Raw genomic sequence first — 107,757 nt, forward strand, 5'->3', positions numbered from 1 at the left:
TGTAAGCGCTGTGCTAAGTCCTCAGTTATAAAATTGGTTTGAGACCCCGAGTCAAGCAGAGCTCGGGCCAAAACATGTTCACCATTATTTGTTCGGACGCTTACCATAGCTGTCGCATGGAGAGCATGCGAAGTGGAAGGTTGATTCTGATTAAGAGGAGGAGAAGAAGAATTCTCTGGGGGTGATGGTAACGCTAGACTTTTATTCGCCACTGCAATATATATGCAATAAGGTATGGTGTGAGCAGCTACACACTCGACACTTCTTAGCTTTGCATCGTACTACAGAGTGGCCTGGCTGCAGACAATTGATGCACAAGGATGCAATTTTTGCGAATTCGAACCTTTGCATTACTGCCAGCCGACCAAATGGACTGCAATCTGTCAACAAATGGCCTTTCGCATTGCAGTAGCTGCATTGTTGGTTTTTGGTATTCGCGGTGGAACACGCGAATGAGCTCCGATTATGCGGCTTGCTTGGCACCGCTTTCTGCTCCTGCTTTGGTTTGTCCGAATTTTCGGCCGAAAGATGCTGATGTCTGCGATTAAGCAACTTTTCACAGTCCGTCCAAAGTGGCAGTTTGTCATAATCGAGCTGTTCTTCCCATTTCTCTTTGGTCACCGGATCGACTCTGCTCAAGACGAGATGAATAATCATCGCATTCGAGATCTTTTTATCATCGGCTATCGACAACAACGAACCATATATGGATGAGGCGGTATCGATAAGGTTTCTTAAGGACGATGCTGATTGCTGGGTCATTTTGGGAAGACTAAATAGGGCATCAATGTGATTTTTAAAGATCAGACAATCATTATCGTAGACCCGTTTTAAGCTAGCCATTGCTTTCTCGTAGTTGGTCTCGGTTACTTGGAAAGCCCTAACTGTTCCCAACGCTTCACCGGAGAGACACGAAAGCAAATGGTTGAACTTTTCGATAATTGGAATGCTTTGGGCATTGTGAACTAGAGTCTCAAATAAACCTATGAAGTTTTTAAAGTCCGAAAAGTTGCCGCTGAACTGCGGCAGAGCTAACTTCGGAAGGCGAGCACGAGTTGGGCACCATAAGCTGGTACTGCCGGTATTGTCTCATCAGCTGTCTTTAATGCGCAAATTAGAGACATTAATTTTGCCTTTGTGACAATTGAGAGTTCTTCCAACTCGACTCCAAATTCATCGTCAATGTCTATATCTTCAATCTTCTCTTGAAGTTCGCGTGCCGTGTCAATGCTACGCATCAGCGTTTCGAGTCTGCACTCGAGCTCCGTTAATACCAGCGGAATATCCCCCGCTTCTAAACGGTCCGCTAATAAACGAATGCCTTTGACACGGCAACTGCTCTTTTTCTTCAGCTCTTCAAGGGCAATATTGTTGGCTTTTGAGGTCATATTGATTCTCAATACAAGCAACTGAAGGCGAAAGATCGTTTCTAATAATCGTATTTAATGCCGAGGCACTCAATGAAATAATGGGTAATTGTACCCAAACGAGGTGAAAAACCAATATACCCGAAAAATTTAGGGTAGAGCGTCGCTTGGCTGGCGCTTACACGAAAACCACACAAGAATAGCAACGAACTGCACTGGTGACAAGCGAAAACGAAAAATTTCACCGCTGCAGTTCTGAAGAATGGATGTTGTGTATACGTATGCACCGACAACGATCGACGCTAAATTGACGAGACGAGACGAAAAAATTCACCGCTGCATCTGCGTATTGGTATGCGTGCTTGGCCAACGACCCAACTATACCTATATTTGACACAACGAAAACGAGAAAGGGGAAAGGGGTGACAGCGATTGCAGTTAAACGGAGTTATATGTGTAGTTATTGCGTCCAAGAGGGTTAGATGTACATATGTATATATGTATTAATATATACGCTCAACTCTAACGACAGCATGCAATCTAGCTCTACTATGTCATACGAATGTGCCAAGAATTGAAAGCGAGGTGCAATTGTTTCAGCACAAGACAATAATTGCGAGTTTTTTAATCTTTTCGTCTTCACTCGAGCTTTCAAGTTTTTGCAGAAATACCTCTTGAGAAGATTGGAAACTCCAGGTGATGTACTCTCCTCTTCTTATACTGGATGCTCCACTTGGATCTTCTTCGGTAGATGGTATATGTGTATCTCCTTTTGTATATATGTAGCTGCAGACAGGGTATTGCACGACCGACGCGGTGATTTTTAGTTTTGTTTGTTGAATTATTTGCACACACGTCGCGGTCAATTTGGCAATTTAGCTGCAGCACATATGCATGTACATGTATGTAGGTATAATAGATTTTGGCTATTTATCTTTTCTCCACTGTCTCACTCACTTTTGCCTTCCACTTGAATTAATACGTTTAAATTGCAAGTCCACCCGGGGGCGCCATGAAATTTTAGAATAGTTTTTCTAAATAACGATACCGAAACAACTTGGGTGACTGCAATTTTGTATTTTAATACGACGAAAAAAAGGAGTGCGTGCGTTCGATTTCATGGATTTTTCTCGACTTCCTTCATATATTAAAACAATTTCTTCTGTGTCTACCTTACCTACGGTGGCAAAGCGGGGCGAATTCGCCAAGAGCGAGAGAGCGAGCTTTTATTGCGCTCCCGCTTTGCCCTATCCTAACTTACACTAGACTTCATGAGATACTATCCTAAGAACAATTATTATTATCCAAATGGCGCTACAAATGATTTATATAAACGGATGTGATAGATTAAGAGAGCTTTTCCTCTGCCTAGGGTATCAGATATTCGATCTTCGCCGGGCTGTCTGTGCGCCTGGTCAAAGGCAAATAGTCGACCTGGCGGCTGGCATTTAATTTTTAACAATTAAAGAACAGTTTCGGGTGGGAAATGGCGAGTCCGAATATTTGGCTGGTGAGATAACTTCTTCTGCAGCTTGGAAATGCGTTTAATTAGCGATCGGCGCAGAACGGTTACGCAAGCAAAGGGCGCTATGGGCGGAACAGCTGGACATGGGCAGCAGTACATACATACATATATAGACTGCAGGTGATATCACCACGGAGAAGCACCGAGAACAAACACGGCGAATGTGAGAGCCGATAGCGATAAGATAAAATCCAACTCAAATATTTAACATTGGTATTAACACAAGTTTTGCCACTCTGCTTTTCATGCTTTTATATAGAAATACCTAGACACGGAGTGCTGTCTTCGTTAACTACAGCGAAGTTCACTCAATTCATAGTCATTCAGAAATGAACATTAACTTTGACCCAGAAACCCAATAAATCGTAAACAAAACTCCCCCACGCACGCACTACGGAGTTGGAGCAGAAGTTGGCGGTGTGTTTGAAGGAGAGAGTCAAAGAGCCGCTTAACAATGTATGTACAAAAGAGAGCAAAACTGCACCGAAAGCTTATCAACTGCTCTCAGATAAACAGCAAAGAATATACATATATTTAAGTACGTATGTGTATGTATGGAAATTGATAAGATACGATAAAGCTTCTGATATTCTTACAGCAGGAAATGGAAATTGCACGCCTTGTAAATCCACAAGAGAGCCACTAGCCATTCGGCTGCGCTAAGCTAAATCTAAAATTTATTTTACTTCATTTCGCACCAGCTATGTATGTACGTACACAAATCGTCAAGCAAATCGCTCTTTTGATAACGCAACGCTTAAGTTTAACTCATTGATAAGATTTAGCTTGTTCTCTCTCTCGAGCTAGTTCTCGCTCACTCTCCTTTCTGATTTTGGCGAATGAATAAGCTTTTTGCGACCGTCTGTTTATTTTATATATTTCATAACTCAAACAAAACTGTGTGCAAATTAAATAACTGCGGTAGCGGATTGTGTTTTTAAAAAGTTTTTATTTTACTTCTAACTTCACTGATATAGATTTAAGTAGAGGGTCACAAAGGATTCCGGGCAAAGGGTTTGCGCGATCTTAATTTTTAGCTCGACTTTGCGGTGTCGCTTCTGGATCAAGACTGCCTTGAACTTTCTGATCTTTGCATCGTTGATCCCTTTCGGGAATAGTTTTTCTATAAACATTTCAATTGATTTCGCCATCCCGAGTATTGGATTTCGTCATCCAAAGAGAGAACTGAAAAATGCCTAAAGTGCAGGATCTGCAGAAAGCCGGGAGTGAGATTGTTTATGAGAAGCCGGGTGTGGGCAAACATTGGTTTTCCATTTAGGCGAGTGTCAAAGATTGGGATTGCGGCGGGAGCCCTTGAGATTGTACATCTTAGAAATCAATTAGGCGGAGGCCCAAGATTGAAATTGTTTTCGTTTTGGAAAGCCAAAGATTGTTTACAACTCGTATAAGAGCTCAATAGAATTGGGTACGTTAACTCCCCCCATTCTTAAATGTTTCGTCCCGATACATTTTGAAGTTCTGATAGAGCTCTAATTTCTTCTGACAGTATTTGAATGTTGCTTTCCACTATTTCTTCTGACGGTATTCTTATTGATTTAATAAGTACAAATTTGGTTAATTTATAGCCGAAGTAAAATAACATTATCAATATCAAAATGATTAAGAATAATGTTGTTAATGGTAAGGCCGTATTACCTAATGTTATAAGGTGATTTAAAATATTAACATTATCAAAAGAAAATTGCTTATCATTCGATTGTATATAATCAACTAATTCAAAATCGCTATATCTATGATGCGATATATATCTTAGAATTTTATCATTATCATTTATGTGGGTTATATTATTTATTACAATTGTGTTGTTGAATATAAGGAGATACGATCCTAACAAAGTAGTATTGTCTACGATATTTTTGCCTGAAACTAATATGGCACCATCCTGAATGATGTCTATTTCTTTGTTTTTTTCCCTTTTTTTTAGTGCAGTTGGCTTTAAAGCCATTAAGTAAATTGGTGAAACAGGTCTTCTTTAAATTTATTTGTGCGTAATTGTTAAAAGTTTCACTTTTAAAATTATTCATTAAATAGTATTTCTCCTTACATTCACAAACTTTTTCACTTATAACTAACATTCCATCATTTTGTGAGATGGCTCTTGCATGGTAAAACTTGCAAATATCTTTAATTTGAGGATATTTGATGTAAATGATTATTAAATCAGCATTTCGAATTATTTTAACCGTTGCAATGTCCAGCAGATCAGACAGTTCAACAGGATGTTTTTCATGCTTATAAATGTCCTCTATTTCGTTTTTATTTAAAATTTTTGTATTGAAAATGTTTACTTTTAAAAGGGTTATGGTATCAACTAAATTTAGTAGGTCAAAAGTTATTAATTTTAAACGATGCTTTCTCAGTATCGTTTCTTCATTGAAGATGACATTTTTTAATGAATTTGATAGCAGTTCAATTTCTTTGAAAAATTTGGAATTTATTACAAATTGTTTATTATTATTTTCAGTTAATTCATTTACTTTATTTTGTATTTAATTTATAGCCGAAGTAAAATAACATTATCAATATCAAAATGATTAAGAATAATGTTGTTAATGGTAAGGCCGTATTACCTAATGTTATAAGGTGATTTAAAATATTAACATTATCAAAAGAAAATTGCTTATCATTCGATTGTATATAATCAACTAATTCAAAATCGCTATATCTATGATGCGATATATATCTTAGAATTTTATCCTTATCATTTATGTGGGTTATATTATTTATTACAATTGTGTTGTTGAATATAAGTAGATACGATCCTAACAAAGTAGTATTGTCTACGATATTTTTGCCTGAAACTAATATGGCACCATCCTGAATGATGTCTATTTCTTTGTTTTTTTCCCTTTTTTTAGTGCAGTTGGCTTTAAAGCCATTAAGTAAATTGGTGAAACAGGTCTTCTTTAAATTTATTTGTGCGTAATTGTTAAAAGTTTCACTTTTAAAATTATTCATTAAATAGTATTTCTCCTTACATTCACACACTTTTTCACTTATAACTAACATTCCATCATTTTGTGAGATGGCTCTTGCATGGTAAAACTTGCAAATATCTTTAATTTGAGGATATTTGATGTAAATGATTATTAAATCAGCATTTCGAATTATTTTAACCGTTGCAATGTCCAGCAGATCAGACAGTTCAACAGGATGTTTTTCATGCTTATAAATGTCCTCTATTTCGTTTTTATTTAAAATTTTTGTATTGAAAATGTTTACTTTTAAGAGGGTTATGGTATCAACTAAATTTAGTAGGTCAAAAGTTATTAATTTTAAACGATGCTTTCTCAGTATCGTTTCTTCATTGAAGATGACATTTTTTAATGAATTTGATAGCAATTCAATTTCTTTGAAAAATTTGGAATTTATTACAAATTGTTTATTATTATTTTCAGTTAATTCATTTACTTTATTTTGTATTTAATTTATAGCCGAAGTAAAATAACATTATCAATATCAAAATGATTAAGAATAATGTTGTTAATGGTAAGGCCGTATTACCTAATGTTATAAGGTGATTTAAAATATTAACATTATCAAAAGAAAATTGCTTATCATTCGATTGTATATAATCAACTAATTCAAAATCGCTATATCTATGATGCGATATATATCTTAGAATTTTATCCTTATCATTTATGTGGGTTATATTATTTATTACAATTGTGTTGTTGAATTTAAGGAGATACGATCCTAACAAAGTAGTATTGTCTACGATATTTTTGCCTGAAACTAATATGGCACCATCCTGAATGATGTCTATTTCTTTGTTTTTTTCCCTTTTTTTAGTGCAGTTGGCTTTAAAGCCATTAAGTAAATTGGTGAAACAGGTCTTCTTTAAATTTATTTGTGCGTAATTGTTAAAAGTTTCACTTTTAAAATTATTCATTAAATAGTATTTCTCCTTACATTCACAAACTTTTTCACTTATAACTAACATTCCATCATTTTGTGAGATGGCTCTTGCATGGTAAAACTTGCAAATGTCTTTAATTTGAGGATATTTTATGTAAATGATCATTAAATCAGCATTTCGAATTATTTTAACCGTTGCAATGTCCAGCAGATCAGACAGTTCAACAGGATGTTTTTTATGCTTATAAATGTCCTCTATTTCGTTTTTATTTAAAATTTTTGTATTGAAAATGTTTACTTTTTAGGGGGTTATGGTATCAACTAAATTTAGTAGGTCAAAAGTTATTAATTTTAAACGATGCTTTCTCAGTATCGTTTCTTCATTGAAGATGACATTTTTTAATGAATTTGATAGCAATTCAATTTCTTTGAAAAATTTGGAATTTATTACAAATTGTTTATTATTATTTTCAGTTAATTCATTTACTTTATTTTGTATTTTCAAAAAGTCGTCATGAAATATTTAATATTTGATGTTATCTTTATGTATAATTCTGTTTCTATTGTTGATTATAATTTTATTCGGTCGATTTTCCTTAACTTCCTGCTTTTTGTATCGGGACTGAAGTTTTTTTCATTCCCCGAATTTCTTTTCATAAACTACTTCCCCTATTTTATAATCTTTTTCTCTTCTATCTTTGTTATGTAGCTTAAGCATTTTGGTCTGAGCTTCCTTAAGTAATATTGGATTATGCTTGTGTTCTATTTTGTTATACAATATGTCATATGGCATTTGATTGGTCGTTGAATGTATCGTCAGGTTATATTTCAGTGCCGCCCTTATTATTATTTCTGAATAATCTGTTAGATTTAGTTCATCCTTGATGCACCGCGCTATTTCTGTTAGTGTGGAATGTACCCTTTCTACCTGACCATTTGAGGTGCTGTATCTGGGATCAGCATAATAAATAGTTAAGTTACTTCTTTGTATGAATGATCTAAATTGTGCTGAAGTAAAGCTTGGTTCGTTGTCAGTCATTAAAGATGTTGCTAACGGAAAGTGTTCCAAAATTTCCATTACCTTATTTTCAATGTTTAATTTACTTTGAATTTCCTTGACCACCAAGTATTTGGAATAAGAATCTATACAAGTTATGAATGTTAGGTTTTGGGCATAGTATATGTCTAAGTGTAATTGATCTCCTTCTTTTGCTGGAATGGGAGCTTCCACAATTGGAATTTTTACAGGGTGTCTGTGATATTTGTTTTTGTTACAGATCTCACAATTTTTTATATATTCTTTTAATTTTTTGTGCAGGTTTGGCCAATAATACAGCTTAGTTATTTGTTTGTAATTTTCGTCTAGTCCTCTATGGGCTCTGCAATGTGTTTCTTCTATAATTATAGCTTTATCTTCTGAATTTACTACATCTTGGAGGAACTTTCTCGTGAAGAGAAATTTATTTATGAAGTTTTCCTTTAGCTTATTTTGGATAAGGTATAAATCTTCTAAAGTGCAGTGTATTCCTGTGGTTAAGTGAGGCTGAATAAATTCTTTTAAAATGATTAGCAGATTGTCTACCGTATCAAATTCAATAATATGTCGGGTATTTTCATAAACTCTTACTAACTCATGAACTGTGAATCTCCCTTGCGCTAATAGTAGCTGCTGTTTAAATTGGTTTAGAGGCTTGCTAGTCTCTTGAATGACGTTTTCAAAACTACTCTCTGCTGAATGCTGAGTATTTATGTCTGATTCTGATTCTGTCTGGTCGACATCACTATCTGTCATATGATTTATTTTAATCCGAGATAAAGCGTCCGCTACTACGTTAGTTGAGCCTGGCTTATAAATGATTTTTGATGTGAAACTTTCTATGAAGTAATACCAACGTTTCATTTCAACATTTGGATTTTTTTGCGACATTGCAAAGGACAAAGGTTGGTGATCTGTATGTATTTCAATTCCACTCACTCCGTATAAATAATTTCGCAAATTTTTTAATGCCAAACAATAGCTAATAATTCCTTTTTATTAGTAGCATATAATTGCTCGGTTTTACTTAAAGTTTAAGAAATAAATGTTATGGGATTCCCATCTTGCGACAAAACTGCACCTATTGCTATGTCCGATGCATCTGTGGTTAATGTGAATTTTTTATTGTAATCTGGTTGTACTAATTCAATATGTGCTATTAAACTGTCCTTTAAATTATTAAATGCTCCCATTGCTGGTTCATCCAGCTGTATTAATGTTTTCTTGGATGCCCTTCGTGAAACTTTCCCATTTACTCCACTCAGATATTTTGTTAATGGTTTGGCAATTGTAGCATAATTTCGGACAAATTTTCTGTAATACCCTGTAAGTCCTAAGAAGCTACGTAGCTCTCTGATATTTTTAGGAAGTGGATAATTTTGTATTGTGGAGATTTTGTCGGGATCTGTTTTAATGATATTTTGGGAAACAATGTATCCCAGAAATTTGGTTTCCAATTGAAAGAACTTAGACTTTTCTAGGGAAATTTTCATGTTAGCGTTTTGCAATATCTGTATTATATGAATTAGATCTTTATAATGTTGTTCTATAGTTATTGAAAATATTATTATATCGTCCATATAGACGTGACGTCCATTGCCCTTTGGAAAATTCTGGGAGCGTTCGTCAATCCCATAGGCATTCTTAGAAATTCATATTTGCCGTTATTTATGGAAAAAGATGTTTTTTCAATATCTAATATCTGATTCCCTCATTAAAATCTGATAGAAACCTGACTCCAAATCAATGGCCGAGAAATACTTTGCCTTACCTCAATTGGCAAGGATTACTGAAGGATCTTGCATAGGGTATCTATCCGGTATGGTGTTTTCATTAAGTTTCTTAAAGTCTATTACTAATCTATGTTTAGGAGTTCCGTCCTCATTTACTCCCTTCTTTGGTACTACTATTACCGGTGAATTATATGGGCTTTTACTAGGTCTGATTATACCTTCATCTAACATTTTACTTATTTCGTTATTAACGAAATCGTTAACCGAATAAGCGTATGGATACTGCTTGCCATATACCGGTCTATCATGTTCAGTGTTAATCTCTCCTTTTATATCCGTTCTGAACGGTAACTGTAAATTTATATTGGCATGGTCTTCTTCGATGATAGATACCATTTTCTCTCTGAGATTTTCTAAATTGTGTTATACAATTTCATTTTTTTCATTTCAGAATTTGCATAATTTTGAATGTCGGATATTTCTACGACGGCGCGTTCAGGATTTTTGCATCCCAAACTTTTAAATTTTTCATTGTCGGATAATTCAACGACGGCGTGTTCAGGATTCTTTAATCCCAAACTAATCGAACTTTTAGTGTCGGATAATTCAACGACGGCGTGCTCAGGATATTTTAATCCCAAACTATTAAAACTTTGGATGTCGGATAATTCAACGACGGCGGGTTCAGGATATTTGAATCCCAAACTATTGACGGATAATTCTTCGTCGGCGTGCTCAGGATTTTTTGATCCCAAGCTATATAAACTTCCTTCTACCTTTACTGAATCACTTTTCATTTCTTTTTCTTCTTCAAAATATTTTTTTATTATATATTCCTTCAACGGAAGGATGGTTTTTCCTTCTATAAAGGTTAATTTGTTTAAAGAAAGGACCTCGTCATATATTAGTTTCTCCTCATTGTCTTTATAACTTAAAGTCCCCTTTCCTGTATCAATAACAGCTTCGATTTTCTTTAATAGGTTAAATCCTATTAGTAAATCTGCCTCCATTCCATCTATTTCATAAAACACTTGTTTTGTGTTGAAAATAGTTATATTATGGAAAATTATAAATTGATAATTATTTTTTATTTTCGTAAATTCCCTTTTTTATATAACAGGAAGTTGCTCCCGTATCTATCAAAACTTTTAATTCTCTGTTTATTTTTTTATCTACTCTTTTTAAGTAGCGCAGACCTACTTCGGGGGCTGATCTAAAAAATGGTCCTCCTCAATGTTATTTATCCGCATTGCTTTATTAGCCGGTTGTTCCGACATTTCGTTTGGCTTTCGATTCTGCGCCTGATTTTCGTTAGATCGATTATTCGGTACTACGTTTTCCCTAAAATGCTGAGCTTGGTTATAATTGTTATTATTTCTCCTATAATAACCGTTAGTATTTCCCCTGAATTGATTGCTGTTCTGTCGGTTCTTGATTTGTATCGATTCGTCTACATCCATTGGTTCTGGGGCCTGATTTTGTTGTCTATTACCCAAGAAATAGGGTTGTCCCCATGACATGTTATTCCTCTGAAGATCCCTTTTTTGGTCGAATGGTGAACTATTAGTCCTTGGTTGTCGTTGGTTGAATCTTAATGTATTGTAGTTATTATTCCCTGAATTTCTGGGGCCACTGAATTGGGAGGCAAATTGGGCCCGAATGTTATTTGATTGCAATTCCTGTACCTTTGCCAAGGCATTCGGTAAATCTGGGGGATTCAATGAAAATAGGATTTCTGCAATGCCGCCGTTTAGGCCAGTGACAAAAATGCGTAAGGCATTGTCTCTAATTTTCTTATTTGATTCTTTCGTGATTTCACTGTCCTTTCCGTGAGTCATTATTGTCTTATTTATTAACAAGGTCATTTTCTTGTTAACCTCGTTATAGAAATCTATTATTGAAAGGTTCCCTTGTCGGAGAACGCTTAACTCCTGATTGGTCTCTTGTCACTGTAAACAAAGTCAAGTCGTGAAAGTATGGCATCAAAATTTAAAACTGTCCCGTGGTTGGTCAGTGCGTCATGTGCTGGTCCTGTTATTTTGTTTCTCAAAATTGTTAGGTCAATATAATATTGCTTACTTCCTTTCTTATATAACTTCACTGCAGTTTCTGCAGCTTCCCTCCATCCTACCTATTGGTTTAATCCACCATTGAAAATTGGTAGGGATTCTATTACCTTTAATGTGGTGTCATCTTTTATTGTCTCGTCTATTGTTTCTGCCTGATAATCTGATACCTGATCGGATTTAGTTTCTATTTGTTGTTTTAAATTTACAATTTGCTCCTGTACTTGTGAAATTTGAAATGCTATCAATTGTTTGACCAGATCTGCAATGAGATCGGTCCTTGTTTGTGAGTTAATCATTTTTAGTTTTTCAAAATCTAAAGTTAGCTGATCCACCTTAAATTTTTCTTATATGTTGGTTTTATAATCTAATATAACCTAATTGAACTTATATATTTATTAATACAACTTTTGCTCACGAACTATCCGGTAGGGGTCGTTCTTCTTAGTTTGGCTGACAGATCTTCGAACGGGTCTTCCTTCTTGATTTGGCTGACAGGTCTTCGAACGGGTCTTCCTTCTTAAATTTCTTTGTTTAACTGGGTCTTCTGGGGGTCTTCATTCTTTGGTTTAGCTGATAGCTTCACTTTCTTTGTGTTTTGGTTTGGTTGGTTTTGTTTAAAAACTTTGGTTTTTTTGGTTTTTTTGTATTTTTGAATTGTCTTGATTAGCTTTTGTATTTATTTGTATTTTGTATTGTTTTTGTATTGTATATTGTATTTATTTTTGCACACCCTAAGCTCCGGTTTGTTTCCTTTTTTTCTCACTTTTTCTTATCTTATATCTCACAGTCACTCCGCGTTTTTATATCTGAAGGATTTATTCCATTAATTAATTGTCCTTCGGGTTTCGGCACGAAGCAACACTTTTATTATTCGGTGCTTTTTATACAACGTCGCCCCACGTTGGGCGCCAATTAAATAACTGCGGTAGCGGATTGTGTTTTTAAAAAGTTTTTATTTTACTTCTAACTTCACTGATATAGATTTAAGTAGAGGGTCACAAAGGATTCCGGGCAAAGGGTTTGCGCGATCTTAATTTTTAGCTCGACTTTGCGGTGTCGCTTCTGGATCAAGACTGCCTTGAACTTTCTGATCTTTGCATCGTTGATCCCTTTCGGGAATAGTTTTTCTATAAACATTTCAATTGATTTCGCCATCCCGAGTATTGGATTTCGTCATCCAAAGAGAGAACTGAAAAATGCCTAAAGTGCAGGATCTGCAGAAAGCCGGGAGTGAGATTGTTTATGAGAAGCCGGGTGTGGGCAAACATTGGTTTTCCATTTAGGCGAGTGTCAAAGATTGGGATTGCGGCGCGAGCCCTTGAGATTGTACATCTTAGGAATCAATTAGGCGGAGGCCCAAGATTGAAATTGTTTTCGTTTTGGAAAGCCAAAGATTGTTTACAACTCGTATAAGAGCTCAATAGAATTGGGTACGTTAACTTGCATGTGTGAGCTCGTTCAATCCTCTCTATGCATAGGTGAGTGCGCGTGTGCCGTCGACTATCCCCATCCACGTGTTCCAGACGAGTTTGCTGCTCTCCACCGCTCGAGCTCTCTGCAACGCGTGTTCGCTCTTTCTCTCCGTCGATTAGCTTTCCATGTGCTTTGGGGCTCCAGTGCTGCTCTCCAGCCTGCGAAGTTGCTGTTGTGCAAAGGTTTTTAATACCCCGTTTTATTCGGTTTAAAGCTCTCCCATCGAACGGTCGTGCTTCTGTGCCTCTGTGCCTTGCTCCGGTCGGTCGCCCGCCCATTGATCGCCTCGCCTCGTACGCCGCCAGGTATCGGACCCGACCTGAGTCGTTTCATTCGGGCAACCAAATCAGTGTCGTACGCAAAGCGCACAAGCAAAAAAAAGCGGAGGTCCGTAGTCACCCTCCCCTTCCTCGGTCTGCCGACACGATCAGCGTTTGTAGGTAATTAAAATTTATATAGTTTCCGTTTCCTCGCTCACACATACACAAAATTGTGCAAGTGCGAAAAAAATAAAACCGTTTCGGCAAAACACAATCCAAATTCAAATCAAATTCAAAACCAAAAGCTCGCAAGCTATTAAGATACTTTCGTTCCACAATTTACGGATCTAAATTGTTTGCGCTCTGTTTGATGCCGTGGATGCGATGCTGCTGATTTTTATACCCGATACTCAAAATGAGTATTGGGGTATATTAGATTTGTGGTAAAAGTGGATGTGTGTAACGTCCAGAAGGAATCGTTTCCGACCCCATAAAGTATATATATTCTTGATCAGCATCAATAGCCAAGTCGATTGAGCCATGTCTGTCTGTCCGTCTGTCCGTCCGTCCGTCTGTCCGTCCCCTTCAGCGCCTAGTGCTCAAAGACTATAAGAGCGAGAGCAACGATGTTTTGGATCCAGACTTCTGTGATATGTCACTGCTACAAGAATATTTCAAAACTTTGCCCCGCCCACTTCCGCCCCCACAAAGGACGAAAATCTGTTGCATCCACAATATTGAAGATACGAAAAAACTAAAAACGCAGAATCATAGATAATGACCATATCTATCAGATTCCTGAATTCCTGAATCTGGATCGGATCAGATCATTTTTATAGCCAAAAGGAACAAATCAATTTGCACTGGCTACGCAGCGCCCGACGTCACGCTCAGACTGATTTTCTGTCTCTTTCGCACGCACTCTTTGTCGTGTCGTTTAATATTAGCGGCGTCTGCCGGAGGAGAGCCATACTGACTTAGTATCGGGTATAACTGTAGAGTTGCGGTCTCTGCAGCAACTCACAACGTTCCCCCTCGTTAGTTGTATTTCGGTTGTTTTTGCTTTCATTGTCATCTCTCTCTGGCCCGGCACACAGAGAGTGTTTGGTGCTCTCTGCAGCTTTCGTTGTATTTCTTCCGTTTCATTTTTGATCATTTTGTATGTTCCTCTTTCTCCCTGTCTGTTGTGTACCTTTTTTAATGGCGGCTGCGACACATTCTGATTGCAGACGCAGAAGCAGTCGGTTCTGAGCGATCTCCCGAGAGAAGATCTTCTTCAGTCGTACGGCAGTGCAAATCAAAAGACGCTCGGGACCCGTGTTGGAGGACAGAACTCTTCTTCTCTCCTCAGTGCGCAAAAAGTGTAAAGCAACGAACAAAAGACAGGCAAACGGTGAAAAAGGAATTTAGACAAAAAAACGAGGGGGAACGTGGTGAGTTGTTGCGGAGACCGCAACTCTACAGTTATACCCGATACTAAGTCAGTATGGCTCTCCTCCGGCAGACGCCGCTAATATTAAACGACACGACAAGGAGTGCGTGCGAGAGAGACAGAAAATCAGTCTGAGCGTGACGTCGGGTGCTGCGTAGCCAGTGCAAATTGATTTGTTCCTTTTGGGTATTAAAATGATTCGATCTGATCCAGATTCAGCAGTCTGATAGATATGGTCATTATCTATGGTTCTGCGTTTTTAGTTTTCTCGAATCTGCAATATTATGGATGCAACAGATTTTCGTCCATTGTGGGGGCGGAAGGGGGTGGGGCGAAATTCTGAGATAAACGTTTTATAGTGAGATCTAACAGAAGTGCGGATACCAAATTTGGTTACTCTAGCCTTAATAGTCTCTGAGATTTGTGGATGCCCCAGATTTTCGTCCTTTGCGGGGGCGGAAGGGGGTGTGGCAAAATTTGGACACGAAACGGTCAAGGTCCGATATCACAGGAGTGTGGATACCAAATTTGGTTGGTCTGGCTCTTATAGGTTCTGAGATCCTTCAACTCATATTTTGCAATTGGCAAAGCCGACCATGAAACCTGTGTGTAAGAGAGAGACGAGCGAGAAAGAATGAAATTGTTTTCTTGATTCTGGCTATAATAATTATACGATCTGGTTGAGATTTTACACTCTAGAACATATAGTCATCCTCTACGATTCTGCGTTTTTGGCTTTATCGTATCTTTAAAAATGTGGATGCCACAGATTTTCGTCCTTTGTGGGGGCGGAAGGGGGCGGGGCGAAGTTTTGAAATATTTTTGTAGCAGTGACATATCACAGAAATCTGGATACAAACATCGTTGCTCTAGCTCTTATAGTCTTTGAGCACTAGGCGCTGAAGGGGACGGACAGACGGACAGACGGACGGACGGACAGACAGACAGCGCTCAATCGACTCGGCTATTGATGCTGATCAAGCATGTATATACTTTATGGGGTCGGAAACGATTCCTTCTGGACGTAACACACATCCACTTTTACCACAAATCTAATATACCCCAATACTCATTTTGAGTATCGGGTATAAAGAGGGGGAACGTTGTAAGTTGCTGCGGACACCGCAACTCTACAGTTATACCCGATACTAAGTCAGTATGGCTCTCCTCCGGCAGACGCTGCTAATATTAAGCGACACGACAAAGATTGCGTGCGAGAGAGACAGAAAATCAGTCTGAGCGTGACGTTGGGCGCTGCGTAGCCACTGCAAATTGATATGTTCCTTTTGGCTATAAAAATTTTCTGATCTGGTCCAGATCTAGCAATCTGATAGATATGGTCGTTATCTATGATTCTGCGTTTTTAGTTTTCTCGAACCTGCAATATTGTGGATGCAACAGATTTTCGTTCTTTGTGGGGGCGGAAGGGGGTGGGGCGAAATTCTGAGATATCCGTTTTATAGTGAGATCTAACAGAAGTGCGGATACCAAATTTGGTTACTCTAGCCTTAATAGTCTCTGAGATTTGTGGTTGCCCCAGATTTTCGTCCTTTGCGGGGGCGGAAGGGGGTGTGGCGAAATTTGAACACGAAACGGTCAAGGTCCGATATCACAGGAGTGTCGATACCAAATTTGGTTGCTCTGGCTCTTATAGGTTCTGAGATCCTTGAACTCATATTTTGCAATTGGCAAAACCAACCATGAAACCTGTGTGTTAGAGAGAGACAGAGCGAGAAAGAATGAAATTGTTTTCTTGATTCTGGCTATAATAATTATACGATCTGGTTGAGATCTTACATTCTAAAATATATAGTCATTCTCTACGATTCTGCGTTTTTGGTTTTATCGTATCTTTAAAAATGTGGATGCCACAGATTTTCGTTCTTTGTGTGAGCGGAAGTGGGCGGGGCGAAGTTTTGAAATATTTTTGTAGCAGTGACATATCACAGAAGTCTGGATCCAAAACTTCGTTACTCTAGCTCTTATAGTCTTTGAGCACTAGGCGCTGAAGGGGACGGACAGACGGACGGACGGACGGACGGACGGACGGACGGACAGACGGACAGACGGACAGACAGACATGGCTCAATCGACTCGGCTATTGATGCTGATCAAGAATATATATACTTTATGGGGTCGGAAACGATTCCTTCTGGACGTTACACACATCCATTTTCACCACAAATCTAATATACCCCAATACTCATTTTGAGTATCGGGTATAAAAATACCAAAACTTCTGTATCTAATGGGGACAAGGTTGACACATCCACCAAAAATGGGACCATGAAGTGCACGCCAAAGCTCTAGGCGGCACTGGCAGCTCGCCGATGCAATGCCACAATGACGATGACGCCTCGTCACTCTCAAACTGCTGTGGGCGGAGGGGGGCGGAGGCGAAACAAGGGAGCATTTAAGCATTAGAGAACTTGAGACCGACCAGAACTTCAAAGAAACAGCATTCGTTCGTTTCTGATAAGAAAATGATAAGACGGTCAACATTCGAGGGAATTTCATTTCATTTAGTTACGAAAGACAGTTTACTAGACATTGGGCGCCAAATATTTAATCAGAGATCCAAAAATAGCGAAATATTTCAGAGGCAATAAATCTAAATTCGAATCAATTGACCAGAAAGCCGAACTCCCTTCACACACTGCTAATTATACCCGATACTCAAAATGAGTATTGGGGTATATTAGATTTGTGGTAAAAGTGGATGTGTGTAACGTACAGAAGGAATCGTTTCCGACCCCATAAAGTATATATATGCTTGATCAGCATCAATAGCCGAGTCGGTTGAGCCCTGTCTGTCCGTCCGTCCGTCCGTCTGTCCGTCTGTCCGTCCCCTTCAGCGCCTAGTGCTCAAAGACTATAAGAGCTAGAGCAACGATGTTTTGGATCCAGACTTCTGTGATATGTCACTGCTACAAAAATATTTCAAAACTTCGCCCCGCCCACTTCCGCTCCCACAAAGGACGAAAATCTGTGGCATCCACAATTTAAAGATATGAGAAAACCAAAAACGTAGAATTGTAGAGAATGACCATATCTTTAAGACTGCGGAATCTGAATTGGATCGTATTAGTATTATAGCCAGCATCAAGAAAACAATTTCATTTTTTCTCGCCCTGTCTCTCTCTAACACACACGTAGCATAGGCGGCTTTGCTTAGAGTAAAACATTAGCGCCTAGATCTCAGAGACTACAAAAGCTAGAGCAACCAAATTTGGTATCCACACTCCTAGTATATCGGACCGAGACGAGTTTGTTTCAAAATTTCGCCACACCCCCTTCCGCCCCGCAAAGGACGAAAATCTGGGGATATTCAAAAATCTCAGAGACTATTAAGGCTAGAGTAACCAAATTTGGTATCCGCACTCCTGTTAGATCTTACTATAAAACGTGTATCTCAAAATTTCGCCCCACCCCCTTCCACCCACACAAAGGACGAAAATCTGTTGCATCCACAATATTGAGGATATGAGATAACTATAAACGCAGAAGCATAGATAATGATCATATCTATCAGATTGCTGAATCTGGATCAGATCAGATCATATTTATAGCCAATAGGAACAAATCAATTTGCAGTGGCTACGCAGCGCCCGACGTCACGCTCAGACTGATTTTCTGTCTCTCTCGCACGCACTCTTTGTCGTGTCGTTTAATATTAGCGGCGTCTGCCGGAGGAGAGCCATACTGACTTAGTATCGGGTATAAGAGTTGCGGTGTCCGCAGCAACTCACAACGTTCCCCCTCGTTTTTTGCTCAGACTGATTTTCTGTCTCTCTCGCACGCACTCTTTGTCGTGTGGTTCAATATTAGCGGCGTCTGCCGCAGGAGAGCCATACTGACTTAGTATCGGGTATAACTGTAGAGTTGCGGTGTACGCAGCAACTCACAACGTTCCCCCTCGTTTTCTAATAAGAATGTTGATTATTCTGCTAATTTGATATTTGATCATTGGTATTTATAGAGAAAATATGCCATCAAATTCTTCGGCTGAGGATAGATTTTCATCCGAAAGTCTGTTGACCCTGGAACAGGTTTCAGATTCATTTTCATTTGATTTTCATTTCACATGATCGAAACTTTCACACTTCTTTTTGATTGTCGGCAATTAAGATTAGCTGACGATGGAAATTAATAACAAAAGGCACTGCAGCTTCATCAGCAGTCAAAACAGCAACAACGGTCATGCCACATGCATCCCGAGGAATGACAGACGACTGACTGTGTCTCTGAGGCAAAGTTCGTTAAAAATGGATTTAGTCGGGCCGACAATTAAAACTTTAATTACGCGCAATTAAAATCAAAGCCAGCAAATAATTGCCAGCTAAATAGAAACTCTTTATGCAAGTCGCCTGAGTGGCTGCCTCTCAATGTCTTCCAATGCCCCTCCGTGATCCGTCCTCCGTGTGCACTCTCGAATCAGTGACATTAACTTCTCGTTTTATCTGTTTCTTGCAGCTCTCTGCTCTGCGCAGCCTGAACCGAGAGGATCGCCCGTATGCATGTCTTATAGGTAGTTAGATCAAGGCCCGAATTGAGTTGTATAAACACGAGATTGGCATTCGTTCCTCCAAGATCAAAAGCGGGAGGCCTTTTCGCTTTTTCGGCTGCTCTGAGAGGTCTCTGAGACTCAGACAGGGAGGAACTGGAACTGAGACCGAAACCGAGACCGAGACTGGAGACAGAGTCGAGTCTCATTCAGCGCCGTCATCATCACGAAGCAAACCAGTCCAGTCTTCGGGGATTTGCTGTTGCTTTTGGCTTTTCCTTAAGCTATCTGTGGGTGCCGGCCGGCCGGCTTTTGCCTGGCTCTGCTAACTGGCCTAGCCGTTTTTGGCTCTAAAAATAAAGCAACATGTGGTCATAACTGTCAAATGCCGCTCGAACGCTGTCCCGCTCTCTCGCCCTCTTCACCTCTCTGCTCTATAGTATCTGCTGCTCCATCTTCTGTGTGCCAGTGGCAATGGCCAAGATGACGATGCCGATGTCGGGGCCACTTAAATGGTCCGACAAACGTGCGTGCTCTTAACGTGTCAACTGCCAAACAAAGCCATGAAAAACGGCTATAACAGCTAACCGCAGGCTAATTTGTCCAGAGGAGTGTCCCAGTCACATGAACCTCTCTGATGTGGTCCCAAGTGGTCATTTGGCCTTCTGTGCAATAGCCATTGGGAATGCGAATGCGAATGGGAATTCGAATGTGAATGGGTCGGGTCTCTGTCTATAATTACACTGCCACTACATGCATAGGTCCTCCTCCTGCAATGGCTCTGGGGTAGGTCAGCATATGCTCTTGAACTGAAGCCACTTCTCGATTACACCAGACAACAGGGATTTACAGACCTAGTTATACCCGATACTCAAATTGAGTATTGGGGTATATTAGATTTATGGTAAAAGTGGATGTGTGTAAGGTCCAGAAGGAATCGTTTCCGACCCCATAAAGTATATATATTCTTGATCAGCATCAATAGCCGAGTCGATTGGGCCCTGTCTGTCTGTCTGTCTGTCCGTCTGTCCGTCTGTCCGTCCGTCCGTCTGTCCGTCCCCTTCAGCGCCTAGTGCTCAAAGACTATAAGAGCTAGAGCAACGATGTTTTGGATCCAGACTTCTGTGATATGTCACTGCTACAAAAATATTTCAAAACTTCGCCCCGCCCACTTCCGCCCCCCCAAAAGGACGAAAACTTGTGGCATCCACAATTTTAAAGATATGAGAAAACCAAAAACGTAGAATTGTAGAGAATGACCATATCTTTAAGACTGCGGAAGCTCAATTGGATTGTATTATTATTATAGCCAGCATCAAGAAAACAATTTCATTTTTTCTCGCTCTGTCTCTCTCTAACACACACGTAGCATAGGCGGCTTTGCTTAGAGTAAAACATTAGCGCCTAGATCTCAGAGACTATAAAAGCTAGAGCAACCAAATTTGGTATCCACCCTCCTAATATATCGGACCGAGACGAGTTTGTTTCAAAATTTCGCCACACCCCCTTCCGCCCCCGCAAAGGACGAAAATCTGGGGATATTCAAAAATCTCAGAGACTATTAAGGCTAGAGTAATCAAATTTGGTATCCGCACTCCTGTTAGATCTTACTATAAAACGTGTATCTCAAAATTTCGCCCCACCCCCTTCCGCCCACACAAAGGACGAAAATCTGTTGCATCCACAATATTGAGGATATGAGAAAACTATAAACGCAGAATCATAGATAATGATCATATCTATCAGACTGCTGAATCTGGATCACATCAGATCATTTTTACAGCCAATAGGAACAAATCAATTTGCAGTGGCTACGCAGCGCCCGACGTCACGCTCAGACTGATTTTCTGTCTCTCTCGCACGCACTCTTTGTCGTGTCGTTAAATATTAGCGGCGTCTGCCGGAGGAGAGCCATACTGACTAAGTATCGGGTATAACTGTAGAGTTGCGGTGTCCGCAGCAACTCACAACGTTCCCCCTCGTTATACCCGATACTCAAAATGAGTATTGGGGTATATTAGATTTGTGGTAAAAGTGGATGTGTGTAACGTCCAGAAGGAATCGTTTCCGACCCCATAAAGTATATATATTCTTGATCAGCATCAATAGCCGAGTCGATTGAGCCATGTCTGTCTGTCCGTCTGTCCGTCCGTCCGTCTGTCCGTCCCCTTCAGCGCCTAGTGCTCAAAGACTATAAGAGCTACAGCAACGATGTTTTGGATCCAGACTTCTGTGATATGTCACTGCTCCAAAAAATTTAAAACTTTGCCCCGCCCACTTCCGCCCCCACAAAGGACGAAAATCTGTGGCATCCACATTTTTAAAGATACGATAAAACCAAAAACGCAGAATCGTAGAGGATGACTATATGTTCTAGAGTGTAAAATCTCAACCAGATCGTATAATTATTATAGCCAGAATCAAGAAAACAATTTCATTCTTTCTCGCTCTGTCTCTCTCTAACACACAGGTTTAATGGTCGGTTTTGCCAATTGCAAAATATGAGTTCAAGGATCTCAGAACCTATAAGAGCCAGAGCAACCAAATTTGGTATCCACACTCCTGTGACATCGGACCTTGACCGTTTTGTGTCCAAATTTCGCCACACCCCCTTCCGCCCCCGCAAAGGACGAAAATCTGGGGCATCCACAAATCTCAGAGACTATTAAGGCTAGAGTAACCATATTTGGTATCCGCACTTCTGTTAGATCTCACTATAAAACGTGTATCTCAAAATTTCGCCCCACCCCCTTCCGCCCACACAAAAGACGAAAATCTGTTGCATCCACAATATTGAGGATATGAGAAAACTATAAACGCAGAATCATAGATAATGATCATATCTATCAGATTGCTGAATCTGGATCACATCAGATCATTTTTACAGCCAATAGGAACAAATCAATTTGCAGTGGCTACGCAGCGCCCGACGTCACGCTCAGACTGATTTTCTGTCTCTCTCGCACGCACTCCTTGTCGTGTCGTTCACTATTAGCGGCGTCTGCCGGAGGAGAGCCATACTGACTAAGTATCGGGTATAACTGTAGAGTTGCGGTGTCCGCAGCAACTCACAACGTTCCCCCTCGTTTTTTCTTTGTGATGTCATCTTTTTTATAGTGTTTAAGCCCAAAATATATATAACATTAAATTGATATGACATCATTCGGTTAAGTTGAGATAATTGAATCACTCTTCGGTGACCGAAACACCTTTGGCGGGGAATGGGCATTGAGAAATTCTGCGAATTCCATTTGCGAAATACATAAACAAAATTTTGGAAATACGGGCTCATTAAATGCCTCTGCCTGTGCATCTGCGCAAAGATGCCAAAGATTCCTCTTAAGCTCGATCATCGTCCCATTTAATTGGTGAATTTTGCTCCACACTAAACTTGAATCCGCGCTGTGCAGTGTACATACATAAGTGCACAACAGAGTGACGAGGGGAATGCATTTCGCAGGTGCAGATTGGCAAATAATTTCACGCAAGTGTCTCTCCGCCCCCGTCCCCCGCCTACCGGCATCGTCTCCGTTGGCATCTCTGGCATGTCGTAAAAATGTTCTCCGGCTAGACACAAAATTGTTTGGATTAAAGACTAAATTCGTCCGCAAGAGAATCGCTCAATCGATAGAGCTTTCAATTGATTTTTTATGGAGCGGCACCCGTGATTTATTGTACATTTTGAATGTGCATTTTCAATTCACCTCCGACTGTGTGGTAAGGTGATTTGTATGCATTTTCGATTTCAGACTCTGTTTAATCGGAAATATTCGTAGAATGCAATTTGCCGTGGGATCTTGAGGGGCAAGGGGAAGGTCGAGCGGGGTGCTTACTTCATCCACAGCGCCGAGAAAGTAACCCACTCAAATGACTTAATTTGGTCAAACCGTATCTGTATCTACGAGTATCTAGTATCTACGAGTGTTGAAGTCCAACTTTGGTTGTCAATTGCATCATCAGAGGCCGAAACTGAAACCGAAACTGAAGCATTTGTAGTTCTCTCAGTCTCACCAAAGCGTTCTGCACAGTCTGGATCGTTTTTTGCCAATTAACGAGAGTGTGTATCTGTGTATCTCTCGGTAGCCTCTACACGTAACATTGTAGCTCGGGCTTAGCTAATTATGGCTACGTGGCGCGATGCCCCCGCTGATCCCCGCACTCATCTGATCGGATCTGAACTGTTCTGATCTGATGTGATCTGATGAAAACGTGTTGTTGATAAACCTCCAACAATTCCAAGGCATTGATCGGCTAGGCTCTGACTAAATTAACGTGCTTCTAATTGAATGCCGTGGCAGAAAAGTTCAATGAAAAGTCAGTCCGAGTGTCATTCGAGTCATTCGCGTCAGCTGAGTATTTCCTACCTGCTAAGTGGATAACAACTTGCCACAGATCATTCCTCAGAACAGTATCAATTAAAAGCTAATCACTAAACTTTTCTCGATCGGCGCCAATCAGAACAAACGATCAGTCAGCACTTGCTGTGGGCAAAGTATCCGATTCGGGACTAAGATACGCATATATCGTAGTATGTGTGGTACACACGAGTGTATTTCCCCTACTGATCTCATCTCATGTTTATTGTCGCACCTCTCTGGCTCTGGCAACGACAACAAAATTTATGCGGACTGGCGTTTGCCACTAACATTCGTTGCCATCCAAGCCAAGTCCATCAGCAAATCTGTCTGTATCTTTGTCTATCTCTTTGTGGCAATGACAAAATCTTAGGTTTTTCGTCTCGCCAATAAATGTTGGCCCATGCGGATCATCAGGCGTAGGCGTGGGTGTGATATTGTGATATTTGCATAGATTGCAAGCGGAAATGGCAAAGAGTAGAAACAACAAATGAGAATATACGTACGTAATTATATTTGTGGCAGCCTTTCTCTTTCTGTGTTTATTTTGAGAATCGCCTGCATTCCCCGACGTGTTGGAAGCCAATTGAGAGGGAGAGTTTTGCCGCTGAAAGCAAACGCGAGTGTCAAGATTATTTTGGGCCTCTAAATACTCGTATCGGATCGGGTACTCGAATCCTCCCTGTCAGCAAACACTTCTGGCCGCCAGCCCAGACAAGGGGAGACAGAGATCATGGGAGGAGGCAGAGACAGCGGCGCTCGTAGATCAAGTTCAAGTGTAAATCGTGCGTCACAGTGCTAGGAGCTATAGAAGGCAGTTCCCAGATCAAGTTCTGCCCGTTCTGTGGGGCGTATACGTTATGGGGAGTCTCCGAGGGGTGGTTTCATTGGTTATTATCTGGTACATTGACTCTACATTTTATATGTTTCTCGGCGGTATTTTTTGTTCCCGCTTTTGCCCAACCACGTTTTGCATAATTCGCATAATTTAAGCTTACGCTCTGCACTTTTCTTCCCCCTCTTCTTTACGGTTTTATACCCGATACTCAAAATGAGTATTGGGGTATATTAGATCTGTGGTAAAAGTGGATGTGTGTAACGTCCAGAAGGAATCGTTTCCGACCCCATAAAATATATATATTCTTGATCAGCATCAATAGCCGAGTCGATTGGGCCCTGTCTGTCTGTCTGTCTGTCCGTCTGTCCGTCTGTCCGTCCGTCCGTCTGTCCGTCCCCTTCAGCGCCTAGTGCTCAAAGACTATAAGAGCTAGAGCAACGATTTTTTGGATCCAGACTTCTGTGATATGTCACTGCTACAAAAATATTTCAAAACTTAGCCCCGCCCACTTCCGCCCCCACAAAGGACGAAAATCTGTGGCATCCACAATTTTAAAGATATGAGAAAACCAAAAACGTAGAATTGTAGAGAATGACCATATTTTTAAGACTGCGGAATCTGAATTGGATCGTATTATTATTATAGCCAGCATCAAGAAAACAATTTCATTTTTTCTCGCCCTGTCTCTCTCTAACACACACGTAGCATAGGCGGCTTTGCTTAGAATAAAACATTAGCGCCTAGATCTCAGAGACTATAAAAGCTAGAGCAACCAAATTTGGTATCCACACTCCTAATATATCGGACCGAGACGAGTTTGTTTCAAAATTTCGCCACACCCCCTTCCGCCCCCGCAAAGGACGAAAATCTGGGGATATTCAAAAATCTCAGAGACTATTAAGGCTAGAGTAACCACATTTGGTATCCGCACTTCTGTTAGATCTAACTATAAAACGTGTATCTCAAAATTTCGCCCCACCCCCTTCCGCCCACACAAAGGACGAAAATCTGTTGCATCCACAATATTGCACATTCGAGAAAACTAAAAACGCAGAATCATAGATAATGACCATATCTATCAGATTGCTGAATCTGGATCAGATCAGATCATTTTTATAGCCAATAGGAACAAATCAATTTGCAGTGGCTACGCAGCGCCCGACGTCACGCTCAGACTGATATTCTGTCTCTCTCGCACGCACTCTTTGTCGTGTCGTTTAATATTAGCGGCGTCTGCCGGAGGAGAGCCATACTGACTTAGTATCGGGTATAACCGTAGAGGCTCGGTGTCCGCAGCAACTCACAACGTTCCCCCTCGTTTATTTTAGATTTTGGCTTTTTTTCGGCTACCACTCGCTACTCATATTTTGGTTATGTATGGCCCCGGTGATTGGTTTTCTCTCTTTTCGTGGAAATCAATTAAACATTTGCCGCGGTAGTCAAATGGGGCAGCGGGAAGGGGAAAGAGTTTTTCAGGTTACGCTTAAATTTAGGCTCATTTGCAGTTGATTGAACAGTGGAATGGCAAAATGCTTAAACGGCAGTTTATTGGTAGCGCTCAGAGTATGTTATGTGGGTCATTATATGGAACTGAACTGCAGTGTCTGTCAGTTTTGTTCAGTTGTCGGAGTCGCACAGAAATTATAATATATGCTAATTTACCTTCCGCCCGCCGCTTGCCGCTTGGCGCAGGCCGCATGTGCCGCCCAGTGCCGCCTGTGCCGCTTCTTTGTCTATGACGATCGCCTTGAATGAACATTCTGAATACTGTGAATGGCCAAGACTGAGAGCTGTGCTGGCCAAATCCGAATCCATCCATTGATTGATATAGAGATTGAGTCACAAGCTAAAGTTAGACGTCATCTCTGGCCTTGGCGGTTTTTTCGCGTTTTTTCAGAGTTTTTCAGAGTTTTGTTGTCTGTCTCCGCTCAGTTTTTTCTTCAACAGGTAAAATAGCCGCACAGCCGAATCACCTGATGTTTTAATTGTCTGGCGTCATCAGTTTTTTGTTTCTTTATTTTGAGTTCGAAAGAGTAAATACTCGTATGAAGAAATATTGCGAGTTTTTAGAATGGTTTCTGCCAGAAGTTAAAAACTTAGAATGTTTTCTGCACACAACATCTGGGTCTTGTGATAGACAAAACTCTGGATGGTTGCACTCATTTGAATCCAGAGATACGATACTCATAATTGCATATTGTATGTACTCGTAAATCTCGTAAATCTAGTGGGGCCATTCTATTTGGCCATTTATTTGGCCAAACAAAAGGCTAAACAAACAAATCTCATTCTACGAGTACTCAGTACGTATTACCAAAGACTATACAATACCAAGATGTTGCATGAGCGACAAAAAAGCTGTTCTATGGCGGGACCTAACATTAGGACCCAAAAGGCACGAGGGAGCGCGCGGGGTTTCAATTCCCTTTTCGCCTGTACTTCGTCTCTACCGCGACCCCGCTGCCCATCGGTTTCGTCTGTTCGGCAATGCCTTCACCGTCGAAGCGGTGGTCGCGGATCGCCGATGTCTTGGGAGCGGCACAGTGGGACCTTTGGCCGTCTCAGCTTGCTAAATTAGTTAGTTAGTCAATAAATATTTGCACACTGAAAAAATTTATCTAAAGCCCTCATACAATTTTTTGACTATTTCGGCTGAGTCCCCACTGTGCCGTGCCAAAGACATCAGCGACCACGCTGCCCTACGGTTTCGGCACGCAGACACTAACATGCTTTCAGTGCGCTTGTGTGTGAAGCTAAAGGCCGTATAAGTTAACACCCTAAGAGTTCCATACTCTTATTTCCAATTAAAACAGAAAAAAGTATACAAATTCTTGCCCAATAGTTTATTACCCAATTGTAATAACAATGCGCAAGAATTCTGTCACAATTTACACAAAAAGTAAAAACCATTTCCTGCCTAAAACAAGAACCGAAACATTGTATTTCTGGAAGTGCTTATGCGCTCCACTTCAAGTCAGCACTTCACGAGAGACCATCGCCCCCACCCCGTCTTCGACGTCGCGACTGCGATAATGTCGACAATGCATTTTTGATGACTCCGCTGTTCTTCACCCCCAACATCGACCAGCAACATTGACTTCCTATTGCCGGTCAATAACTGCAACTCCGCTGCCGCCACCGACGCCGCCGCCTTCAATAATTCTGAAGACCCCAACAATTCGGCCTCTGCCGAAGTTCCTCTGCCGCGTTCATCGATAGGTTTCTTTAAGAATTATAATTCTAGATTTAAGCAGTCACATTCTGATATTCAATAAAAGCACTTCGCTAAAGTGAACAGAATCAAAATATTCTTTTATTTTGTCCTTCGAATAAGGATAAAATTAACTGGCGCCCGAGCAGGGACCTGACTAGTGAACAACACAGCAAAAAGTTTAGTACGTTCGCGAAAACTGCAAAAACTTGCAGCCGTCGGTCTCAATAATAATTACCGGTGTGACTCACAATATTTCGTAATATTGTCCGGTATAACCCATCGGTGACTCCAATTCCTGAAAGTTCCGTACTCAGGTAAACCAACCAAAAAGGAGCGAAGTCCAGGAACCTCATTAAGGTGATACCATCATAAAAGGGACCAATTCCGGATCGCCCGTTGGAGGAGCCACATCCAACATGTTAAGGTAAGTAAAACAAAAACAAAACGACGAAAACCAAAAAACATTTTTTTCAAGTGAAAATAAAATAAAGTGAAGGAAAAAATTCACAAAAGTGAAACAATTAAAAAAAAAATAAATTTTCCGCGCGATACAAAAAATTATAAAACGGGAAACAAAAACCCCAAAAGGAAAAAGAAAATAAAAACCCAAACCTACGAAAGCTAAAACAAACAAAATACCTATTCACATATTTCAAAAACCATATTCATATCTTACAAATACTTAATACTTGCACATAATGGCAAATCCTAATAACCTAATCAGACCTGCCGTTCTGGTTCAAGACCCCAATGCTGGTACAAATATGAGTAGGCAAGAAATTACATCCTTGGTAACCAATTTAGTGAACACTTTATTCGAACGAGCCTCACCTAACCCTAACACCGACTTCCTCAACGCAGTTGATCAAGAAGTAAACCCTGCACTTCCTCACCATGCGAGTGACTACGACAAAATCCCAGACTTAGTGAAAAGTATTCGGGAATTTTCGGGAAGCTTAAACGAATTTAGTTCCTGGAAGAAGGGAGTAGATAGGATTCTAGGGGACTTTGCAGACATAGTAGGAACCCGAAAGTACGTTGGGATCCTTCAAGTCATTCGAAACAAGATTGTCGGAAATGCCGATACGGCATTAGAATCATACAACATTCCTCTTAATTGGAATGCTATTTCCAAATGTTTACCCCTACACTACGGGGACAAGAGAGACCTGAGTACATTAGAGTACCAGATGACCATGCTAGTGCAGGGAAATCAACAGTCAGTGGAAGATTAGCATCAAGTCGTTTATCACCAAATGTCACTGATTCTAAATAAAATAGGTTGCATGGAATTAGGAAGGAAAGCAGAACAATTAATGACCAAACTATACCGCGATAAAGCTTTAGATACTTTTGTCAGAGGACTACGAGGAGATCTTCCTCGTCTCCTGGGTATGAAAGAACCAGCAGACCTCCCATCAGCTCTACACCTTTGTTTAACATTAGAAAACCAGAACTATCGTTCCAATTATGCTAACGCCAAAGCACCCACTATTGGATTTAGGGGATCAAACTAAAAACCAATTCCAGCAGCACGATCAAATATCAACTATAATAACTTTAGGCAACCTCTTCAGTACCACCAGTATAATCAATATAAACCTTCAGTTCCTCCCAGACAAAACTATAATTACCAAACACCTCAAGTTACACAGAGTTATCCCCGTCAACAATTCCCACAGAATAACATTCCGAATCGCCCGATCGCACCAAAGCCAATGCCAAAACCAGAACCAATGGAGATAGATCCAAGTCTCCATACTAGAAATGTCAACTATATGAATCGTCCGCATTTTCAAGCAGGAAAACGACCCCCAACAACTCAAAATGTAATAGAAAAAAGACAAAGACAATTCAATATCCAAACTGGCGAAACCGACGAAACTTAAACGAACTCTTCGCCTGATGCAATAAATTACGCAACTTTGGCTGAATAGGAACAACTGAAAGATGAGTATGAAAACGAAAATGACTTTGAGCAAACCCTTGAGGAGTATGCTCAAGAACCAGATACAGACAATAACGACTCGAATCTCGAACAACTAAGTGACTTACATTTTTTAGAATAAAAAACTCCTCACTACCCTATATAGAGTGTAGATTGAGGAGTGGACAGACCTTAAAAATCTTAGTAGATACCGGCTCTAATAAAAGCTATATTCAACCCCAACATGTTAATAACCCAATTTTAAACCAAAAACCTTTTAACGCTATCACCGTTAGTGGTAGCATAAAAATAACACACCATAAAATTGCAAACCTTTTCAATATCCCTAATATTAATGTAAAATTCTTTCTGTTACCCACCTTAAAATCATTTGACGCCATACTAGGAAATGACTATCTCAAAGAATTAGAAGCAGTCATTGACATAAAAAAACGAACACTAACAATAAACAATGGTCATGTTATTCCGATAAAGGAAAAATTCTTGGAAGCAGTGAATGTCATATTCAATAGGACAGAACATCTAACAGAAACACAAAAAGTAACCCTTGAAAACCTCTTTAAAACACACTCTAATTTGTTCGCAGATCCAAACGGAAAACTTACTTACACCACAAACATTAAAGCAGATATCCGCACCACCTCTGATACTTCAGTTTATTCACGATGTTACCCCCTACCAGTGGGATCCAAAACAGAAGTAGAGAAACAAATAAAAGAACTACTAGATGACGGGATAATTAGACCATCTAGGTCCCCGTACAATTCCCCGTATGGCTGGTTCCGAAAAAAATGGATGCCTCTCAACAGAAAAAATTCAGAGTAGTCATCAACTACAGGAAACTAAATTTAGTTACTGTTGCCGATAAATATCCCATTCCAAATATAAATGAAGTTTTAGCACAACTAGGAAACAACAAGTTCTTTTCAGTACTAGATCTTAAAAGTGGTTTCCATCAAATTCTATTAAAACGAGGTGGAACGTTGTGAGTTGCTGCGGACACCGCAACTCTACAGTTATACCCGATACTAAGTCAGTATGGCTCTCCTGCGGCAGACGCCGCTAATATTGAGCCACACGACAAAGAGTGCGTGCGAGAGAGACAGAAAATCAGTCTGAGCGTGATGTCGGGCGCTGCGTAGCCACTGAAAATTGATTTCTTGCTTTTGGCTACAATGATCCGATCTGATCCAGATTCAGCAATCTGATAGATATGGTCATTATCTATGATTCTGCGTTTTTAGTTTTCTCCAATGTGCAATATTGTAGATGCAACAGATTTTCGTCTTTTGTGGGGGCGGAAGGGGGTGGGGCGAAATTCTGAGATATACGTTTTATAGTGAGATCTAACAGAAGTGCGGATACCAAATTTGGTTACTCTAGCCTTAACAGTCTCTGAGATTTGTGGATGCCCCAGATTTTCGTCCTTTGCGGGGGCGGAAGGGGGTGTGGCGAAATTTGAACACGAAACGGTCAAGGTCCGATATCACAGGAGTGTGGATCCCAAATTTGGTTGCTCTGGCTCTTATAGGTTCTGAGATCCTTGAACTCATATTTTGCAATTGACAAAACCGACCATGAAACCTGTGTGTTAGAGAGAGACAGAGCGAGAAAGAATGAAATTGTTTTCTTGATTCTGGCTATAATCATTATACGATCTGGTTCAGATTTTGCACTGTAGAATATATGGTCATCCTCACCGATTCTGCGTTTTTGGTTTTATCGTATCTTTAAAAATGTGGATGCCACAGATTTTCGTCCTTTGTGGGGGCGGAAGTGGGCGGGGCGAAGTTTTGAAATATTTTTGTAGTAGTGACATATCACAGAAGTCTGGATCCAAAACATCGTTGCTCTAGCTCTTATAGTCTTTGAGCACTAGGCGCTGAAGGGGACGGACGGACGGACGGACGGACAGACGGACAGACAGACAGGGCTCAATCGACTCGGCTATTGATGCTGATCAAGAATATATATACTTTATGGGGTCGGAAACGATTCCTTCTGGACGTTACACACATCCACTTTTACCACAAATCTAATATACCCAATACTCATTTTGAGTATCGGGTATAAAAATCAGATATCGAAAAAACTGCATTCTCCATCAACAACGGTATATACGAATTCACACGTCTCCCCTTTGGACTAAAAAATGCACCGGCAATATTCCAACGCACCCCTGACGATATCCTACGACCACATATTGGTGAAATCTGCTATATTTATATTGACGACATAATTATTTTTGGGAAAGACGAAAAAACACATGCTAACAATCTCGCGACCATATTCGATACCCTTGAACAAGCCAATATTAAATGCCAACTCGACAAATGCGAGTTCTTTAAAAATAAAGTAGAATTTTTAGGATTTATTATTTCCGATAGAGGCATAGAAACCAATCCTGCAAAGGTGGAAGCCATTTCCAAGTATCCTTGTCCGAAAACATTAAAGGATCTCAGATCCTTCCTAGGATTGTCCGGTTACTATAGAAGATTCATGAAGGGCTATGCAATGCTAGCCAAACCACTTACCTCATTATTAAGAGGGGAAGATGGCCGCGTATCTAAAAACAATTCGAGCAAAAAAATCATTCACCTTGACCCAGAGGCAATGGAAGCTTTCAAAAAACTCAAGAACACCCTCATTTCGACAGAAGTCATTTTACAATACCCAGATTTCAATAAAGAGTTTCAACTCACAACAGATGCCTCAAATTTCGCATTAGGAGCAGTTCTTGTTCAAAATGACAAACCAATATCCTTTATTTCCCGAACCCTTTCGAAAGCCGAAGAAAATTATGCAGCAAACGAAAAAGAAATGCTAGCAATAATATGGTCATTGAAGTCTTTGAGAAATTATCTCTATGGGGGAGCAAAGGTAAAAATTTACACCGACCATCAACCCTTAACCCATTCCATGAGCGATTGGAATAGAAACGCGAGAATAAAACGATGGAGAACATTTTTGGAAGAGTACGACTATCAGCTAATCTACAAACCAGGAAAAGCCAATGTAGTAGCTGACTCTTTGTCCAGAATCAAGGAGATAAACTCCATCACGACACAACATAGTAGAAAATATCCAAAAGAAGAAGGCAGAGTAGTTCCAATAAATATGTTCCTTGTATTTCGGTATATATGTATGTGGACTGTAGGTGCGCGTATGTGCACGACGACAGCTTGTAGCGGGGTGGGAAACGTAACTGCTTAACTCTATGCCTTATGGTGCTTTTTCTGCCGTGAGCGCCGTGTGGATCGTGGATTGTGGATCCGAGCGCCCCTCCGAGCGCGCGAGAGCGAGTTGGGACCGGGGCGCACGGAGTTGGCACAGTGCGCGGAAATTGTTTACGGCTGGCCTGAACATCCTCCCCTTCCCTTGCAGGATTGCAAAGTATAATGGGGTGGCCTATGGCTGGGCGTACGCCCCCGGACCCGATTCATCCCAAAAAAGGCGCTCTGGACTTGACAAGGACGTCGACTCAGTGTCGCTCCACGGTCGGATAGGCGGGAGGATGCGCAAAACGGGGGTTGCTCTTGAGGAATCTGTGGATGGCGCCGGGTTTCCTACGACGGGGCGGCTCGCGGGGAGACGAGTGTGTCGTTCGTCGTGAGCCGATGTAGATGGCGACGGTACAGTCGCGGCTGAGCGGGCTGGACGTCGAGGGCGGCGATTTGCATGGTTCGATTTAGATGGCGACGATGCTCCCGAGGCTAAGCGGGCCGGACGACGAGACGTGGGTACGTGGAGTAGCGTGTGGTTGTTTTTGCCGGAGTGTTGGTGAGCCAGGCAGTTCCCGCAATACTGGTTGATAAGGACAGCTCGGAGTTTCTCTTCGGGGCTCAGGAGAAGAAATTGGTGGTAGGTCCGTAGCGGATGGACTCCTTGGCAGATTCGGCAACGGTAGGAGCCAATTTCCCGAGCACGTCGGTTCTCCCTGGTGCGGTTGGCGCGGGGACGTGGGGCCATATCTGGGTGCGGAGAACTTCGAGTTCAGGCTTGAATTCGGACCGGAGCGTAGAGCTTTCATACAGTGCATATTTTGGAAATATTTCCGTCGGTCAGGAGACCGTTCGAGAACTTCTGCGGAGGGAGCTGGAAGGAAATTGCTGTCGTAAAAAGACCCCGAGTCTTCTACCAGTGTGATAGGTCGTCTGGAAATTTGACTCGAGAACGATGAGATTTGATTCATCACCTGAGGCACTGGACCTGTGAGTACCCAGCCGAAAATGGTCTCCTGCCCGAGGAGAGAGCCACAGATGTTGGTCAGTGAGCCACTTAACTGAATGGACGGAAGGATATCCGCTCCAATCAGGATATCTATTTGTGAACTCTCATAGAAGGTCGGATCCGCCCATGAGAGGTTCGGCAGGTCTCTCAAGAACCCTTGCGAGATCGGATGCGATGGAATATTCGCGGCCAATAACGTAGGCTGTGGCATTTAGTTGTAAGCCCGGCTTAGTCGGAGAACGGATGGAAAAACTGCACAGCTTCTTTGACTGAGCGGATACGGCATTATTTAGGCCGGAGACCTGTGCCTGGATACGTTGGAATGGCAATTTGATCATGTCCACAAGACGTTCTGTAATGAACGTCGCCTCTGAGCCAGAGTCGATCAGAGCGCGGGCGTGGAAAGTTTTTCCCAGGTGGCAAATATTAACGATGGCCGTGCCTAGGAGGACAGCACTCGTGCCGGAGGCGAAATATGACTGAACGTTTGGCTGGGCTTCGGACGAACTTGGATTTTGTACGCTTGGTACTCGTAGATGTAGCTCGGGCCACGCTGAGGAATTTTGTGCCGTTGTGGAAATCGCCTCGCTGGAGTTTGCTGGATTGCTACGGTGCAGAAGCGTATGGTGCCGGTCTCCACAAATTATGCAATTGTGGGCGCTTTGGCATGCTCGTATCTGGTGGCCCCTTGCAAAGCAGTTCAAACAAAGCTGCTTTTGCTTAATGTAGTCGGAGCGAGCGCCAGCGGGCATTTGAAGGAAGTAAGGGCATAACCGGATTGGATGATACTCTTTAGAGCAGAGATCACACGTGCTGTGGTCTCGAACGAGTGGGCACTCCTAGGATAAGGACTTCCTTGAGACCGAAACGGATTGCTTCTCGAATTGTCTGCAGTGCGTATGCTCGCCCTGGAGTGGGCCTGAGTCTCCATGCCTGGATGGTCGTCCTCGGTCACTTCGAGAGACAGGTACCGCTCCGCCAGGAACTTGTCCATGGCGTGCCAGGTGGGAATTTCGGACTTGTGCGTCACGGAAGGTGAGGTGGAACAGTTTTTCCACTGGAGCCAACCTTGGGTTTTCTATGTAGATGGCGGTGAACAGGTCTCGGAGCGTGGGCCACTGCTGGTAGTCCCCACTGAAAACTTCAGTGTCACATGGAGGGAGGCGGCAACCGCCGGAAGTCGGCACTTGAACGGCCAGGTGCGGCGTGTGAGGGACAGTCGGGGGCTCGAGCTGATCGTTCAGTTCGGCCAGGCATTGCGCGTAGACCGCGTAGCAGTCATCGTACATCTCTTGGACATAAGCTACACCCTCTGGATCCTCTTCCGCCATCGTCACCGAACGGGCCGCGAACTCCGCGTCCACCTTTGCCCACAGGCTTCGGAGTTGTTCTCGATGGACTTGGGAGAGCGAGCGGGTTGGTGTGCTAGCATCTGGAGCGCTGAGCTTCTGGTCGAAGCGGGTCAGTCTGCTTGCGGCCAAGGCGAACTTAGACTGTGCGGAACTGGCGGCCATAGTGCTAGGAGCCGTGCGAGGGACTCCCGAGGGGAGCAACAAATCCTCGAAGGCATGTGGTGCGTGAGCCCTGGACGTGGTCAGACCTCGCTCAGCTGGGGCCGGACGGGAAGATGTGGGCGTAGTGGCTGAGCCGTTGGAGCTGGGTGGATGGGTCAAACTCAGCGAACTCACCCGCTTAAACTTCTTGCGAGATTTCTTCTCAACAGTGGGCATGTTTTGCTGATGGATCTAAGATAACGCGTAGTAGAGTCGCAAAGGTAGGTGAGCAGAAATGGCGACGTGGAATTTCAGAACTACGAACCGTGGATATGTGGTTTTGGTGGAATTTATTGCGAGTATTTAAATTATGGAAATAGTACACCGTGGCCGGAATATATAGATATAAATACTACGATTGAACTACGGTTGAAAACAATATACTCTCGAAATGCAGGGTAGCGCTACACTTGGCGTTCCGTTACGGTCAAGCGCGGCACCGAAAGCGTCCCACCAACAACAGCGCAAGCAAACGGTGGAGAAGCGAAAGCGAAAGGAAAAACGAAACGAATGCACCGCTGCTGCTGCTTTTATGTGTGTGCGTATGGATGTAAGTGCTATGTACCGTGGCTTGGGTTGACGACCCAACTTTTTGGCGAGATGTAAAACAACGGTTAAAACGGTGGATGACCGTTTTATATGCAATATGTATAATTTTAAAATGCGTACGTATGTATGTATATGTAAGATAAATATATATGTGGTGCCGTATGTATGGATCGTGTCTTATTTTTGTTGGCAATATAATTAGTTAAATACGGAGACGCAGTGATTTATTTTTTTTATTTATAAAACCGAAAAACTATGGAACGTTGAGCATGGAAAAAAACAACAAAGTAAGTGCAAGAATATGAATTTATGATTGTTTTCAGCCGCTTGGATTGCGTTGCGATGTGTACATGTGCTTGTATGCATGTGCATATGTCAGCAACCAAAGCTCAGCTGGTAGCTGGGAGAGGTAGGAATATATGTATACACTGGATCGGAGGTTGACCGCAGGAGCTTGCTCGGATCAAATTAAACCTTTGGAGAAGTAGGTGGCCACAACCGTTGGCAGAACGAAGTATGGTTTAATTTGGAGCTAGAGCGAGAAATGAATACATATGTATGTACATATGCCACGGCAACTCGGACTGGGATGGAAAACTCGCACAAAATCACTGCACTGGTGTTGGGCTTACTTATCTTGAACTTGGAGCGATCCGCCGATGCTGGCTGGGGTAAGCTTCTCCTTATGGGGAAGGCGAAGATCCGGCTCAAAGGACCAATGTTTGTAGGAGGGCGTATCACCGGAGCGGCTTTCCAGCGACGAGTGGGAAAATATCCAAAAGAAGAAGTCAGAGTTGTTCCAATAAATATGTTCCTTGTATTTCGGTATATATGTATGTGGACTGTAGGTGCGCGTATGTGCACGACGACAGCTTGTAGCGGGGTGGGAAACGTAACTGCTTAACTCTATGCCTTATGGTGCTTTTTCTGCCGTGAGCGCCGTGTGGATCGTGGATTGTGGATCCGAGCGCCCCTCCGAGCGCGCGAGAGCGAGTTGGGACCGGGGCGCACGGAGTTGGCACAGTGCGCGGAAATTGTTTACGGCTGGCCTGAACAGTAGCCAAAGTTCCTCCGAAAGGTTAATTCATAGTATGGAAATACCAATAAATGCTTTTAAAAACCAAATCTTTATTATTCCAGGAAACGAAAATAATTACAAATTTAGTATACCATTTCCAACATTTCATCGACATGAAATTACACAAAACACATTCACCGAAGCTGATTTATTACAAATATTAAAAAAATACCTTAACCCCTCCGTTATTAATGGAATTCAAACAACCGAAAATATTATGGGACAAATCCAAAAAATATACCCATCAAATTTCTTCCAATACAAAGTTAGATTCACACAAAGTAGAGTAGAAGATCTAAGTAACGAAAGCCAACAAGAAGAAGAGATCTTAAAAGTTCACAACAGGGCCCACAGGAATGCCGCAGAAAATCAAAAACAACTCATCGAAAAATTCTATTTTCCAAAAATGAAACAGAAAATTTTCACTATAGTAAAGCAGTGTCTGATTTGTAAGGAAGTAAAATAAGACAGACACCCCACTAATCCCGAAATCGTGGAAACACCAATACCACAATACCCAGGTCACACTATTCACATTGATATTTATTCCACAGAAAGAAATTTAGTTTTGACAGCAATAGACAAATTTTCCAAATTAGCCCAAGGAAGAATCATCAAATCCAAATCCATCGAAGATATAAAACCATCCCTGCATGATATTCTGTTTTATTTCGGCGTACCAAAAAATTTAGTAATTGACAATGAAAAATCCTTAAATTCAGCTTCCATAACGTTTATGATGAAAGACCAATTGGGAATTCAGATATTTACAGCTCCACCCTACAAAAGCTCAGTAAATGGACAGGTAGAAAGATTCCATTCAACCCTCTCAGAAATAATGCGGTGTTTAAAAAGTAAAGGAATCTATAGCACATTTCAAGAATTACTGAATCAGGCCATTTACGAGTACAATTTCTCGATACACTCAGTAACCAACAGAAAACCGTTAGAAGTATTCTTTGGTAGAAACGTAACAACAAATCCTGACCAATACGAAATAAGCCGACAAAATAATATTGACAAACTTAAAAACAAACAGGACTCGGATTTGAAAAATCACAACAAGAAAAAAAAACCGATAATACTATACTCACCAGGTCAAGAAATATTCGTAAAAATAAACACACGGTTAAGATCAAAATTGTCTCCAAAATATAAAAAAGAAACAGTATAAGAAGACAATAACACTACAATTAAAACTGTGTCAGGAAAAATTGTTCACAAAAGTAACATAAAAAGTTAATAACTGTCCGATATTCATAGGTCCATGTCCATGTCCGTATTAAAATGACTAAAGGTTATATTATATGAAATAACTACACCCAAAACTAAAAGATTTATCCGATTGCGGGTTCCATCCGATTATATTGCGGGTTCCATCCGATTATAGCACCACGAATCGGAAAATACCCGAAAATACAATTTTTTTACGATATTCTTCATGCTCTTCCAGATTGATAACATCATTACTCCTCCTACAATTAGTAGCTGGATCTATCGAAATAACCAACTATACCGATAGCCATGTTTTAACCATTCATACTAAAACAGGCAAACTAACCTCAGAACATACAAAACTAATTCATGTCATAGATTTAAGACTAATAAAACAAACTCTAGACCAAACTCTTTGGTACATAGAAAAAGACCTAAAAAATAATGATTTTTATAATACCTTGGACCATGAAATAAACCAAACTTACCTTATATTAAATACACTTACACCCACTCGACACAGTAGATCTATAGATATGATCGGCACGGCATGGAAATATATAGCCGGAAGTCCCGATCATGATGACCTAAATATGATCCAAAATAATCTTAATGATATAATTTCAAATTATAATAAGCAAATAGTAATAAATACACAATTTGAGAAACGAATAAACATACTCACAGAAATAAACGAGGGGGAACGTTGTGAGTTGCTGCGGAGACCGCAACTCTACATTTATACCCGATACTTAGTCAGTAAGGCTCTCCTCCGGCAGACGCCGCTAATATTGAACGACACGACAAAAAGTGCGTGCGAGAGAGACAGAAAATCAGTCTGAGCGTGACGTCGGGCGCTGCGTAGCCAGTGCAAATTGATTTGTTCCTTTTGGCTATAAAAATTATCTGATGTGATCCAGATTCAGCAATCTGATAGATATGATCATTATCTATGATTCTGCGCTTATAGTTTTCTCATATCCTCAATATTGTGGATGCAACAGATTTTCGTCCTTTGTGTGGGCGGAAGGGGGTGGGGCGAAATTAAGAGATATACGTTTTATAGTGAAATCTAACAGGAGTGCGGATACCAAATTTGGTTACTCTAGCGTTAATAGTCTCTGAGATTTGTGAATATCCCCAGATTTTCGTCCTTTGCGGGGGCGGAAGGGGGTGTGGCGAAATTTTGAAACAAACTCGTCTCGGTCCGATATCTTTGGAGTGTGGATACCAAATTTGGTTGCTCTAGCTTTTATAGTCTCTGAGATCTAGGCGCTAATGTTTTACTCCAAGCAAGGCATTCCGATTATCTTTCGTAGTGATCAGACGTGTTTTTGTTTTGCGCTCCGCATTTTTTCCTTTTGTTTTGAATAAACAGCCGGTGTTTTCCTAACTAAATTCTAATTATACTTCCTAACCAGACAACAATCTGGAAACCTATTCTATTACGCGAGTGCATGCCTTTTGATTTGTGTTAAAACATTATTTAACTTTTTATTTTTCGGCGTCGGCTTGTGCTTGTGCTTGTGTTTGTGTTGTTGCAGTGAGTGAGTACGCATTACATTGCATTGCAGTCCGCTCTCGTCTGGTAGCTTTTGTTGTTTTATCACTCTCTCGCTATCACCTCAACTTCAATAACTGTTCTTTCTCTCTCGCTCTTCAAACTTTCCGAGAAATAGCGCTCTCTGCTTAGTAGCTCTCGCTATAACCGCTCTCCACTCTGCTCTCTTTTTTTTACCAATTCCGCTTTGAGCGTTGTCTGGCACATTGGTCTGATACCAATTTGTTTTGCAAATAATAGTACATAAATAAATAATAAAATGGAATACGCTGTGGTCTGTGCCAAAAAAAGCTGTAAGAAGCAGATCACCCACGATCAGCCGAATGTCCCCTGCTGGCTCTGCGACAGCGTAGTGCACGCAAAATGCGCTGGATTTTCTGGCATCGTGAGTGATGCTATAACCAAACGTAATGGCTTGCATTACAGTTGCGAGGCATGCCGTGCGGTGGAGAAAGACATGGTGGCTTTCATGAGGCAGACGCGGAGTGGCTTTAAGGAGCTGACCGTTGGTTTTAAAAACCAATACGATCGGCTCCTAGCCATGGAGGCTCAGTTTAGCGGTTAAAAACTGCTGAATGAGTCTCCGAGGCGCAAAAAGGTCACTCCGCGGGATCTGCAATTGCCAACCGTCACTCAGCCGTGCGCCGCCGAAAAACTGACTCCGACCACTCCAAGTGTGCAGCAGTTGATCTCGTTTGCCACTCCAAGGGCAACGACAGCTGCTGGCGATGCAGATTCGGTAGCCGAATTCATCGCCTCGGAGAATGTGCAGCCAAGTACGTCTGCAGCGTCCGTGACCGTGGTGTCCGCAAGTTCGCTAGTTGTCCCGTCTATCCCGATCCCACCAGTAAATAGACGTTCCGGACCTCCGGATATTGCCACCACAGGTACTAGGCCTGTGGTGACTAAACCACTGGTGGGAGTCCCACCAAAACGACAAGTTTTTGTTTCACGGCTGGCCCCTGACCTCACATCTAATGATGTAACTGCTTTTATTCAAAGCAAAATAAAAGCCGTGGGTTTAAAGGTGGAGAATTTTAACTTCTCTTATGCCAGGGAGATAGCCTCGTTTAAGATAAGCATCTCCCCAACTCAATTTGACACCATTTGCTCCGCCAAATTTTGGCCGGAGCATTTGGTGGTGAAGGAGTTTAAGGCTAAGAAGAAGAATAGGCCCCCCATATCCCTTCCAAATCTTTCCAGTGTGCCACCCTCAAACCTCAACTTCCTCTTCCTCAACTTCCCGTCTTGCTTCCACCTTTCCAAAAAACTAACTTCTCTTTTAGTAACCTATCAGAATGTAAGAGGCTTGCGTAGTAAGCTCAGCATTCTTTTCCGGGATAGTGTTGCATTTGCTTCCCACGTTATTGTGTTTACTGAAACCTGGTTAAAGCCGGACATTCTTAGTTCCGAGGTTTTGGCAGGTCGGTACACAACTTTTAGAAAGGACCGTTCGTCTCGACGGGCAGGGGGGGTTCTAATAGCAGTGGACTCTTACTTCACGTCGGAACACTTCACAGTCCAAGTTCAACAGGAACTGGAATTCCTGTGTGTAAAACTGATTCTTCCCGCTTTCGCTATATTCATTACTTGCTCGTATATCCCACCTTCTTCGGATATTTCAATTTATGAGCAGCACTTGTCCGCTTTAACCGCTGTTTCTTCCTCGCTATCTGATAAAGATCGTATGATAGTTCTTGGTGACTTCAACTTGCCAGGAACTGTTTGGACTTCGGTAAACGAGTCTAGTATCCTAGTGCCCATGTCACGACATGACTTTGTTGACGGCTTGCTTGACCTATCCCTGTCTCAAGTCAACCATGTGAAAAATTCCTTGGGTCGATTGCTTGATCTGTGCTTTGTATCGGATCCGACCATAGTGTTGTTAACCCGAGCCCTTCCGCTCACTATACCTGAAGACGCCTACCACCCTACTTTCGAGGTGTCGCTAGATATAGGACCAACTGTATTGGATCGGTCGAGTAGGCTGCCCGAACGTGTCCGCTGCTTTCGTAAAGCCGAGTTTGCGAAGCTTAATAACCTCATTAGGGACTTTGATTGGTCCGCTTTGTACTTGTGCACTGATATCATAAAAGGCACAAACATTTTTTACAATGCTCTTGGCACATTTTTCGATTCTTGTGTCCCGCTTTCTTGTCCGACTAGATCTGGAAAACCCCCTTGGTTTACCAAAGAGTTATCCAGTCTAAAAAACTTAAAATCAAGACTTTATAAAAAATTTCAAGAAGTGGGTTCTCCTACTTCTCACTCTCGCTATGTATTAGCTCGGTCAAACTTTTCAGTTCTTAATGCTCAATGCTATAAGAACTACCTATCTCGATGCAGGATACGTTTTTCTCAGGACCCTAAACAGTTTTACAGCTTCGTAAGCAGTAAGCGTAGAAAGTCCGCACACCCATCCTCGCTATCATTTTGTAATACGTCGGCAAATAATGATCAGGCAATTGCCGATCTTTTTGCCCAATTCTTCCAAACCACCTATTCTGAGGAAAGCTACTCTGGTCATCTGTACCCATACGGTTTACCGAGGTCGAACGGCATTTTCAGTCCCTTGTTAAATGAATGTTCCCTACTTCATGATCTTCGACTAGTTAAGTCGGTGTTTTCACCGGGTCCAGACGGGGTTCCAGGTTGTGTACTCAGGTACTGCGCCGAGGCTCTGTGTGGACCTTTGCTTAAACTATTCACCCTATCCATTGATTCTTCTTGCTTCCCCCCGATCTGGAAGGAATCGTTTATAATTCCTCTCCATAAAAAAGGTAGCAAGTCTGATGCAAAAAATTATAGAGGTGTAGCAAAGTTATCCGCTATTCCTAAAATGTTTGAGAGGGTTTTAACTCCGCACTTGCAACATCTCTGCAAGTCACTTATATCTCCAACTCAGCATGGATTTATAAGGCGGCGATCAACCACCACGAACTTGTTAGAGTTTACCTCTTTCACTATTAAAGGCTTTCAATGTAACTTACAGACGGATGTTATTTACACCGACTTTAGTAAAGCATTCGACTCTGTAAACCATTCCCTTTTAGCGCATAAACTTGACCTTTTAGGGTTTCCGCCCAACCTCCTGAGATGGATTTCTAGCTATCTTTGTTCTAGGTCTCAAAGAGTCCTCTTCAAAAACTCCCTCTCTTTACCAGTAAAGGTTTCTTCGGGAGTACCACAAGGCAGCCATCTAGGCCCCTTACTCTTCACACTCTTTATTAATGACTTACCTTCAGTATTAACATACTCTCGAGTACTTATGTATGCGGATGATGTTAAACTCTGTGTCCAGTACAAGGACATTTCATTTCATTCTCGCTTTCAATCCGATCTCAATAACTTTCAGTCATGGTGTTGTGCAAACTTGTTACACCTTAATGCCTCGAAATGCAAAGTTATGACATTTCATCGTTCTAGCCCTTTGTTGGCTCCCTACACCCTATTTGGTGGTTCTCTTGAGAGAATTACCCTGGTGGATGATCTGGGTGTTATGTTAGACCCCAAGTTAAAGTTTTCCGAACACATTTCTACCATGGTAAATAAGGCCATGGGCGTGCTTGGGTTTATAAAGAGGTGGTCAAAGGAATTTGACGACCCCTATATAACAAAGACTCTCTATACCTCGCTTGTTCGTCCGATCTTAGAATACGGCTCCTGTGTATGGTGCCCTCAGTACAAAGTACACCAGGACCGTATAGAATCAGTACAGAAAAACTTTTTACTCTTTGCTCTGCGGGGCCTTAACTGGGATGCGGGTGTAATACTCCCATCTTACTCTAGTAGACTACTATTAGTAAACCTCCCATCCTTAGTTTACCGTAGAAAAATGCTTGGTGTGATATTTATGCACAACTTGATCAGGGAAGACATAGACAGCCCTGATCTGTTGAGCCGCATAAACTTCACGATTCCTATTAGACTGACTAGAAATTTTATACCGTTGTTCCTTCCACTTTGTAGATCGAATTATTCCTTGCATGAACCGTTTAGGGTCTTATTCTCGGATTATAATTCCCTCTACCATATTATATCCACCACTAATTCTCTTCCTCTTATTAAATTATTAATCCTTACACACCTTTCTATTAATTAGTAACTGTAGTGGTATTTGTACTTTGATTGCATGCTTAGTTTCTTAGTAAGTTTAGTACAAATTTTCCTCGAATGTTAGTCTAATAGCTATCTTTCTTGCATGTTCCCGTTTGGTTCGGCTACGCACCGCGCGTCATGCGGCAGCGCCCCTCGGTCGGTTGGGCGGGAGGAGGGCTGCGTTTTGCCTGGGATCCGCGCGTAACAGCCTTCTGCTGGAGTCACACGGGCCACTTGACGGTGCAGTAACTGCATCGCCTCTTGAAAGATGCAGTCATTGCATGTCAACGTCCACAATTACAAAAAAAGCCGCCTATGCTACGTGTGTGTTAGAGAGAGACAGGGCGAGAAAAAATGAAATTGTTTTCTTGATGCTGGCTATAATAATAATACGATCCAATTCAGATTCTGCAGTCTAAAAGATATAGTCATATTCTCTACGATTCTGCGTTTTTGGTTTTCTCATATCTTTTAAATTGTGGATGCCACAGATTTTCGTCCTTTGTGGGGGCGGAAGTGGGCGGGGCGAAGTTTTGAAATATTTTTGTAGCAGTGACATATCACAGAAGTCTGGATCCAAAACATCGTTGCTCTAGCTCTTATAGTCTTTGAGCACTAGGCGCTGAAGGGGACGGACGGACGGACAGACGGACGGACGGACAGACAGGGCTCAATCGACTCGGCTATTGATGCTGATCAAGCATACATATACTTTATGGGGTCGGAAACGATTCCTTCTGGACGTTACACACATCCATTTTCACCACAAATCTAGTATACCCCAATACTCATTTTGAGTATCGGGTGTAACAATAGACTCTTAAATACAATAAAAAAAGACAATTCATTCGGCAACGAAATAGCCATTAGTCTACAAATTCAAACCCGACTTATAAAAGAAGAACTAATCAATTTAAAATATGCAATTCAATGGGCAAAAATAAATATAGTAAACACATTCCTTCTTAACGAAAACGAAATAGAGACAATTAAAGAAAACTTTAAGGAAATACTAACCCCACTCAATTCAATAGAAGAAATGCTTCAGTTTGCAGACGTCTCAATTTTATATAATAAAAACACATTACTCTATATTATTAAGATCCCTAAGTTAGAAAAAGAAGCCTATAAAGATATCATTATTCGACCGGTCGTCCGAAAAAACCTCATTGTTAATTTACCTTTCCAAGAAATATTTATTAATGAATTGAACACTTACGGAATTAATAAACCATGTAAAGACTACAATAACGTAAAAATTTGCAAAACAAATAAGGTAATCAACTTAAACCACGATAACTGTATTAGTAGATTATTGATAGGGAAAGATTCCTCGTGTAACTACAGCAATGCAGAACACATCGAACCTATAGAAGAAATAGATTCCGACTCACTCCTCCTAAATAACTTCAACGGAACAATAAAATGGCAAAACGGCTATGAAAAACTAAGGGGCACGTACTTACTAAAGTACTGGAACGATACAATAAACATTAACGAAAAGAAATTTACAAACATTCACAAAACTATAACCAAACCACAAACTCCAATGGTACAAGTGCCATTGCAAGGAAAACGCATAAAAATACTTTCTCTCAAAGCACTCGATGAACTTCACATCATCAATACGAAACACTTAAACTTCCTTCAAACTCACTCCTCAAAAAATAGTATGACTCTTATTACGCTATTTACAATTGCAATAATACTGATCATAATATCATATGTGTGTCGAAAACCACAAAAAGTGATACTCAACATTCCTCCAGAAATACCAGACATCAAAATCAAAACCGATACAAAGATACCAACAAACACAAAACAAAATCTTGAATTTAATAACATACCATATTTTTAAAAATTCATTTGAGGACAAATGAAATAAGAGGGGAAGAGTTAACACCCTAAGAGTTCAATACTCTTATTTCCAATTAAAACAGAAAAAAGTATACAAATTCTTGCCCAATAGTTTATTACCCAATTGTAATAACAATGCGCAAGAATTCTGTCACAATTTACACAAAACGTAAAAACCATTTCCTGCCTAAAACAAGAACCGAAACATTGTATTTCTGGAAGTGCTTATGCGCTCCACTTCAAGTCAGCACTTCACGAGAAACCATCGCCCCCACCCCGTCTTCGACGTCACGACTGCGATAATGTCGACAATGCATTTTTGATGACTCCGCTGTTCTTCACCCCCAACATCGACCAGCAACATTGACTTCCTATTGCCGGTCAATAACTGCAACTCCGCTGTCGCCATCGACGCCGCCGCCTACAATAATTCTGAAGACCCCAACAATTCGGCCTCTGCCGAAGTTCCTCTGCCGCGTTCATCGATAGGTTTCTTTAAGAATTATAATTTTAGATTTAAGCAGTCACATTCTGATATTCAATAAAAGCACTTCGCTAAAGTGAACAGAATCAAAATAATCTTTTATTTTGTCCTTCGAATAAGGATAAAATTAACTTATATGCTGCGGGCGAAACCGGTTTATGGCCGTGCTGACCTAGGACATACACACATATACACATAACTACAAGCATATTTCTGGGTTGGCTCGACCTCGTGCCAGGCTCGCTTCTTCACTTCTTGTTTAGCAATCATTGCAATCAGTTGTAAAAAAATATGAGCGGAATAAGAAAAGGTGATGCAAAGTCCGGCCGGCAATGCATTGTGAAGACATGCCAAAAATCAAGGCGTACCAATCCTGGTATAAAAATGTTCAATTTTCCGCCTGCAGACAGCATTTTTGGTCAAATTTGGCGCGAAAAATGTTGTGTTGCACTGGAGAATTATGAACAAAAACTGATTATATGCGATGATCATTTTTCTAGCGCATATATAGGGAAGAACAAGTTGAAAAGCGAAGCTATTCCAACTTTGAACTTAGAAATTGAACTGGAAAATAATTCTGTTGAATTTATTGAGCCCGAAATTGTTGCAGAAAAAGAAGTATCTATTTGCGAAAAATGTAAAAAAAATTCTAAGTCAAATAACTTTTATAAAAAGAAATGCAACAGGCTTCTGGCAGAAATAAAAAAGTTAAAAAAAGAACTTAAATCTAAAAAATATATTCCTAAAAATAAAAAGTATGTTGTCAGTCAGAAAATAATAAATAATAAATAAAAAGTCAATAAATAATACAACCAACGACTTTTTGAACAAAAAAACCAAAACAGGGGTCGCGGTAGAGACGAAGTACAGGCGAAAAGGGAATTGAAACCCCGCCCGCTCCCTCGTGCCTTTTGGGTCCTAATGTTAGGACCCGCCATAGAACAGCTTTTTGGTCGCTCATGCAACATCTTGGTATTGTATAGTCTTTGGTATTGTATAGTCTTTGGTATTACATATATTTTAATGTATGTGCACTATGCTCTTGCGAATTTAAATGTATAAAAAAGATTTGTACAATTCTAAAAATATGTATACAATAAGTATATATGTACATAAATAACAATTTATTTCGCAAGCGATCTCGCAGCATGACGTGATTTAATTTTTCCCTTTCTTTCGTTTTGAAACTCGAGATTGTTCTCCGCCTCTGGTATCTGGTCTCTCTACCCCTCCCTTTCTCTTTCCCTTCCTCTGGTTGTCTCAGTCAAGGTGGGGCATTTGTCATCGTTTAAGATTTTAGCGGTTGTCTGGCGCTGATTTCTCTCAATTTGCAAACGGTTTTAAGTTTTTTTTCGTTCTCTGTGCCATCAAGGGGCATTTGCTGAATACTTTCAACCCCATCGGCATCGCCATCGCCATCCCCCGCCTTTCGCTTCTCTCCCTTCCTCACTGTGTGCCTGTTCTAATTTCAGTTTCCTGTCGCCCCAGCTTCAAAGGGTATGGTATGGTCGGATGGGAGGCAGGAGGCAATTAAGTCAAAGCCCGTGATCGAATTATGATAGCGGAGAAGATCATCTCTAGATCGAGTTGCAGATTTTGGCCAAATGCAATTGTTAATTTGTGTGTGTGTGTGTGTAGGAAGCTGGGTTGCATACGGTACATAAACCGTCTACAGTTTGGTCGTCGCAACTAGAACTTGAACCAGTTGGACTGCGGAGTGGGTATCCTACGGTGCGCAAGTGAGGATCTGAAGACACGGCGACAGCCTCTGATGATTGCGATGGAAGATGAGTGACAGGCAGCTATGGTACTGTTTCTGATACTGATTTTTATTGAACAAATGAATCTCCTTATATAGCTAGCAGTGGTATTCTTATTCTATGGGAAGGAACGCACAGGCTCCTTGTGAGTGTATTTTTAGATTGGGTACACCTACTCTGTGCGGGGGTTATATTTCAGTGCATTTACTTAGGTACTTGGCAGCAATAAAGTAGATAGTTTATTGCTTGATCCCTTTTGGTGGGTTCGAGTTTACAAGTGCTATTGTCTATTCTTAGTTGCTAATGTATTTTTCGTGTCGTCATATTCAGTTACATGAAATGACATGGACAATTTTATTTATGAGTATTTGTGTATGAGATTGAACTGTATATTCCTAATATTCATTAAATACATGTCTGTGGCTGAACATTCTCCCGGCCGTTGAACTGGTGTTCAACCATCGCTCAAGTCAACGGTAAACCGGCGTGCAGGGGGTATAGGGGGTGATGACATGGCTGGATCGTGATTTGATGGCCTTGGTTTCCATAGTTGATACTTCTCTCGGAAAATGAAGGCAATGATCAATAAAATTAATATTGCTAGGGTTGCGTAAGCAGCGAGTTGATGGTGCTGCACGGTGGTGAGATGGTGTGGCAGCTCGTGATGATTGATGGTTGATAGTTGCTGGCGTAGATCATCAAGTTCTTGAAGAAAGTCTGATGTCTGGTTCTTCAGTTGCCACATTGGTGGCGAGGGTGATGTCTCCGGTGGGCTCACGTCACCAAACCGAGTGTAAGTCGATTTTACTTCAGTATTGCTTACTTCAGTATTGCGAGCGGTGCAACCAGGGGACATGGAGAGTAGACCAGTTCCTTCCAGTGTTATGGTTGACGGAACTCCGTTGCATACTGCTTGAAGTTTAGTTATAGAATGCGTTGCGAAGATCCATTTATTTGGATGCTGAGTTTTTAGCCACACCGTATCAGCCTTTGTGTGTGTTACCTGACACAGTGTTTCTGTTTTATTGTTAAACAGTTGAAACTCACAGCAATTGTCCACATTGAAGATCGTCTGATGGTCAAAGCAGATGAACTCCTCGTTGTGTACTTTAAGACAACGTCGGAATTCCTCTTGGGTAGTGCCCATGAACTGGTCTCGATGGATGTTCACCGTTATTATGGTGGTTCTGAGGTCAAATAGACTCCAGCTTGTTGAATCCCAAAACGGAATTGGGATGATGCTGAAAACTTCGAGCTGAGCTGTTGAAACTAGCGGTAGCGTCAGCTTGAAGATGACATGTTTTACAGTCGGGGTTCCTTCGGCTCGCATGATTCTCTATAGTTGAATCACCTCCTTCGTTGTGACCGGCAGCATTTGATCTTGTGGCAAATGATCCCGTATCTGGTCTAGTTGGTCTATTAGTTGCTCGGGAGACACCAGCGTGGAGCTAATTCTCCGATGATGAATACCGATTAGGACATCAGATATATCGGACTGCATTCGTTGGAGAGTTGTTGTGAGCAGGGTTAATTGTGCTATTAGTCCTAAGTACGCTTGAGTCAGATGATCGCTGTGATATGACCCTCTTTCTCGGTTGATAGTAGCCATATGCTGTTCCAAAATTTTTAGGCGATTATCAGTTGTTACTTTGTCTTTTCTGACTACGTTTATTGTCGCGTCGACAATTGATGTTTGGTTTTGGAGCAGATGTAGTAGAAAGTCTTCATTGGTTTTCACTTTCTCAATTACTTGAGTCATCTCTTCTGCGTATTTTGCGTCGAGAACACCAAAAAGACTGCTTGCTACATTTCCTATGATGTCCAGCGGTGATCTGCGTTTTCGAGAGGTTTTCATTAAAACGCTTCCTGCTTGTAGCTCGTTATGCACATGTTGAAAGTGTTGAACTATGGAGTTACATGCCGGAACATTTTTTAATTCAGGGCACATGTATCGTAACTCTGAAATTCCAGCAGACATTAGTTGCATAGTTGCATTAGTCATAGTATACGATCATGGTCCACTCAGACGTTGCTATTCTTGATTCTCATAGAATATTAAAGGCTTGTTTGCCAATTGTGTCACATTTATTGACTGTGACAATGCTAATGGAAGCATGAGCAACAGCACCACTAATGTGGATGTTAATGTAGGTGACAATTTTGTTGTTCGCTGTGTGGGTGGCTCATCAATCTCCGTGGTGTCACTGATCACGTTGTGGGAACGTTTGATTGCCACATCTTCTGGAAAGAGCGGCGCTAGACGAGTGATCGGGCGCTTGTATACGCCAGATGCTGTCTTAACGTCAACCACTCGTACGTGGTTGTCCTGTCCAGGATATGTCTTAATGATGCGACCCATTGGCCACTTCATTACAGGAAGGTTGTCTTCCTTAACCAAAACTAATAATCCTTCAGGTACGTTTGGTAAAGCGGTCTTCCATTTATGCCGAGCTTGCAATTCTTGGAGGTATTCTGTAGACCATTGTTTCCAGAATGAATGCTTTAGGCGCGATACCAATTCCCAGCGCTTGACCAATGTTCTTCCTTGATGATCAGATGATGAGCGCTGTTGTATCAGTGGGATCATTTGACATTGGAGTGATGGGTCGAGAATTGAGAATTGCTTCAATTTCGATTATCACTGTGTTTAGTTCTTCAAATGTCAATGAGGCTGTGTTGGTGATTGTTATCAACAGCTTTTTTGCTGATTTTACAGCCGCTTTCCAGAGGCCGCCAAACGATGGAGCCCTGGGAGGAATGAATTTAAAAGCCACTTGCTTTTTGTTGCAATGATTCGTGATCAGAGCACTTGCCTTTGAGCTGAATATAGAGTCTTCTAATTCTTTAAGCTGGTTGTTTGCACCCACAAAGTTCGTTGCATTGTCGCAATGAATAGTTTGGCACCTCCCACGTCTGCTTAAGAATCGACGCAGGGCGGCCAAGAATGCATCTGTGGTCAGGTCGCTTACCAGCTCCAGGTGTACTGCCTTTGTGGAAAAGCAGCAGAACACGGCGATGTACGCCTTATCTGGTCTTTTGCCTCGGATCTTATGGTGGATCGAGATTGGTCCACAGTAGTCGACGCCTGCATTAAGAAACGGGCGTGCTTGTGTGACTCGTTGTGCTGGGAGATTGCCCATGATCTGGTGCATCAGCTTTGGTCTAGCCTTGGTGCATCTATCACAGCTGTGGATGATGCTTCTAGCCATTGTCTTGTCATTGATAATCCAATATTGTTGTCTTGCGATTGCCCTTAATGCTTGAGCACCACAATGCATGTTCTCCTCATGTAGCTCCCGCAAAATCATTTTGACGATTGGGTCATTGTAAGGCAGCAAAACTGGGTGTTTTGCGTTGTATGGAAGTAGAGCTTCTTCAAGTCTACCACCAACTCGGATGAGCTCATCGTCTCCTACGAAGGGAGATAACGATATGATCGAGCTCTTTCTATCCACAGTCTTAAAGCGTTGGAACTGTTTTAACTCTGCTGTAAACTCGACTTGTTGTATGGTTCGCAGGATTATAGTGCGGGCGTGAGTCAGTTCTTCTGCGCAGAGCGTCGTGGTGTTCGCTCTGTTGGTTTTGTAGCAGAAGCGTAACATATATGCCACAATGCGTTGCAGTTTGTGAAACGAGTTGCTATGTCTGCAAGTATATAATTCATCCCCAAGTGCGCTAGGTGTGATTGGCAAGCTTACATGTTTAGCTTTTCTCTCAAGATTGCTGGGTTCTATGTTGGGTGCCTTCGTCCAGTTGTCTCGAGATCCGTGCAGGAATAATGGTCCATATAACCACAGATTGTGATCTGCCAGTCTGCTTGCTGCGATTCCTCTCGACAGGACATCGGCTGCGTTGTTGGCCGATGACACGTGACGCCATTGTGACTGGTTTGTTAATGCCTGGATTTTGGCTATTCGATTTTCCACAAAGGTATGGTATGTTGATGACGATGCGTTTATCCAGGATAACACAACGGTGGAATCACTCCAAAACCATCCTGAAACCGTGTTAATGTCCATGTGCAGATCCTGTCGGACTCGGTTTGTGAGCTCGGCACCGAGGACTGCAGCACAAAGTTCTAACCGTGGTAGCGATTGTTTGGCTGTCGGCGCCCCACGTGATTTCGAACAGAGCAGTCTTACTGACACTTGGTTGTTTTTGTATGTAGCGCGTACATATACTGCTGCGCCATATGCTCGTTCTGATGCATCTACAAATGTATGGAGTTCTTGGGTAACTGGAATTTTACCATCGTAGATATGCCGGGGAATTTGCATTTTGTTCAATGTTTGTAAGTCGTCCCGGTATTCTTTCCATTCGATTTGGTGTTGTAATGGGAATTCGTCATCCCAATCCAGTTTGAGCTCCCAAAGTTGTTGCATGAAGATTTTTGCCTTTACTACCACCGGTGCAAAGAGTCCTAGTGGGTCAAAGATTTGGGCCAGTTCGGAACATACCACCCGTTTGGTGATGCGTGTAGCCTGACTTTTCTGTGTTCGTCCACACAATGTATCCTTCTTCGGCATCCAGATGAGACCCAGAGTTTTCACGCTTGTAGTGTTCAGTCTTCGCCAGTGAGTTAGGGCCAGAGCCTATTTAGGCTCTAACTCCGACATTGGCCAATAGATGGTTTTTTCCTGACCTCATGTTAATAGGAAGCTAGGTTCGAAGGCGCGCATTCTTGCTGTGCTCGGGTCCAGCTCGTCGGATTGGTCGGGGTTCTTTCTCCCCTAGCTACACAGTTTTCCTGACACAAATCAATATAATGCGCTTCAAAAAAAAATTAAACAGGATCTCGACGTTAATATCAATAACCAATAAAGAAAACTCATTTCTACTCTGCGCCGATACGCATTTAGAAAACGCTTAGAAAAAGTGTAGTTCGTCTTCTCTCTGATGGAGGGAACAGCGGTGATATATGTCCCTAGTCTTTACCCACCCAACCATGACAAACGCGTTTACATTCGGGCGTTGTCCCATTTCAAAGATTCAACATCTTCTAGTGCATTTTGAGGGAGATAAGCATAAGTACTTGACGGACGGAGACAATATTTAGTTTAGGCAGGCATATTCATGATTACCAATTCATTTTATTTTTTTATGTTAAATGTCCCTAACCATAAGAGATTGTATTGATATTTTTTACATAAATTACACATATAATCCGATACCTTACATTTACAAATAAACAAAAATATACAAATTTCCTTCTTCTTGGATCAGCAAAAAAAAAACTTAATTATTTGAGCATTTGAGGGGGGAAATATTCTTTCAAATCAGTATATATATATCTACTTTAACAAACTTACGCCTGCATTGGTGTATAGGCATTGTGGTTTAAGCCACTAGTGGTACTCACAGTAATTGGTTAAACTCATCGGTGTATCGTTGGGCCCAAGATGACTTTGACGGATTCATTTGTATACGCTTGCTCGCCCTCTCCACGCGTCCGGACATCTTTGCGAAGCTGCTAAATCAGTGCCTTCGGGAAGGAGTGTTCCCTGTGAGGTGGAAAATACAGAAGCTAGTGCTTATTCCCAAGCCAGGCAAGCCGCCGGGGACAGCGTCGTCGTATAGGCCTATCTGCCTGATCGACACCGCGGGTAAACTGCTTGAGAAGGTGGTCTGCGCGCGACTGGAACGCTCCATCGCGGAGGCTGGCGACCTCTCACCGCACCAATACGGCTTTCGCAAGGCCCGATCCACGATAGACGCCGTTCGTAAGGTGGTGGACATTGCCTCCGGTGCAATTGCCGGCACTCGGTGGAAAGGCGGCGGGAAAGAGTACTGTCTAGTAGTCACCCTTGACATTAAGAACGCGTTCAACACGGCGAGGTGGAGCTGCATCCTAAGGGCGCTGGAGAGTTTCGACACACCCAGGTACCTGCAGCGGATGGTACAAAGCTACTTTGAGAGAAGGCTGCTTTTGTACGACACGCAGGCTGGCACGGAGGAATACGAGGTATCGGCAGGCGTCCCGCAGGGTTCAGTGCTTGGCCCCACTCTGTGGAACGCAATGTATGACGGCATCTTGCGACTCAGCCTCCCCCACGGAGTACACATGGTGGGTTTTGCAGACGATGTGGCTGTCCTAGTGGTGGGAAAAGACCTGCAACCAAACGATAGCGCGCATTCAACAGTGGCTGGACCTGGTCGGGCTCGAACTCGCACCCCACAAAACAGAGGCAGTGCTGGTATCCAGCCGGAAAAAAGTCGAGACGGCCAACATCTCAGTGGCAGGTACCCTGGTTTCGTCTAAGCGCGCTATCAAATACCTTGGTGTCCTGGTGGACACACGTCTCTGCTTTCGGGAGCACTTGGCCTACATGGGCACGAAGGCGGCGACCACCAACGGCGCGCTCTCGAGGCTAATGCTGAACACCCGAGGACCAAAGCAATGGCGGCGACAACTGCTAACGAGTGTCACGAGATCGGTGATGCTATATGCGGCGCCAATCTGGGCAAAGGCCCTTCGAACAGCGAGCTACGCACGGGGTCTGGCAGCCACGCACCGCCTCTCTTCGATTCGGATCACCAGTGCCTTCCGAACGGTCTCGGACGAGGCAGCACACGTGATCGCGGGCATAGCACCCCTGGAATTCCTGGCGGATGAACGGTCCACATACTACCAGGAAACACATGGCAGAGGAATGGACGCGGCGGCGAAAAGGCAGGTACGCATAGCGTGCAAACAGGAGAGTCTCAGAAGGTGGCAACAGCGCTGGGACACGACCACTAAGGGGCGTTGGACCCACCAGCTTATCCCGTCCATCGACGCGTGGGTAAGCAGGAAGCACGGGCAGGTCAACTTTTACCTGACTCAGCTCCTCAGTGGTCACGGCTGCTTCCGAAGCTACCTTCATCGCTTCGGGCACGCGGACTCTGCAGAATGCTCTTGGTGCGGGCACTACGTGGAGGATGATGCCGAGCATGCGATATTTTCGTGTGGCAGGTTCGCAGCGCAGCGCCAGCGGCTAGAAGAAGCGCTGGGTGGAGCCGTAGTCAAGCAGAGCTTGGTGCCGTGCATGCTCCTGTCCCCGGAAAACTGGGAGGCGACGAGCTGCTTCGCGGCGACCATTATGAGGGAACTGCGCGCTGTTGAGCACCAGACAAGAGTCCAGTTAGTCTAAACGAAGCCTGCACATGTGTGAAGCATTGCTTCACGGCCGTACCACACATGTTGGGCTTGCATAGCCTAACCTTTAATATAGTTTGCTTTAAGTATAAAATAAGTTGTAAATACAAGCAATTAAATGGAATTAAAAAAAAAAAAAAAAAAAAAAAAACGCTGTGTAATTTAGAGGTTGGTCAGTATAAATGTATATATATATATAAGGAGAAACCATTATCCCAAACCCATATTGCTCAGTTTTCAAAATCTTCAGTTACTTTACAAATTTACTCATTGGAGGAAGCTATTTAGTTACTACATTAATCAACACAATGATAAACGAGATATGAATATGTGGATCTAAACAGCTGGTTCTTAGAGCAGCAGCGTATAGATTTTTATGTGATAATGATAAAGGCAAACGGGAACTTGCACTTGAAATTTTACTTGAGAAACACGGGAATCAAAATAAAACAAAAATCTGCTGACAGCAAGAGTGGTTCTGAGGCAATGTGGTTTAGGCTAGCCTAATTACTCAATCCTTTGTACATTTTCGTAGGTTGGTGACGATTATGTCCTCCGGCTTTTTGAGATCGGCAGGTTCAAACTGAAGTTCGGACATCCAGCAGTGGTGTTTGGTGGTTGGTCTTTCACGAGCCGTAAATGATTTCCGGTATTGAGCTAGCCCAACGTCAACGGTTCAGCCTTCACTTTGCCGCCGTGGATGTGCACTGCACTAACTCCCAAACGGTCAGCTTTGTTGTTTTAGTAGTTGATACCGTAGATTGGTTGGCCGGCTTGGCTGTATTAAGATTTTCCAGTACTCCTATCCCTAAATAAAACTGTGTCAGAACCTTATCTTTCCACGGTGGACTAACGTACCTTTGCTTCTTTCAAGAATTTCACTTTATTTGCACTTTTCCCTCGGGTAGTTCAGCTAACGCCACTCTTCGGGATTATTAATCCAAATAAACAGTGGATGATTGGATAATAGCGAAAAATTGGAAGTTATGTGACTCCACGTGTCTTCACCATTCACTCTGCGATTGCTATCACGAAAATCTATATATACGTGTGCCGTAAGTGAAACTATGCAGGGGACTGATTTCACATGAATAAAGTCTATTCGCCTGTACCTATTGCATTCCCAAGTTGAGCTTTAAGCTTTAACATAACTGTGCAATCGGATGATCTTCTGGATCTCCTGCATTCCACCAATTTCTTCGAGCTATGCTAGCGAGGGCGGTATGAAAAGTATCTTTCTAGAAAGTGTACCTAACTTGTTCGACCTTTTCCTTTTTCTTTTGATTTTCGAATAGTTGGACACTACAACCACAGATAATGAAACAAGACCTGCTCGAAGGTACATTATCTGAAAAAAATGCTGTTATTTATTCTTCACCTGAATATCTTTGAGATGGAAAACTCCAATCTTTTTCCCTGCTGGGTTCACCAACTCATAATAATAGGGGCTTCTTTTTTTGAGAACCTTTGCAGAAATGAAAACCGGAGCTAACTTCGAACTAAACTTCTTACTCGCGTTGCTCTGGGTAAAGTTACGAGCAAAAACCTCGTCACCCGTTTTAAGTTGTACGTTCCAACTCCGTAGATTATAATTCTTCGCGTTAAGCTCATGTGATTTCTTTATGTTTTTCTTAGCGTCTTGTCTTGCCAGTTGTAACAGATCGGAGTGTTCTAATCGGACGTCGTTGCTTAGCAGATCCATGTTTCGCAATAGGGTATAATCTTCTCCGTTCAGAATCATGTTCTGACCAAAAACAAGGAAATAAGGTGAATAACCAGTACTTCGATGCACCGCTGCTCTAAGTGCACCATTGATAGCGTTCAAATTAGCGTCCCAATTGAAATGGTCACTTCCAATATAAGCGCGGATGGCTGCCAGAACCGATCTGTTTAATCGTTCACTAGCATTGGCCTGAGGAGAATATATAGCCGTACACCGATGTGTAATGCCAAAACTTGTAAGAAAAGCTTCGAAAAAACTAGATTTGAACTGCGAACCATTATCCGTTAGAACAACTTCCGGCACTCCAAAGGTGTAGAATATGGAGCTTTCCAGGTATTCACACATTTTTGGCGCCGTGAACTTCTTTAGAGGGCTAAGAAAATGGAATTTCGTGTTATGGTCTACTACTATAAACAACCCAATGTTTCCATTTTTAGTACGGGGGTACGGACCTAGTAGATCCATATACAAGCATTGAAAGGGGCGGTCTGATGTTAATGGTCGGCCCATCGGAGGTTTTAACATTTTGTTCGGACTCTTAGTAGATCGACAAATATGGCATTCTGAGATGTACTCTCGAATTTGGCTTACCATTCGGGGCCAGAAGAAATACCTTTTGAGTTTTTCTACCGTCTTAGCCATACCACAATGTGCATCTGGTGCATTCTGGTTCTTTTATAAACATATCCATCAATAACTTTTAAGTCAAGCAGTTTTGACTGATTCTCTTGTATTCGTTGAATCACTCTAAGATATTCCGGCGACTTAAATTGACTTGACTGTAAATCAATCATGGGACTACTGGCAACGAATTCTTCTATAGCAGGTTGGTAACGTCGAGACAGGGCGTCAGCAACAACGTTTTCTGACCCTCGCCTATGTGTAATAGAAAAATTGAATGATTGTAATTTCATCGACCACCTCGCTAGTCTTCCAGAAAGATCTTTCTGCTTCATCAACCATTTTAAAGACGCATGATCCGTTACTACCACAAAATCTTGACCTTCTATATATGCACGAAATTTTTGTATACCCTTGATAACGGCTAAGCATTCCAGTTCGCTAACGGTGTAGTTCCGTTGGGCTTTCGATAATTTTTCCGACATATACGCGATTGGGAGTTCCACACCCTCACGCTCTTGCGCCAGGACACAGCCTATCCCGTAGGTACTTGCATCACACAGTAAGATAAATTGGCTTGTGAAGTCTGGGGTAATCAAAATCGGAGCTGATGTTAAACGCGATTTTAGAAGATTGAAAGCTTTTTCGGCATAATCATTCCAAATTATAGACTTTTTGTTCTTTAACAATTCCGTCAGTAGAAAGCTTATGGTGGCATAATTTTCGACAAATCGCCGATACCAACCAGACAATCCTAGGACCGACGCAACTGTTTTATAGATGTAGGAACAGGAAACTCATTGACGGCCTTTATTTTCCCTGGATCAGTCAGAATTTGTCCTTCTCGAATGATGAATCCCAAATACTTTATTTCGCGCATACAAAACTTGGACTTCTCAATATTAATGGTCAGATTAGCCTTTTTTAGGCAAACCGAAATTTCCTGAAGCGTGACCAAATGCGACTCGAAATCCTCTGACAGCACAAGTAAGTCATCTAAATATACAAAGACGCATTTTCTTAGATGGGCCGGTATAACCTGGTCCATTAGCCGACAGAGAGTTTGCGCAGCATTGCAGAGCCCGAACGGCATTGTTTTATATTGATATAGTGTCCTGTTTGGCACTGTGAAAGCCGTACATTGCCGTGACTTTTCGTCGAGTGGTATCTGCCAAAAGGCGTGCTTCATATCTAGGCCTGTTATGAACCTAGCTGGCGGCAATCGACTCAAAATACCGTCTATATGAGGTTACGGATAAGCATCCTTTATAGTGACCTTATTTACCTCACGCGAATCTAAGCAAAGCCTGTTCTTTTCCCCTTTCCGCACCAACACGCAATTACTGCTCCATAGACTTGAAGACTCTTCAATTACGTCTAGGGCTAACATATGATCGACTTCGGCAAACATCAGTTTCTCTATTGCTGGTGACACTGGCCAATGTCTTTGCTTGATGGGTGTTGCGGATCCGACTTCTATTTTATGCGTTATCAAATTTGTTCTGCCTAAACCTTGTTTGGCAAATGATGGAAAAACTTCTATAACGGCCTTTAGGCGACTTTGTTGTTCATTTGACAAAAGATGCCACTTGGGGAGTTCTTGGTCATGAGTCTCTCCACCCACGTATAGCTCGGAAACCTGCGCGTTGCTGATGCTATCTGTTAATCCAAACTGATGCCAAAAGTCTATCCCGAGATAAATATCTTGTTTGAGACCTGGGATAATAAAAAGATCTAACCATGCTGTTTTCTTTCGATAAGTAATTTGAGTTTGTAATTTGCCAACAACCTTACTTGGCGTTCCATTAGCAGTTCGTATGTTGCCGGAGCACTTTTTGGTTTTTCCTAACGCTAGGAACTCCAGTGCTGCCTTGCCTCCGACACAACTCAGGGTTGCCCCAGAGTCTAGGAGCGCAGTGTACTTATTCCCTTCAATGCATACTTCTGTGTACAGTCTGTTATCAGTTTTACTAAAAATCGCGGCTACCAGTTTTTTTCTGTCAGAGCGAATCGTTTTCCAATACTGTCTTAATCGTTTCGTCGACCTTCTTTGGGTCTGATGGATTTTGGAATTTATAGTCTCGCCAAACAATTTATCGCGAAGCTTATTGTAATTAGCTATCCTTACATGTAATGGAATAGTAGAAAAATGGGGTTTGGCTTCTTCTAACTTATTTTCTAAACTAGTTTTTGCCTTTGTTTCATTTGACAATTTAACGGGGGTGTGGCGAAATTTTGAAACAAACTCGTCTCGGTCCGATATATTAGGAGTGTGGATACCAAATTTGGTTGCTCTAGCTTTTGTAGTCTCTGAGATCTAGGCGCTAATGTTTTACTCTAAGCAAAGCCGCCTATGCTACGTATGTGTTAGAGAGAGACAGGGCGAGAAAAAATGAAATTGTTTTCTTGATGCTGGCTATAATAATGATACGATCCAATTCAGATTCCGCAGTCTTAAAGATATGGTCATTCTCTACAATTCAACGTTTTTGGTTCTCTCATATCTTTAAAATTGTGGATGCCACAGATTTTCGTCCTTTGTGGGGGCGGAAGTGGGCAGGGCGAAGTTTTGAAATATTTTTGTAGCAGTGACATATTACAGAAGTCTGGATCCAAAACATCGTTGCTCTAGCTCGTATAGTCTTTGAGCACTAGGCGCTGAAGGGGACGGACAGACGGACAGACAGGCAGGGCTCAATCGACTCGGCTATTGATGCTGATCAAGAATATATATACTTTATGGGGTCGGAAACGATTCCTTCTGGACGTTACACACATCCACTTTTACCACAAATCTAATATACCCCAATACTGATTTTGAGTATCGGGTATAAAAACGAAAACTCTCCTCCAGCGCATTCCTCTATTTTAGCTAAGTAACTATTATTGTTACTCATCTACAACCATCTCAAATTGCTGGACAATGTCCGAAATTCTCCAGAGCATCGTAAATCCAAAACACTTTGAGATTGTTTCCTGTCAAGATTGTTTATTTTGCTCAGCATAGATCTATCAGGGTCGATCAATCCGGGATCCGAATTGCAATCGCTAAATCCACCGATCGATTCCAGCCGAATACAAAACAACTGGTTGTGCAGCAAATGTGAAATATAGTAAATGGATGGATTTGTAGAGCTTAAATGGGACTTAAAGAAAACTTTTCGGGCCCCACGTTGGGCGCCATGTTTGTGTAGTTTTCAGTCTTCGCCAGTGAGTTAGGGCCAGAGCCTATTTAGGCTCTAACTCCGACATTGGCCAATAGATGGTTTTTTCCTGACCTCATGTTAATAGGAAGCTAGGTTCGAAGGCGCGCATTCTTGCTGTGCTCGGGTCCAGCTCGTCGGATTGGTCGGGGTTCTTTCTCCCCTAGCTACACAGTTTTCCTGACACAAATCAATATAATGCGCTTCAAAAAAAAATTAAACAGGATCTCGACGTTAATATCAATAACCAATAAAGAAAACTCATTTCTACTCTGCGCCGATACGCATTTAGAAAACGCTTAGAAAAAGTGTAGTTCGTCTTCTGTCTGATGGAGGGAACAGCGGTGATATATGTCCCTAGTCTTTACCCACCCAACCATGACAAACGCGTTTACATTCGGGCGTTGTCCCATTTCAAAGATTCAACATCTTCTAGTGCATTTTGAGGGAGATAAGCATAAGTACTTGACGGACGGAGACAATATTTAGTTTAGGCAGACATATTCATGATTACCAATTCATTTTATTTTTTTATGTTAAATGTCCCTAACCATAAGAGATTGTATTGATATTTTTTACATAAATTACAGATATAATCCGATACCTTACATTTACAAATAAACAAAAATATACAAACTTCCTTCTTCTTGGATCAGCAAAAAAAAAACTTAATTATTTGAGCATTTGAGGGGGGAAATATTCTTTCAAATCAGTATATATATATCTACTTTATCAAACTTACGCCTGAATTGGTGTATAGGCATTGTGGTTTCAGCCACTAGTGGTACTCACAGTAATTGGTTAAACTCATAGGTGTATCGTTGGGCCCAAGATGACTTTGACGGATTCATTTGTATACGCTGTGTAATTTAGAGGTTGGTCAGTATAAATGTATATATATATAAAGAGAAACCATTATCCCAAACTCATATTGCTCAGTTTTCAAAATCTTCAGTTACTTTACAAATTTACTCATTGGAGGAAGCTATTTAGTTACTACATTAATCAACACAATGATAAACGAGATATGAATATGTGGATCTAAACAGCTGGCGCGTAGAGCAGCAGCGTATAGATTTTTATGTGATAATGATAAAGGCAAACGGGAACTTGCACTTGAAATTTTACTTGAGAAACACGGGAATCAAAATAAAACAAAAATCTGCTGACAGCAAGAGTGGTTCTGAGGCAATGTGGTTTAGGCTAGCCTAATTACTCAATCCTTTGTACATTTTCGTAGGTTGGTGACGATTATGTCCTCCGGCTTTTTGAGATCGGCAGGTTCAAACTGAAGTTGGGACATTCAGCAGTGGTGTATGGTGGTTGGTCTTTCACGAGCCGTAAATGATTTCCGGTATTGAGCTAGCCCAACGTCAACGGTTCAGCCTTCACTTTGCCGCCGTGGATGTGCACTGCACTAACTCCCAAACGGTCAGCTTTGTTGTTTTAGTAGTTGATACCGTAGATTGGTTGGCCAGCTTGGCTGTATTAAGATTTTCCAGTACTCCTATCCCTAAATAAAACTGTGTCAGAACCTTATCTTTCCACGGTGGACTAACGTACCTTTGCTTCTTTCAAGAATTTCACTTTATTTGCACTTTTCCCTCGGGTAGTTCAGCTAACGCCACTCTTCGGGATTATTAATCCAAATAAACAGTGGATGATTGGATAATAGCGAAAAATTGGAAGTTATGTAACTCCACGTGTCTTCACCATTCACTCTGCGATTGCTATCACGAAAATCTATATATACGTGTGCCGTAAGTGAAACTATGCAGGGGACTGATTTCACATGAATAAAGTCTATTCGCCTGTACCTATTGCATTCCCAAGTTGAGCTTTAAGCTTTAACATAACTGTGCAATCGGATGATCTTCTGGATCTCCTGCATTCCACCAATTTCTTCGAGCTATGCTAGCGAGGGCGGTATGAAAAGTATCTTTCTAGAAAGTGTACCTAACTTGTTCGACCTTTTCCTTTTTCTTTTGATTTTTAAATAGTTGGACACTACACGCTGTAGTGCTCTAGTGTCTCTCCTAATTTTACATCGGTTACAATATCCTCTTTGGGGATTCCTTGGAGAAGTTGCTCATTGTTGGAGCACCACTTGCGCAATTTGAATCCGGACGGTAGCAATATCTTATTTAGTTCTTGTCGAACATGAATTGCCTCTGGAATCGTGTTTGCTCCAGTTAGACAGTCGTCAACATAGAAATCTGTTTTTAATGTTGTTGATCCTACTGGTAGTCTGTCATTGTATTGTATTGCCAAATGATCCAGACATTTCGTTGCTAGGAACGGAGCAGCTGTTGTCCCATATGTTACTGTTTTCAGGCGATAGTACCTGATCTCTTCGGATGGATTGTTTCTCCAGACTATCATCTGATGGAATTGATCCTCCGGATTCATCCACACTTGCCGGTACATCTTTTCTATGTCCGCTGTGAATACGTACTTATGAATTCGAAATCGTAGCAGAATGGACATAAGTTCGCTCTGAACGGTGGGTCCAGCCTGCAGAATGTCGTTCAAAGATTTCCCGCTTGTTGATTTGCATGAGGCATCGAATACTACCCGAAGCTTTGTGGTGGTGCTCTCAGGTTTGAGTACACAATGATGTGGAATGAAGTAGTGCCTTTTGGGAACTTTTGATGCTGGCACAATCTTCATATGTCCTAGTCCTTCATACTCTTCCATGAAGTCCACATAACTCTTCCAAGTTTCTGTTGAGCTTCGCCGCTCCAACGCTAGGAATCTTTTTGTTGCGGTTTCCAACGACTCCCCCAGGGCTGAAGGGTGTTCGGAAAATGGGAGCTTTATAATAAAACGGCCGTCTGGAGCTGTCTGAAGATTTTCTATAAAATGAGCTTCACACCGTGCTTCCACTGGAGTGCGTGGTTTGTCTTCCGTCTCTAGATTGTCCAGAGTCCAGAATCTTTCCATGAGCTCGTTTACTCCCGTTGCACAAATGGGTGAGGAATTGTGGGCAGATTTGACTTTTCCTGCCACAATCCATCCCAGTTTCGTGTTTTGTAGCAACGGGCCTCCTGTCCTTAGCTGCTGTTGATCTGGTAGCAGCAGCGAGTAGTAATGCTCGGCTCCGATTAGCATGTCGATTTTGCCTGGCTTATGGAAGTTTGGATCTGCCAGTGAGATCTTGCTTGGTATGTTTAAGCTATCTGAATCGAGTGCCTGAGCTGGTTGATCAGCTATTATCTGTGGTAATACGAAAGCTTCAATTCTTTGCGTAAAACCATTGTGAAGGGATTTCATGAGCACATTTACTCGTGCTCTGCTGGTCTTTGGTTGACCTCCAATTCCTTCGATCCGTAATGTTGTGTCTTTTAGTTTGAGTGACAACATTGATGCCATTCGTTCAGAGATCAAGTTTATCTGTGATCCTGAATCTAGCAGTGCTCTGAAATTAGCAACCTGCCCGTTGTTGGATTCTACTGCCACCTTTGCTGTGGCCAGAAGATTGTAACTATTGTTACTTGCTGCACCAACCGTCGGGCCTCTTGATTCTGTAGCTGCGCCTGATGCTGTTTCCAAATGTAGCATCGTGTTGTGCTTCTTGTCACACTTGAAGCAGTTTCGACCAGGGCATGCGTTTGTTTTGTGATTTGTTCTAAAACAATTAACGCACATTTTTTGTTTTTGTACCCAATTTAGTCGTTCTGATGGAGATTTGGAGCGAAATTCTTCGCATCCGTAGAGCCAATGGCTTGCTTTTTTGCAGAATGTGCATAAGGGTGCTCGCGTTCTCCCTGTGTTTGCTGACGCACATGTCGTGCCTTTTGGCTCTCTCCTTGATGCTGGTGGCTTCTTACTGGTTCCTAGAACCAGAATTCTTTGCTCCAAGAACTGAAGCATCGTATCCAGCGCCTGAATGTTCTTTGAGCTTCCCAATGATTGCTCATACAAGGCCTTATTTGTTACATCCAGTTTGTTTCTGATAATGGCAATCAATATCGGATCCCATGTAGATATTTTGATGCCCAATCCCTTTAGTGATGCAAGGGATTCTATGGTTGTTATATAAAACTCTTTTAATGACTTGGGATCGTCATTAATTGTTTGGTGATTGAGGAAGCGGTTCAGTACCGTGTTCGAAACATCTCTGGGATTGTTGTATGCGTCAACTAGTATTTCCCAAGCGGCTTCATAATTTTCTTCCTTTAGATCGATATGTCGAATCAATCTTTCTGCCTCGCCGGTAACGGTGGTTTTAAGATACCACATCTTTTTCACCGTAGGCATGTTGGTCTCATGCACCATGCATGAGAACGGATCGAAGAACTGGGTCCATTTTAATAGATCCCCATCAAACTTTGGGATGCTGATGCGTGGAAGATGCACGTTATCCGTGTTTGGTGTGGCTGATTTTGTCAATGCTCTTTGGACCTTACTTTCCAGTGTTAGGAAGGATTTCATGTCATATCCTCCCTCCACTGGGTCCTCGTATTCCTGATGAATTGTGAAGTGGACTTCCTGCGCTTGAGTCCATAGTGATTTTATCAAATCACTTGATGTGCGTCCTTCCGCCTCTGAAAGTTGTTCCAGATTGCGTTTAACGGACTCTACTATGGCCTTTTGTCGGCGACATAGTGAAAGCAGTTTGCTGTAATCCTTCGAGGGCTGCTGAATCAGACCGCTTTCTTTGGGATCTACTGGAGGATTCTCATGCTTTTCTTTAAAGATGATTTGACGTTCCCCACGAGCACTAGACGTCTGTGATAGCTTATCCATGCATTCGGTAAAGATCGTAATGTGTTGCTTACATGTTGTACGTAAGTCTTCACGGAATTTTACGTATTCATCCGTTTTGTCTGTATCGCGAAGTTTGGAGTCGTTTTTGTTGAAGCGATTCCACGCATTTTCGAGTGCTGATATTTTGGCTTGAAAATAACAGGCCATTTGCTTTCGTTCTTGGGAATCTTTTTTAAAGTTCCGAATGCACCTCGATATTTCCCCACCAATCTCTTGCTGCACATCCATTGCCATTGTAGCGGCAGCTTCTGCCTCCATATGTGTATCCATTCTATCTGTTTGTACTTATTACCGTTGGAAGTGTTTTATTTGCTTTGCAGCTGGATACGCTCCGAATCGCAACCGTTGTTGGTCAGAAAGGTAATAGTACAGGTGATGTGTTGGATGGAGGGATTTGTGCTGTTTCCAATTTATGGAACGCACGGAACAACAAAAATTGATTGCCTTGGTGGTAATCGAATTCTATAGCTGTTTTTCTGTTGGCTGATAACCTGAATATGTCCAATTTGCCAAAGTGATACTTATTGGTAGGAGATGCTACCGTAAGTGTATGGCCTTATGCCAAATTTTTATTGACTGCTTCAATCTGATGTCCAGATCGAATCCTTTCACTGTAGCTTGTTAGACAGTTTGAAAGGATGACCAAGGTCGGGGTCACCAAATGTTAATGTGTGTGTGTGTGTGTGTAGGAAGCTGGGTTGCATACGGTACATAAACCGTCTACAGTTTGGTCGTCGCAACTAGAACTTGAACCAGTTGGACTGCGGAGTGGGTATCCTACTACGGTGCGCAAGTGAGGATCTGAAGACACGGCGACAGCCTCTGATGATTGCGATGGAAGATGAGTGACAGGCAGCTATGTTACCAGCCAGGGCTGAGGAGATTGTTGAAGTCATCAAGTCCCTACCGAGGAAGAAGGCTCCTGGCATTGACAGAGTGTGTAATTCCACACTGAAAGCATTGCCTACTCGGGCGATACTCTACATAGTGCTCATTTTTAACGCCATGTTAAGGATGCAGTTTTTCCCTAAGCAGTGGAAGATAGCAACAATCCTGATGATCCATAAGCCTGGAAAACCGGAGGACGACCCTGAGTCGTATCGGCCAATAAGTCTTTTGTCTTCCTTATCTAAGGTATGGGAGAGGCTTCTTGCCAATTGTCTGGTAGTATAATCAAGGAATGTTGTATCTTGCCGGATCACCAGTTTGGCTTTCGGGAGGGACACGGCACAGTGGAGCAAGTCCACAGATTGGCAGGACACATCCTACAGGCCTATGATGATCTAGAATACTGCAATGCAGTCTTCATTGACATGCAGCAAGCCTTCGATAGAGTTTGGCATATCGGCCTACTGAGCAAAATTAAAAAACTGTTCCCAGCACCATACTACGGTGTCCTACGATCATACTTGGAAGGACGTCAGTTTATGGTCAGGTTCAGGAACACACATTCAACACCTTGCCAAATGAGAGCTGGAGTTCCACAGGGCAGCGTCCTTGGCCCGCTGCTTTACTCTATCTATACTGCAGATCTACCCTCCCCAAGCGAGCAACATATGGAGGCCCCCCGTAAGGCTCTGCTTGCTACCTACGCGGACGATATAGCACTGCTCTACAGCTCCAAGTGCCGCCTTGAGGCAGCAGATGGTCTCCAAGTACCTCTACTTTTTGGCAGCTTGGTGCAAAAGATGGAATTTAAAAGTCAACTCACTGAAGACCACCAATCCATGCTTCACCCTGAAAGCGCTCATAGACCACACCCCACCCATAAAGTTTGAAGGCGTAACTTTGGACCAACCAGAGCAAGCAAAGTATCTCGGTATCACCCTTGATAAGCGTCTTACTTTTGGTCCACACTTGAAATCTACGGCTCGTAAATGTGGGCAAAGAATGCAGCAATTGCGGTGGCTGATTAACAGAAGAAGCACCATGTCACTGAGAGCCAAAAGAGCAGTTTATGTACACTGTGTAGCCCCGATCTGGCTCTACGGTGTGCAGATTTGGGGTAAAGCTGCCAAATCGAACTATAAACGGATACAGGTCTTGCAGAATCGCGCCATGAGGCAAATAACGAACTGCCCTTGGTACGTGCGCGGCTCCACCCTACATCGGGATTTGAATCTGCATACAGTAGAGGAGCAGATTGGAAGGCACACCAGCAGATACAGTGACAGGCTAATTAGACACCATAGCATAGTATGCTCGCCAGACGATTACTACCTGCCAGGCCTTTGAGGCGGTTGAAGAGATTGGGTTTTGCCAAAACTATTGGCCAACTCTAAGTTTCCCTCCCAATATTATACTATTATATTTTTTGTAAGTCCTCTCGCATTTAGCATTAGGTTTGGCTACCCCAATATTATTTACCAGTGATGTTAAGATACGTTATATGCAATGTACGGATTCAAGGCTTAATAAAAAAAAAAAAAAACAAAAAACAAAAAAACCAGCTGCTATGGTACTGTTTCCGATACTGATTTTTATTGAACAAATGCATCTCCTTATATAGCTAGCAGTGGTATTCTTATTCTATGGGAAGGAACGCACAGGCTCCTTGTGAGTGTATTTTTAGATTGGGTACACTTACTCTGTGCGGGGGTTATATTTCAGTGCATTTACTTAGGTACTTGGCAGCAATAAAGTAGATAGTTAATTGCTTGATCCCTTTTGGTGGGTTCGAGTTTACAAATGCTATTGTCTATTCTTAGTTGCTAATGTATTTTTCGTGTCGTCATATTCAGTTACATGAAATGACATGGACAATTTTATTTATGAGTATTTGTGTATGAGATTGAACTGTATATTCCTAATATTCATTAAATACATGTCTGTGGCTGAACAGCAATTAACCGCATTGATTGCATTTGGCTGCGGCAAGCAGCAACAGCAGCAGGAGCAGGTGGCAGCTGAAATTACCAATTCACCAATTGACAGATTTTGATAGATGCCCGGCCCCCTCTCGGCCCGGTGAAAGTTCCACGTATGAGGCCACAGTCGCTGTCCCATTCCCAGTCCCAGTCCAAGTCCCGGCAATTTGTCAACACCGAAGCTAAATGCAGAGAGCCAGAGCCACACTCAGGCCATTTGAAGAAGACATTTGTGAGTTGTGGCTGTTTGGTTGCAGCTTAACCAAAAGCAAGTGACACAATTTGGCTGAAGACCACTTTTCATGCGTCCGAGAGCCATTTACGGATGAGTGGCCGGAATAATGACACTGACCTTGGGGCGCAAAAGATTCCAGGGGAGATTTATTTTTGCATGTGCCCCTGTGACGCCTCATTTCCAGTTGGCATTTCGTGCCTCACCCAGGGGGCAGCATCATGGCGAGAAGGGTGCAGCCGGAGGGCCGCGGGAGAGCAGCAGCGAATGCGAATGCCTCAATTACTCGCCCAGCAGTGGCTGCAGCTGCTGATTTCATGCCTCTGCATATTTATGAAGAGCAAAAACCCTGCTCGGATTTGCTGCCTCATCGAACCGAAGGTTGCGCCAACCCAAGGGGCAACTGAACTGCCAGCGCAGGAAGCCCCGGGGAGAGACACGTGTACAACTCTTCGTCGCAGATCCCCAGATCCGAACCCAGAACCGTCCTTCCGCCCTGCTCCAGGGACAGATCTGCCGGCTCTGATTTCAGCTCTCGAACGACATGCAAATGCAACGAATGCTGCAACTGTTGAATAATTCAAGTGCGCCGCCCCAACACGCCCCCTCGTTGCACCGTTGCCGATCGCCAATTGCAAAGTGAGATGGGGGCCGTCTTCTATTTAGATCCCATCAGACAGATGCCCAGACAAGGCATCTTCGCCGGTGGTGTATCCGTGTATCTGATGATTAGGATTAGACAGTCTGAGTATCTCAGTGTATCTCTATTGTTCCCGCTGTACCCCGCTTCACGTTCCCCACATTCAATTTTCCATGTTCCACGACGCGACACTTTTTGCGGTCAAAGACGGACGCATACAGATGAGCCGGGCTTATCATTGGGCAGGGGATGTGGATGGGGATGGGGTCCAGAGCGAGCGCCAGTTGCACTTAAATTGCATCCACGAGACAGCCGTCAATCAGTTTGCGTTGTCTCCGGACAATAATAAATGGCACAAGCGGCACTCGCTTGCACAGGCCAGGCAGTCCTCAAAGATGAAGATTAAAAGTGTGCCGCTGCACTGCTCTGCTCTGGCCTGATCCGATCCGATCTGATCCGCTCCGATTACGAGTGCAACTGAAGACCCCGCAGCCTTAACCTCTCGTACTGCCCTGATCGGACAGATTAATCATCTATCGACGACTATCAGCCAGAGATTCACTTTAAGCCCTGACTCATTTCTATCACAACTGATTTGCGTGGGTTGTGTGGGTTTTGTTTTCTTTGGTGGGACAGGTGCCTTGCTGATGTCACGGAGCTGCCAAAACTGGAATAGAAAATAGCGGGTGATGTATTAATTACCCTTCGGGCAGAGATAACGTCCAATTCTAGGGTTTGAACAGGCGGCGATAACCACATCTAACATCGATAACGACTGTCGATGGGGTTGCAAGAAAGAGAAGGAGAGCGGAGAGACCAGAAAGAAGACGAAATTTAGAAATGGAGGAGTAGGGTATGACGCAACCAGTGACGAAGACAGGTTGCCAGGCAGAGATAACCGATTCCGATCGCTGTGATCAAACTACGTTAGTTTCCGTTCAAAGGTGTTGCCGCTTGGGTTTGTCCAAAAGAGCTCCGCCCCTGCTCCCTATATATACCATATATATATACATATATAGAGAGAGATAGAGAGAGAAAGTACCTCCTCGCAGATATATATTGTATGATCGGTTTGTAATACAATTTCTGCTTAAGTGAATCAATTCTAGAACGAAATTTTCTAAGATACTAAAATCTCAATTATTTTCCGATTTCTTCCAGATAAGACATCCAGCAACAAAGTAGAAGGAAGGAAGAAGGAAGACTCACTGCCATACCCCACCTACCCCCAATAACAGGCACAGAAATGGAGCGCTCATCAGCTCTGTCCGCCTTGATGGCCCTGCTCCTGATTGTGGCCGCTGCAGCCACGCCCACACCTGCCGCCCACTGCCCGGAGGACTGCAGTTGCTCTCTGTCGCAGCACACGCACAAACCACTGTACCATCTCAAGTGCAACAGCACCAAGGGCCTGCTGCTGGCCGAGGGGCCGATCCACTCGTCGATACCCATGCATTCCATCGACCTATGCTACCTGGGGCTGACCCGCTTCGGCGACGTGCTGGACAAGCTGCCGGATCTCACATCCGTGGACCTGTCGCACAACGAGCTCCACGAGCTCGGTCACCTGAGCAAGCGGATCAAGAAGCTCAACCTGAAGCACAACCGCCTGACCTCCGCCAAGCTGGTGAAGCTGCCGCTAAACCTGCAGATTCTGAACCTGCAGCACAACGGCATCACGAACCTGCCCATCGAAATCACCCACCTGCAGCACCTGCAGCAGCTGGAGATCGGTCACAACGACATCAACTGCTCGTGCAAGACCTTGGAGGTGCGAAACTGGCTGCAGGAGCGTCACGTCTACATGGAGCACCCCGTGGTCTGCAGCCACCCGGTGGAGGTGAAGGGAAAGTCCTGGTTGCAGCTGAAGCAGTCGGATATCTGCCAGAAGGAGGGTCGCGGATGGTTCACCCCAGAGGCCGACGAGAATGAGCTGATGATGGGTGACCAGCCGGCGGCCGCCTCCGGTGAGCACGAGGAGGAGGAGGAGGAGGAATTGGGCAAAGACTTCCTACCCTTTGATGGGAAGACGAAGACCCAGAGCAAGCCCAAAAAGGTGGCTCGTTCCCCACAGGAGCCACTGCCCGGTGACGAAGTCGAAGGCTCCGGCAACCTGAGCGAGACCAACATGGAACTCTCCCTGCCCGAGGAGGCGGCCGTGGAAGTACCTCTTTCCGACACCACCGCCGCGCCAATTGTGAAGCACATTGTGCACGACGAGGAGGAAGAGGACAACGAGGGCTCCGGCAGTGGTGGAGGCATTCTCATTATGCCAGCCATAGCCAACATTCCCATCGGCTCGGACGACGACCAGGAAGAGGCACATCCCGATGACAACGATATCGACAACCAACCCATAGAGACGCCCGTAACTCCGGACATCTTCAAGAACTCGGGTATCGGCATTTTCGAGGGTTCGGAGGGCGAACAGGAGCCAGTGCAGGTGGGAGTGATTGTGCCAGTGGTACAGACAAAACTGGATACGGAAACCAGACACCAGGAGGTGGTCACCGACGGACCCATCGATTACAGCACGAAATCCGCGGACATTCAGACTGCCCAAGTAAAGGACGACAGCAACGCCATTTACTACCTGCTAGCCGTGATCGGCCTGGTGGTGGTTGGACTGATCCTCTTTGTGGCCATCAAGCGCTGCAAGTACGACAGTAACGCGGCTGCCCGCGACGCCGAGGCTCAGCGCCAGACGGAGCTCCTCGACATGGACAAGAAGAACCTGGGCAAGCCGTTGACCAAGAACGGGCTCGAGCACTCACCGCTCATCGGGGAGAAGACCAAGCTGGACGAGGCGCAGATAGTCAAAAAGCCGTACGACAACGGCGACGCCAAAGACGGAGCCAATCAACAGCCGCTTTTTAACGGCAACGGATCGGCCAACGGAGCCGCCAAGGAGGTGCCCAGCATCAATGAGCCTGCCTCACACGAGTACTACCCCATAACACCCCGTTACCCCACTCCACAGTCACCACGCGCCTCCAAATACGCCCAGCACCCACAGAGCGGCAGCGGAACCGGATCTCCTGATGAGCAGAACAACAACGAGTCGGATAGCACTTTCCTGCCATCCTCGCCCAAATCGGGCCGCTATTCTCCGGTCTACTCGCCCGAGACGGGTCACGTGAAGATCAAGCTGACGAAGACGCCTAAGCCCAAGACTCCGATGTTGGTCACCCGCAGCAAGTCCAATGCCGGGGACATCATCAGTACCCCCGTGCGGCCCGTCGTCCCCACACATCAGGTGCAGCTTACCGTCAACGGCAATGGTGTGGGACACTGACGGGCTCCGTCAGAGCCAGATCCAGAGCCAGCCATCGACTCTTCAGAAGAACAGCAACAGTAACAACAACAGAAAAACTATTCGATTTAAGGCCCCGCTCCCCTCTTAAATGTAACCAGAAGAAGTAGTGCTAGCCATAAGTAAATTAATTAATTAATTAATTAAGCATAAATCTAGGTTAATACCAAAGTTAAACGATATATATTTAATGTAAATTGCTACCTAGAAGCGAGATCAGATCTACGGAAACAGAACATCTTCGAAACGCTTTCGACTGTGCCGCGCCGCTAACCCCAGCATCAGCATGTGATGTACACACCCATACTGGACTTTTATATCTACAAAAACCAAACTATATATTGTAAAATATTTTAGCTTCATTCTCCTTGTGTGAAATTATAATGTGTTAATTCATTAAATGTGAGCGACTTTTCAATTCAAATTAGACCATGTTTTCTTTACTAGAAAGTTGAAAATTGGGAAGCAAGCATTGTAGTGTGGTGCCAATAGCGCCGTGCCATTTCTGGCCATTTAAATTTTATAAGCAATAATCGATTCGCAAAAAAAAGACGATAGGCAGCACGCATTTACGTGATTAGCACAGCACATCTCTGGGAAGCATATTAATCGTAATATTTACGATATAGCGCCCTATAAGTATGATATTTTATTTTATTTTGCGCGAGTAACTTACGCTGCTTTGCCGTAGATACCACGGTATTGTTTGTCTGTATGCCAACAGAAGATGGTTTGCTGCTCGGCTGTCAGGAGTATAAGAGCCAGTCATAATATATCTAGACGGATCCGAGACGTGAACCTAATGGACAGCCATAGGATCCGAGACGTGAACCAAAGCCGGTGCTGAACAAATTCAGTGTTGGAAAACGAAAACAGAAATGTAACACACGAAATGAAAATTTCAAAACTAATGCGCGCGAATCGGTACTGATAAGAACACGACCACGGGCTAGTAGAATTAAATGTAAGATGTGATGAAGATTGTAATTAAGAATACCACCAAAATTTAATCCATATGTCGTCAAAATTAGCATTTCACACCACTGATTTCGATTCAAAATGAAAACGATTAATGTAAGTTTATTTGGTTATGCAATGGTGGCGCGGTGCGTTTAAATAGACTTAGGGAGAAACTAACAGGTCTGGGACGATTAACGAATGGAATGTGTGTTTGGGGGCTAGAATAAAGTCTCTCGCATTGGCTTGTGTACTTGGACGTTGCGCTCCGAGTCACTGGAGGTGCTCTCGGCGTGTATGTGATCGATTTTCATCGGGCAGGGAGGTCAGCTCGGGCGCCAGCAGCACTTGGAAGTCGCTGGCGATGGTCGACGAGGAGGCGGCCTTCTGGGTGGAGCTGAAGTAATCCTCAATGGCCGGGTCCAGCTGGCCTGTGGCAGGATTCTGTTGTTCATGCTGCTGCTGCATGGTGTATACCTGTGCGCTGACCTTCATAGTGGGTGGAGCGGGCAGCTTGGGCCTTCGCTTAGCAAAGGGACTGCCAGGCTTACTGCTCACATCGTCGTACTCGGGATCGGTGAGGAACTCCACGCTGGCGCCCATCATGTTGATCCGCTTAAAGGGCGGGATCTCGGCAATCTTTGGGCTGCGCTTAGTGTATGGACTGTTCTCGTAGCTCTGGAAGTTCCCAATCTGCTCGGCGCTCTGCAGGTTTTGTGTCTTCAGGTGCGCCGCCGGGAAGCGCGAGTCCTCGATGCTGAAGCGACGACTGAACGATTGGTTGTAGCCGGTGCGCTTGCGCGGACCGTACTGGGCTGTCTGTTCCTTGTCCCTGTTGGAGAGCATCTCCACGCTGCGGAATCTCTGGCGCGTGTCCAGCTGCAGTCCGTCCTCGCCCTCGGACTGGGAGGCATCGCCGTCGGCCTGGGTCTGGGAGCGACGAAGCTTTCGTGACTGCGGCCTGTTGCTTCCCGAGAGATCCACCATCGACTTGACGGGTCGCTCCAGTTTGGGCATGCGTAGGGCGTCTTCGTAGGAGGGCAGCAGACTGATCTCCTGTGCCTGCTGCAGGCTGGGGGTAGCTTCTTCCAAAAGGATGCGGTCGTTGAGGTCTCGTCTGAAAAGGGCGATAAATACTCGTAGTACTCTTCTATATAGCTGATGATAGGATAGTTCTTACATGCGACGCAGTTCGTCGTCATTCTCGGCGTATTCCCTGTGATTCTGATTCTGATTCCTTTCTTTAGGAACTTTTGCATGCAGGAATAGCCGAGGATCATACCCCCGAGCAGGAGCAGAGCTAACAAGATGATGCCCCAGGCCTTCTCCCCGCTGCTGGTGCTCCTCGCATTTACCATCCACACATCCGAGCAAGCATACTCCCATAGTTTGCCATAGAAAACGGCCGGAGCGGCGCAGCGCAAGTGATTCCTATCCTTGATCTAAAGAATGACAGTTGTGGAGATAATGTTTTTTATCCCCAGTCGGCCGACTAATTATTTCGAATTAAATAAAACTCGGCGCAGAAATAAAATTACGATCTGTTCTTTAATGCGTGACATCCAAATTGCAAGTGTGGCTTGCCTGCCCTTTACATTGCCGCTCCGATCGCTAAGCGCAGCTTCGCTCGGCCGACGTCGGTAGGCAGACGCAAAGCGGAGATAGCGAAGAGCGAGCTGGCAGAGAGCGTTTAGCAGGGCAAGCAAGCGCAAAGCTTTAACAAACAAATGAGTGACATAGACATAAGTAACAAACAAAATAAGCGGCTGAGGGCCAAGAATTAGGTGCTATTTGGCAAGCAGCTAATCGGCTGGGTTCTGCTCCGAACATTCACCCCCCGTTGGAAGGCAAAGGCTTTCAACAGATCCATCCTGAAGGGGCAGAACCGCTATTTTTCCAACGGCCCTCTTGAAGATGCTTGCTTGGGCGCAGCTGGCGGCTACGCTGGGATGATCGTCGAACGCAGCAATCGGCGCTTCTTTACGAAGGCGGCTTGTCGTGACTACGTCTTGATAATCGGGAACCTCTGTAATTGCATAGAATGGCAGGAAATTTGGCAATGTAGAAACTGTTGAAAGTTGAATTTCATTTGGCGTGGATATGTAGGTTTTTAATATATGGAAAAGTTCGCGCTGCAGTTCCTGATTCTCCGATCGCAGTTTTTCCACTTGCACCTGGCACTCGAGCAGCTGCTTCCTGCATTGCTGCTCTAAGTTTTGGTACTCCAGCGTTGTGGAATTTTCAAAAGCGGCTAAAGCTGCACGCTTATTCTCCGAGCTATCAATGCTTCCTGATACTATCCAACCAAGTTTAGTCTCCTGCAATGTTGGCAATTGGGCTGATAGTCGAATCTGTCCGACGCACATTAAATCGAAGAACAAACCAGAACCTATCAACAGATCGATACGTTGGGGCTTGGAGAAATTAGGATCAGCTAGTTTTAGATTATTCGGCATTGGCCAATCCTTTGCGTCTACGCCGAAGTTAGGCTGCATTTCCGTAATTGAGTTGGTGACAATTGCAGCGAAGGAAGCTCGATAGCTTGCGTCCTGGGATTGTACAACTATATGTACAGACTTGCTCGAAGGTAGAATGGAATCTCCGATTCCAGAGATGTGAACATAAGACGAGCAATGATCCAACTGCAACTGATCAGCAAGTCTAGATGTTACAAAGTTTGCCTGTGATGCAGAATCCAAAATGGCACGACATGGGATAAGTGCTCCATAACGATCTGTTACATGGACGAGGGCAGTAGGTAGCAACACGTTCTGGCTAGGCTGAGATTTCTGGATCGAGGGGGGAGGGCTAGAACACCCGCTTGCTAGAAGCACAGTCGCGGCCTCTTGCTGGATCGATTCCTCGGCCGGTGAAGAGGAAGATGAAGCACCAGTTCCCGATGGAATGTGGAGTAGCGTGTGATGTTTGGCTTGGCAATGCCTGCAAAGTCCTGACCTGCACCTCTGCAATTCATGGCCTTTGTTGAGGCAGTTCAAACACAAGCGGCTCTTCTTTGCTTCTTTGTATCGTTCAAACGCAGAGAGATTCAGGAATGCCTGACATCTAGATATGTAATGCTCGGAGGAATTGCAATGGTTACATATGGGGTTAGGATGGTCGTTACTGGAGGTGATAAGGGTGACAGGATTGTCTTCTCCCACCTGTTGACTAGGACTTGTTGCCATGGCTGATCCCAAATTCTCCAGCATCCGACATCTCGCTTCCAAAAATGAGGCCATGCTTGACCACCGAGGCAATCCTGACGTCGGCAAGTTCTCTTCCCATTTCTCCTTTGTTTTGTGGTCCAGTTTCGTGCCTATGATGAAGATCAGCAACCCATCCGAAATCTCCTGCGGGGTCGCCAAGGTCTGAAGTGCACGCAAGTGCGAATTGATTTTGTCGCTGAGCGCGCGCAAGCCGGTAGCTGAGCCCTTCTCCACCCCTTGCAGCCCGAAAATAGCCTTGACGTGTGCCTGAAAATGTAACAGTTTATTATCGAATCGCAACATTAGCAAAGTCAACGCCTTGTCGTAATTCTCCTCAGAAAGTTCCAAGGAATGAATCGTATCCAGCGCAGCACCATCTAGACATCCACGAAGATATTGGAATTTTTCGATGATTGGTATACGATGGTCTTTGTGCACCATTGTCGAGAACATCGAGTGGAATTCTGGCCAATCCATGTAGTTCCCCCCGAATCGCGGAAGCTGCAACTCGGGCATTCGAGAACGGCCTATACTATTATAGGCGAACAACGACGAATTCCCCTCGAGAGTATGCCGAGCCGTTGAATTGGCAACATTTACCGTGCGAGCAGCCATCAACTCCCGCGACAGCCTGGACCTAACCTTGACATAAACATTCGAAAAGTCCAGCCGGGCATCATGGGCTAACTGCAGGAAATCCAGCCTTTCAAGGCTCGTTTGAGCGGCATCGAAATCCGCATTCATTCGCTCGATTTGCTCTAAGCGAGCTTGAAGTTCTGCCTCATCTAACTCGGCAAGCTCTTCCTTGGTGAGAAAGCGATCCATGGCCTTTAGTTGGCGCGCGATGGACTCGGCCTTGTGCTTGTAGAAATCTACATCACTCGGCATTGCTGCGTTCGCGACATTGGTAGGCTCAGGTGCTGCCATGTTGAGTTTTTAAAAGAGTCACTCAGCACGACCGAAAAAGACACCCTGTATACGTATAAACGTGGGAACCGAAAGCAAAGGGATTACAGCTAATGCCTTTAGCTGTGCTGCTGTGCGAGCTGTCCGATTCCGCTTTGTACTCCGCTTGTGTGTATTAGTGAGTTCGCTGCACTGCCTACCGCACTGCACTGACCGAATTGTCGCGACAGAGAAATTAATAGCCAGCAATGCGTGTATGTAGGTGTATGTAAGTGGGTTTTAGCACCGAATTGTGCTTAACCGCCGAAAATTTGCTAGGGCTAACGAATGTCGATCGCGAATGATTATTAATTGACACTGCAACTCAGAGATCACGTCGGGGTCACCAAATTTTATGTGGAGATAATGTTTTTTATCCCCAGTCGGCCGACTAATTATTTCGAATTAAATAAAAACCGGCGCAAGAAATAAAATAACGATATGTTCTTTAATGCGTGACATCCAAATTGCAAGTGTGGCTTGCCTGCCCTTTACATTGCCGCTCCGATCGCTAAGCGCAGCTTCGCTCGGCCGACGTCGGTAGGCAGACGCAAAGCGGAGATAGCGAAGAGCGAGCTGGCAGAGAGCGTTTAGCAGGGCAAGCAAGCGCAAAGCTTTAACAAACAAATGAGTGACATAGACATAAGTAACAAACAAAATAAGCGGCTGAGGGCCAAGAATTAGGTGCTATTTGGCAAGCAGCTAATCGGCTGGGTTCTGCTCCGAACAACAGTGTTACTCCAATCATAATCATAGTCATAATCCTACAGATGGTGACTTAATCCTACCTTGACTGGTTTGGTTGTGAGAAAGTCGTAGAACTCCACAAAGAGGGCATTATGGCAGTCACAGATCCAGGGATTGTCGCCCAGCCAGAGCTGATCCAGGAATTTGTTGCCGAGGAAATATAAAGGGGGAATGGGACTGGTCAGGCGGTTTCCATTCAGGTGGAGGTCTGCCAGTTCAGGGAACTCCCTGAAGGTATTATTTCGTACCGTAGAGAGCCTATGACCGGAATTCAAATTAGTATTGCCACAAATACAATTAGAAAGCAGACTGTTCTTACCTGCAGTTGGCCAGGCTCAGCTGCTGCAATGTTTCCGATCTCATGTTGCTTGGGATGTCCCTGATCAGATTGTTGGACAGGTCCAGCTTCTGTATGGCCGAGAGACTCGACAGGGAGGAGCTCTCAATGGAGGTGATCTCGCACCAGCTCATGTTAATCGTGCGCTGGGAGTTGGAAACGATCCTGGTCAGCTTTTGGAAGACATTCCGGCTGAGATTGAGCTCCACGAGCACATCGTTGTTGCGTATAAAGTTGCGGTCGAGGCGAGCTATCTCATTGAAGGCCAGATTCAGCTCCTTTAAACGCCGCAAGTTGCTGAGGGCATCCTGCCCAATGAGGCGCAACACGTTCTGCGAGAGATCGAGCACCTCCAGCATGGTGTTATTGGCAAAGGTCTCGTTATCCACCACCCGCAGAAGGTTGCCCCGCAGTCGCACCTCCGTGAGCACCGGCAGCCCGCTGAGATCGATTTGGTCAAGGTTGCAGGAGACATCCAGTCGTCGCAGCTCATAGGCCAAAATGAGGTCTTCGTCGAGGACGCCGAACTGCAGTTGCGTATTTCTCGACAGGTTTAGGGTCTCCAGGTTGGGCAGCGAATCGAGAAAGGGGCTGGACAGGCGTTGAATGCTGCAGTTGCTCAGATCGAGCATCCTCAGGCTGCGCGAGGGCAGCGCCGCCAATTGGACCAGCTTGTTATTAGATAGAGTCAGGCGTTCCAGATTGGGAAGTTGGTTGACGATAGTGTTGGGTAAACATTGCTCATTTTGGTGAACATGTTCACTTGTTCTTTTTTAGTAAGTGAGTCAACTCACTCATATTGCTCACTTGCTCACTTGCTCTCTTAGATTGCTCAGTTACTCACTTGTTCACTTGCTCAGTTGTTCACTTGCTCAGTTGCTCACTTACTCAGTTGCTCAGTTGCTCACTTGCTCAGTTGCTGACTTGCTCAGTTGTTCACTATTCATGCACAGAAAACCCTAAGCAACACAGACTTTTAGACAAATAAAATACGTTACATTTCAATATTAATCAAACATATATAACTAAAAAAAAAAAAAAAAATGTATATAACAAAAAAACAAACTTTTTATTTCCTTTCATAGGAATTCTTATACTAACTTAAAAATAAGGAGATCTGTTCGGGCCAGCCGCTGAAGAATAACCGTAACTTTAACATTATTATTGTATGAGCAGAGAGAGCCGCCTATGTTGTAAAACGTTGACGTTCTGCAGAGCTGCTGCGCTTTCCCGCTAAAGGGGCTCTCTGCCGCCGCCACTTCGGCAACTACTTTGATCTGCTGCCGCCACTTCGGCAATCACTTTGATCTAACGGCGTCGTCTATAGTTTAGTTCTATGCTAACCCCTCTGCGCATTGGTTGCATATCGATCTCGCATAAGGTTTATCTGGCAATAGCAAGCAATCGGCTTCCGCTAAGCCACCAAGATTAAATACGAATTATAAAGTTTAACCCGAAATCTCTTTTCATTTTTGAAACACATAGGTGCCAAAAAAGCTTGGCATCTCAAACAAGATCCTTTCATAGGAATTCTTATACTAACATAAAAATAAGGAGATCCTTTCATAGGAATTCTTATACTAACTTAAAAAAAAGGAGATCCTTTCATAGGAATTCTTATACTTTTCGTTATTTTAGCGCTATAAGAGAAAAAAATGTTTATCAAGCAAACAAGCAATCAAGTACAAATTAGGTTGAACTCACTTCCGATTTACATGTTGTTATGCAAAAAATTAAATTTTCAACGGTTGTTGACTTTAAAAGGGAGGGCCTTTTACGTATGGTTTCGCCTGCACTTGAAAATATGCGCTCGCATGACACTGAGGTGGCGACTAAGCAGAGGCGCTTCAGCATATAGTTATAAAGTAGCGGGTATTGCGCTTTCCGCTGATTCCACCATACCAATGGATCATCTTTTCGGCTGATGTACTCTTCAGCCAGGTACTTATCCATTTCTCTTATGGATGCTGCCGTATTGTTGGTGGGTTGGCTTACTTGCTGAAAAGTGGTATCAAATTCAGCCCATATTGTGTCCTCTTCTTGTTTTTTGTTGCTTATAGCTTCTTGTGGAGGTTCAGGGAGTGACCGTATCGTTTGAGCCAATTTTTTGTTGATATCCGCTACTGACTTTTAAAAGGCCTCCGCAGATTTAAATGCGCGTCCTTTGAACCTGGTATCCAGAACAGTGCTCTCCGCATACAAAATATTAGCCTCGAAATCGTTAAACCTGCCGTCCATCTTCGGCAACTAGGTTATTTTTAACTGTTGGATATATTTGAGCCATTTTTCTTTGAAGTAATCCATTCAAAGCAATTATTTTTGACAATGTTACGTTTTTTTCAGCTGAGATCTCTTCTGTAACTTCATAAAATGGCTTTAATACGGGAAGCACTCCATCAATGACATCCCAGTCTTCTGGTGACAAAATTAAATCTGTTCTTGTTGACAGAGCTGCCACGACTGCCTCCTTCAGGATAGACAGCCGTTCAAACATTTTGTACGTTGAGTTCCAGCGTGTTGGCACATCCTGTGTTAGTTTGAGGTCAGCCAACTTAAGCAGCGCTTGCATATCTTTAAGCTTTTTTAAGCCTGATGAGCTGCGATGAAAATATTCGCTTATAGCTTTAGCTTTTCTGCGCACACTGCTCATTTTATCTAGAGCTTTTTGGACAATTAGATTTAGGGTATGAGCAAAACACCGTATATCACTCCAATTGCCGGTTCTAATAGCAAGAGCAATTTTGTGTGCATTATCGGATGCTATTGCTGCGACTTTGTTTTTGAGATCCCATTCATTCACAATTTTTTCCAAAAAGCTGCACAGATTCGCAGCAGTGTGCGACGCTTCAAAGGCCTGACAAGCAATTGTATAGGAGGTCAGCATCGTTGATTCCTCATCGATAAAATGTACTGTGACAGCCAGATAACTTTCGTTGGTTATAGATGTCCAACCGTCTGTAGTTAAGCACACCGCTGTGGCCGCACGTAGTTCTTCTATTATCGTCCCAGTGTACTTGTCACGAATTTTTGGAATCAAGGAGCTGGTTAATGTTTTCCTCGTCGGAAGCTTATAGTTTGGGGCGTGCGACACATCGTGAATAAATTTTTTAAATTCTGGTTCTTCGACCAAGCGCAAGGCGTGATGACCCTTGGCGATCATCCGTACAAGTTGCAGATCAATCTGCTGCGCTTTGCTCGCTGGTACAGGCCTTTCAGCAAAGCTTGTTATTTTTGGTTGCGCACTTTGCACAAAAATCGGGCCATCGGTGTTTTGCCGGATAACGGGCTCCATAGACGCCGGGTGCTTGCTCTTTAAATGGCGGCTTAAGTTGCTTTGAGATTTGCAACTCAAAATAGATTTGCAATACTTGCACTTGGCTTCCTGGCGTCCAACTTCCTCGAAATGGTTCCAAATCTCACTATACTTCCGAATAAGCGACATAGTGAATTTTTCAAAATTGTAAACAGCTTTGCCCGTAATATAAAAAGTGTGAAGTAAACGCAAATATGAGCAAAGCTGCCAGATCGCAAAATGCCCTTTGAGGAGCAAAATTGCGCAAAAAGTGAGGAGAGAACAAGTGAGTAAAAATGAAGAAGTGAGTAAAAATGAACAAGTGAACAACAAAGAACAAGTGAACAAAAAAGAACAAGTGAACAAAAAAGAACAAGTGAACAAAAAAGAACAAGTGAACAACAAAGAACAAGTGAACAAAAAAGAACAACTTGGAAGGAACATGTTCAGTTGCTCACTTAAGTGAACAACTCTTTTTTGTTCACTCACTCATGAGCAATACAACACTAGTTGACGAGCAGGTCCCCGCCCACGGAGGAAATGCCGCACGAGGATATCTCCAGCTCCGTTAGGGACTGGCTGTGCAGCTGCTGGTACATCTCCTCGCTGCCAAAGCTTCCCAAATGGTTGCCGCTGAGGCTCAGCCGCTTCAGACTGGGCGTGTACTTGAAGGACTCACTCGGGCTGAGATCTATCCATCGCGCTATGGAGTTGTTGGCCAGCAACAGAGTTCGCAGGGAGGTGAAACCGATAAAGGCCTTGCCATCGAGAGCGGAGATCTGGTTGTTGGACAGATCCATGTAAATCAGGGAGTCTATATCGGCGTACTGTGTGGGGAACTCGCTGAACTGGTTCCCCGACAGATCCAAGTGCTCCACGGGCACATTGTCAAAATCAGGGTACGTCTGCAGGTCCCTTCGCGAGCAATCCGCGTACAGGCTGTCCACAATCCAGGTGCATCTGCAGGGACACGGAGAGTTTACGGCCAATGTGCTGGGTAGAAGCAATCCCAGCTGCAGCAGCAGCAGAACCAGCTCCAGGCTTCGCCCCATGCCTGAAAGAGAGACGAGACGAATGCTAGTACAAGACCTGCAAATACGTTTTCTCATCGATGTCTTCCTGGTGCTACTTATTGCGCATGCATTTCCATCGGACCGCACTCTTATCAGCGCACAATATTCGCACAATAAGGCGCTTGTGTGACGTCACTATTCGCTTGGACTCATACGATTTATTCACCTGTTGGGATTTCTGTTGGTGTTATTCCTCCTCTTCGCAGTGCACTCACTCCCGTTATCTTATCGGCCTTGCCTCGCAGCGGAGTCGCAAAACTAGAGCAGCACCAACAAATGAATAATATCGGATCGAAAAGCAGATTCAGAGCAGATTCAAAAGCAGATTCGACGATTCTAATGTTTGACTGCCATTCCGTGCCAGCCACACCCTCAGCATTGTACACTTTGCCCTCGAATTAGTGGGGAATTTTCAATGAATTTTCTTCGATGTGCAAGCGACCTGCCCGCAACGTCGTGTCTAATACTGGCAGAGTGAAAAAATTACCCACCTGCAGGCTATGGGCACCGACTGACTGCTTCGGCTTCCCTTGGACTGATAAGATAACCCTCTCGCTGATAAGCAAAAGCTGAGGCAAAAAGCACGCCGATAGTATTTTTTCCCAAACGGAAAAGTGTTGGTTAGGGCGATAAAAAGATCAGAGAACCGTTAAATATATTGAAACCGTTTTTCGAAATTTTCTAAGCTCTTTCCCTCGTTGGAAAATGTCATCAAAATGTCTGTCTGGGATTGCCACAATTGGAGTCGTTTAAGAGTGAATAGACTTGTCTGCCGCTGAAGTGCAAGTGCAACTGCAGCTGCAACAGCTGCTTAAACTGCTCGAGATTCGGGCGACAAATGGAGGCGACTTCGTCCTGATAGGGCATTAAAATTACCCATACCCGGGGGCGGACCCCGGTCGGAGCAGGGAGGCGACCTCCAGACACCTTTAACCGGATTTTCTCCTATTGTAATGAAGCGTAAGGAAAACAGAAACGACACCAACGACAGCGTGATAAAGATGCAATGCGAAATGAAAAATAAGACGAACCCAACTTCAGCCCGTCGCACCCCCATCTCATCTCAATCCGGAAAAAAACAGGAGTCGGAAACAACAACAGCATTCGGTACTGACGTGTTGACAGAAAAATATTTGCGGCAAGGTGTGGTGAAATCTTAAAAAATAAAGTGGAAAATTATATCAAAAAAACCCATTGGAGATTGTATACTCTTAGAGTTGTTTAAGATATATGTACCTATATTAGTCTTCTATATATCTCTGGATCGTCGTCGTCGGTGCCAGCGAGCGACGGGGGCTGGAATTACTAGTATTAAGATTCTTTGATCTGTAGATACAAAAATTGGGTTTATTTCCCCAATTAATTTTGAGTAGCCCACACAGATGCACTTCTTCGTTTGTAATCAAACGAGAAATCATAAGGCAACAGCTAATTATATCTATCCGTACGGGCTCCCATAAGCCATGTACTTTTTGCGAGGATTAGGGTATCAAATAGAGTACGGTACGATTGTAAATGGTTAGCGACGACACAAATAGAAATAAGTGGATGCGTGGCATCGGGTGGGGTGCAGAATGGGGGCAGACACAGTCGCCGAAGTTGAATGCAGAAGTCAGGGTAATGCCAAGGCTGATAAGCTCGTCAGGATACAAGTCCCCCATCCTCCACCCCCCATCAAAAATCCCTGCCGACCGATGGGAGTTCTCACTGATATTTAAAAAAAAAATTTCCACTATTTAATGCGACAAGAGCGGAGAGCGATTGTCGGGCACATTTTAAATTCTGTTGCCACACGCAACGCGGTCGCGGACGGATAACTGCACAGATAATGAGCAGCCCATCCCTCGCATCATTCGCATCCCATCCCTCCCGCCACCCCTTCCGGCTGTAGCTCTGGCCACGGCCGTGTCCTTGCCGTTTTAATGAAGCGCAACGGCTTTGTTGCCGCGACTTTGCCTTTTGTCCTGCTCCAGCCGCATGCCATGCCCCTTCTTTGCATGGGATAATTAGCGGCCGCCACGATGCAAAGTCATCGCTGGCGTTGGGAATTTGCACAGTTGAAATCACAAGTTAATGCCGCAACGGTCCACGGAGCCTGCCTCCGTGGCGGTCCTCTGTGTGCTTTTGTTAATGGATTGATTTTGATTTTGAATTTTCTGTCTCGTCTAATCTGGGGCTGACTGGGTGCTTGGACTTCAGCAGCCTTAAAGCTCGCTCCGTTTTATTGGGCTATTTCAGGCGATTTTTTAATAAGAAAAGAAGTGCTTTTTATTTATTTTAGCGGCACTTAGTACGGCCCTGTCCCTGCCGCACCACCCGGAGTGCAGTCAAAGTTAAAGTTCAGTTGAATGACAGCTGCGGTGTCCGCGAGATAAGCGCTCCACCTCATCCCACCCACTGTCCCAGCTGGAAGCAGAGTTACAGGCTCCGTCCGGCCTCCCACCCATCTGTCCATCTGCCAGAGGCAGCAGAAAGTGGAAACTGATAAAGGGAAAAGGCGAAATTCCTTGTGCTTCCTCAGGTGGAGAGCAGCTGGAACGGAAGTCCGCAGCTGAGATGGAGACCTGAATATGGAAATGGAAAGGGAAAGGGACAGGGATAGCTACAGGGACACAGCGACACAGGAACGGCGACATGGGCATCTTGCTGGCTTAGCATTTCTTCAGATGTCATAAAGATATCCCGCCAGAGAGCCATAGCCAGAGCCAAGGCCAGAGTCGGAGCATTTCCATTATGACTCTTTCTAATCGGCCTCATCAGAGAAATGCCTCCACATACACTCTCGCCACATAAACGACCTAGTTCCGGGCTTTGATTATATTTTTATGCCTTAACGCCCTCCGAATAAGGTTGTTTTTTTTTATTGTCAGCCTTTGTCGGGGGTTGGGTGGAAAACAATTTGCTTCTATCTGCAGAACGATACGTCACAGAGAGGAATATTTTTGATACACGAAGCAAATTATAGCTCGGGAAGGGGGCGATAAAGAAGAGTCTTCAATTTGCATACTCCCTGAGCTGGAGCTGGGAATGTCATCTGGACAGTTATATTTATTATTATTCAGTTATGCTTGAAACAGGTGGGGTGGGGTGGCTCGTTAGTGTGGGTAGGGCATGAAACATTCCCGCCTAATGCCTGGAATTCTCTTGATTTAGCTTGAATCAAAGCGAACATTTCTGTTCTGGCCAAATATCTTGAATAGCAATAAATTTCGATTTTTGTCCACTTAAATGCTTTATGAATTATAAGCTTAAGACGCGCCAACTGAAACCACCGAAACCACCCTGGCTCCCTGGCAACCGCTCGCACCGACTCGCACCCCTTTTGAACAGGGCGGGAAAAAACTTTCTTGTTCTGACCACCTGGCAAAGATTTAGACAAAGACCAAGTCTAGAGCAAATGCCAGTTACTGATAGCAGCTCCTGTTCCTGCTTCTGCTCCTCCACCATCTCCTCGGGGGTTTGGAGAGATTTAAGCGGCCAGGCTGGAATGGAATTCAGAAGGAGTCGGAGACGGGGCTGCAGCTGGAGCTGAGGCATAAAAAAGCACGGCCAAGCAGGAGGCAAGCCTTTCGCCAGGCCGGGCAAAGAAAGTCATAAATCAATTAGTATTAGTTTTATGAAATTTATACCTGCGGCGCACCACCAGCCAGGAGACAGCCAAGCCAAGGAGATGGAAGTACAGTAGCAGAACGGGTGGTGGAGCCAAGTGGGACAGAAAGTCCTTTGGTGGTTTAATGAGCAAATCTTTTTTGGCATCAGCACAAAGTGTTTTGGCGCCAAGCGTTTCCAATTAAGAACATAATTCATGCCCAGAGCTAAGACTCTGACTCTGACTCTGACTCTGGCTGTCGCATCAACACACAAAGACCGATCACCCCTATTTTTGGCCAGAACCCATTTTCAAAAAGTTGTTAACCGCCAACTGTTTAACAGATCTGTTCGCTAGCGAGAGCCATGTGCTGTTAACACGCACATTTTTTCTTACATCATGGAAGTGCTATTTGAAGTGAAATTTTTACTATTCATTTATTACTTAATTTAAGCACCGAGCGCAGCATGTGTATGTCTGAAATCAGCTGACAAATTAAGTAGGCCAATCACAAAGGCCGATTTCTTGTTTAAAATTAACAATGGTGCAACGCCTTTTGTTGACGATAACCCTGAGCGTTTTTGCTGCATTGCCTTTGACTGAAGGAAGCATGTGCAGAAAGGGTATGCCCATATGGAGATAAATGCATTTATGGCTGCCTAAGCTTACAATGAGGTCATACAAAATTATGTCAAAATGGAGCTTCAGACCTTAGGTTCTAAATGATGTTGCGATGACGCGAAATAATTACAATTAAAATTAACAAAGACAAGGTCGTACCAAACAAGTTGGTTGGCTATTTGTATGCCTCCCTAAACGCTGTGCAATGCACATAAATGGACATTGCTAAACACTTTCCCAGGAATTTTTCAAGGAATATTCTGTGAAAACATAATACAATTCTGTGTTTCCCATTAGAAGGCCATTAGGCTTTTCTCGCACCCATTTTTGTCAAAATAACTTTTTCCTGGTTTTTATTATTGCCACAAAAAGTTGTCTGTCTTCCCATAGTGCACAGGCACATCCACACATATTGATTCAGCTTACACAGATACATTCTCGTACAGGTTGCTACTTCAATAAGAAGAACGAGGGGGAACGTTGTAAGTTGCTGCGGACACCGCAACTCTACAGTTATACCTGATACTAAGTCAGTATGGCTCTCCTCCGGCAGACGCCGCTAATATTAAACGACACGACAAAGAGTGCGTGCGAGAGAGACAGAAAATCAGTCTGAGCGTGTCGTCGGATGCTGCGTAGCCACTGCAAATTGATTTCTTGCTTTTGGCTACAAAAATGATCCGATCTGATCCGGATTCAGCAATCTAATAGGTATGGTCATTATCTATGATTCTGCGTTTTTAGTTTTCTCGAATCTGCAATATTGTGGATGCCCCAGATTTTCGTCCTTTGCGGGGGCGGAAGGGGGTGTGGCGAAATTTGGACACGAAACGGTCAAGGTCCGATATCACAGGAGTGTGGATACCAAATTTGGTTGCTCTGGCCCTTATAGGTTCTGAGATCCTTGAACTCATATTTTGCAATTGGCAAAACCGACAATGAAACCTGTGTGTTAGAGACAGAGCGAGAAAAAATGAAATTGTATTCTTGATTCTGGCTATAATAATTATACGATCTGGTTGAGATTTTACCCTCTAGAACATATAGTCATCCTCTACGATTCTGCGTTTTTGGTTTTATCGTATCTTTAAAAATGTAAATGCCACAGATTTTCGTCCTTTGTGGGGGCGGAAGTGGGCGGGGCGAAGTTTTGAAATATTTTTGTAGCAGTGACACATCACAGAAGTCTGGATACAAAACATCGTTGCTCTAGCTCTTATAGTCTTTGAGCACTAGGCGCTGAAGGGGACGGAAAGACGGACAGACGGACAGACAGACAGGGCTCAATCGACTCGGCTATTGATGCTGATCAAGAATATATATACTTTATGGGGTCGGAAACGATTCCTTCTGGACGTTACACACATCCACTTTTACCACAAATCTAATATACCCCAATACTCATTTTGAGTATCGGGTATAAAAAGTTTACATAAATCTAAAGGAATATTTATTAGAATATTTCTTACCTTTTAGTTGTTGATTCCTGGACGACGACTGCGCCGACTGCCATGGCACGGAATGGACACTGAAGGCGACCGACTTGCTTTGAATTATCGCCTGACAATGGGATTATCATTTTTACATTTTTCCATCCGCTCAGTGCCCAGGGCCCAGTGGGCGGACGCCAGAGTCGGCCTTGGCTTAGCCTCCCTGGGGGGTCATTCGCAGTTGCCATAATTATCATCGTAAATTACGGATGCAAAGAGGCAAAGGCAAAGCAAAGGCAAAACTTTTTGGATTTTATGAAAATGAATTGAGATTGGACCTGGTCTTGGAATGGAATCTGCAATTGATTTAAATAGTCGTAGCCGCGTTATACCACAGTCGGGACACTAAATCAAGGCAGCCAAAAAGCTAGCTTCTCTCCGAATCTCAACACGATGCCATCTCCAGGAGCAACACCCATTTTTTGGGGCAATAATCTGGCCAGCCAGAGGAGTGTCATAAATAATACTTAAACAACTCGCGTTGTTAAGTCTTTTTATTACGCGCCCAAGACTAACGACAGTTGACAGCGGGGTGTGAGTGGCAGGATGAGGGCGGCAACGGGCAATGGGGGCATGCAATATGCAGGATAAGCTGCCCAAAAGACAAGACAAGGGAAGGCTTAGAGCGGTAGCATGTGCGAGACTCTCACAAACGCACACACACACAGCACATGAGCCTCGGAATAGGCAGGGGGGCTGTTGCACGAACATCCCTCCCTCCCTCCTAGGCAGGTGCTTGTCCCGCCTTAGAGAGAGGAGGATGCTAAGACGTAATTAAGGAAAATAAATAATAATCGCCCAATGCAGGCAAGGCAGCCACGCAAGGATGTGAGGGTATGCATGCCATTGCCATGTCCTGGCCTCCACTAGTCCTCTCGCCCCGTCTGGACGCGTGCGTGTCATCTGGCTCTCTCCAGTTAAGCCCTCCTTGTCATATTCTTATACAATATCTTAACATGGAACATGGCAGAGACCGGCCCGGATGGGTGATGGGCCGGTCGCCTTTATTTACGTAAGCCATGCCTATACCCCAGTCCGATAGTCTGAGAGATGCAGAGGCACACTCCGGCTTTGGCCAGCAAGAATTATTATCATTTGATGGTTCTCGGTCTCCGGAGTTTCCCAAAAAGGTTTAATGAGCTCAACAGGGTGGCGGGGATGGTCATGGGTCAGGGGTCAGGGGGAGTTTGGGACACCGAAACTATCTGTATATGTCCGAGAAGAGATAAGTTTCACTAACGAATTGCCTTTTAATTGGCCATCCTAACTAGGGATAACTAAGCCAGAATGAGCATTCCGAAGAGTGTGGGATGCGAAACAGAAAGCTCAGAAGGAACTAGGAAAGATCGAACACGATTCTCCTTTAATCTCAGCTGTGATTTTTTCGAAAAACACTGAGTTTGAGTAAACCACATAATGAGCCAGCTTCAATTTATTACCTCTCTTACCCAGAAGAGTGTATTTTTCTTCTATTTTGGCAACCTTCTCATGGACTAATTTTGCCGGGTGCAAACTGAAGATGTCCGCCTGTAAAGGAAGATGGCTCTCCCTTGCTCCCCTCCCTCCCACCATGTTTGGAACCGCTGCTGTCCTGCTTGCAAAGTGAATGTCACAAATCAAAGCGGAATTATTATTACTTATGACCATTTAATTGGACTTGCGCTATATTCATTTGACTTTCGCTATGGTTTGTTTGCGCACTCAATTTGGCAAATGAATCGCCACCAACCACCCAGTACCCAGGAAGCAAGGACCGGGACCCGGACCCGGACCCGCACCAGCACCCCGGTCGCATGGTGCAGGGAAACAGCAGCCAAGAAACCCTCCAAAATGGAGCCACCACCAAACCACTGTCAACTACTATTTTGGCTCGCGCGCTCATTAGTTTTATTGCCCCGCATATCAGTCAAAGCCGCAAAACTATTTATGTCCTCTGTCCCCTCTAGTGTCCTGGCTGCCTGGGTCTGGCTGCCCTTCCTTTCTGGTGAAGCCAGGCGAGTCTCCTTTATGGTAGCTCTTGTTTTGTGCGCTCTAATTGCTGCTAAGAAATTTTTCTTTGATGGGAATTTGTTCTGTTGTGGCAAAAGGACCAATGGAATCTGCTAATGGAGCAGTCTACTTCCCCACCCTTCGGCGATTCTTTGCCGAATTCGATTGAATTTTTCCCTAGTTCTGATCATTTTCCGGCCGAGAGTGTTGCTGAGCATCTCTTAATTATTATTGCATTATTCAGATTTATTCCCCATTTGGCATCATTACTGCGATATGAAAAACTTTTCGAAAGCAAGATTTCTGCTGCCACTCCAGGTCCTGCGGCCGACTCTCCTCTCTTCGGTCTATCACCTTTGGACGAAGGGAAAAGTTGTGGCAGCCTGCCGCAAGTACGCGGTATACTCGTAGTTAGCTATGTACATTTTTTCTTTTTCGCCTGTTTACCTGTTTTCGTGTAATCCCGTTTAAAACCCCTCGAAAACCGAGCGCCTACCGCCTTCCACTTGGACCTGCTAGAGTGGGCGTGGCTGTAATTTCATTCGTGAGCCAACCACAGGTCGGTTGCTGCAGAGCGGTGCTGGAAATTTTAATTAATGGATAAAGTTATGCGAAATTTCAATACATTCCCAACCTCCACGCGCCTCTATCCTCTTGGTCTAGAATGGAATTAAACATTTTCAGTAAATATTTATGATCGAAAGGGGTTGGGAATTTGCTGGAATGAACAATATGTAATAGGAAATAAGTGCTGTAAAGAAATTACTCCTATCTGAGGTTTTGAAGTCCCAAAATGTTGCACTATCTTTAATAGCTGAATATTCTAGCAGGTACTCGAAAATCCGTGAAAATCCGTGAAAATTTCCAAAGCTCCGGCAGAAAAATCAAGTGCAGTTCTCCTCTCAAAGGTTTAATCATGAAAGAGAAATGGAGAAAATCTGAATCTGAATCTTTCGTATCTTTCGAAGTGATCAGACGTGTTTTTGTTTTGCGCTCCGCATTTTTTCCTTTTGTTTTGAATAAACAGCCGGTGTTTTCCTAACTAAATTCTAATTATACTTCCTAACCAGACAACAATCTGGAAACCTATTCTATTACGCGAGTGCATGCCTTTTGATTTGTGTTAAAACATTATTTAACTTTTTATTTTTCGGCGTCGGCTTGTGCTTGTGCTTGTGTTTGTGTTGTTGCAGTGAGTGAGTACGCATTACATTGCATTGCAGTCCGCTCTCGTCTGGTAGCTTTTGTTGTTTTATCACTCTCTCGCTATCACCTCAACTTCAATAACTGTTCTTTCTCTCTCGCTCTTTAAACTTTCTGAGCAATAGCGCTCTCTGCTTAGTAGCTCTCGCTATAACCGCTCTCCACTCTGCTCTCTTTTTTTTACCAATTCCGCTTTGAGCGTTGTCTGGCACATTGGTCTGATACCAATTTGTTTTGCAAATAATAGTATATAAATAAATAATAAAATGGAATACGCTGTGGTCTGTGCCAAAAAAAGCTGTAAGAAGCAGCTCACCCACGATCAGCCGAATGTCCCCTGCTGGCTCTGCGACAGCGTAGTGCACGCAAAATGCGCTGGATTTTCTGGCCTCGTGAGTGATGCTATAGCCAAACGTAATGGCTTGCATTACAGTTGCGAGGCATGCCGTGCGGTGGAGAAATACATGGTGGCTTTCATGAGGCAGACGCGGAGTGGCTTTAAGGAGCTGACCGTTGGTTTTAAAAACCAATACGATCGGCTCCTAGCCATGGAGGCTCAGTTTAGCGGTTTAAAACTGCTGAATGAGTCTCCGAGGCGCAAAAAGGTCACTCCGCGGGATCTGCAATTGCCAACCGTCACTCAGCCGTGCGCCGCCGAAAAACTGACTCCGACCACTCCAAGTGTGCAGCAGTTGATCTCGTTTGCCACTCCAAGGGCAACGACAGCTGCTGGCGATGCAGATTCGGTAGCCGAATTCATCGCCTCGGAGAATGTGCAGCCAAGTACGTCTGCAGCGTCCGTGTCCGTGGTGTCCGCAAGTTCGCTAGTTGTCCCGTCTATCCCGATCCCACCAGTAAATAGACGTTCCGGACCTCCGGATATTGCCACCACAGGTACTAGGCCTGTGGTGACTAAACCACTGGTGGGAGTCCCACCAAAACGACAAGTTTTTGTTTCACGGCTGGCCCCTGACCTCACAATGATGTAATTGCTTTTATTCAAAGCAAAATAAAAACCGTGGGTTTAAAGGTGGAGAAATTTAACTTCTCTTATGCCAGGGAGATAGCCTCGTTTAAGATAAGCATCTCCCCAACTCAATTTGACACCATTTGCTCCGCCAAATTTTGGCCGGAGCATTTGGTGGTGAAGGAGTTTAAGGCTAAGAAGAAGAATAGGCCCCCCATATCCCTTCCAAACCTTTCCAGTGTGCCACCCTCAACCTCAACCTCAACTTCCTCTTCCTCAACTTCCCGTCTTGCTTCCACTTTTCCAAAAAACTAACTTCTCTTTTAGTAACCTATCAGAATGTAAGAGGCTTGCGTAGTAAGCTCAGCATTCTTTTCCGGGATAGTGTTGCATTTGCTTCCCACGTTATTGTGTTTACTGAAACCTGGTTAAAGCCGGACATTCTTAGTTCCGAGGTTTTGGCAGGTCGGTACACAACTTTTAGAAAGGACCGTTCGTCTCGACGGGCAGGGGGGGTTCTAATAGCAGTGGACTCTTACTTCCCGTCGGAACACTTCACAGTCCAAGTTCAACAGGAACTGGAATTCCTGTGTGTAAAACTGATTCTTCCCGCTTTCGCTATATTCATTACTTGCTCGTATATCCCACCTTCCTCGGATATTTCAATTTATGAGCAGCACTTGTCCGCTTTAACCGCTGTTTCTTCCTCGCTGTCTGATAAAGATCGTATGATAGTTCTTGGTGACTTCAACTTGCCAGGAACTGTTTGGTCTTCGGTAAACGAGTCTAGTATCCTAGTGCCCATGTCACGACATGACTTTGTTGACGGCTTGCTTGACCTATCCCTGTCTCAAGTCAACCATGTGAAAAATTCCTTGGGTCGATTGCTTGATCTGTGCTTTGTATCGGATCCGACCATAGTGTTGTTAACCCGAGCCCTTCCGCTCACTATACCTGAAGACGCCTACCACCCTACTTTCGAGGTGTCGCTAGATATAGGACCAACTGTATTGGATCGGTCGAGTAGGCTGCCCGAACGTGTCCGCTGCTTTCGTAAAGCCGAGTTTGCGAAGCTTAATAACCTCATTAGGGATTTTGATTGGTCCGCTTTGTACTTGTGCACTGATATCATAAAAGGCACAAACATTTTTTACAATGCTCTTGGCACATTTTTCGATTCTTGTGTCCCGCTTTCTTGTCCGACTAGATCTGGAAAACCCCCTTGGTTTACCAAAGAGTTATCCAGTCTAAAAAACTTAAAATCAAGACTTTATAAAAAATTTCAAGAAGTGGGTTCTCCTACTTCTCACTCTCGCTATGTATTAGCTCGGTCAAACTTTTCAGTTCTTAATGCTCAATGCTATAAGAACTACCTATCTCGATGCAGGATACGTTTTTCTCAGGACCCTAAATAGTTTTACAGCTTCGTAAACAGTAAGCGTAGAACGTCCGCACACCCATCCTCGCTATCATTTTGTAATACGTCGGCAAATAATGATCAGGCAATTGCCGATCTTTTTGCCCAATTCTTCCAAACCACCTATTCTGAGGAAAGCTACTCTGGTCATCCGTACCCATACGGTTTACCGAGGTCGAACGGCATTTTCAGTCCCTTGTTAAATGAATGTTCCCTACTTCATGATCTTCGACTAGTTAAGCCGGTATTTTCACCGGGTCCAGACGGGGTTCCAGGTTGTGTACTCAGGTACTGCGCCGAGGCTCTGTGTGGACCTTTGCTTAAACTATTCACCCTATCCATTGATTCTTCTTGCTTCCCCCCGATCTGGAAGGAATCGTTTATAATTCCTCTCCATAAAAAAGGTAGCAAGTCTGATGCAAAAAATTATAGAGGTATAGCAAAGTTATCCGCTATTCCTAAAATGTTTGAGAAGGTTTTAACTCCGCACTTGCAACATCTCTGCAAGTCACTTATATCTCCAACTCAGCATGGATTTATAAGGCGGCGATCAACCACCACGAACTTGTTACAGTTTACCTCTTTCATTATTAAAGGCGTTCAAGGTAACTTACAGACGGATGTTATTTACACCGACTTTAGTAAAGCATTCGACTCTGTAAACCATTCCCTTTTAGCGCATAAACTTGACCTTTTAGGGTTTCCGCCCAACCTCCTGAGATGGATTTCTAGCTATCTTTGTTCTAGGTCTCAAAGAGTCCTCTTCAAAAACTCCCTCTCTTTCCCAGTAAAGGTTTCTTCGGGAGTACCACAAGGCAGCCATCTAGGCCCCTTACTCTTCACACTCTTTATTAATGACTTACCTTCAGTATTAACATACTCTCGAGTACTTATGTATGCGGATGATGTTAAACTCTGTGTCCAGTACAAGGACATTTCATTTCATTCTCGCTTGCAATCCGATCTCAATAACTTTCAGTCATGGTGTTGTGCAAGCTTGTTACACCTTAATGCCTCGAAATGCAAAGTTATGACATTTCATCGGCTAGAACGATGTTGGCTCCCTACACCCTATTTGGTGGTTCTCTTGAGAGAATTACCCTGGTGGATGATCTGGGTGTTATGTTAGACCCCAAGTTAAAGTTTTCCGAACACATTTCTACCATGGTAAATAAGGCCATGGGCGTGCTTGGGTTTATAAAGAGGTGGTCAAAACAATTTGACGACCCCTATATAACAAAGACTCTCTATACCTCGCTTGTTCGTCCGATCTTAGAATACGGCTCCTGTGTATGGTGCCCTCAGTACAAAGTACACCAGGACCGTATAGAATCAGTACAGAAAAACTTTTTACTCTTTGCTCTGCGGGGCCTTAACTGGGATGCGGGTGTAAGACTCCCATCTTACTCTTGTACACTACTATTAGTAAACCTCCCATCCTTAGTTAACCGTAGAAAAATGCTTGGTGTGATATTTATGCACAACTTGATCAGGGGTGACATAGACAGCCCTGATCTGTTGAGCCGCATAAACTTCACGATTCCTATTAGACTGACTAGAAATTTTATACCGTTGTTCCTTCCACTTTGTAGATCGAATTATTCCTTGCATGAACCGTTTAGGGTCTTATGCTCGGATTATAATTCCCTCTACCATATTATATCCACCAGTAATTCTCTTCCTCTTATTAAATTATTAATCCTTACACACCTTTCTATTAATTAGTAACTGTAGTGGTATTTGTACTTTGATTGCATGCTTAGTTTCTTAGTAAGTTTAGTACTAATTTTTCTCGAATGTTAGTCTAATAGATATCTTTCTTGCATGTTCGCGTTTGGTTCGGCTACGCACCGCGCGTCATGCGTCAGCGCCCCTCGGTCGGTTGGGCGGGAGGAGGGCTGCGTTTTGCCTGGGATCCGCGCGTAACAGCCTTCTGCTGGTGTCACACGGGCCACTTGACGGTGCAGTAACTGCATCGCCTCTTGAAAGATGCAGTCATTGCATGTCAACGTCCACAAAAAGATAAAAAAAAAAAAAAATAAATAAATAAGTTCTATGTGCAGGTTCTTAATATTCGATACTTATGCTCGATAATTCAGGAATTCAAATAATTCAGATCATATTTGTAGTGCGGGTATTCTGCCGATAACAATATCCATTCCAATAGGACAATGCCTTATGGTTTCCGCTACCATTTGTTAACGTTATTGAAGCAACAGTTTCTCGACTTATTGCAAAATTCATAAATCAAAAGAACACCCAAAATGGAGGAGCTAAAGAAGCTCTATAAATTTATAAGCAAGAGCCTTCTTGGGACTCGAGCCACCCCTCCTATCCCCTTCTCCATCCACACCACAATTTAATACCTACACTCCCTGGCACACATGTACTAGTGTTGTGTTGCTCATGAGTGAGTGAACAAAAAAGAATTGTTGTTCACTTAAGTGAGCAACTGAACATGTTCCTTCCAAGTTGTTCTTTTTTGTTCACTTGTTCTTTGTTGTTCACTTGTTCTTTTTTGTTCACTTGTTCTTTTTTGTTCACTTGTTCACTTGTTCTTTTTTGTTCACTTGTTCTTTGTTGTTCACTTGTTCATTTTTACTCACTTCTTCATTTTTACTCACTTGTTCTCTACTTACTTTTTGCGCAATTTTGCTCCTCAAAGGGCATTTTGCGATCTGGCAGCTTTGCTCATATTTGCGTTTACTTCACACTTTTTATATTACGGGCAAAGCTGTTTACAATTTTGAAAAATTCACTATGTCGCTTATTCGGAAGTATAGTGAGATTTGGAACCATTTCGAGGAAGTTGGACGCCAGGAAGCCAAGTGCAAGTATTGCAAATCTATTTTGAGTTGCAAATCTCAAAGCAACTTAAGCCGCCATTTAAAGAGCAAGCACCCGGCGTCTATGGAGCCCGTTATCCGGCAAAACGCCGATGGCCCGATTTTTGTGCAAAGTGCGCAACCAAAAATAACAAGCTTTGCTGAAAGGCCTGTACCAGCGAGCAAAGCGCAGCAGATTGATCTGCAACTTGTACGGATGATCGCCAAGGGTCATCACGCCTTGCGCTTGGTCGAAGAACCAGAATTTAAAAAATTTATTCACGATGTGTCGCACGCCCCAAACTATAAGCTTCCGACGAGGAAAACATTAACCAGCTCCTTGATTCCAAAAATTCGTGACGAGTACACTGGGACGATAATAGAAGAACTACGTGCGGCCACAGCGGTGTGCTTAACTACAGACGGTTGGACATCTATAACCAACGAAAGTTATCTGGCTGTCACAGTACATTTTATCGATGAGGAATCAACGATGCTGACCTCCTATACAATTGCTTGTCAGGCCTTTGAAGCGTCGCACACTGCTGCGAATCTGTGCAGCTTTTTGGAAAAAATTGTGAATGAATGTGATCTCAAAAACAAAGTCGCAGCAATAGCATCCGATAATGCACACAAAATTGCTCTTGCTATTAGAACCGGCAATTGGAGTGATATACGGTGTTTTGCTCATACCCTAAATCTAATTGTCCAAAAAGCTCTAGATAAAATGAGCAGTGTGCGCAGAAAAGCTAAAGCTATAAGCGAATATTTTCATCGCAGCTCATCAGGCTTAAAAAAGCTTAAAGATATGCAAGCGCTGCTTAAGTTGGCTGACCTCAAACTAACACAGGATGTGCCAACACGCTGGAACTCAACGTACAAAATGTTTGAACGGCTGTCTATCCTGAAGGAGGCAGTCGTGGCAGCTCTGTCAACAAGAACAGATTTAATTTTGTCACCAGAAGACTGGGATGTCATTGATGGAGTGCTTCCCGTATTAAAGCCATTTTATGAAGTTACAGAAGAGATCTCAGCTGAAAAAAACGTAACATTGTCAAAAATAATTGCTTTGAATGGATTACTTCAAAGAAAAATGGCTCAAATATATCCAACAGTTAAAAATAACCTAGTTGCCGAAGATGGACGGCAGGTTTAACGATTTCGAGGCTAATATTTTGTATGCGGAGAGCACTGTTCTGAAAACCAGGTTCAAAGGACGCGCATTTAAATCTGCGGAGGCCTTTTAAAAGTCAGTAGCGGATATCAACAAAAAATTGGCTCAAACGATACGGTCACTCCCTGAACCTCCACAAGAAGCTATAAGCACCAAAAAACAAGAAGAGGACATAATATGGGCTGAATTTGATACCACTTTTCAGCAAGTAAGCCAACCCACCAACAATACGGCAGCATCCATAAGAGAAATGGATAAGTACCTGGCTGAGGAGTACATCAGCCGAAAAGATGATCCATTGGTATGGTGGAATCAGCGGAAAGCGCAATACCCGCTACTTTATAACTATATGCTGAAGCGACTCTGCTTAGTCGCCACCTCAGTGCCATGCGAGCGCATATTTTCAAGTGCAGGCGAAACCATTCGTAAAAGGCCCTCCCTTTTAAAGTCAACAACCGTTGAAAATTTAATTTTTTGCATAACAACATGTAATACGGAAGTGAGTTCAACCTAATTTGTACTTGATTGCTTGTTTGCTTGATTAACATTTTTTTCTCTTATAGCGCTAAAATAACGAAAAGTATAAGAATTCCTATGAAAGGATCTCCTTTTTTTTAAGTTAGTATAAGAATTCCTATGAAAGGATCTCCTTATTTTTATGTTAGTATAAGAATTCCTATGAAAGGATCTTGTTTGAGATGCCAAGCTTTTTTGGCACCTATGTGTTTCAAAAATGAAAAGAGATTTCGGGTTAAACTTTATAATTCGTATTTAATCTTGGTGGCTTAGCGGAAGCCGATTGCTTGCTATTGCCAGATAAACCTTATGCGAGATCGATATGCAACCAATGCGCAGAGGGGTTAGCATAGAACTAAACTATAGACGACGGCGTTAGATCAAAGTGATTGCCGAAGTGGCGGCAGCAGATCAAAGTAGTTGCCGAAGTGGCGGCGGCAGAGAACCCCTTTAGCGGGAGAGCGCAGCAGCTCTGCAGAACGTCAACGTTTTACAACATAGGCGGCTCTCTCTGCTCATACAATAATAATGTTAAAGTTACGGTTATTCTTCAGCGGCTGGCCCGAACAGATCTCCTTATTTTTAAGTTAGTATAAGAATTCCTATGAAAGGAAATAAAAAGTTTTTTTTTTTTTTATATACATTTTTTTTTTTTTATACCCGATACTCAAAATGAGTATTGGGGTATATTAGATTTGTGGTAAAAGTGGATGTGTGTAACGTCCAGAAGGAATCGTTTCCGACCCCATAAAGTATATATATTCTTGATCAGCATCAATAGCCGAGTCGATTGAGCCCTGTCTGTCTGTCAGTCCGTCCGTCTGTCCGTCTGTCCGTCCCCTTCAGCGCCTAGTGCTCAAAGACTATAAGAGCTAGAGCAACGAAGTTTTGAATCCAGACTTCTGTGATATGTCACTACTACAAAAATATTTCAAAACTTCGCCCCGCCCACTTCCGCCCCACAAAGGACGAAAATCTGTGGCATCCACAATTTTAAAGATATGAGAAAACCAAAAACGTAGAATTGTAAAGAATGACCATATCTTTAAGACTGCGGAATCTGAATTGGATCGTGTCATTATTATAGCCAGCATCAAGAAAACAATTTCATTTTTTCTCGCCCTCTCTCTAACACACACTTAGCATAGGCGGCTTTGCTTAGAGTAAAACATTAGCGCCTAGATCTCAGAGACTATAAAAGCTAGAGCAACCAAATTTGGTATCCACACTCCTAATATATCGGACCGAAACGAGTTTGTTTCAAAATTTCGCCACACCCCCTTCCGCCCCCGCAAAGGACGAAAATCTGGGGATATTCACAAATCTCAAAAACTATTAACGCTAGAGTAACCAAATTTGGTATCCGCACTCCTGTTAGATCTTACTATAAAACGTGTATCTCAAAATTTCGCCCCACCCCCTTCCGCCTACACAAAAGACGAAAATCTGTTGCATCCACAATATTGTACATTCGAGAAAACTAAAAACGCAGAATCATAGATAATGACCATATCTATCAGATTGCTGAATCTGGATCAGATCAAATCATTTTTATAGCCAATAGGAACAAATCAATTTGCAGTGGCTACGCAGCGCCCGACGTCACGCTCAGACTGATTTTCTGTCTCTCTCGCACGCACTCTTTGTCGTGTCGTTTAATATTAGAGGCGTCTGCCGGAGGAGAGCCATACTGACTTAGTATCGGGAATAACCGTAGAGTTGCGGTGTCCGCAGCAACTCACAACGTTCCCCCTCGTTTTAGTTATAAATGTTTGATTAATATTGAAATGTAACGTATTTTATTTGTCTAAAAGTCTGTGGTGCTTAGGGTTCTGTGCATGAATAGTGAACAACTGAGCAAGTCAGCAACTGAGCAAGTGAGCAACTGAGCAACTGAGCAAGTGACCAACTGAGCAAGTGAACAGCTGAGCAGGTGAACAAGTGAGTAACTGAGCAATCTAAGAGAGCAAATGAGCAAGTGAGCAATATGAGTGAGTTGACTCACTTACTAAAAAAGAACAAGTGAACATGTTCACCAAAATGAGCAATGTTTACCCAACACTAACATGTACTTATCAGAAATAATGTGCCTGATTTAGTAACCACACGGAGCCCCGCCCCATGCCCTCTCCCTCTCTTTCCCAGTAAAGGTTTCTTCGGGAGTACCACAAGGCAGCCATCTAGGCCCCTTACTCTTCACACTCTTTATTAATGACTTACCTTCAGTATTAACATACTCTCGAGTACTTATGTATGCGGATGATGTTAAACCCTGTGTCCAGTACAAGGACATTTCATTTCATTCTCGCTTGCAATCCGATCTCAATAACTTTCAGTCATGGTGTTGTGCAAGCTTGTTACACCTTAATGCCTCGAAATGCAAAGTTATGACATTTCATCGGCTAGAACGATGTTGGCTCCCTACACCCTATTTGGTGGTTCTCTTGAGAGAATTACCCTGGTGGATGATCTGGGTGTTATGTTAGACCCCAAGTTAAAGTTTTCCGAACACATTTCTACCATGGTAAATAAGGCCATGGGCGTGCTTGGGTTTATAAAGAGGTGGTCAAAACAATTTGACGACCCCTATATAACAAAGACTCTCTATACCTCGCTTGTTCGTCCGATCTTAGAATACGGCTCCTGTGTATGGTGCCCTCAGTACAAAGTACACCAGGACCGTATAGAATCAGTACAGAAAAACTTTTTACTCTTTGCTCTGCGGGGCCTTAACTGGGATGCGGGTGTAAGACTCCCATCTTACTCTTGTAGACTACTATTAGTAAACCTCCCATCCTTAGTTAACCGTAGAAAAATGCTTGGTGTGATATTTATGCACAACTTGATCAGGGGTGACATAGACAGCCCTGATCTGTTGAGCCGCATAAACTTCACGCTTCCTATTAGACTGACTAGAAAATTTATACCGTTGTTCATTCCACTTTGTAGATCGAATTATTCCTTGCATGAACCGTTTAGGGTCTTATGCTCGGATTATAATTCCCTCTACCATATTATATCCACCAGTAATTCTCTTCCTCTTATTAAATTATTAATCCTTACACACCTTTCTATTAATTAGTAACTGTAGTGGTATTTGTACTTTGATTGCATGCTTAGTTTCTTAGTAAGTTTAGTACTAATTTTTCTCGAATGTTAGTCTAATAGCTATCTTTCTTGCATGTTCGCGTTTGGTTCGGCTACGCACCGCGCGTCATGCGGCAGCGCCCCTCGGTCGGTTGGGCGGGAGGAGGGCTGCGTTTTGCCTGGGATCCGCGCGTAACAGCCTTCTGCTGGTGTCACACGGGCCACTTGACGGTGCAGTAACTGCATCGCCTCTTGAAAGATGCAGTCATTGCATGTCAACGTCCACAAAAAGATAAAAAAAAAAAAAAAATAAATAAATAAGTTCTATGTGCAGGTTCTTAATATTCGATACTTATGCTCGATAATTCAGGAATTCAAATAATTCAGATCATATTTGTAGTGCGGGTATTCTGCCGATAACAATATCCATTCCAATAGGACAATGCCTTATGGTTTCCGCTACCATTTGTTAACGTTATTGAAGCAACAGTTTCTCGACTTATTGCAAAATTCATAAATCAAAAGAACACCCAAAATGGAGGAGCTAAAGAAGCTCTATAAATTTATAAGCAAGAGCCTTCTTGGGACTCGAGCCACCCCTCCTATCCCCTTCTCCATCCACACCACAATTTAATACCCACACTCCCTGGCACACATGTACTAGTGTTGTGTTGCTCATGAGTGAGTGAACAAAAAAGAATTGTTGTTCACTTAAGTGAGCAACTGAACATGTTCCTTCCAAGTTGTTCTTTTTTGTTCACTTGTTCTTTGTTGTTCACTTGTTCTTTTTTGTTCACTTGTTCTTTTTTGTTCACTTGTTCTTTTTTGTTCACTTGTTCTTTGTTGTTCACTTGTTCATTTTTACTCACTTCTTCATTTTTACTCACTTGTTCTCTACTCACTTTTTGCGCAATTTTGCTCCTCAAAGGGCATTTTGCGATCTGGCAGCTTTGCTCATATTTGCGTTTACTTCACACTTTTTATATTACGGGCAAAGCTGTTTACAATTTTGAAAAATTCACTATGTCGCTTATTCGGAAGTATAGTGAGATTTGGAACCATTTCGAGGAAGTTGGACGCCAGGAAGCCAAGTGCAAGTATTTTGCACTATCTATTTTGAGTTGCAAATCTCAAAGCAACTTAAGCCGCCATTTAAAGAGCAAGCACCCGGCGTCTATGGAGCCCGTTATCCGGCAAAACACCGATGGCCCGATTTTTGTGCAAAGTGCGCAACCAAAAATAACAAGCTTTGCTGAAAGGCCTGTACCAGCGAGCAAAGCGCAGCAGATTGATCTGCAACTTGTACGGATGATCGCCAAGGGTCATCACGCCTTGCGCTTGGTCGAAGAACCAGAATTTAAAAAATTTATTCACGATGTGTCGCACGCCCCAAACTATAAGCTTCCGACGAGGAAAACATTAACCAGCTCCTTGATTCCAAAAATTCGTGACGAGTACACTGGGACGATAATAGAAGAACTACGTGCGGCCACAGCGGTGTGCTTAACTACAGACGGTTGGACATCTATAACCAACGAAAGTTATCTGGCTGTCACAGTACATTTTATCGATGAGGAATCAACGATGCTGACCTCCTATACAATTGATTGTCAGGCCTTTGAAGCGTCGCACACTGCTGCGAATCTGTGCAGCTTTTTGGAAAAAATTGTGAATGAATGGGATCTCAAAAACAAAGTCGCAGCAATAGCATCCGATAATGCACACAAAATTGCTCTTGCTATTAGAACCGGCAATTGGAGTGATATACGGTGTTTTGCTCATACCCTAAATCTCATTGTCCAAAAAGCTCTAGATAAAATGAGCAGTGTGCGCAGAAAAGCTAAAGCTATAAGCGAATATTTTCATCGCAGCTCATCAGGCTTAAAAAAGCTTAAAGATATGCAAGCGCTGCTTAAGTTGGCTGACCTCAAACTAACACAGGATGTGCCAACACGCTGGAACTCAACGTACAAAATGTTTGAACGGCTGTCTATCCTGAAGGAGGCAGTCGTGGCGTCAACAAGAACAGATTTAATTTTGTCACCAGAAGACTGGGATGTCATTGATGGAGTGCTTCCCGTATTAAAGCCATTTTATGAAGTTACAGAAGAGATCTCAGCTGAAAAAAACGTAACATTGTCAAAAATAATTGCTTTGAATGGATTACTTCAAAGAAAAATGGCTCAAATATATCCAACAGTTAAAAATAACCTAGTTGCCGAAGATGGACGGCAGGTTTAACGATTTCGAGGCTAATATTTTGTATGCGGAGAGCACTGTTCTGAAAACCAGGTTCAAAGGACGCACATTTAAATCTGCGGAGGCCTTTTAAAAGTCAGTAGCGGATATCAACAAAAAATTGGCTCAAACGATACGGTCACTCCCTGAACCTCCACAAGAAGCTATAAGCACCAAAAAACAAGAAGAGGACACAATATGGGCTGAATTTGATACCACTTTTCAGCAAGTAAGCCAACCCACCAACAATACGGCAGCATCCATAAGAGAAATGGATAAGTACCTGGCTGAGGAGTACATCAGCCGAAAAGATGATCCATTGGTATGGTGGAATCAGCGGAAAGCGCAATACCCGCTACTTTATAACTATATGCTGAAGCGCCTCTGCTTAGTCGCCACCTCAGTGCCATGCGAGCGCATATTTTCAAGTGCAGGCGAAACCATACGTAAAAGGCCCTCCCTTTTAAAGTCAACAACCGTTGAAAATTTAATTTTTTGCATAACAACATGTAATACGGAAGTGAGTTCAACCTAATTTGTACTTGATTGCTTGTTTGCTTGATTAACATTTTTTTCTCTTATAGCGCTAAAATAACGAAAAGTATAAGAATTCCTATGAAAGGATCTCCTTTTTTTTAAGTTAGTATAAGAATTCCTATGAAAGGATCTCCTTATTTTTATGTTAGTATAAGAATTCCTATGAAAGGATCTTGTTTGAGATGCCAAGCTTTTTTGGCACCTATGTGTTTCAAAAATGAAAAGAGATTTCGGGTTAAACTTTATAATTCGTATTTAATCTTGGTGGCTTAGCGGAAGCCGATTGCTTGCTATTGCCAGATAAACCTTATGCGAGATCGATATGCAACCAATGCGCAGAGGGGTTAGCATAGAACTAAACTATAGACGACGGCGTTAGATCAAAGTGATTGCCGAAGTGGCGGCAGCAGATCAAAGTAGTTGCCGAAGTGGCGGCGGCAGAGAACCCCTTTAGCGGGAGAGCGCAGCAGCTCTGCAGAACGTCAACGTTTTACAACATAGGCGGCTCTCTCTGCTCATACAATAATAATGTTAAAGTTACGGTTATTCTTCAGCGGCTGGCCCGAACAGATCTCCTTATTTTTAAGTTAGTATAAGAATTCCTATGAAAGGAAATAAAAAGTTTTTTTTTTTTTTATATACATTTTTTTTTTTTTATCCCCGATACTCAAAATGAGGATTGGGGTATATTAGATTTGTGGTAAAAGTGGATGTGTGTAACGTCCAGAAGGAATCGTTTCCGACCCCATAAAGTATATATATTCTTGATCAGCATCAATAGCCGAGTCGATTGAGCCCTGTCTGTCTGTCAGTCCGTCCGTCTGTCCGTCTGTCCGTCCCCTTCAGCGCCTAGTGCTCAAAGACTATAAGAGCTAGAGCAACGAAGTTTTGGATCCAGACTTCTGTGATATGTCACTACTACAAAAATATTTCAAAACTTCGCCCCGCCCACTTCCGCCCCCACAAAGGACGAAAATCTGTGGCATCCACAATTTTAAAGATATGAGAAAACCAAAAACGTAGAATTGTAAAGAATGACCATATCTTTAAGACTGCGGAATCTGAATTGGATCGTGTCATTATTATAGCCAGCATCAAGAAAACAATTTCATTTTTTCTCGCCCTCTCTCTAACACACACTTAGCATAGGCGGCTTTGCTTAGAGTAAAACATTAGCGCCTAGATCTCAGAGACTATAAAAGCTAGAGCAACCAAATTTGGTATCCACACTCCTAATATATCGGACCGAAACGAGTTTGTTTCAAAATTTCGCCACACCCCCTTCCGCCCCCGCAAAGGACGAAAATCTGGGGATATTCACAAATCTCAGAGACTATTAACGCTAGAGTAACCAAATTTGGTATCCGCACTCCTGTTAGATCTTACTATAAAACGTGTATCTCAAAATTTCGCCCCACCCCCTTCCGCCTACACAAAAGACGAAAATCTGTTGCATCCACAATATTGTACATTCGAGAAAACTAAAAACGCAGAATCATAGATAATGACCATATCTATCAGATTGCTGAATCTGGATCAGATCAGATCATTTTTATAGCCAATAGGAACAAATCAATTTGCAGTGGCTACGCAGCGCCCGACGTCACGCTCAGACTGATTTTCTGTCTCTCTCGCACGCACTCTTTGTCGTGTCGTTTAATATTAGCGGCGTCTGCCGGAGGAGAGCCATACTGACTTAGTATCGGGTATAACCGTAGAGTTGCGGTGTCCGCAGCAACTCACAACGTTCCCCCTCGTTTTAGTTATAAATGTTTGATTAATATTGAAATGTAACGTATTTTATTTGTCTAAAAGTCTGTGGTGCTTAGGGTTCTGTGCATGAATAGTGAACAACTGAGCAAGTCAGCAACTGAGCAAGTGAGCAACTGAGCAACTGAGCAAGTGAGCAACTGAGCAAGTGAACAACTGAGCAGGTGAACAAGTGAGTAACTGAGCAATCTAAGAGAGCAAATGAGCAAGTGAGCAATATGAGTGAGTTGACTCACTTACTAAAAAAGAACAAGTGAACATGTTCACCAAAATGAGCAATGTTTACCCAACATTAACATGTACTTAAAATCAGAAATAATGTGCCTGATTTAGTAACCACACGGAGCCCCGCCCCATGCCCTCTACTGTCCTGCCACCCTGCCCAAGCCCAAGGAACCGCCGCGATGACCCACACCCTGCTATCTACGAATGTCTGTGGGATGTAACAAGGGCGAACGAACGAAATAAAGAAATGAAAATAAGTAAACTTTGGCGCTAATAAATTGTTTCATATCTGCGGCGAAGATGTAAGAGGGCAAGAAAGAGATGGAAAGTGTTGGAAGACGCAGAGAGAGAGAGAGAGTGAGAGGGAGGCAGGCGAGCAGATAACTCATACGCCGCGTGCCACAAGTCACACTGAAACGAAGCTAAATGTGCTCCGCTCCTCTTCAAACGAGTTTTGCCATTTTTTTCTGCTTCTGCTGTACGTATGCATATTTATTTCCCCTTTGCTTATCAGTTACTTACCAAAAATTTCAAACAAGACCAAAAGACAGAGCAAAAGAGCGAATTAAAGCACATATGAAAAATGGCCAAACACATTACGACTGCAGCAGCACATTAGACCCAAAGTGCCAGTGGCCATGGCGGGTAATGGTAGGGGTATTCCATCCACCAATCTCACCTCAAAGGAAGTGCATTCCAGCACATTTTATGAAGTCTTTCATGGAACTCGCTGTCTTTTATTTAACGTCTGTATATATAGCACATAGTAGATATACAAGTGACAATATATAAATGATAAATGCAACAAAGAATACACTAAATAACTACTGTAGCGTCGAAGCAGGGGTTCCTGATTCGCTGGTCTTGGGGAATACTCTCAAATATCTTTTAGAAATGATTGCCATGGGTAAACAGTGGTCCAAGCCTGGTCCACATTTCAGTCAATTTAAATAATGGGATCTAGGACCATTATCCATTTATTCGAATACCCACTTTAGATTGTTACAGTCTTTGAACTATGCTTTCATGC

General features: G+C 43.2%; 3 protein-coding genes and 2 long non-coding RNA genes across 5 annotated transcripts; 2 read left to right on the plus strand and 3 right to left on the minus strand.

Moving 5' to 3' along the window:
• Positions 1-3,158: 3,158 nt before the first annotated feature.
• Positions 3,159-3,836, plus strand: LOC117192254. The gene is made up of 2 exons (XR_004474261.1): positions 3,159-3,430; positions 3,491-3,836. It is a non-coding gene; the product is annotated as an uncharacterized LOC117192254 (long non-coding RNA).
• Positions 3,837-13,303: 9,467 nt separating this feature from the next.
• LOC117192563 (protein windpipe-like) lies at positions 13,304-72,563 on the plus strand. The gene is made up of 2 exons (XM_033397278.1): positions 13,304-13,522; positions 70,371-72,563. The coding sequence occupies exon 2, from the start codon at positions 70,456-70,458 to the stop codon at positions 72,502-72,504; it is 2,049 nt and encodes a 682-aa protein (XP_033253169.1). The 5' UTR covers positions 13,304-13,522; positions 70,371-70,455; the 3' UTR covers positions 72,505-72,563.
• On the minus strand, positions 60,771-62,680 carry LOC117192564. The gene is made up of 3 exons (XR_004474376.1): positions 62,264-62,680; positions 61,931-62,213; positions 60,771-61,560 (listed from the first exon to the last, which is right to left on the minus strand). It is a non-coding gene; the product is annotated as an uncharacterized LOC117192564 (long non-coding RNA).
• A 1,023-nt stretch (positions 72,564-73,586) lies between the features above and the next one.
• On the minus strand, positions 73,587-83,542 carry LOC108160820. Its single transcript, XM_033398357.1, is given in 8 exon segments — positions 73,587-73,773; positions 73,775-74,596; positions 74,660-74,720; positions 74,723-74,921; positions 78,419-78,635; positions 78,697-79,454; positions 82,522-83,060; positions 83,246-83,542. Coding segments are annotated over 7 exon segments (2,667 nt in total). The 5' UTR covers positions 83,059-83,060; positions 83,246-83,542; the 3' UTR covers positions 73,587-73,700.
• Positions 80,265-82,351, minus strand: LOC117193621 (zinc finger BED domain-containing protein 1-like). The gene is made up of 2 exons (XM_033398355.1): positions 80,419-82,351; positions 80,265-80,354 (listed from the first exon to the last, which is right to left on the minus strand). Exon 1 carries the CDS (start codon positions 82,154-82,156, stop codon positions 80,936-80,938), a length of 1,221 nt encoding a protein of 406 aa, XP_033254246.1. The 5' UTR covers positions 82,157-82,351; the 3' UTR covers positions 80,265-80,354; positions 80,419-80,935.
• Positions 83,543-107,757: the final 24,215 nt, after the last annotated feature.

The sequence above is a fragment of the Drosophila miranda genome (genome assembly GCF_003369915.1).
Source record: "Drosophila miranda strain MSH22 chromosome Y unlocalized genomic scaffold, D.miranda_PacBio2.1 Contig_Y2_pilon, whole genome shotgun sequence".
Taxonomy (NCBI): Eukaryota; Metazoa; Arthropoda; class Insecta; order Diptera; family Drosophilidae; genus Drosophila; species Drosophila miranda.

Bases quoted from the DNA above. Each gene is read 5' to 3' on its own strand.
- LOC117192563 (XM_033397278.1), top strand. From the start codon at position 70,456: ATGGAGCGCTCATCAGCTCTGTCCGCCTTGATGGCCCTGCTCCTGATT.
- LOC117193621 (XM_033398355.1), bottom strand. From the start codon at position 82,156: ATGTCGCTTATTCGGAAGTATAGTGAGATTTGGAACCATTTCGAGGAA.